Here is a 121,896-nt window from a genome sequence, read left to right as displayed (position 1 = left end):
AGAGGTAACAACAACCACACAGAGGAGAGAGTGGCCCTCTTGCAATACACTGGCTGAGAGGCCAGAAGTCCCTTCTTTTATGGGGTAAACCTGGAGTGTCCAGGATCACTTGGGAGGACCAGGTACATGTGCACAACCATTTAACAGTCCTTCCAACACGAGCTACCTAATCAACCAGCTTCTTTTATTTTTTAAAAAGATTTTATTTATTTATTCATGAGAGAGACAGAGACAGAGACCTCAGAGACCAGAGAGAGAGAGGCAGAGACACAGGCAGAGGGAGAAGCAGGCTCCATGCAGGGAGTCTGATGTGGGACTTGATCCCAGGACTCCAGGATCACACCCTGGGCGGAAGGCTGGTGCTAAACCGCTAAGCCACTCAGGGATCCCAACCAGCTTATTTTAATTCAAGCTCAGCGCTTGTGCCCGAACTCCCACAATCACTTTATAATAAACCCATATTGTGTTATTTATTTCTTAGTGCCTATTGAGTGTTAGTGAGGTTAGAGGAGAGACTGGTGGCCAAAAAGAGAAGCCCCATTACTTGGTAGCTATGGCTTGGAGAGCCCAGGCTGCAACAGTGGTGGTGGTGGTGGTGGGTGTGTCTCCTGGGGATGGCTGTCAGTATGAGAAGGTAAAGTCACCCAAGGAGGGAGAACAAGTCTACTGCCACATTAGAGATACATGAATTGGGAGAGGATGAGGCGACACTGTTATTCTATAGCTTTTGCGTTTGTGTCTTTCTCAATAGGTCATTTTATGTTCTCTGGATGAAGAAAAAATTGCCAGCACTTAGTATGCATTTGACACTATGCGAAGTGCTTTCCATGCATTAACTCCTCTAATCCTATATGAACCTATCAGATAGTGTTGTCATTACTTCACAGATAAAGACATGAGATGTTTATCCTGCCCCTATGCATTTTTTATCCACTCATTCTATTTGATAAAGCCCCAAAGACAATGTTTTTCTGTGAGAGCTTCACTGGTTGAAAGCCAGCAGACATCTTCGGGCTGTGTTTATTGGTGAACCAACTGTAAAACTTCAATGTAAGTCGCAGGGCAGCAAGGCGACAGCACACTGGCCACTGGACTTACAGGGCTTGGGTCATGTGTAGATCTGAGCAGTGGGGGACAGAGGTGATTGTCAAACGACTGTCTGTAGAAGCTCTGCGAGAACCAGCAATGAGTCTTAACAGCCCAACATCTCAAGGATCTCTTTCCTGTGAAATAACAGAGAGCTGCTCTTGGATCAGGCCGCCATGGTTAGTAGTCAGTGAAAATACTCTCACCTCACTGCCACAAATCTCAACTTGAAAACAGATCTTTACATTCAAACAAGATCAAATGTGCATTCCCTACATGGGAACAGTGACAAACAAGGTCAGTGAGCATTAGAAATAAAATCATCTGACCAATAGTTTACTGCAAAGGAAGCATTTTCCACCCAGATTTGACCTCTTTTTACTCCAGAAGTCCAGTATTTCTTAATCAACTTGGTTTTAGACCAATGCATGGTGATTCATGGTACTGTGGCAGCAAGATGCTTTTTGTGTACCCTGGGGACTGGCAGGATGGTGTGTGTACAGGATGTCAAGTGGAGAACAGGTTGAGAGAGAGCCTTGACATCTGGCAGCTGTCATTGGCAAGAGAGATGGCAGTAGAATAAGTGCAAAGTTCAGTTGGGATTGGGTAAGACAGCAGGTTGTCAGCATAGATGGGGCCAGCAATGTTCTTTCCATCTGAACACCCAGCTGTTCATACAGAGTGGGGACCAGGTATCCACGATGGAAGGAAGTTTGAGTGTTTCTTGAGAGAGGGCATGGCTAAAGGCATGGTCAAAGGGCAGACCAAAGTTCAGAATCCATTTAGACTAGAAACTAGAGTCAACTCCATTCTCCCAGGCTGAGTGTCCAGTTGGTCTGCCACATGGGGTTTCTAGTTTCTCTTCTGAAACTGTGGGGCTTTACATCTTTGTACCTTAACTTTCTCACCTGTCAAAGATGACAAAGAGCTGCACAAGCTAACAAGAAGTGCAACCCAGGTTTAGATCTAGGTTTGTTTGACTTAACCTCTGGATAAACCTCTTAAAGTACTACTTTTTTTTTTTTTTAAAGAGAGAGAGAGCTTGGTGAGGGCAGAGGGAGAAGGGGAGAGAACCATAAGCACATAAGCAAAAATAAATAAATGGGGCTACACCAAACTAAAAAGCTTCTATACACCAAAGGAAATCATCAACAAAAGGAAAATGTAGCCTATAGAATGGGAGAAAATATTTGCAAACCATATATCTGGTAAGGGATTAATATCCAAGATATACAAGGAACGAAAATATACAACACAGTAGCTAAAAGCCAAATAGTCCGACTAAAAAAAATGAGCAAAGGACCTAATGGATATTTTCCCAAAAAACCTATACACATGGCCATCAGGTACATGAAAAGGTGCTCAACATCACTAATCATCAAGGAAAAGTAAATAAAAAACACAGTGAGATGCCACCTCACACCTGTTGGGATGGCTATTATCAAAAGACATGAGAACCTGTGCTGGCAAGAATGTGGAGAAAAGAGAACCCTCGTGTGCTGTTGGTGGGAATGCAAACAGATACAGTCACTATGGAGAAGAGTATGGAGGTTCCTCAAAAAATTAAAAATAGAGCTATCATTATGATCAGAAATCTCACTTTTGGGTATATATTCAAAGGAGATTCAATCAGTCTCTCGAAGAGGTATTTATACTACTGTGTTCATTGTAGCATTATTCATGATAGCCAACGTATGGAAACAACTTTAGTGCCCATCAACAGATGAATGAATAAAGAAAATATGATCTATTTGTCTATGTATCTGTGTATTTATCTATCTAGATATGTAATGGAATATTATTTGGCCATAAAAAGGAAACCCTACCATTTGTGACAACACAGATGAACCTGGAGAACATTATGCTAAGTGAAATAACCAGATAGAGAAAGACAAACAGTGCATGGTATCACTAATATGTGGAATCTGAAAAGAAAGAAAGAAACAAAAAGTAGAATGGTGGTTGTCAGGGACTCGGGAGGTGGAGGAAATAGGGAGAGGTTGGTAAAAGGGTACAAACTTTGAATTATAAGATGAGTAGGATCTGATGATCTAATGTATAACATGGTGATTATAGACTGTATCGTATAATTGAAATTTGCTAAGAGAGTAGAACTTAAATGTTGTCACCCTCCCCCAAAAAATAAATTTTTGAGATGATGAATATGTTAATTAACTCTATGGTGGGGATCCTTTCATAATATATATCAAAAATCATGGTGTACACCTTAAATACACTAAAATTATTTGGCGGTTATACTTCAGTATAGCTGAAAACAGAGGACCTAGTGATGAATTGGGATTTGTTATATTGGAGCACTGAGCAGATAAATGGTTGGAGACCATGGCTTGTCTGAAAGATAGGGGAGATGCTATGGACCTGAAAGAGCCCTTTTGCAGAACATTGCAGCACGTTTTGCGCGTAGGCTAGCGTACTGTTAGGGTATATGAGCTGCTATTACAAACTTCACAATGTATAACGGCTCCAACACAGTAAAAGTTTATGTCTTCCTCTCTGTGGTCCCAAACAGGTGTCCCTGGTCGGCGGGAAGCTTTCTTCCAGGCAGTCACTAAGGGATGCAGGCTCCTCATCAAGGCTCTGCCAGATTTAACACAGAGCTCCCAAGGTCCCCTCGCAGCTCCTGCCAGCCAGCGAAGGAGGAGGAAAGTGTGGAGGAGACACACTAGCATTTTAATGACCCCAGGCCGGCCTGGCACACACCGGTTCTGCTCCCGCTGCACGTTCGTGGAGATCGGACACTGCGCCACAGCACACGAGGAAGTTGGAAGAAGAGGAGTTTTGGCTGGGGGCCACTGCTCAGTAGTCCGAGCTGCACACCCCTGTGAGGGGAAGTGTGAGTTGAGGTGGAGCCGAGCTTCCCTGCCAGGAGCTTGCGGTGAGGTTTTCTCAGAGACCACACGTTACAGAGGTTCTAACGTTCCCATTGCCTACAGCATCAGGTTGAACTGGCCGGTCCGGGGAGCTGGGCCCGGAGCGTGGGGCTGTGCGGGTGCACCTCTGGGCCGGAGGCGAGATCGAGATCACAGGGTGCGGGATGACAGGCAGGCGCTCCCCGGGCCGAGGCCTTCCCTGGGCCGCCCCTTCCCATTCCTTGGTTTAGCGCCCCAACGGGTCCCGTTCTGGGGCCCGCATTCTCAGGCACCTGGGAACATCTCTCTGGAGCGTTGCGGGTAATTAGCGTCCCCGCCTGCGTTGACCCACGGGAGTCGTTTTGCCCTAAGCTCTCTCTGCTTCTCAAGCCAACCCCTCAGCCCGGGGATCCCTCCAGCCCGGGAGGGAGTAGGTAAGAGAAAGTCTGCCAGGTCAGGTGCGAAAGGTGCCTTTGCCCCTGTGGAGGGCATCAGCTCATACAGAATAAAGGATAAAAGCCAAGATGGGCGGACACAACTGAACGACTGTTGTTAACTATGAGTGGGACTGAAAACATTTTCAGTGATGTTGAAAATGGCCTTCAAGGGGGGCGGCCCCGGTGGTTCAGTGGTTTAGCACCGCCTTCAGCCCAGGGCCTGGTCCTGGGGTCCTGGGATCGAGTCCCACGTGGAGACTACTTCTCTCTCTGCCTGGGTCTCTGCCTCTCTCTGTGTCTCTCATGAATAAATAAATACAAATCCTTTAAAAAAAGGAAAATGGCCTTCAATTTTAGAGAAAAATATTTATGTTTGCATTTACTGGGTGCCCCCCTTTTTTTTAATTAGAAAAGTAATATATGGATAACAGTTTAATGCTGCTTCCTGCAGTGCTAATTTCTTACAGCGCTGTGTGTCTCTGGAACATTTTTCCCAAATAGATATGTGTATGTATGTAAAATAATCAATTAGATGGGGCACCTGGGTGGCTCAGCGATTGAGTGTCTGCCTTTGGCTCAGGTCGTGATCCCAGGGTCCTGTGATTAAGTCCTATATTAGGAGCCTGCTTCTCCCTCTGCCTGTGTGTTTTTCTTTCTTGTTTTTTTTTTTTTAAAGATTTATTTATTCATGAGACACACACACACACACACACAGAGAGAGAGAGAGAGAGAGAGAGAGGCAGAGACACAGGCAGAGGGAGAAGCAGGATCCATGCAGGGAGCCCGATGTGGGACTCGATCCCGGGACTCCAGGATCATACCTTGGGCGGAAGGTGGCGCTAAACCGCTGAGCCACCCGGGCTGCCTTGCCTCTGTGTCTTACATGAATAAATAAACAAAATCTAAAAAAAAAAAAAATCAATTAGAGAAAACACTATAAAATATATATATTTTTAATATAACAGTTTCATTCTATGAGTGTATTGAATGTTGGAAGCAACATTATAAGCTTCAAAAGAAACCAAAAAATATAACTTTGAATCCACTTTAGATAAAATTAGAAAAAATTAAGAGCACCAATTCTAATTTATGGGAAGCCTCGGTAGGGTGTATCTTATTGAGGGAAGTCCTTTGAAAATTTATTCTCTCTCTGTGTCTCTCATGAATAAATAAAATCTTAAAAACAAAAGAAAATTTAAGTGCGGGTTGCTCTATTTCATGTCTTCGTGGAGTAGGTAAACTAGAGAATGTCAGAGTATCTTACATTTTGTTAACTGCAGAGTACAGGGAACAAAGACCTCTGTTAGATATAAGACTGTTGGGGCAAAGGTTCTGTTCAAATTTAAAACCTGATGTGCTGTGGGGCACCAGGTGGCTCAATGGGTTAAGCAGCTGCCTTTGGCTCAGGTCATGATCTTGGGGTCCTGGAATCAAGCCCCACAACGGGCTACCTACTCAGGAGTCTGCTTCTCCCTTTCCCTCTGGCCCCCACTTGTGTGTGCACACATGCGTTCCCTCTCTCAAATAAGTAATAAAATCTTAAAAAGAAACTTGACCCCCCTCCCCAAACTAGATGTGCTTTGTTTCATGTCATCAGAGTTGCAGTTCCTTTCTTCATGCTTGCTGACATCCAAGGAGAAGCAGCAAAATGCGTTCTAAGGCATTCTGTTAAAATTTTTAACTATGTACTTTTAAAATTTTACTTCATGGGAAAGTAATGCTTTAACTGGAAAGCTTAGGATAACTAAAAATGTTAAAAAAATGTGTTGTAGAAAACTATAGTCATTCACTTAAGCCATAAATGGTTTGTATAGAAAATTGAATTTGCTTCCTTAAGCTGTATATGAACTCCTCAATCCTATGTTAATTAACTCACCACTCTTGTAATGCATTCACCAGCTTTATGTTAATTGACTTTCCGCTAGATATACTGCGTGTATCTCTTGTTAGTCAGAAAGCAACGGATTGTAATCTAGTTTTTTTCCCTGTAGGCCTGTTTGGAATAATGGGTGCCCTCTGTGAATTTTTTTAAAAAGGATTTTATTTATTTATTAATGAGAGACATACAGAAAGAGAGAGAGAGAGAGAAAGAGAGGCAGAGACACAGGCAGAGGGAGAAGCAGACTCCATGCAGGGAGCCCAACGCGGGACTCGATCCCCGGTCTCCAGGATCACACCCTGGGTGGAAGGCGGCGCTAAACCGCTGAGCCACCCTAGCCGCCCCTTCTGTGAATTTTGACCCAAACATGGTGCAGACTTTCATTCTGACACAATATGCTCTCTGCCAATGAGAGCTAACTCTCCAGCTCTACTTTCTTCTCTATATACAAGTTTTTTTTTTTTTAAGATTTTATTTATTTATTAATGAGAGACATACAGAGAGAGAGAGAGGCAGAGACACAGGCAGAGGGAGAAGTAGCCTCCCCAGGGAGCCCAATGCAGAACTTGATCCCCAGGACCCTGGGATCACGCCCTCAGCCAAGGGCAGAAGCTAAATCGCTGAGCCACCCAGGTGTCCCTATACATCAGTTTTTATGTTTTAGGCCAAAGGTCATTAATGCATTACTCTGCAAATATTTTCATCCAATGGCTGCTCTGTCACTCTGTCTTGAGTCAAATGTATTTTGCAATACATGTTGTTTACTTGGTCTCTCTGCCAATTATTTTGTATTCTGATGAATTGTCTTGATCCATAACAGTTATCCAAGGGGAAGTAGTGATGGTGCTGGCCCACCATGAACAAAATGAGAGTGTCACGGCTGATGTTAAAGTTTGAGTTCTGTGGTGCCTGGAGTTTATTCAGGCATATAATTGAGGAAGCAGGGGTAAATTCAGTAAACAAGGATTGGTAGACATCCTTTGGTATTAGGAATGACATCATAAAAATGATGACAACTTGGGAATGATTGGTGGCAATTGAATGAATGGAGGTCAAGAGAACAAGAGAAACTGGTCAGTTTGGAGAAAGGCCTGTTTTGACTTCAGAGGATTTGAAGGGAATAATCTGTGACTGCCAATGGACAATTCTGGGGACACATCCTACCTAGGTGATGCCACAAAAACCTTGTGAACTGTTAAGGAGTCAATGTTCCAAATTCCTTGGATGTGGTTCCCAGCCCCACTACCCTTGCCCCCCCCAAAATGGGGTTATTTATGTGTATTGCACCTGGTTGAAAAACTAATTGTAGAGAGGGAGGAAAAGCAAAAATACAGATGGCCATCCTCTTTTTCTAGTTCCATTCTATTGCTGTCAGCCATTTCAGAAAATTTTAACACACTTGTCTACATATAGATGAGTATAAGTGGTGGCAAACTTCAGGCCAAAACAGGTGGTAGGAAATGTAATTAATGTTTTTTTTCTACAACAGAAAGTCATTCTATTTTTAAGTTGCTATTGAGAGGTATGAACTTAGGGTACTGACATTTCAGGGTTTACCCTTCCCTTTTCTGGAGCTGTGACTAAGTTTTGCGGGTTTGGTGGTGGAAAAGCCAAGGTATGGGGTGGATGATGCATGTGTCCCTTGGTGTCACCTACCACCCTGCATCTTGCAGTTCTTGTTCCTGCTCAGTGTCTAGTTGCTGAACCCTGCATGTGGCGGCCCTTCTCATTCTGGCTTCCAGATGTCTGAGGCCTGTCCTCTCAGCTACTTCTCAGTCCCTTTTGAATAATTCAGAAAACATGTGATTCTTCCCATTCCTTTGTGGGTGTTACACAAGGGGAAATTTGCCATGTCTCAGGGCTACCCCACGTGGCTATCTCTGCTCTTCTGCCTCCAAGTCATGCAGGACTCTGGCTTGCTTGCCACCTCTCTGGGTGCCCCCTTTCCAGAAGCAAGGCCCAGCAAGTATTTGCTCTCAGATCTCTCAGCTTCTCTGGGATTTCATGACCTTCCTGGACTGATGCATGATGGGGAAGGGCAGCAGTGGCAGGGCACAGGGTCCTTTTTTAGAGACTTGATAGCATTTAATTCTCTGTTCTCAAGTTGTCCATGGAACCTTCATTTAGTCTAGGGGTAAGCAAAAACGGTACCAACTTGCCAACTGATCATACGTTTCCTCCAAATCTGTAGTTTGTGGCATAAAATGATGTGCATCACACAAACTCATCTTCTTCAGACTCAAAGGCCTTTGCTTTTGAACCCCTCAGAGCTATTTCTGCCAGGAGTATCAAAAGCCTACTTAAAAACTCAAAAGCAAGGAATTGACATCTTTGTTCTGTGTAGGGGATTTTTTTTTTAAATTTTTATTTATTTATTTATGATAGTCACACAGTGAGAGAGAGGCAGAGACATAGGCAGAGGGAGAAGCAGGCTCCATGCACCGGGAGCCCGACGTGGGACTCTATCCCAGGTCTCCAGGATCACACCCTGGGCCAAAGGCAGGCGCTAAACCACTGCACCACCCAGGGATCCCTGTGTAGGGGATTCTAACTGCTGCCTAAACGGTGGAAAGGTCACAGAGTGAGAGGAAATATCAGAAGGAAAGATCACACCACTAGTAAGATGATATGTCATTTGTCTATCCTTTGCAAAAATACTCATGGGGTCAATATTCACCTTTCTGCACTTTGGCTGGTTTTTGTTTGTTTAATTGTATATATCAGAGATATTTCCAGATCACTGCATTTACACCAAACTAATTCTTTTGAATATTTGCTTGCAATAATAATAATTATTTTTAAAGATTTTACTATTTATTTATTTTGGGAGAGAGAGAGAGAGACAGAAAGAGAGAGAGAAAAGAGTTTGTGCATGTGTGTGTGTGAGTGCACGCAGGAGTAGAATGGGAGGAGGGGAGGGGTAAAGGGAGAGGGAGAAGCGGACTCCCAGCTAAGCATGGAGCTTAATGCAGGGCCCATCCCAGCACCCTGTGATCATGACCTGAGTGGAAGTCAGATACTTAACTGACTGAGCCACCCAGGCGCCACTGCTTGCAATTATTTTGTATGGCTGTGTCATAATTGACAAATGTGTCATTTGTGTTCAAATGGCATTTTCTTGTCCCTTTTATGGTATGTTTGTTTGTTACTTTGAGGAATGCTCCAATGGGGCATTACCACCCAGGCCTCTCCCCCAAGGGGATTTAAATCCACATCCAGTCCTGCTTTTTGCATTCCCAGCACTGAGATGACTGGCCTTTAAGGGCTTTCCCAGCCCAGAGAAGAAGAATGCCATACTACTGGGAACATTACACCCTCTGGGCTTCCTTGGTAAGAGGTTAAGCCCCTTGTGTGAATGGTTTTCTACAACTACTAAATTTTTGCTTGGCAGTTCTGAGTGTTGGTATTTCTAAATTGAGAAATGTCGGCCTGCCCAGGATGCATTTGGCCAGTTGTTAGCTAGGACCCTTGATAAGTTCATGCATTTTATCTGGAATGCTGACCCAGGACCTGAGTCCATGGAAAAAACTTGTGTAAGTGGCAGCACCTCAAGGCATCCCATAAGACATTGGATTTCTCTGGACCATCCTCAGGGAAACAGGGAGATCACCTCTAATGGTCTTCTCTAGGCTCCACTTTTGGTCAAGAGTTAGGAGAACAACTTGGTGATTGTAGTACTCAGAATATTTGAGTCATTCTAGCATGACCTCTGGGGGGGGAGGGGATGGGGATAATTGGCCAAATTCAACCTTAATATGGGGTAGATGCTCTTAATATCAGACACAGGTAACTATAATAAACTTTTTCGAATTCTGATTGATAAATTCAGATTCAATGGCAGGCATATAGAACTCTGAAACATGCTTAACAGGATTTAAAAAATTGGAAATTCCCTTAGTAAAGATGATTTCTGGGCTATGGTACTGAAATTTTGGGTTCTAGTGGCTCTGATTCTGTAGCAAGTGGGGAGATACTATTTTATGTTGAAATATATTTTTATATATAAAATCATTTGCTCATGCATGCAGGTAATGAAGATTTATTGGGTATATTTATTGGATATACACAATGTGAGAGACCCTCTTTTAGGCCTATATGTTCATTTGCCCCATTCCACCCCCATTAACATGCCCACAAAACACTAATACTTCCTTTATTTTTAGCATCTCATCTCCCATCCTCCTGTCTTCCAAGCTGCTGTTAACATTAATAGGACACCGTTTGGTCAGGAGGGGACAGAGCATGCAGGGTGCTTCCCACTCTGCACTCCACACCTATCTCTTGCTCTCATCAGGGCTATCTGAGAATCACCTACGTGGAAATGGAGGTGACACATTCTCCCCCCAAATACAGGAAGGGAGATGCCACTATTAGGGAGGAAGAGGACTTGCCCCAAGACAGTAGAGATTGATGTGTGTTAAATTCTTAGCACAGTGCCTGACCTATGATACACACTCAACAAATGTTGCTGTTTGATTACTGGTCTTGTCTCTAGGTTGATGTAAGTTTGACCAGGGAGGGCAAACTCACCTCTTTCCTTCCTGTTGGCTACTAGCTTAATGAGCAAAAAGTCCCAGAGGATCTTTTCTCGAAGAGAAGCTGTGGCAGAGCAGCTCAAGATTAAATTTAATGCAGCTGTTTATCAGACAAATGAGATCGAAGGGAAGAAGGATGGCTTCATATAAAAGGGACGTGGTGGGTCTCCTCTCCTTCTCCCTGACCTTTCTGGCTAAGAGGAAAACTGTTACTGTAATTACCTAAAGTAGCTGAACTTTAATTCACTTAGGGATCCGTGTATAATAGACTAAGAGAAATGCGGACGAATAGCTCAACTTCAAATTTGGATCCTCATCTCAACTTGCTGACTAAGAGGTTCTGTCTCCAGATTTGCACACAGTGTACCTCATCTACCCTTGGGTTGGTCAATAAATTAACTTTCCTTTTCCACTAATTGCCACTTGAAGACTTTCTTACCTGCTCTTATTTGTCAGTTCTCCCAGTTTGCACTCAGAGTCTCTCAGCATGACCTGAGTCAGTCCTTGTTCCTACAAATGAGAAGTTCAATAGAATTGGAAGCACTCAGGAGCAAACGCCAACCTCCCTCCTCAGATATAGGATATTGATAACAATTAACATATTGTTTCAACCTAGTCTGTACTAGTTGGCTCTGGCTGCCGTGACAAAATATCTGGGGCTGGGCTTCACTAATGGAATTTATTGTCTCATGGTTCTAGAGGCTGGAAGTCCTAGATCAAGGTGCTGGCAGGGTTCATTTCTGGTGAACCTCTTTTCCTGGCTGGCAGATGGATGTTTTCTCGTTGTGTCCTCACGTGGCCTCTCTGCTGTGCATGATGAGGAGAGAGTCATCTCTGGTGTTTCTCAGAACACCAGTCCTATCAGATTAGAGCTCCACCCTTATCTCTAGATCCAGTCACATAGGGGGTTAGGCTTCAACATATGAATGTTGGGGGACACAATTTAGTTCATGACACTAGCTAAGCCTCCCAAATTTAGACTGGCTTATATGTCAGTAATTTCTTTTACCAGACACATTGGTTTGCTATTACTGCATGATAACTACTCCCTAACTCAGTGCTTAAAACAATAATAATTTATTAGCTTTCATATGTCTGTGTGTCAGCTGGGGTTCAGCTGGTCTGCTCCTCAGTATGCTTTCAGGCAGGTGGGGAAGCTCAACTCCAGATGCCTCTCATCCTCCTCCTGGGGCTAGCAGGCTAGCCCAGGCTTGTTCTGTTTGTGGTGAGGGGAGAGTCATCACTGCCTGGGACTCACCTACTAACATCCCACTAGTCAAAGCAAACCATATGGCTAAGCCCAAAGTCAAGGTGTGGGAAAATAGATTTTGCTTTTATAGGACTGCAGAGTTACCTAGCAAAGGGTGTGGATTCAGGGAGGGATGAAAATTGAGACTGATCATGGAGCCATACCAGTGTGTCCTCGTGGCCACAGTGATTCCCATTCCTCCTTCACCTGCAAAATATGCTACCTCCATCTTAACATTTCGTAAACAGGAGATAGGATGAAAAATTTGCTAAGTCACTAAAAGTAGTGTATTTTCCATGTCCTCTTTGGAAGTGCCCATGAAACGATGGGCAAAGGAAGGACTGGCAGAGGGCAAAACCAACAGCATGGAGTGTACTTGATCAGGAGTTACTTCAGGGGGCAGAACTAGGATGAAGAAGGAATATTCCCCACCCCCAGAATAGGGAGAACCTGGTAACATGTGGCCAGGGGATTTCAATGTGACTGCTGTGTGCCTACAGTTCTTCACTATTTTAGAAGGAAAGGTGAATTGCAGTTACCCTGTTTCATTATTCTATGTTGGGAGTAGTAAGATAGCTAACATAATTTTTTAGTCCCTAAGTTTCCAAATCAAGAGGAGTCACATTCAAACTTGAGATAGATACAAGATTCTGGACTTGAAGCCTGAAGCCATGGTAGGATGAGACTTTGAGGCTTTTGAGATGAGAAAAAGAAGTTTGGTGAATTTGTATTTTATTCTCCTCCCTCTGTGTAGCTGCACTTTTACATTTAGACAGAGTATAATGATTTTCACAAGAGTGGTTGATTTTGCAAAGGAATAGATAAGTCCATTGTATCCTTTTGTTATTTGAGATTTTATTACATTGTGTCTAGATAATTAAGACTGTTAACTTTTATAGAATGTGTAGAGTTTTTTCAGACATTGAACATGGTCAATGTTTGAACATTGTCTTACACAAAGTCCCTTGTATTCTGTGCACACACATGAGTACACATACACATATATTATTTAACTAGTCATCAAAGTCATCAAATTGTTTAATAAAAAAAGAGAAAGGAGTTTGAATAAAGAATAATATTTATTTATTTTTAAAGATTATTTATTTATTTATTCATGAGAGACAGAGAGAGAGAGAGAAAGAGAGAGAGACGCAGAGACACAGGCAGAGGGAGAAGCAGGCTCCATGGAGGGAGCCTGATGTCAGACTCCATCCCGGGACTCCAGGATCACACCCTGGGCTGAAGGCAGGCACTAAATGGCTGAGCCACCCAGGGATCCCCAAAGAGTATTATTTAACATTGTAGGAAACTGCATCTATCTTGAGTCTATTTTTTCTATTATGTGAACATAATAGAAAAGGAGATCATTTTCCTAGAGTCCCATCCTTCTAGTATTTGTGCTGGGGAAGAATTGTAAGCAATAGTAATACTATCCCTAGTCTATATTTGCCTGATGCCCAAACAGGTAATTTGCTGATTAAAAATATTGTTAACAAAAAAAAAAAAAAATAAAATAAAAATATTGTTAACAGAGTCAATCCCATTTACAATTGCACCCAAAAGCATAAGATACCTAGGAATAAACCTAACCAAAGAGGTAAAGATCTGTACCCTAAAAACTACAGAACACTTCTGAAAGAAATTGAGGAAGACACAAAGAGATGGAAAAATATTGCATGCTCATGGGTTGGAAGAATTAATATTATGAAAATGTCAATGCTACCCAGGGCAATTTACACATTTAATGCAATCCCTATCAAAATACTGTGGACTTTCTTCAGCGAGTTGGAACAAATCATCTTAAGATTTGTGTGGAATCAGAAAAGACCCCGAATACCCAGGGGAATATTGAAAAAGAAAACCAGAGCCGGGGGCATCACAATGCCAGATTTCAGGTTGTACTACAAAGCTGTGATCATCAAGACAGTGTGGTCCTGGCACAAAAACGGACACATAGATCAATGGAACAGAATAGAGAACCCAGAAATGGGCCCTCAACTCTATGGTCAACTAATATTCGACAAAGCAGGAAAGACTATTCACTGGAAAAAAGACAGTCTCTTCCATAAATGGTGCTGGGAAAATTGGACAGCCACGTGCAGAAGAATGAAACTAGACCATTCTCTTACACCATCCACAAAGATAAACTCAAAATGGATGAAAGATCTAAATGTGAGACAAGAATCCATCAAAATCCTAGAGAACACAGGCAACACCCTTTTTGAACTTGGCCACAGCAACTTCTTGCAAGATACATCTATGAAGGCAAGGGAAATAAAAGCAAAAATGAACTATTGGGACTTAATCAAGAAAAGAGCTTCTGCACAGCAAAAGAAACAGTCAACAAAACTAAAAGACAACCTACAGAATGGGAGAAGGTATTTGCAAATGACCTATCAGATAAAAGGCTAGTATCCAAGATCTATAAAGAACTTATTCAACTCAACAGCAAAGAAACAAACAATCCAATCATGAAATGGGCAAAAGACATGAACAGAAATCTCACAGAGGAAGACACAGACATGGCCAACACGCACATGAGAAAATGCTCCACATCACTGGCCATCAGGGAAATACAAATCAAAACCACAATGAGATATCACCTCACGCCAGTGAGAATGGTGAAAATCAACAAGACAGGAAACAACAAATGTTGGAGAGGATGTGGAGAAAGGGGAAGCCTCTTGCACTGTTGGTGGGAATGTGAACTGGTACAGCCACTCTGGAAAACTGTGTGGAGGTTCCTCAAGGAGTTAAAAATAGAACTGCCCTACGACCCAGCAATTGCACTGCTGGGGATTTACCCCAAAGACACAGATGCAGTGAAACGGCAGGACACCTGCACCCCAATGTTTCTAGCCCCAATGTCCGTTATAGCCAAACTGTGGAAGGAGCCTCGGTGTCCATCAAAAGACGAATAGATAAAGAAGATGTGGTCTATGTATACAATGGAATATTACTCAGCTGTTACAAATGACAAATACCCACCATTTGCTTCAACGTGGATGGAACTGGAGGGTATTATGCTGAGTGAAGTAAGTCAATTGGAGAAGGACAAAGATTATATGGTCTCATTCATTTGGGGAATATAAAAAATAGTGAAAAAGAATAAAGGGGAAAGGAGAGAAAATGAGTGGGAAATATTAGTGAGGGAGACAGAACATGAGAGACTCCTAACTCTGGGAAACGAACAAGGGGTAGTGGAAGGGGAGGTGGGCAGGGGGACGGGGTGACTGGGTGTCGGGCACTAAAGGGGGCACTTGACAGGATGAGCACTGGGTGTTATGCTATATGTTGGTAAATTGAACTCCCCCCCAAAAATATACAAAAAAATTTGTTAACTTTCATTTTATAAATCTCAGTCTCAACCAAAGAGTGACATTAGGTTTTTTTAATGGTTATTATGAAATATATCTTTTTTTAAATTTTAATTCCAGTATAGGGATCCCTGGGTGGCGCAGCGGTTTAGCGCCTGCCTTTGGCCCAGGGCGCGATCCTGGAGACCCGGGATCGAGTCCCACATTGGGCTCCCGGTGCATGGAGCCTGCTTCTCCCTCTGCCTGTGTCTCTGCCTCTCTCTCTTTCTCTGTGTGACTATCATAAATAAATGGAAAAAAAATTAAAAAAAATTTCAGTATAGTTAAACATCCAGTGTTATGTTAGTTGCAGGTATACAATAATCTTAGTTTTTCATCAAATATTAGGATACGGTCTCATCAATCTCTTACTGAGCCCAGGGTAAAACTCTGTGTCAGGTTTGTGAGAAGATGAGTAGCCAGAGAAAACTCTAGGAAGAAGTGGTTGGGTGGCAATAATGTCCTGTAGCACAAATCAAATATTGTCCTGATAATCATAGCTAATCATTTTGAGCGCATACCATGTGTTGAGGTGGTTCTAAGCACTTGACATGTTAGCTTAGTACCTCTACGAGGCAGGTACTACTTTGCCCCAATTTTTCAGATAGGCAAACTGGAGCATAGAGATTTAAAGAAACTTATCTGAGGTCTCAGAGCTGATGGGTGACAGAGTTGGGATTTGAATCTGGGCAGACCGTTTTCAGATTCACACTTTTAACCATGATGCTATTCCTTCCTGATGATTCAGGAATATTCCCTGCATCCAAAATAGATTTACTATAAGAAACAGAGGACAATTTTAGAAAATAACTGCTCAGTTCGCACAAAAATATATAAGGGAACGTTGCCTCTGAGAATGGAGAGTAGGCTATTATGGAAAGATAATGTGAAAAATCCAAAGCAAGAAAATACTGCAGTAAAAATAAATGTAGCAGCTAAAAGATGTCAGGGTGGAAGGAGTGAATAGAATACCCGGAGCTGTGGAAAATGGACTCCTAGTAGAGGGCAAATTTGAGAACTAGTTCAAAAACATAGCTTCGAAGAATAAAAGATTATAAATGGAAAGCTAAAGGTTGGATGGCATGTCATAGAGATCCAAATTCTTTGAATAATAATTGTTTCTGAAGGAAAAGGGAAACAAGAAAAAGACAACAGTGTAATCAGAAATAAAGCGGAAAAATACCTTTATTCAATGGAAAGTTTTAGTTTAAAAATGGAACAAAATTTATAACAAGCGATCATATTAATTATCTGTTGCTGTTTAACATATTACTCCCATATTTAGCAGCTTAAAACAACAAACATTCATCATTCACTTAGTTTGTTAAGGTAAGGAATCTGGGAGTGACTTACTTGTTGATTCTAAGATTAGTCAGGCTGTCAATTGGGGCAGCAGTAATCTACAGGTAAAGTTCTAAATTAATAAATTATTCAACAAGCATACTGGCAAAATCTTAAGAGTGAGCATGAAAAAAGTTAAACATATAGAGATAAAAAATGTAAACATTAATTTAAAAATACCTTTGAGGGGATCCCTGGGTGGCTCAGCGGTTTAGCGCCTGCCTTTGGCCCAGGGCGCGATCCTGGAGTCCCGGGATCAAGTCCCACATCAGGCTCCCTGCATGGAGCCTGCTTTTCCCTCTGCCTGTGTCTCTGCCTCTTTCTCCCTCTATGTCTATCATGAATAAATAAATAAAATCTTTAAAAAAAAATAAAAATACCTTTGAAAGAAATAATCCATATGGTTAAGAATTTAAGAAATGATGAGATTTATATAATGGGAAAATAAGTAATAAAAAAACATGCTAGCTAAACTTAGAAAGTGTAGGAAAAAGAAGTGATGTTTTGATGGTATAATAGCTGATTTATATCGATCTAGCTGCTTTTAATGCATCAATTTATGGGATTTTCAGATTGTAAGTGACAGAAGCAATTCAAAAATTTTTAGATTTTATTATTTATTTATTTGAGAGAGAGAGAGAGAGAGAGCATGAGCTGGGAGAGGAGCAGAGAGGGACAAGCAGACAGTGTGCTGAGCATAGAGCCTGATGCCAGGCTTGGTCCCCTGACCCTGAGATCATGACCTGAGCCTATATCAAGCATTGGACTCTTAACTGACTGAGCCACCCAGATGCCCTCAATTCAAATTAATTTAAGCAAAGGAATTTATTTATTTACTCACTTAACAGGCTCTAGGCCAGCTTTATGTTTACAACTTTAGAACTAGTGATGTCAGAGAAAGATGGCACCTGTTTCTCTGTAACACCATCCAAAGGCATAGGGATAATTCTCATTATCCTAGCCTGGGTTATAAGCTCTTTCAAGAGGGGAGTGGGTCAACTCCTTCTGAGCAGGAGGGGTTGCTCTAAATTAAAATATGAGGGGAAGGCATGGGATGCTTGGGTGGGTTAGTTGGTTGAGTGACTGACTCTTGATTTCAGCTCAGGTCATAATCTCAGGGTCCTGGGATTGAGCCCCAGGTCGGGCTCTGTGCTCAGTGGAGAGTCTGCTTGAGATTCTCTCTCTCCTTCTCCTTCTGCCCATCCCCCACACTTGCACTCTTGCTCTCTCTTTCTCTAATATAAATAAATAAATATTTAAAAACAGTGAAGAAAAGGCAAGTAAAGGGGGCAAAGATCCCTAAAAATAGCTATACCAACTTTTCTTGGTTTTACTGTAAACTAGGTGCTGTGCTACTTTTATTATTATTATTATTATTATTATTATTTCATTAAAACCTCTCAATACACTTCTGAGTCAACATCTTCCAAACAACTATAGCAGATGTCAATACCCCATCTTTGTATGTCCCTTATTGTTACCACATCAGGGCATATCTGCCTAGCTTCTAACTTCTAGCATCTGAATTTCTTTGCTCTGGTTTCCAGAACCCACTTTACCACCCATATGGCAGGTCTGACATGTCTGACAATGTCTTCATGGGAACAATGATTGATAGATGAATGAAATACCTCAGCTCCCTTGCCATTGGGTGGAATAACTCTGAGGTCTGTGTTCTAGATTGGCTTCCAGAGCTTCCAATGATTAATAAGCTCCACTTGTCCATAGTGGTAACTGGCTTGATGATATATCCTTATTTGGCTACTTCACCTTTCCTGTTTCATTTAGTTACCTGTGGCTTTTTAAAAAAGATTTTATTTATTTTCATAAGAGACACAGAGAGAGACAGAGACACAGGCAGAGGGAGAAGCAGGCTCCCTGTGGGGAGCCTGATGTGGGACTCAATTCTGGGACCCCAGGATCATGACTGGAGCCAAAGGCAGATGCTCAAACACTGAGCCACCCAGGTGCCCTACTTATGTCTTTACTGGTCTTCTTTCACCTCTTAAATAAACTCTTTGTACTCAAATCCTTGTCTCTCAGGGACTAATTGAAGAGGAACTCCAAGGTATGTCTTCTAGTTCACTAATTCTCTTTTCAGCTGGTCTAATCTGCTATTTACTTTTCATTAAGTTTCTAATTTCAATAATTTTACTTGCATTCCTATAAAGTAAATTATTTGGTTTCTTTATAAATCTGCTTGGCCAACTTTGATAGTCTCTGATTCTCTATTAATCTTCCAATTTTTCTTTATCCATCTCTTCTTTAAATTGAGTATTCTTATTTTATAGTTTACATTTGATAATTCCAAAATTATCATTCTGATAATGTTGTCTTTGCCATCCTTTGTGGTTTGTTGTTTCTGCCAACACTTACTCACTGTGGTTTCTTTCCTGTTGCTTTTAGTGACTTCTGGTTGTTTTATTCGTAAGACTTATTTGAGGCCTGGTTAAAAATACATTCCTTCACATAAGAGAAATGCATTTGGGTCTGTCAGGTGGCTGAGGATACTACTTCCCTGAGACTGCTTTAAATTCCATTTTTGGCTTGAAATTTTATGAGTTATATAGGTTGTTTGAATTCTGACTCCAAACTCCCTTAAGTATACAGATTTACAGTTAGGAATTCTTATGGGTAAATTCTCTCTTCCTTTTAACTCATTTCTTTTCTCATTTCCTTTCCCTTTCTTTCCCTTCGCTTCCCTCCCTCTTCCCTCCTTCCCTCCTTCCTTTCTTTCTTCTTTTCCTTCTTTCTTCAGCTTCACCTAGACCCGAGATTGAGATAATAATGTATCCTACTGACACCCACTGTGGGGTGGTTCTTCCTAGGTCATCCACTTAGAAAAGGGTATTTACCCTCATGGACTCCTGCTTTGAAATATCGATTCAAACTTGCACCCTGATAAGGCCATGGGCTTTATCTTCTTAGACCCCAAAAGCAGGCCCTAGCATCACAACTATTTACTTTTCTGATTTGAGCTTCCTTATTTTTCTGACCTCCAGAGAATACTATTACTACCTTGCTAGTTCTCATTCATATGTTTAAAAAGTTTTTATTTTATTTTTTATGGATTCAACTATTTTTTTGTGTATTGTACTGGGAGGGTTTTCTCTAAACACTTGATCCACAATGTTGCCACTGATCCAATGTTATTGCGCAACAATGATGTATCCAGCTCACTCTTTCCTTCTCTTTCTCTCTTAAATATTCAACGCTTTATATTGTAGTCTATATTTGACAGTTCCAAAGTCAATTCCTTTAAAATACTGATTGATCTTGACCATGTGCTAGGCATTCCTCTAGGGCTTCAGTGTGAATGGATCAGACAAGATCAGCACCCTTGTGGTGCTTACATCCCAGAGGAGAATGTAAGTTCAGGCCCTTACAGCTAGTATCCCATTGTTCTAAGGACACTTTTGCAATGTATAGTGTGAATGGTTGTGCAAAGCTGAGATGTGCAGTAGGCAGTGTTTTGTATTTGGTTGCTTATACCTACAAGTCAAAATAGGGAGAAATTGTGGTATATTTATTACTTGGAAAGGTTAATGATTGTATCTGGGTCTGAAGATGCAAGGTAGACAGTAGGTACATGTGGATAAGTTGGTTTTTGTGAATATAGAGGAGAAGGAGGATTGGGATTCTCATTTATGAAGCTTTGTGTAAAGTGCTTTGTACATATGTTCTCATTTAATTCTGACCCCCTCCCAAATAAATTCCATGTAGTAGGTATTATCATTATTTTAAGGTAAATTGTATATGGTTGTCTCCTATTATTTCCCCATTCTTTAATAGCCATGGATACTCCTTTTTTGCTGGGTATCTTAGTGCTCAGCCTTAAGATGACACTTTCTATCCTTCCCTATATCTATCCCTGTGGCTATCACTAAGTTCTGGCCAATGGGACTTAGAGTAGGTATCAGATGGCAGCTTATGGAAAATTTCCCTAAGAGACAGCTAATGTATACCTTTTACTCCTGCTGCTTATCTGTTCTTCCATCCTGCTGCTTAGAGATGTGTACTGCTTAGGACCATAATGATGAGGCTACACTCTAAGACAAATTGAGAATGGATGGAGTTATGTCCCTGAGGACTTTTAGGCCAGACCTTCATACCAGCCTTGGACTGCATATCTCTGGACCTCCTATACTGGAAAGGAATACACTTCTATACTGTTAAAGTCTACTGTTATTTATTTATTTATTTATTTATTTTTTTATGTTGAATTTTTTTTTTATTTTTTATTTATTTATTTATTTATTATTTTATTTTATTTTATTTTTTTTAATTTTTATTTATTTATGATAGTCACAGAGAGAGAGCGAGAGAGGCAGAGACATAGGCAGAGGGAGAAGCAGGCTCCATGCACCGGGAGCCCGACGTGGGATTCGATCCTGGGTCTCCAGGATCGCGCCCTGGGCCAAAGACAGGCACCAAACCGCTGCGCCACCCAAGGATCCCTACTGTTATTTATTAAAAAAAAATTTCCTCCTAAAATCTGTAGTCAAATTTAATCCTAACTATATATTAAGGCTCAGAACAATTATATAATTTGCCCAAGGTACTATGTGTAATAAGAAGCAAAGAGTTGAATCTAATGTTTTACATTTATGTAATAATGACTAAATGAAAGATATTTGGTATAAGGGAACTGCTGTATTATATATACCAAGCCAAATTACTTAGTTGTTTAGTTGGTTTTTAGAGCTCCTTTAACTCTGCCCCTCACCCCTTACCCATCTATCCAACATTTCCCCAGCAGTCTGTAACATATAGTTCTTCATTAGGCTGGCCTCCTTATATCCTCTCATTCATACTGGTCTGACTTATGCTTTTAGGCTCACTCTGAAGCACTAGGAGTTCAAGCATAAAAAAATCATTGAAAGAGCAATATTTCAAGCAAGAGAGACAGAGCTAGAACTTGGATTTAAAGATAAACAGGAAATAAACATGAGTGGAGGGGGAGCAACAGGAGAAAAGACATGGCGGTTCCATCAATTCCCCATCCGAGGTGGGTCCCTAGGCAATCTATTACGTCTCTCAGTAGTTAAATTTTATGGCTAGGGAGACCACTTTAACATTTTGAAAGAGACTGTGAATGGGCCACTCCTTTAATAGTAATGAAACCTTTCAAGACTTAAATTTGTCTTTATTAAGCCATTTTAAGGGTTATAAAGACAGCATAGATTATTGCTATAGGGTATCCTGAAGTTTGCCCTTACAATTAATTTCTTGCTATAATGGACAACAGAGCAGTGCTGATGTGAACTGCTGATTTAAAAATAATTTCTTCATACTTTATTTCATTTGTATCTATTGTTCTTGTTTTTGACTTTAAATATTACTACAGACAATGATAACTGAGGCTTTGGCTAACTTTTTGAAATGTAAGGAATTACTTTTGGAAAGAGCATTAAAAAAATTTCTTGTGAGACAGCTTCTTAAAGAACTGATTTTTAGAGACTGTTAACCTGAGAATAACTGTGCATGTTAGATAGGACTGAAATCTGAAATCTGACTCTGCTGTATGCTCGTGGTTGAAATTTTAAGTGGGTAGATGCCCCTGTGTGTCTAGAATTGTGGGTGGTGGATGGGGTGATTCTGAAAGTCATAAGTCTTTGAAAACATGAGTAACCTAAGTATTGACTATCTAATGGCTACTATTCTATGCTGATGATGCTGATGAAGGAACTGGTTGTCATTAATCCAAGTCATTGCTGGACAAAGTAAGGCTGTTGACAGATATTTAATACAGGGTTTATGGCAAGTTAAAAAAAATGTTAATCTGAACAAAATGATACGGGTCTCTTGGTTGCAGGACTTTTCAGGTTCTTGATATGGTGACGTTGTGAGTCTTTAAGAGGAGACGAGACCAGGCAGCATTTTCAAACTTTGATTCCAAGACCTGTTGCTAAGTGAGAGGCTCATGAAAAGAATGCCCTATGGAAAACCCTTGGGTCACACTGATCCAGGTGAGATAGAAGTTGCGAGCTGTGTTGTAAAGAGAATTCAGGGGCTGTGTGACCATGCTATCAATAATCTGATCTGTGAGACTGGGCCATTATCAGGCACAGAATCATTTTACTTTTCAGCCCAGATAATTCATAGAGATCTTAGTCCAAGGATTAAGATCATCTTATAGGTCCAGGAACTAAGGCCCAGAGAGGTTAAGAGGTTGTACCCTCATTAGTGGGGAGCTGATACCAGCATCTCAGCCCTCTGATTCTCAGAGATGACCCTACTCCTCAGTAGGTGTGGTGGACTGTAGGACAACACTGTGAGTTCTGCTAGTGGAGTAGACATTGGTGAGTGAGCAGTGGGGATGGGCTGGATCAGTGTTTGGGGAGATAGCTCCATTCCTTCAGTCATTGGGTGGCATAGTGCAAATTTCTCACCATTCTGGTCACCTGGATCTGATGAACTCTCGTTTGTCAATTTTCCCTTAAAACATGGAGCTCAGATCTAGTTCTGATTCTTCAAGTGTGCTTTGACCATTGCGGTGTACACCGGGATATCTTTATTCTTAGATCACTACTGGTAAACTATTCTTGAGTTAATGAAGACCAAGAACAAGGTAATTATTTCTCTAGGATCCATGCGTCACTTTGGCTCATATTAAGCTTGTAGTTAACCCCAGATCTGTTTGATATGACTTACTGTCTAGTCAAGTTTTCTCCTAAGTTTACATTAACCAAATAGGATTAATTTTCCAAACTTAAATGTAGGTCTTTACATTGACCCTGTTTTATTCCATTCTAGTAGTTTTGGCTCAGTACTTTTGATTATCAAGACTAATTTTGAATCTTGACTCATTTATTTTTCCTGTCCTGTATGGCAATAATGGCAGATGTAGTCTGCAAGCTTCTGATTTCTTCATTTCTCAACCCAACTATATTTCTCTATAAGAGAAAGGAAAGGGAACTGAGGAACATTTATTTACTACCTATTATTTGCCAAGTACTATGCCAGATACATTACACATATTTTATTACTTAATCTTCATAATAATCATATATGATCATAACTCCCTCTTCTGTAAAGGAGAATGAAATTCTCAGCTCAAAGAGTTTTGGAGAATAAATGAGGTAATTTATTTATTTAAGTTACATAATTAGAAAATTAGGTACTTATTACAGTGCCTGGCAGATAGGAGGCACTTGGTATGCATTAGTTGTCTTTACTTCTGTCCCTCGTCCTTCATCTTCTCTTTGAGCAGACAGTGACAAGGACAGAAAACTATGAAATTCCATTAAAGAGCCCTATCTTGATGCCACAGAACCACCAGTCAGCTCCTATATTAGTATTGTTAGCCAATTTTCATTCCATGTGAATATTATTTATTGCTGCTTTACAAATTACCCCCAAACTTAGCAGCTTAAAATGAGACACATCTATTCCCCCCCCCTCCCATAGTTTCTGTGGGTCAGAAGTCCAAGCATAGCTTACCTGGGTCCTCTGCTTTAGCATTTCTTACAAAGCTGCAATCAAGGTGTTGATTCTAATCTGAAAGGTTGACTGGGAAGGAATCTTTTTCAAGCTCACTGATGTGGTTAGTGACATGAATCAGTCCTGGAGGGTTGTTGGATTGAGGGCCTCAGTTTCTTACTGGCCATCAGATGGGGGTCACCCTCAGTTCTTGGTCACATACCCCTCTCCCATTGGCTTCATCAGAGCAAGCATGTACGAGGAATTAGAGAGTGAACCAGACAGAAGTTACAATCTTTTATAACCTAATTTCAGAAGTGACATCCCATTACTTTTGCTGTATTCTGTTTATTGGAAGTGAGTCATTAAGTCCAGCCCCCACACAAGAGGAAGGAATTACACAAGGGAGTGAAAATCAGTAGGCAGGGCCAACTGAAGGCCATGTCAGCAGCTGCCTATACCACATGCCATAATCTTTATCAGGCAGACCTGGGAGTCCTTGCTGTTTCCCAAAAAGTCTACGCTGGGGGAATCTTGAGTGTTTGTTGTCATAACTGTGAGCTGATTATGTAGCCATATTTCCCTCCTGGCTTTGTTTTGGAAAGAGAGCAGTTTAATTGTAACCACATTGGCTTGGTGGGCTATCGGACTTTCTTCACATTTACTTGTCTTCGATCCCCTCCCTTTTATTCCTTCAAGGGGTATTTCATCCTCTCAAGGCCTCAAGTCCTCAAATTTCTCACTCTTAGCAAATATCTTTGTTTCCAAATGAGAAATTAGACAATATCATATTCCTTAATATGCCCTACTGCTTGGTACATCGGTGTCTTGCTCACTTGGTTGTCTCTGCCTATAGTATTCTTACTTTCCTTTTCTGCCCAGTTGAATTTTTTCTTATCCTCTAAGAGTTAGCTTGAATCACACTCTTTGATGAGATCCTCTCTGTTCCCTGGAGCAGAGTTAATTATCCCCTCCTCTATATTTCTGTGTCTCACAGAGACTTCAATGATGGCTCCTTTCTTACTGAGTTCAATTACTTTTTTACACAGTCTCTCTTTTCATATTTTATAAGCTCTGTGAAATCAGGGGCTGTGTCTTATTCACCTTCATGTCTCTGTGCCAAACATTTTGTGGAGTTCAATAAATATTTGTCACATCAGTGAATCAATTGTCAATTATTAGCCCTCAACCATGTACGTAATAATAGGTGAAGAATAGCAGCAATGGGAGGTACTTTCTTTAGGCATTGATATGTCTAATGACTAAGGTCATCCTTGGCTTCTACCTTTCTCTGACACTTGATATCATACCATCTGCAAGTCCTGTTGGCTCTAACTTTCAAATAATCTGTTTCATTGAATCTAGGATGATGTTGATTATAGGACATAGTATTATGTTGCAAGATATTATGTATATATTATAATAGTATATATTATGTATATTACATATTAATATTGTATATGTTATATATCTACTCTGTATTACAGTACCACTAAGAGAAAAATGCTGCTAATGAAACTATGGCATGCCACTGACTGTAGCATCTTAATTGCATGGGTATAAAATATGAAAAAATGAACATCTTAGAATTTATTAAATATATACATAATATGTTTGAATACTTCCTACCATTTCCATGGCTACTATGCTTGCCTAAAGCAATACTATGTCTCATGTAGAACATGCAATAGTCTTGTCACTGGTTTCTCCAGAGACTGTTCTTCATAGAGCAGCCAGAGGAAGTTTTTTTTTAAAGTTAGCCAGTTCATAGCACTCCTTTGTTCAAACATCTTCAATGAGACAACATATGCAGGACAAAATCAAATTCCTTAGTATAGTGTACAGATTCTTGTACAACCTGGCCAATGCTTACCTTCCATTCTCATATGACTACTGCTTTCCTCTTTACTCACTTGGATTTATCTACATTTTCCTACTATCTATACTTTGTTTATACTAAGCTTATTTCCATGTGAGGCCCTTTGCACTTGCTATTCCTTCTGCCCAGAATGCTCTTCCCTTAAAAGTGTACAGCACTCCTTTCCTTATTGCAGATTTATGTCTGTGCTTACATATCACAACCTTGAAAACATCTTCATTCACAACTCCCTCCTCTATTTAGATTTTGTCATAGAATTTATCATTATTTGACAATGTGTGTACCTGTGTGTGTCCTGACCCTCAAAGAATCTTTCTTTTTAAAAATATTTTATATATTTATTTTTTTTACAGGGTGGAGGAGGGACAGTGGGGGAGGAAGAGGGAGAGAAAGAATCTCAAGCAGATTCTGTGTTGAGTTTGGAGCCTGATGTGGGGCTCAGTCTCATGACTTTGAGATCATAACCTGAGCCATAATCAGTAGTTGACCACTTAACCAATTGAGCCACTCAGGGACTCCAAGAATATGTTTCTTGAGAGCAAGATAAATTCAGAGAAAATTTATGTCCATTGCTATATCATATCCAAGAAATCCATGCCTGAAAGTGGCCCAGTATAACAGAGATGCAATTAATTATTGAATAAATATTTGATTGAAGCCTACCTTTATGGTATGAATCATCTCTCATTAACCGTCATAAAGTAGTTTGATATTTACAAGTCTTGCTTATGTATGTTATCTCAAATTTCTCCATTTAGAAACTTTCTCCTAAATAAAAAAATTCTATAAACTGAGGCTAGGATTTTCTTTTCATAGCAAGTTAAATGCAAACTATTTGGATGTCTTCATCATAAAAAAGAAAGCTCAGATATGCCAAGACTGGCCCCATGGTGTTTGGGTATCAATGGTTGGGTTTTGCAAACTGCCCCCATGAGCCAGGTCCATCTTTCCCTTTCTGCCTGATGCCTTGCTTGTGAGTTCCCACTAGTACTGCCCTGAAGCTCTGGTGAGTGGGACTCTTGCACTGGATCTTGTGTTTTGCAGGGCTACATGCTGGTCCTCCTTTGGTCTTTCCATGGACTCTCTCTCCTCATGGACTAAGGAATTCTTGAGATCAAGAGGATATAATCACCTGTAACTTGTATTTCTTATTTCTGGCACATGTTTTTGTTTTGATACATGAGACTTCAGAATTTCCTACCCATCTGGTCACAAGTCAACTTCCAAGGCTGGTGGATGCTTTCATGGGTCTTTTCTTGGTAGAGTGGAGAATGCTGACTTTGCTTGTACACTTGGGCCAAGGATGGCCAACATGTTGGCTGTTTCAAAGCTAGAGGGAGCTTTCACGTTTGGCCTGGGTTATCTCTATGTGTGTGCTCTGGGCTGCTTTTGGTGCAGGAAGGGACTAGGGGTAGAAAGAGAAGGGGAAGTGGGACACTTTCAGGCTTGGATTTTTGGGACTCTGAGGATTCTGATTTTAAGTATATTTGTTAAGGTGGAAGTATAGATGTTTTCACTAATGATATTGGTTTGATAAATAGCTTTTTTAAAAAAGATTTTATTTGAGAGAAAGAGAGAGAGAGAGAGTACAAGCATGCGGGGTGGGGGCAGAGTGAGAGAGAGAATCTTCAAGCAGACTTACCACTGAGCACAGAGCCTGACTCAAGGCTCAGTTCCATGACCCTAAGACCATGATCTGAGCCAAAATCAAGAATCAGATGCTTAACCGACTGAGCCACCCAGGTGCCTCTGATATATAACTTTTAACATTTATGTGTATGGTATATGTGGGCTTCCATTTGTACTCTTGGCCAGGACTCTATAAATATTACAGGTGAGCTTGGTTCAACAATTGTGTTAATAGTGCTGCTGCCTTAGACTTATGTCTGTATGGCCTCACTGACTCTAGATGAAGTGTTTGCAATTTTTTCTTAAAAATAGAAAATCAAGAAATTAAGCTGAATTTTTAGATAAATGAAGCCTTATCTGGAACCCCAGTGTATAAATATAGAGATGTAGGATTATTTTGCCTGCAACAAGAATAAAAGCTCAGAAGTCTGTTGACTCAGGGACTCCCAACCTCAACTCCTCCCTCCCTCCCTCCGGGTGGCTTGAGGCATAGCTTTGGAACTCTAGGACTTCACAAACAGATACAGTTTGAAAATTATGGCTTTGTATTAGTGTCTTATACTGGTGTTGAGCACACTTATGTTGTATGAATCTGCTTTGAAACACTACTATGTAATCAAAAAAGTTTGGGGAAAGCAAGGCACTATTAGACCTGTTTGGCCATCGCAGTGCTCAGCAAAGTGAGATTTCTTTTCCCTTCCCCAGCTTGTTGAGATACAACATTGTGTAGGTTTCAGGTGTACGAGATGATGATTTGATATACGTGTATATTGTGAAATGATGATCACAGTAATGTTAGTTAACACATCCATCACCTCACGTAGTTATCTGTTTTGTGTGTGTGGTGAGAACTTTTAAGATCTCCTCTCTTAGCAATTTCCAAGTATACAATACAGTATTGTTAACTATAGTCACCATGCTGTAATTTGGATCTCCAGAACTTATTCATCTTGTAAGTGGAGTTTGTACTGTTTGACAACCTTCACCCATGTGCCCACCCCCATTGCCCCTGCAGCCATCAATCTACTCTGTTTCTAGGAGTTTGGTGTATGTGTGTGTGTGTGTGTGTGTGTGTGTGTGTGTTTTAGATTCCAGATTTAAGATCTTTGTCTGATTTATTTCACTTAGCATAATGCCCTCAGGTTCATTTCATGTTGTCACAAATGGAAGGATCTGTTTCCTTTTTAAAATATTCCATTTGGAGGTCATGTACAACAGAGTGATATGATATATGTATATATTGCAAAATGACCACCATAAGGTTAGTTAACACATCTATTTCTTCATAGTTTTTTTTTTGTGGTGAGCACTCTTAAGATCTACTTGCTAAGCAACTTTTAAATATAAATATAAATATAAATATAAATATAAATATAAATATAAATAAATATTATCCTTTTTAAATTTATCTATTCATCCATCAACAGACACTCAGGTTGTTTCCATATTTTGGCTATTGTGAATAATGTTATAGTAGATATGGGCATGCAGATCTCTTTTAGATAATGATTTTGTTTCCTTTGGGTATATACCCAGAAGTAAGATTGCTGGAACATATAGTAAATCTATTTTTAATTTTTTTAAGGAACCTCTATACTATTTTTTAAAGATTTTTATTTATTTATTCATGAGAGCATGTACACAGAGAGAAAGAGAGGCAGAGACACAAACGGAGTGAGCAGGCTCCTTGCAGGGAGCCCGATGTGGGACTCGATCTCGGGTCTCCAGGGTCACACTCTGGGCTGAAGGCGGTGCTACACCGCTAAGCTGGGCAGCCCTGGTGGCCCAGCGGTTTAGCGCTGCCCTCAGCCCAGGCCTGATCCTGGAGGCCCGGGATCGAGTCCCACGTCGGGCTCCCTGCATAGAGCTTGCTTCTCCCTCTGCCTGTGTCTCTGCCTCTCTCTCTCTGTGTGTGTGTCTCCCATGAATAAATAAATAAAATCTTAAACAAAACAAAACAAAACAAAATAACGCTGAGCCACCCGGGCTGCCCGACTATTTTTCATAGTGATTATACCAATTTACATTCTCACCAATAGTGTATAAAAGTTTCCTTTTTTCTATAGCCTCACCAACACATTGTCTCTTGTCTTTTTGATAATAACCATTTTAACAGGTGTGTGGTGGTACCTCATTGTGGTGTATACTGATGTATACTAATCTGATGATGAGTGATATTGAATTTCTTTTCATGTACCTGTTGGCTATTTGTATATCTTCTCTGGAAAAATGTCTGTTCAGGTCCTTTGCCCATTTTTAAATCAGATTATTATTTTCTGTCATTGAGTTATATGAGTTCCTTCTATATTTTGGGTATTAGCCCCTTATCAGATACATGGTTTGCAAATATTATTTCCCATTCCATAGGCTGTCTCTTCATTTTGTTGATTGTTTCTTTTATTGTGCAGAAGCTTTTTAGTTTTTTATGGTCCCACTTGTTCATTTTTGTTTTGTTGCTTGTACTTAATGATGTCAAATTAAAAAATCATGGCTAAGACCGATGTCAAGGAGCTTACTCCCTATGTTTTGTTGTAGGAGTTTCAGGCCTTACATTTAAGTAATCCAATTTGAGTTAATTTTTGTAAATGGTGTAAGATAGTGGTCCAGTTTTATTCTTTTGAGTGCAAATATCTAATTTTCCCAGCACTATTTATCAGAGACCATCTTTTTCCCATGAATATTTTTGGATCTCTCATCAAATATTAGTTGGGTATATACGAGTGGGTTTATTTTCGGGCTTCTGATTATGTACCACTGGTCTGTGTTTTTATTTTATACCAGTATCATACTGTTTTGATTACTATAACACTTAGTATAAAGTTGGGAAGCATGATGATGCCTCTGCTTTTTTTCTTCTTTCTTAATATTGCTTTGGTTACTTGGAGACTTTTGTGGTTCTATGCAAATTTCAGGATGTTTGTTTCTATTTCTGTGAAAAATGCCATTGGAGTTTTGATACAGATTGTATTGAATATATAGATGGCTTTGAGTAATAGGGCATTTTAACAACATTAATTCTTCTTCTGATTCATGAATACAGGATATCTTTCTATTTATTTGTGTCTTCTCAATTTCTTTTATCAAAGTCTTATCATTTTCAGTGTAAAGATCTTTTACCCCCTTGGTTAGATACATTCCCAAGTATTTTATTCTTTTTGATGCTATTGAAAATGAGATTGTTTCCTTAATTCTTTTTCTGATAGTTCATTATTATTAGTAGTAGTAGTATAAAGAGGTGGAAAATGATTTTTTTTAAAGATCTTATTTATTCATGAGAATACACAGAGAGGAGAGAGAGAGAGAGAGAGAGAGAGACAGGCAGAGGGAGAAGCAGGCCTCCTGCAAGTAGCCCAATGTGGACTCGATCCCGGGATGCCAGGATTACGCCCTGATCTGAAGGCAGATACTCAAACACTGAGCCACCCAGGCATCCCTGAGAGAGAGAAAGAATCTTTTTTTTTTTTTTTTTTTTTTTTTTGAGAGAGAGAATCTTAAAGCAAGTTCCACACTCAGTGTGGAGCCCCATCTAGGGTTTGATGCGGGACTCAATCTCACAACCCCGAGATCATGACTTGAGCTGAAATCAAAAGTTGGATGCTTAATTGACTAAGTCACCCAGGCGCCCCACAACTGATTTTTGTATGTTGACTTTGTACCAGTTTTTCTACAGGCTTTTTTGGGTGGAGTCTTTAGAGTTTTCTGTATATAATATGTCATCTGTAAAGGAGAATTTTACTTCCGATCTGATTTGGGTACTTTTGATTTCTTTTTTTGCCTAGATGCTCTGGCTAGGACTTCCAATATGTTGAATTTTATGTTGAATAAAAATGGCAAGTGTGGGTACCTTGTCTCATTCGTGATCTTAGAAGAAAAGCTTACAAACTTTCACTATTGCGTATAATGCCAGCCATGGGCTTGCCAAATATAACCTTTATTATGTTGAAGTTTGATTTATTCTATACCCAATTTGTTGAGAATTCTTATTATGAAAGAATGTTGAATTTTGTCAATGCTTTTTCTGCATACATTGAGATGATAATATGAATTTTATCTTTCTACTAATGTGATCACATTGGTTGATTCCATATATTGAGCCATCTTTTCATCTTAGAGCTGAATCTCACTTGATCATGGTGTATGATCCTTTTAATGTGCTGCTTAATTCAGTTTGCTATTATTTTGTTGAGAATTTTTGCATCTATATTCATCAGGGATATTGGTCTGTAGTTTTCTTATCTGGCCTTGGTGTCAGGGTAACACTGGACTCAAAATGAGTTTGAGAGTATTCCCTCCTCTTCAACTTTTTAGGAGAGTTTGAGAAGGATTGGTGTTGATTCTTCTTTAAATATCTGTAGAACTCGCCTGTGAAACCATCTGGGCCTAGGCTTCTCTTTGTTGGGAGGATTTTGGTTCTTGGTGTGGTTTTCTTGCTGTTGATCTATTTAGATTGTTTATTTCTTCATGATTCAGTCTTGGTAGCTTGTGTGTTTCTAGGAATTCATCCATTTCTAGGTTCCTGATGGTTTCTTATAAGTCTTTGTATTTCTGTGTTATCTGTTGCAATGCCTCCCCCTTCACTGATAATTTTAATTTGAGCCCTTTCTTATTTTTTTCTTGCCTACTTTAGCTAGACGATGTGCCAGTTTATTTTTTCAAAGAACCAGCTCTTAGTTTTGTTAATATTTCCTCTTCTCTTTTTTATGTATTTCTGCTCTAATGTCTGTGATTTATTCTTTATGCTAGCTTTGGGATTAGTTTGTTCTTCTTTTCCTGGTTCTTTGAGGTGCAATGTTAGGTTGTTTATGTTTGATCTTTCTTTTTTCTTAGTCTATGCACTATAGCTATAAACCTTCCTCTTAGAACTTCTTTTGCTGGGTCCCATAAATTTTGGTATATATTGCTATTTTCATTTGTCTCATTCAGCTCAGCTTGGAGTACTGGATAGGTCAGTTGATAGACCTGCTGACAGGTGGTCTTATTACTAGACTTTCCAGTTAGGCAAGACCACTGCCCAAGCTCTAAGGTTGAAAGAAGAGGGTGTTGCTGGCTGGGTTCCATGGTTGAGTGGGCCTTCTGGCTAGATTCCATGTTTAAGGGATGAAGGGGCTGGCCCTGGGCAGGCTTCCTGGCCAGGTGGGGCTGCTAGCTGTTTTGTGGTCAGGAAGGGCCACAAGTTGGGCTCTGCATTCACCTCTGGTCAGACAGGGTTGCAGGTTGTGTTCACTGTCATCACAATCCCATTTACTGGACTGCACATTTGGACAGGGCCATGGCCGAGTGTTCCACAGTTGCTCCTGGTAAGATGGCCTTAGGCTGTGCTCTGTGATCAGGTGGTGCCATAGGCTCTACCTTGAAGTTGGGCTGGGCTACTGGCTGAGCTTTACAGTCCACTAGGCTGTGGGCTGTGCTCTGCAGTTAGGAGGAGGGGTTGCTGGTTGGACCATCCAGTTGGGCTCTAGCTTTATCCTGCATTTGGGTGGGGCTGGAGACTGTACTTCATAGGGGCAGGATCGCTGTCTAGAGCAACCTTGTTGGGTGGGGCTGCAGATTATTCTCCATGATTGGGCATAGTTATTGGCTGGGCTGCCTGCCTAGGTAAGGCTACAGGTTGTGTTCAGCAATTGGGAAGGGCTGTACTCTTAGCTCAGCTGTCTCTGACACTGTTCAGAATGACTGTTCACATTTCCTTTGTATGTGGGGCTGGAGGCTATGCTAAAAGTTGTGCAGGGCTGCTGGCTTGGCTCTCTGCCTGAATGGGCTATAAGTTGGCTCCATGGCTTCCAGGCATCTGTGGCCATGCTTCCTGGAGGTATGGGATTAGAGGTTATGCTCAGCATTTGGGCAAGGCAGTGGATTTGTTCCTCTGCTGGGGCTGGGTCTTAGAATTGGGTCCACACTGGTAGAGCCTGTAGGCTTGAGATCCAAATCTGGTAGAACTGACAGTCAAGTTTCCTGGCTAGAGGAGCCCACTGGTTCAGGTCTGCTGACAGGCCGAACCACTGGATGGTATCTTTGCTTGGGGACTGCTTCAAGCAAGAACTTGGTCTACCAAGATTTGAATGCTGGTTGCTGTAAGCCCTGCCCCCTGCTCTGTCTCTGTCTGATTCTAGTGGTCAGACTCTGCAACTTCTCCCAGCAATCCTTATGAGGTGAGACCCAATGGGCCTCCTGGGAAGCTGTTCTGAAAGGCTGGGGAAGCTGGATGTCAGTCTTGGGTTCTTTTTTTCCCACTGGAGAAACTGTAGGCCTAGGGGAGCCTTCTTGGCGTGGCACTGTGCTGGCCTGAGAGAGGATTGATGTGTTCAAAGTGAAGCCACTTTTCTTACTCTTTTTTTAAAAAAATTATTTATTCATGAGACACACACACACACACACAGAGAGAGAGAGAGAGAGAGAGAGAGAGAGGTAGAGACATAGGCAGAGGGAGAAGCAGGCTCCATGCAGGGAGCCTGATGCGGCACTCGATCCTGGGACTCCAGGATCATGCCCTGAGCCAATGTCAGGTGCTAAACCGCTGAGCCACCCAGGGATCCCCTCTTACTATTTTAATGAGGTCTTTCTTGGTCTCTCTGCTCACCCCTAGCAGTGGTTCAGCCTCACCCCCAGGTTTTGGGATTTTCACAATGATGTTTGTGCCTAGTTGCTAGCTGACCTTATTGGAAGGGAGATCCAAGTTGGGAATGATCTGTAACCATCTTGATCCAGGAAAGTGAAATTTCTGTGGGAAAGGGATTGGTTTACCTTGTGTTTCTCAAGCACATCTTACCAGGAAACTCTTTTCTTACAGAGGCCCTTTTAATATCCATGTAACCCACTTTGAGAAATGTTGTCTAAGGCAATTCCCTAATGTGAAACAGAGTTAGAACCCCATAAAGTTTATTCACTTGTGTTTTCGCTCCAAAAATTTGGTAATCATAAATGATTAATATAAAATTTGTATTTGGCTTTTATAGAAATATTGTGATAAACTTCTCATTATATTAAAACTACATATTGTCACTACCTTAATTTTGTTATATTTTAATAATGTATTTAAAATTGTATTTTGCTCTAAGGAGAAATGTTTAACTGTCACTCATTTATTCAAGGTGTAAAAAGGCCATAAGCCTTGTTCACAGCTCCTGACTTATTCTTGCCACTATGTTCTGTTGCTAGAGTTAAGTGTCTCTGCTGCAGATTCTAATGGCAATAGCAAAAGATTCTAATCTTACTTTCTGATATTTGGAGGCTGCCAAACTTTCTGAATATTTTTTGGATGTATGAAAACTAATTTTCCATTCAAACAGCTGCTGTCTGCTTCCTTCAATTTGGCATTAATTTGGAAGGTAGAGAGTTTTGAGTCCACAGTCTTTAGATTAGCTGTGGGCTGGGTCCCTCATGATGATCTCTTTTAGACAAGATTCTTAGTCACCTGAATCCTTGTCATACCTGCAGCGATGTTATTCAATTTCATTTCATGCTAACATCAGACGCAGTGGGGTACTTCTGTTCCAGCTGTTCTCTACTGCTAATGTCAACTTTAGTATTTGATTTTTAATCTCACCAATGTTTTGTACACAGACTGCCTTTTTCCTTTGCTTTCTCAAGTTTTAAAAGGATTATAGATGGATCAGGAAAATCAAGTAAAGTTGTTGCTGTGGGTTTTTTTTTTTTTTTTGGTTTATTTTTAGTAAGTTCCCAAGAATATGACACTGTGGGCAATAATCAGTTCTGCAAAGGGATCTGACCTGCTTCCTGCAGATGCCTCTGGCCCATTCTCTAGTATCCTATCTAGTATGCTACCCTGGGGATTCTCTGTTGATGGTGCTTCATGGGTTGCTATGGAAACCCAGGGGGAACTCACACACGTGTAACCTGGAAATGTTGGGGCATTAACACTGGTTGGATGAACTTTGTCCAACATCAACTGGCATTGGGTAGATAAAATTTTTTTCTCTCTACTGACAGTTCTAAAACATACTTCATACAGTTTGTCAGATGGTTCTTTAGGACCAAGTTGTCAACATTGGAGGCCAACCTGATGACTGGTATTTGCAATGGCTCTTCCTCCTGGCCTGCTTTGCTGACACACTCACTCATACCTTTTCCTTGGTTTGGTAGATCCTTGTAAAGGCCTGACACATAGATCTTTGTCTCTAGCTCTACCTTCAGGGGAACCCATGTTAAGATAGTGACTAAGTTATAGTTTTGGCTACCATATTTCACAAAAATATAGGTTAATAAAAACAATAATCATTTTACGATTCTGAATTTATTTCTGAAATTAGTTTAGAGAGCTATAAACATTAGATCCAATTTTTCTTATACATTTAACAGTTTTCCTTTTGAAGAAGTAGGACTGCCTCAAAGCTGTATCCATTAGTTCTTTCTTCCATGCTTGGTCTTTAAGACTGTTCTAAGGAAATATCTTTAAGACATTTGGTAAAACTCAGCTTTAGTGAGTGACCCCAGCATATCCTGGTACTAGACTCACTGGGTGCTATCATAGACTTTCTTTCTTAGGACACTTGCTTTCCAGGTTATGGTGATGCCATCTTCTGACCTGCATAAATTATAAACATATATATATCAACATTTATTCTCTTTGGCTGAGCCTTTGTATTTTATATCCTGAAGAAGTAGTAAAAGAAGCCAAATAATATGAAAATTGAAATAAGGTTGAAGAAAAATGAGGGTAAAAAAATATCGAATACATGCCATTGGTCCTGGGCAGTGACAACAAGGACATTTCAATAGTATGTGTGCTTCCTGGTAGCCAAAGCAAAAGTATAAATAGGATAAGTAATGAAAATCACAGTGTCCATAAAAATTTTTTTACCTTCCTTCCAGGAAATTCATCTGTCTTCTACCAAGATCTAAGAAAATTTTTTCTGGATGTTCCATGGAAAAGGTGAGTATTATATGATCAGAAAATTAACATTCTTCATGACATACCTGCTCTATAGGTGCGAAGGACTTTATAGGACTGTTTCTTCTAATGTTGCCTAGTCAGCTCTCAGATGGTCACATTGACTAGGTAAGTGGAGGGCCTCTTACTTTTGAAGCTATCTTCCACAAATACAGTTTTTCCCAAATGAACTTTTGATGAGAATTGGGCTACCCTGGAGTTTGCCCTGAGAGGACATGTTGGGTCTAATTGGACGCAATATCACTCAAACATATGTCTCTTGGTATGATAAGGGCTTAACCTCTCTCACTGTTTTAGGTTTTAGGGTGAAAAATGAGTGATTTGTTCAACAATGAAACAGGACCGCATTGTCTAGACTGTAATAGATAATCTTTTATCCCTTTTAAGATCTCTCACATTCAGACAGACTGCACCTCTGTGACCATGTTAATGAGCTTGCTCTTGCATTTAGTTGAGTATTATCTGTTCTCTGTCTTTGTGATGTATCTGTGGGGATCTGGTTGTCCAACAGTCTTCCTACTTAAAATATTCCCTCAGGGGTATAAAATATTCCCTCAGTTGGGTGGCTCAGTGGTTGAGCATCTACCCAGGGCGTGATCCCAGGGTTTTGGGATCGAGTCTTGCATTAGACTCCTCACAGGGAGCCTGCTTCTTTTTCTCCCTCTGCCTATCTCTCTGCCTCTCTCTGTGTCTCTCATGAATAAAGACAATATTAAAAAATATATATTTCCTGAGTCCTTTTGGGGGCTCAGGTGGTTTGACTGGAGGATCCTCCCTGATGACATGACAGTCATCAGAGGAGGGCTAATTGTCTGGTGGAAATGTGTGTTCTGACACTGCTGCGAAGTGCAGCCTGCAGGACTGGGTACGCCAGGGAGTATGGAGACATATGCTGCACTTCTGGGTTGGTCATGATGTCCATTTTATCAGGAGCATCACAATCATTTCTCACAATATCTATGTGAGGGGAGGTGATGTCATCCCTGTTTTACAGATAACTAGCTGACAGATATTTATATTGATGGAGACTTCAGAAGTCAAACTTCTCATTGAGGAATTTTAAAAAAAATTTTCCAAGATAGTACTTTTTTCCCACTTCTGTCCATGGTTTTAGAACTTTCAAAACTAACTCAAATCTCAAATTTCCTGTAAAGTTGTTCCTGACCTCTGCTGATTGAGCATAATTTTCTTCCTTCAGATCCAGGGGAGCTTCATGCAAACCTTTATTTTAGAGTATGTTATAGTTATTGGCTATTGTGATATCCTTAAGGTCAGAGGCCAATCCTTTTTCATCTCTGTAAGCCTGTTGCCTTTCATGATATTTGAACATAGAGTTCCTTCCTGTGACTCTCTCCTAGTGATTAATTTATCCTGGAGCTTTCCTTTTCTTGTAAGGGATTATTATATATATGAGATCCCATTATAGAAACCAACATATATTTTTTGACAGACCATAAAAACCAGATTTGACTTTCTTTAACCTTTTAGAAAACTAGGAAATTTCACGCTTACATGAGAACCTCTAGAATTAGAGGAATACTCTAATTCCTCTTCATTAGAGGAATACTAATGAAGTCATGTGTTTGCAATGGGAAAGGTAGACAGTGATCTTCCCTGTCCTGACTTCTACCTTAAAAGCAGATACAAATATTGTGTTTCTATAGAGTGTTATTTGGTTGTGCTGGATCACAGTATATGGTTAATGGTTGGAAGTCATGAAGAGCTACATCCCTGGGCAGACACTGAATGGACCTTACTGCAAACAGTATTCTAGGTATCAGCTGGCCTGTGCCAAACAGTAAAGATGACTTTATTGAGGATTGAAGCTATTTACCCTAAGTCTTTGGTTTGGAGTTAGCTGTATCCATCTCCTCTCTCCTCTACTGACTGAGTAGAGGGATATAGCATTACTATGATCTGAAAGTTGGTGGTAGGATTAGTAGGGGAGAGTGGTTATGGTCTCTTAGATTGGGAAATTTGGGTGGAGCAAGTGGCTAGTCATTGTTAGAAAATAAAAGATTGAGGCGAGAGAAGCAATTTTGATAAAAGGAGATGGAAAAATTCATTATAGCTTGGTAGTACCTATTCTTAACCTGTTACCTTGAGATCTGAGACTGTTGGAAATAATCTGAGATTCTCAGAATCAAGGCCATATTTTGCTCAGTTTTGTATCCCTCAGATTAGGCAGAAATTATCAAGCAGATGGTAGACATTGTAAAAGATGTTTGCAATGGTACAGTAGAAAGTCTTGGGCTTTGGATCAAACGGATCTGTGTTTAAATCTTGATTTGACCACTTATCTGTGTGTTCTTGGGAAAAGTACTTAACCTATCTGACCTTCAGTTACCTTGTATATAGAAATGAGGATAGCACATATTGCATAGGTTTATATGAAAACTGAACGAGGTCTTGTTTGTAATGTGCCAACATAGAAAAAATGTTCAATAAATGAAACTTTATTTGATGACTAAATTTTTGATGAGTAAATAGAGGTCAATGCCTCCATTTTTCCTTATGTGAAATGTTCTTTTGCATTTTTTTTTGTGAAGGACAAAATAATAATAAAAATGTCTGCACAAGACCTAGACAAGGTGAAACAAATTCAAAATAGAAGAATAAGATGGGAGGAATCATTATACCTATTTTTAATACATATTAAGTTTCTATTATAATCAAGGCAGTGTGATATTGGTGAAAAGATAAACATATAGATCAATGGAATAGAATAGAGAATCCAGAGTTAGACCCACACAGATATGCCCAACTAATTTAAAAATTATTTAAAAAAAATTTAAATTGTGGTAAAAAACACATAAGATTTGCCACCTTAACTTATTTTTTTGCCACCTTAACACTTATTTTTAAGTGTGCAGTAGTGTTAAGCACATTCATATCGCACAACAGATCTCCAGAACTTTTTCTGCCCAACTAATTTTTGACAAAGATGCAAAAACAATTTATTGGCTGAAAGTTAGCCTTTGAACCATTGGTACTAGAACAATTGGACATTCATAGGCAAAAAAATGAAATTGACCTAAATCTCACACCTTATAATTAACTCAAAATGGATCATGGACTTAAGTGGAAAATGTTAAAATACTAAATTTTCAGTTAAAAAACTAGGAGAAACTCTTTTGGCACATTAGACTGGATGAAGATTTCATATATTTAACACCAAAAAGCATGATCCATAAAAGGAAAAATTGATAAGTTGACCTCATAAGAATTAAAAACTTTGGAAAACCCTGTGAAGAGGATTAAAAGCCACAGGCTGGCAGCTTCTTACTAGACATGTCTCCAGAAGCAAGGGAAACAAAAACCAAGATGAACTATTGGGACTTCACCAAGATAAAAAGCTTTTGCGTAGTGAAGGAAATAATGAACAATACTAAAAGGCAGCCTACGGAATGGGAGAAGATCTTTATAAATTGCATATCTGATAAAGGGTTAGCATCCAAAGTCTATAAAGAACTTATCAAACTCAACACTCCAAAACCAAATAATCCAGTTAAGAAATGGGCAGAAGACATATATAGACACTTTTCCAAAGAAGACATCCAGATGGCTAATAGACGCATGAAAAGATGCTTAACATCACTCATCAGCAAGGAAATACAAATCAAAACCATGATGAGATAACACCTCACACCTGTCAGAATGGCTAAAATTAACATCACAGGAAACAACAGATGTTGGCAAGGGTGCAGAGAAAGGGGAACCCTCTCACACTGTTGGTGGGAATGCAAGTGAGTGCAGCCACTCTGAAAGATAGTATAGAGGTTCCTCAAAAACTTAAACATGGAACTACCCTACAACCTGGCAATTTTCCTACTAGGTATTTACCCAAAGTATACAAAATACTGATTCAAAGGGGTACATGTACCCTGATATTTGTAGCAGCATTATCAATAATATCCAGATTATGTAGAGTCCAAACATCCATCAGCTGATAAATGGATAAAGAAGAAGTAGTATATATATATATATATATACAATGGAATATTACTCAGCTTTAAAAAGGAAGGAAATCTTGCCATTTGCAATGACATGGATTGAGCTAGAGAGTATAATGCTAAGTGAAGTAAGTCAGTCAGAGAAAGACAAATACCATACAATTTCACTCATATGTGGAATTTAAGAAGCAAAACAGATGAAATAGGGAGAGGGGAAAAAAGAGAGGGAGGCAAACCATAAGAGACTCTTAATGACAGAGAAACAAACAAGATTGATGGAGGGAGGTAGGTGGGGGATGGGCTAGATGGATGATGGGTATTAAAAAGGGCACTTGTGGGCATCTGGGTGGCTCAGTGGCTGAGCATCTACTTTTGGCTCAGGCATGATTCTTGGGTCCTGGGATCAAGTCCCACATCGGGTTCCCCGCAGGGAGTCTTCTTCCTCCGCCTATGTCTCTGCCTCTCTCTCTGTGTGTCTGTCATGAATAAATAAATAAAATCTTAAAAAAAAGGGAGACTTGTGATGAGCACTGGGTGTTATATGTAAGTGATGAATCACTAAATTCTACTCCTAGAACCAATATTACACTATATGTTAACTAGAATTTAAATGAGAACTTAAAAAAAATAAAAGCTACAGGCTGGGGAAAATATCTGCGAATGGCATATCTCACAAAGACTAGTATCTAGAATATACATAAGGACTCTCAAATGTCAACTGCAAAAAACACACACAATCCAATAGAAAATGGGCAAAAGACATGAACAGCCATTTCACTGAAGAGCATATGGCAAATAAGCACATGAAAAATGTGATGAGCACCATTAGCTATTAGGAAATATAAATTGAAACCACAGGGAGATACTATTACACACCTATTAGAATGGCAAAATAAAGAGTAGTGCCAAGACCAAATGTGGATGAGGATGCAGAGGAATTGGATCACTTGTACATTGCAGATAGGGATATAAAATGGACAGCCACTCTGGTAAAGCATATGGCAGTTTCATACAAAACTATACATGCATTTACCATATGGCCCAGCAATTGCACTCTTGGGTGTATTTATCCCAGAGAAAGTAAAACTTATGTTCATATGCAAACAAGTGTTTATAGCAGTTTTATTTGTAATAGCCCCAACTGGAACCAACTCATATGTCCTTAAATGGGTGAATGGTTAAGCAAACTGTGGTACATATTACCATGGATTGGTACTCAGCACGAAAAAGGAATGAAGCACTGATACACACTCAACAACTTGGATGAATCTTAAAGGAATTTTACTGAGTGAAAAGAAAACAATCTCAAAATGTTACATGCTATATGATTCCATTTATATGATATTCCTTTTTTTTTAAAAAAATTATTGACAGAGAAAGAGAGAGTAAGAGAGCATGCACACAAGCAGGGGGAGGGACAGGCAGAGGGAGAGGAAGAAGCAGGCTCCCAGTCCAGCAGGGAGCCCAATGCAAGGGTCAATCCCAGGACCCTGGGACCATGATCTGAGCCAAAGGCAGATGCTTAACTGGCTGAGCCACCCAGGCACCCCCATTTATATGATATTCCTTGAAATGACAGTTATAGAGATGGAAAATAGATTACATGTTGCCAGGACTTAGGGAGAGCGGAGGAGATATGATAGCTTTAACTATAAGATGGTAGCATTAAGAGATTCTCGTGATGGAACTCTTCTGAGTCTTGACTGTGTTGGTTGTCCACAAATCTACACATGTGGTAAGATTGCAGGGAACTAAACACGCACAAGCACCGGCATAAACAGAAATGAATGCATGCAAAACTGGTGAAATCTGAATAAAGCCAGTGGATTATATCAATAGCAATTTCCTGGTTGTGATATTGTACTATAGCTGTTTAAGATGCAACCTTTTGGGGAAACTGAGTGAAGGGGTTGTGGGATATCTCTGTGTCATTTCTTAGATTTACATTGGAATCTATAATGATCTCAAAACAAAAAGTAAAAAAAAAAAAGTCTGAGCTAGGTTGTAAACTACTACAAATGAAATGTAGATTTAGTGCAATCCCATTTTGGCTGGGCTTAGTAATAATAAGCACTTGAGTTTCAGAGTTGCGGGGTTTGAGAAGACTAAGGAATTCACTGTCTGGTTGGGAAGAAATCTGCATCTTCTAGAGCACTGCTGTCCAATAGACCTTTTTGTGATGCTGAAAATGTTCTATTTCTGCACTTCTATTTATTGTAGTCATCGTAGACATGTGGCTAATGTAACTGAGGAACTGAATTTTATATTTTATTTAATTTTAAGTAATTAAAATTTACATTGATATGGCACACGTGGCTAGTGCTACTGTACTGGATAGTGTAATTTTGGAGAAATGGTGGGTTCCAGAAACAAGAGGAAGTTTTCAGAGCACGGGCAGGTCAAAAGAGTTAATACAAACCACATTTTGTCATTGAAACATGGCAAGTTTAGATCAGAATAAAACATTTTTGGACTTTTGGAAGTCATTGAATCAGAGGGCTTTAAAGAAAAACAGACCTGGAGTGGAGAGGTGGCCTTCAGGGACAGTATTTTTCCTGTGACCTAGGGCAGTGGCTGTTCATTGGGGTTGGGCATCATGGTAAACTCCGGAGGAGAACTGAGAGACCATCTGAACATAAATTTCATGTAAGCAGTTCTGGACAAAACTAAATAGCATGTAACTTCGAATTCCCTAACTGGTACATCACATGTGTCCTGAGATTCTTTAGTTCTACAGGGTTAAGGACTATGGTGTATAGAAAGAATTCTGGTCTGCCAGTCACCCAAACCTGAATTCTAGGTGCTTGGTGGCTCAGGCCCTAACCATGAGATTCTGGGTCCCTCTCTGGGCCTCAATGAAAAGGTTTCACTACTGACTTTTAAGTTTCTTTCCAATTCTCAGGTTTTATTTTTTTTATTTATTTAGCATGCACACTTTAATCCATCAAATCTGGGAATCATCCGGGGAAGGCTTCAGTGGGTGAGGTGCTGAATGATAACAATAAATATTAGATGTAGAGATGCTCTTCCCCATCTCACTCCATTTCAAAGTGATGAAAGTGGAATTTATACTAATAGTAAAAAAAAAAAATGAGAAGAGAAATCTTCTTTTTGGGGTATTATCAGGATTGTGATACCATAAATGCAGGATTTGATTAATAAGACCCTCAGCTATCCATGCAAAATTATCCATGCATAATTTTTTAAAATTATAAGATTGGAAAAACCTGAGGATCCAGGGATGATTTCTTGTAAAAGATGATTTTTTTCTCAAGTCCTTTTTAGGGTCTTGGCTTCAGAGAGAAGAGTTCAGCTTAATGGAAAGTTTGCATATGTGGGACATATTTAGGTTTCCTAGGAATAAGAAACTCTGTTCCTGTGTCTCTAAATGCCTCTGGGGTTAGCTGTAAACAAGTTCCCTCAGGGTCTCTAGGACTTGACAGCACCAGGGGACATCTTATAATTTCTGCTGGCTTTAAAGGTGGCATTCGAAGGGATTTGATTTTCAAAGGAGAATGCTTTCAAAAGAGAATAAGTGCATAGGCCTCTTTCCCCCAAGGATCCAGAGCACATAATTGTCACTTTCCTGGGAAGAGCAGAAGTGGGACTGATGCTTTTCCCTCTCAAGGTTGAACTCAAGCCCCCTGACCCCCAGGCTAAGTTGTTCAGGGTCCCTCTGCTCTCTTGACTAATTATACTTCCTCTCTTGAGTCTGAAGTCTGGGCATTTAACAAATAGGATGGTGAGCAGATGGAAAAGACTGAAATCTTTGATGGAATTAAGTCCCAGAGATCCCAAGGAGAGTTTTGGTGAGGGAGCCTTTGGTTGTTACTCAGGTGTTAGGCAGATTTCAGTTGGAAAACTTCATGGCTAAAAATCCTTAGTCGATGGGAGGCTGTAAGCGCAGCAATCTGTTCTAGATAAACAGAGCAGGGAGCAAATGGATTTCACATGCACTGCTTGATTTGTGTTTTTACCTCTTCCTTGACATGTAGTTTGGTCGCCCCAGGAGCTGGGTGCATGGATAGCTGAGGGTCTTATTATTATTGTATAATCGTGCATCACTTCTTGTAAAATTTAGGGTTTTATTTTAGATTTTGGCTAAGACGACTTGTAGGTTCAGTATAACGTGGTAGGTCAAACTTTAACTCTATTCAACTGCTCTACCCACAAAAATGGATGCCTTTAAGCGAAGAGAATTAATTACTGAGATTAGCAGAGGACACATGGGATTTAGCCTTATGCTCCCAGCTGTGTTTTTTTTTTTTTTTTTTTTTCTTTTTGGTGAGGAGCAGGCAATCTAAACCAAGGTCAGGTGAGACATTGCTGTTTTGTCACTTCTTATCTTATATTCTGAAGTTCTCTTTCTTTTGGCTTGAATCACATGTGTGCCTGCATGTATGGCTGCGTGAATGCATGTATGCACATGCCTGTGTATGTGTACGTGTGTGTGTGTGTCTCTCTCTCTTAGACAGAGACTAAGAGATTTTTCTTTTTCTCTCCAAGCTTGCTGGCTCTTATCTCCTGATCTATTAATTTCTTCAGGCTAGTTTTTTTCTTGGCCAATCTTTACACAACACAGGGAATAAAGCCATGTTACAAAGGAATCCAGTTATTTTAACGGTGTAGAAGCCTTTTTAAAATCTGACTTGTTTTCATTAAGTCATTTTATGGGTTATGAAGAATGCATAGATTATTTTTTTGGGATACCCTCAAGTTGTGTCCTAATAATGAATTATTATCCTGAAATAGCAGTGATGTGCCATTATGAATTGTGGGCCTGTGCACATTTTCCACTAGTTATTCTTTTATGTAACAGTCATGCATTCTTTATCATGTCATTGGAATAAAGCTATGTGAATGTAGGGAGCACATATCCAGCTCAAGCTATTAATTTTCATTGCTATTGACCTTCTTAATTAATTACCATTTTAAGAAGCAAATTTTCTTCTGTCCATTTTTAATCTTACAGAGAATTGTGGATGGAGTTTAGGAAAATTTGCTCAGTTCTTTGGGAGATATCCAAATGCAAAAGCAGAAAAAGTGTTTGTCAGCCATTCAAAAAATTATTCAGATTCTCTGTTGTACTCAGAAACCTTGAAAATAGATCAATTTACATATGACATTTATTATAGCTATTTATAGTTTGATTTACAAAATATGCTCAGCATGCAAACTTACTGGATGCATACTAAATGAACTAATACTTAAAGGAATTTTTAACTAAAGATACAGTTTACGCTGAACTCTTGCTTCACCAGGTTTGGTTGAAATGTATGTGTTCTTGGATATGTCTTGTCAATAGAAAAGATAAATGCATGTGCCTTTATTAAAATAAAGCATGATATATTGAGGGATTAAAATGTAGGTTTTTAACTTTAATCCTATTACTTCCCTTGTTAAATTATAATTTAGAGTAAGTAATACCAGGCACTGCAGGAAATACAAGAGAAGTGTGAGACATGACCTCTTTGTTTGGAATCCTATGGTTTAGTTAGGGAGATATGACTAGCATGTGTGAAGCCATTGTTGCTGTCAGCAAGACAGTATGTAATTAGATGGAACATTGTGATGTTTGGATCATAATTACCAAAGAACTTCAGAGAAAAGAGAGAAGAATGTAGATTGGGATAATCAGAGTAGAGTTACAACTTGAACAACTTAAAATTCAAGCTTTTTTCGATTTCATTTGGGTCTTCAAAAAATAAAATCTATTCCATATTTCCTTTGGTTGAATCCCCTTCTAGAACTTCATTTAGGTGTATGTTCATCCTTCTTATTTTATCCTCTGTCTCTTAACCTCTGCCTGATATTTTCATCTTTTTTTTTTTATGTCTTTGAGATTCATGTTAAGCAATTTCCTCAGATCTATCTTTGTGTACATCAATTCTGGCTTTTTCTATGTTGATTCTGCTATTTAATGCATTTGCTGAATTTTATGATTTCAATGGCTATATATATTTTTTTATTCCTAGAAATTTTACTTATTTGTATTCAATATGTCTTCTTTCTGAGTTTTCTTTCCTGATTTTAATTTTTAAACAGTATACTGCTCTTAAGCTTTTTTTGCATATCTTCTTTTATGTCTTTAACCATTTAAAAATTTTACTTCTTTGTTTTGTCCTTAACTATTTTAAATATATTTATTTTTCTAGTCTTACTCAGATTGTTTAATTTTCTGAATTTATTGATGATCTAATCCTTTTTTTAAAGGATTTTATTTATTTATTCATGAGAGACACAGAGATTGAGAGAGAGAGAGAGAGAAAGAGAGAGGCAGAGGGAGAAGCAGGTTCCATGCAAGGAGCCTGACGTGGGACTTGATCCAGGGTCTCCAGGATCAGGCCCTGGGCTGAAGGCGGCGCTAAACCGCTGAGCCATCTGGGCTGCCTGATAATCTAATCCTATAGTTTATTGTACCCATTGTGGATAGATTTGTACTTATAGAATATTGCTCATGTATTTCCAATTAGTGGATTCAAGTGTATCTTCATTAGTACTTTATCTGTGGGACTCCTGTGTGGCCAGGATTGGGGACATAGCCTTTTAGGGTTGTTTAACATTAGTATTCCAGGATATTAACAACCTGGGGTGTATTTTTATGTTGATTTCTTGGTTTGAAGGGTTAGCACATGATGTGACTAGTATAAACTCAAACCAAATATCTGTGTATGGCCTAGCTCAGATATATGTATTTATAGGAGAGGCTGTTTTTCCCATTCATTGTTAGGCTTGAAAAAAGACAACTTTTTAGAGGTGTTCTCTGTGCTTCTGGTTGGTTTGTTTTGTTTTCCCTAATCCACCTTTCACGAGAGTACATCTTTAAAGGGTCCTAGGTTGAAGCAGACACCTGAATTCTAATTTCAACACAGACAAAAATATCAAAACCCCTAGGGTACCCAAAACTACTGTGATCCCTCTTCCTCTGGCCATTCAGAGTGATGTCAACTGGGAGGGTCACCTCTCTGATTTTCAGGAGCTTCTTATTTCTGGAAATTGAGAATTTTGTTTTCTTGCAAACTCTCCTACACTTTTAAAGAATGCTTGTAATATTTTATGCAGCATTGTAGAACAAAGATTTTCAGTATTCTTCCTCCTTAGAAGCAGAAATCCTTAATTCCTTACTAATTCTCTTCATAAGGGACATTTTAAATCTTGTTAAACTTTTGAGCTTCATAACTGCAATTAACCCTTTGCTTTCTAACATTATCGATGCATTTCTCTCTCTCTCTCTCTTTTTAAAGATTTTATTTATGTATTCATGAGAGACACAGAGAGAGGCAGAGACACAGGCAGAGGGAGAAGCAGGCTCCATGCAGGGAGTCCAATGTAGGACTCAATCCAGGACTCTGGGATTGCGCCCTGAGTCGAAGGCAGATGCTCAACCACTGAGCTACCCAGGCGCCCCTGAATCTCTCTTTTTGGGGTATCCTTTTGTTTCCTTGAAATAAACATGGATCTCCTCCATTTGAAAACCATTTTTGCTTGCCTGCCTTTTCTTTTTCTGCTAATTCTTTTCTGCTTTTCACAGCTGAAGCCATTGATAAAGTATAGTAATGGTACTATACTGTGATTTGGGGCACCTGGGTCGCACAATCAGCTAAGCATCCGACTTTTGATTCCAGCTCAGGTCGTGATCTCAGGATCGTGAGATCTAGAGTCCTGTGTTGGGCTCCACACTCAGCGTGGAATCTGCTTTAGATTCTCCCTCTCTTCCTCTGCCCTCCCCTCCCACTCACTCTCCCAGATAAATAAATCTTTTAAAAAATTCATGAGATTTGTATTATCTGATTATCAACTCATTTCTGAATGTCTTATGATACAGCTTTCATATCTAGCATGGTACTGACACTGTTCTCTCTGTCACCAGTGACAACATACGTGGTACACCCAGCAGGCTTTTCTCTTCTGCTGGATCTCACAGTCTTGCTTCTCTGAGGTTTTCATATTGACTATCTCCTGTTTTAAACTGTATTTCTTTGAGCCGCATGCCATAATATTGTTCTAAATCTCTTTTGTCTTCCTCTTACCTATCTAGACCCCTTTTCGGTGACTTCTTCTTGAATTCTTCTCATCCAATAATTATTTATGGCAGATGGCAGATGGTTTTTCTCTTCTTGATTCTATGGTGTTCTTTTTTTTTTTTTTTTCAATATCTTCATTTCCATGTCATTTTTGCAGATGGTTCACAAATCTCTACCTTTAACCTAAAATTCCTGTTTTACAGTTGTGGCTCAGATACTTTCCCCTGAATATCCTGCCGACATGCCTATATCATTGGATTTAAAACCAAACTCATGCTTTTTCCATCCCCAATAACCTTGTGATTTACGTAATTCTGTCTGTTATTATTTTGTCTCCTGAGCTTAAAAAATGATTAGAGAAATCTTTCATTCCTGTCAAATTTTTCGTTTCATTTTCTCTCTGATTTATTCCTTATTTGCCAATCTATTGTATCTCTCCCTGTTTGTATCATTCTGTACTATTTGTCTTCTAAGTGGTCTGGGTACACACTTACTTTTCTATAATCCATTCCACCCATCATGTTGAGAATTGCCTATTTAATTCACCAATGCTATGCCATTCCCCAGCTTAAAAACCGTAAATGATTTCCAGATACTAACAAGATTAACCCCAAACTCCTTATTCCAGTGGTAACAACAACAACAAAAAAAAACCTGGAGAATCCAGTGCTGTTGTGCTGGGTCTGACTTTTGCTTTACTACTAATTAGTTTTGTGAACATGGTGAAATCAGTGGTCACCGGTAAAAGGTCTTTTTCCTCTAAAATGAAATACTTGCAAAAGAAAAATAATTACAAGAGACTTTTCCAAAGGAGGAGAATCAAATGGCCAATAAAATATGAATAGATGCTCAAATAAAATGAGATATGACTATATACCACCAGGACAGAGCAAATAAAGAAGATAGATAATACCAGATTTTGACAAGGATGTGCATGCAGCAACAGGAAGTTTTATACACAGGATCCCTGGGTGTCTCAGTGGTTTGGCGCCTGCCTTCAGCCCAGGGCATGATCCTGGAGTTCTGGGATCGAGTCCCACGTCGGGCTCCTTGCTTGGAGCCTGCTTCTCTCTCTGCCTGTGTCCCTACATCTCTCTCTCTCCCTCCCTCCCTCTCTCCCTCCCTCTCTCTCTCTCTGTGTCTCATGAATAAAACCTTAAAAAAAAAGTAAGTTTTATACACTGCTGGTCCACGAACAAGCAATTCTATTCCTAGGTATATACTTAGCAGAAATGTTTGCATATATTCACCAAAGGGCATATACAAACATGTTCACAACAGTACTATTCAAATTAACCAAAGACTTGAAATTACCTGCAAATAATAGGTTGGGTGAATAAATTGTGGCACATTCACAGATTGAAGAGTATTTAGCAGCAAGAATGGAAAAACATGGATGAATCTCATAAACATGATCACAGCAGCTAGACACATAAGAGTACCTGCCATAATGTGCAAAAACAGGGGAGACTTATCTGTGCTGTGGTTACCCTTGAGGATAGGATACCAAATGGAAGGAGCACAAGTTGGTTCTGTAGTATTGGTAGGGTCTTTTCTTTGGTCCTATGTCTGGATACATGGATGTGTTCAGTTTGTGAAAATTTATTGAGCTGCATTCCTATGCTATGTGCACTCCTGGTATATATAGTTTCCTTTAATAAAAGATTTTAAAATAATGACTCAGGGGAGCTATGAACAATGGTAGCAATGAGATAAACAGCCTCTCCAAGTCTTCTCCCTAAATGATGTGAAATAATTTCATACCTATAAAAATTTTATGAAAACCACTTCTCAACATTAATGTAAATAATGCCAAAACCGTAAAGTACCTGTGAATAAAAAGAGAAAAATCAATAAGTACCAGTGCTATGGCCTGTGTGGTCCCTTCTCACACCATGGGTGTTCATGGCAGGCAGAGGCTGATGGAAGGAGATTATAGGACCCACAGGAGACTAGTGGAGAGGCCTGTGGGTGAGTTGGAATAACCACCCATAAGATGGCATTCACCATAAAAAGGTAACCAGGCAGATCAGAGCATGACAGCAGAGAAAGGATTTCTGTGTATTCAGGTCTTAAAGGACAAGGTAGACCTTAAAAAAAAAAAAAAGGGACCAGACGTGCAATTTAAAGGGACACACTGTTTTAAAGGAAAAATCTGATTTCAAAGGATAGTCTTCTGGGAGTAAAAAGCTTCTGGGGGCGGGGGGCAGAAAGAGGCAAAAGGGAAGGAAGAATCACCCTTGGGAAATCAAGTGGTAAAGGAGAAAAGATGAAAAAGGAAGAAATTTCCTGTCCTATAAGACAGAAGAGATTAAAAATACTGGAAGCCTTCCAACCTCTTCACCACCAGGAAAACAGTCCGACAAAACCCCACTTAAGTACTTGAGCATCTCTAAGCTGGAAAGGAATTAAACTAGGAACCTTCTAAACTGCTGCAATCTCGTAAAAATGAACAAAAGGAAAGTTTACAGAGAAATATTTCAGAAAATCAGGAAATGAATTTGCATGCAAATCAACTGAGTAAAATTCCCCTCCTCAAAAACAGCCATGAAGCAGAAGAAAATTGTTAAGTCTACACTCCCATGATGAATGAAATATACTGAAACAGGCATTTGCAGATATGAATAACCACATTAAATCTGAAAGCCAAAAACTAAAAGTAGAAAAGGACAGAAAAGAAGAAAAATGAAAAGAAAAAAAAAGGAGAGAGAAAAAAAGAAAAAAAGTTAATTAAACTCAGGAAAGAAATGGAAGAAAAAAATTATCTCAGAAATGAAGAACAAATTACAAGATGCACAAGGGAAAATGGACCAAATGAACATTTAATTAAAGGCAGGAAAACAGCCAAGGGAATAGCAATGAGTAAAGAAAAAAGTAAAAAGGCTCAGAAAGTCATAGAAATGGAAGACAGGCAAAAAAAAAAAAAAAAAAAAAAAAAAAAAAAAGATAAATACTCATGTTATCTGAGGACCAGAGGAGGAAAAATAAAACAATGGAACAGATCTCATATTTAAAATTATAATCCAAGAAATCTTCCAGAAGAAGATTTATTCCAGGACCCTGAGATCATGACCTGAGCTGATGGCAGTTGCTCAACCGACTGAGCCACCCAAGCAGGTACCCCAAGACTAGCATCAGACTATCAAAACCAACATACAAAGCAAGGCAACAATGGATATTTTTGTATTCCTACATACATCTCCTTCAGCTTTGTGCTGGGATGCAGTTAAAGTTGCTTAGAAACAACTTTGATCCTTTCCAATCTTGCTTTTATAATTTGCTAGGTGGTTCTGGAGCAGTATTTAGTGCAGGGCTGGTTCATTTCCCACTACTGATGCTGGACTATTCTGAGAACTCTCCCTAGAGTTTGTCCCCGGGGAGTTTGTCCAGCTTGACTGGTGGGGATAGGCTCTACCCTCCGCTCTGTGTGAGTACTTCCTCCCCTAATCTTTTGGATGATCCTTTTTCTTGACTTGTGTGGTTCTTCATTATGCGTGCACTGATCAGTACTCTGCTGAACGTTTGGAGGGACCCTCTGCAGATTTCTGGGGTTCTCTCTCTGCTCTAGCATTCTATTTAATGAACTCTAGCTACTTTGATCCCCCGAACTCTTAGTTCTGTCTCAACTCAGGGAATCCCCTGGCTCTGCCTCAGTCACCCCTCCCCATGCCAAGGCATGGAAATCCTTTCAAGGCAACAAGCCCAGGCAACTGTAGGGCTCAACTCATTTGTTTCCTGATTCTTGGAGATCACTGTCATTTGTTCATTGCCTGATGTCCAGTGTCTTGAAAATACTTGTTTCTTGTATTGTTCTGATGATAATTTTCTGGCTTTGGGAATTATACTATGGCTATGTAAGATGTTAACATCAGGGAAAGCTAGGTGAAGAGTGTACCGAAATTTTCTGTACTACTTTTGCAACTTTCTGTAAGTCTGCATTTGAATTAAAAAATTAAAAGTATTTTAAAATGAAGAGTTTCACTTAACACTTTTAAAGTTATTTAAAGCACTTAGATTCTTTTTATCTTTTTATTTTTAACTCTCTTGCATATTAGTCTTCCCTTAAGTCTTATAATTGAGCATTGTGTTTTAAAATTTCTATCTCTGCGCATGCATTCAGAAGAATGCCATTTTTTAAAGAAAAATGCCAGTCTTAATCAAATTTTCTCCTTTGCATATTCCATCTGTATCTTCTTACCTTGAGACCCAACTTAAATACCTGTCCTATGGGGTCTTAAACCCTAGCTGGAAGAGATTTAACTTTATATAAACACTAGAAGCACTTTGCTTATATTATAATGTGGAATGTAAGACTGCAATTTTAATCAGTAAAAGGGGTTCATAAATGAATGATCCCTCTTTTATATATGTTTGGTGTATAGTTAGGTGACTGAGCCCTGAGTCTTGAGGATGGATTAGATTTGAAAGGCTAGAGAGAAGGAAAGAAAAGATATTTCATGTAAGAATATTATCATGGGCAAAGGCATGGTACAGAAATATGCATGGTAGAAGCAAGGACAAGGAATGCTGAGGAGAGGACTCTATTAATTATATTACCATCTCTTTAGAAAGAATATTAGAAAGGAAATTCTGATTTGGAAGAGGAGCAGAAAGATTTTTGGATTTATTGGTAATACAATCTTGGAAAACCTCTTAGCTATCTCTGGGCCTCAATGTTCTCATCTGTAAAACACAAATAACAGAACATACTTCATAGGATATTTGTGAAAAACTATTTAAAATGTAAGGTAAAGTTCTTTGGCAACTAAGTATAAGATGATGCATGATTTATATATATATATATATATATATATATATATATTTTAAGATTTTTAAAATTTATTCATTCATGAGAGACAGAGAGAGAAGAGAGAGAGAGACAGAGACACAGGCAGAGGGAGAAGCAGGCTCCATGCAGTGAGCCTGACGTGGGAATTGATCCCGGGTCTCCAGAATCACGTTCTGGGTAGAAGGCGGCGCTAAACTGCTGAGCCATCCAGGCTGCCCTGATTTATATTTTTTAACTTCTTGTTTTATATCTAGAATAAAATGTATACAAAATAATTTGCTTTTAAAAAAATGAGTAACTATTGAATCTTGTTTGAAGATAGATGTTTTCTTAGAGGATCTGATTGTAACAAAGTGCTTGCAAAGATTAAAATTCTCTTTTCTCTGCTTCTTTGCTTCTTTAGTAAGTGAAGAGCTAAGAAATCACATCATTCTAGAATACTTGATAATAACTACTCCCCTGACTGAGCTCAGTGAGTATAAGCATCTTGAACACACTTAGTGTTTCTCTTTGGACAGTAATTCAATTTTGGGTCATAGAGTCTTTTTTTAGAAGGGTGGGTGAGGCCTCTCCAAGAGTTATCAAAGGTTGGGGTATGACAAGTAGCAATCCTATCCAGGGAAATGGAATGCAATAGAGCTCTTTGTGTTTTAAGGATTAAAAAGAAAACCAGGGATCCCTGGGTGGCGCAGCGGTTTAGCGCCTGCCTTTGGCCCAGGGCGCGATCCTGGAGACCCGGGATCGAATCCCACGTCGGGCTCCCGGTGCATGGAGCCTGCTTCTCCCTCTCTGCCTATGTCTCTGCCTCTCTCTCTCTCTCTCTCTCTCTGTGACTATCATAAATAAATAAAAATTAAAAAAAAAAAGAAAAGAAAACCAGCCAAATACTTAACGGTAAATTCTTGGGCATCAAGTTGAAGAATGGAGGTCCTAGAATCAGCTGGCACACCAAGATGGTTTTGGATGTGGATTGCAAGTGCTGAGCATGCAGAGCCACACCTCTGTGGTCCAAAGAAGGGGCTTCTGGCCAATCCAGCACTTGGACTGTGGAGTTACTTTCTGTTGAAGAACTGCACCATGTGCCATGTGCTGGAATTTGGATCAGAGGTGAATCATCACCAGGTAGATTAGCATCCTCAGTGACCATAAAGAATCAGTCTTCAACAGTGACACTGTGGCAGCGAGAAGCAATGCTGTCAGTTTATTGGACTGGTCCCATTCTTTTCTTGCCTGACTCTGGGGCTAGACTATTTCCTCCAACCCTAAAAGTTTCAGGCCAGCATAAATCCAGTTGATTTGTTGACAACTGGCTCTGTGGGAAGAAGAAGCCCTTATTTATAACATTGCCAATCTTCACGGTATAAATACTTCCACCAGGGCAGATTTCAGGTACCAATGTGGTGTCACTGAACATGCTGTTAGGAAGGGATGTGACCCAGTCCACCATTATGTAGTATTTCCACCATAGGTAAAAATAACCTGAAAAGCATTTATATAACAGTGAAATATAGTGTAGTGATTAAGAAGTGATGAGTTTAATATTTATTGCCTTTGTTTTTAATATACCATTGACCTTTGGACAACATAGGAGTTAGAGGCACTATCCCCCTTCCCTCACCCCATGCATGAATATGAACATATAACTTTTGAATCCCTCAACACTTAATTACCAGTAGCCTCCTGCTGACTGGAAGCCTTACTGATAACATAAACAGTTGATTAACACGTGTTTTGTATGTTATACATAATATATACTGTATTCTTCTAATCAAGTAAGAGGAAAGAAAATGTTATTAAAAATATTGTAAAGAAGAAAAAGTACATTTATAGTACTGTACTGCACTTATCAGAAAAAATCCAAATGTAAGTGGATCTGGGCAGTCCAGACCTGTGTTGTTCAAGATTCAATTGTCATTTACTTCTTAATTTACATAATTTAATTTTCAATAATGGCTGTATTTGACAACAGCCTTGAAAAATTCCTGAAAACTTAACAGTTAGCCCTCATGAGCTGATGAGAGCTAGCTCCAGCACATCATTGGATAAATCCGTGAGGATTTGGGTTGGAAGGGACCTTAAAGTTGAGATAATAGGCTTGAGATAAAATTGGAAAAATGACAGGTAAAATTGCTTTTGTATGTTTATATTCATATAGGTAATACAGTATTGGGTCTCAAATCCCTCAAACCTGAGACAAAATAGTGAAAAAGGACATGGCTTTGAAGATTTAATGACCCCAAAAGTCTAGATATACTTTTTCTTAAGTCCTGAATGTTCAGAATCCCTGAGCATTTAGACAGAGTTGGATTGCTTCCCTCATTGGAATGAGGTCCCTTTATTATCAGAGTTCCTATCCTGTTTATTCAGACTGTTTTTCTGTGAAGGAGACATGGCAGTGCATATTTTTGTTATGGCTAATGTCATGCTTCCTTAGGACAGTGGCCAGAGAGATAAATTAGCTGACTTGACTGAGCTGGACCCAGTGACGTATCCAACTCAAATCCATGTGGTTCTGTTCAGACCTTCTTTCATTCACTCAACAGACATCTAGAGCCCCTACTATGTGCCAGGAATTGTATTAGCATCAGGAATATAAAAATGAACAAGATGTGAATTATGCCTTAAAGGTGCTGGCAGTGTCTCTTCCATTTACCTTGTACGGGAATGAGCACCCCAGGGAAGTAGAGGTGAAGTGATGGAAATGTTCTCATGGAAAGGGATCCTGGTTTGGGTCACCATTGTGGTCCTATTAGAGCACTGTGTTTTAAACATTAGGATTGAAATGTCTGACTATCTTCATTGTCAAACTTCCCCTCATTCTATCATAGTGACTCTTCTTAAAATGCTCCCCTTATACCGCTATTGGAGTATTTGGAGCAAATATGAAAATTAAGTTTTTAGAGGTTAGCCAACCAGGTCATGGAGAAATGAGGCAAAGGAGAAGGAGGCCAATGATGAGGGCTCAGTCTGGAGCAGAGAGCCAAGTCTGGGAAAGGCAGACCCAGACCAGCTGGTGTTTGGGGGCCTTGGATAGTTATGGACCATAGGAAGATGCTGGAGGGGAGAAAGAATAGAGAGAGATATTGGTAATAAATTTGTCCATTTCTCATTGTTGCCTACCCAGGTTCTGCTTTTGGTTCATCAAAGTGATATGATACATTGATTAAGATCTGCTTTGAAACTTAGGAGATACGTTCAGAGCCCTGAGTTTTTATTTAAGAGATTTTATGACCTCTGTCAAATCATGAACCCCTTTGAACCTTTATTTCTTCATCCATAAAATGGGAGTAATAACAGTAATAACTATATTATATAACTATAAGCTCTATAAATATTTGTTTCATTTCTCTCTAGACATCCAAAAGGACAAGCATTGAGGCATAGAAAGTAGTCTCGAATTCTCCATCTACATTGATAGTACCATCTAGCAGCTATCTATATAAGAATTATGTGGCTGAAATCAACTGTTCACTTTGCTAGGATTGCTGCTCAGTCAAGTGGCTATTAGCAGAAATGAGTTACCTGCTACTGCTTCTACTGAAAAGGACATCTTGATTATGGTGCCTGTGAGTTTCCCGATTAAAATAAACCTAAGTGATTATTGTCATTAAACTGCTCTTCTATTATCATGGGTATAAGATGTAGGGAAGCAGATCTGGACTGAATATAACATAGGAGAGGTTTTCTAATTATTACTGTTTTCTGAAAGTACAGTGACCTGAAGTAAGTTCAGAGTCCTGGTTGTCTTCAAGAACTTGGGTTTCCACTTACCCAAAATGGAACAGAAAGTTCATCCAAATTACTTTCCAACTATGATGTTTCTTAGATGAATAATTTGGGATTTATTAAATCCACCGGAGGAGAGTCTAGCTATTTGTTGAAAAGGTCTTCCTGTGTAAAAATTATTATAAATAGCCAATTTTCAGCCAGCAAGTAGTATTTTTGGAATGCTTATGAAGAATCTAGGTTGTCATCTTTGAAATGTGTGAATTTGGTAAAGAAAAACATTTCTTCAAGTGCTAAGAAAAATTTCTGGTGTTTCAATAACTTAGCCATGGCTAAATATTTTTGACTTTCCTTCTGATTTACTTCACTTCTGGGTTCACCCAGAAAGCAGGAATAAGAAGTTTTTGTTCTCCATAAAAGTTCTACAGTGTTCAGTATAAGGAATCAGGAAAGGACAGCGGGAAAGCAGTGGACTTGGGAACAGGAGTTTTGAAATTATGTCTTGGCTCAATCTTTGGCAAGTCCCTTAACGTGGCTATATCACTCGTAAATATTACCTACTTCTAGATGATAATGAATATTGCCCTACTGTCTTACCCAGTAGGATCACTCTGTGATCAAATGGACAAATTCATATGGAAACACTCCATAAATTGGCTTGAGCTGTACAAATGGTTTTGCCATTACTTCAGTTTTACACTTCAATAAATAAGCAACTAAACAAATACTATCTTTCAGTCATGCCCCAGGCAGATGGTTTGGTTTTATCTTTTATTTTATTTATATACATACATATATTTTTTTGATTTAAAAAAAATTTAAAAAGGTTTTATTTGTTTATTTGAGAAAGAGAGAGAGGGAGAGAGTGAGCATGAGTGAGGATGGGGGAGGGGCAGTGGGAGAGGGAGAAGCAGACTCCCCACTGAGCAGGGAGCCCAATATGGAGCTTGATCCCAAGACCCTGAGATCCCAGGACCTTGGGATCATGACCTGAGCCGAAAGCAGATGCTTCTCCGACTGAGCTACTCAGGTACCCTGATTTGTAGTCCTATCTTTGCTATTTATTTCCTTCTGCTTGCTTTGGGTAAATTTGCGCTTTTTGTATTCATAAGGATGGACACTTAGGTCATTGATTTGAGACCTTTCTTCTTTTCTGATATAAATATTTAATGCTATAGATTTCCTTCTAAACACCGATTTCCCTGCATCCCATTAATTTTCTTTTAATACAAATATTTTATAATTGCTCTTGTATTTTCTTAAAGTGTGTTAACTTTCAAACACGTGGGGATTTTCCAGATATCTTTCTGTTATTGAATTCTCATTTAATTTCATTGTGGCTATAGAACATAACTTGCATTTATTTCGGTTCTTTTAAATTGATTATTTTTTTAATAGCTGAGAATATGGTCTCTTTTAGTGATGTATCTTGCATACACTTGAAAAGAATCTGTATTTTCTTTTGTTGGTGGAGCGTTATATAATGTCCACTAGATCAAGTTGGTTTATAATATTATTCAGATTTTCTATATCCATTCAAATGTTTTATGTATTTATTCAATAAATTACTGATAGAAGAATGTTGAATTTTCCAATTTCAATGTCAAATCATGGATTTGTCTATTTTTTGTTGTTCCTATTAGTTTTTGCTTCATGTATTTTCAAAGTCTTATGTTAGGGTCATATTCCTTTGAGATTGTTTAGTGTTCTTGGTGGATTGTATCTTTTTGTCATTATGTAATATCGTTCTTCATATCTTATGATATTCCTTGCTTTGAAGTCCACCTTGTCTGACCCAGCTTTCTTTTAATTTATCTTTTTCTTTTGACCTATCTTTATATTGAGAGTGGATTTAAAATATAAAATTTATATTGAGAGTGGATTTTTTTAGCCTACATATAGTCGAGTCTTGCTATTTTTCTGATTGGACAATCTCTGTCTTTTAATGGAGGCAGTTAGACCCCACTATCATTGGATATCATTATTGGTATGGCTGGATTTAAGTCAACTATCTTGCTAATTGTTTTCCTATTTGCCACCTGTTTTTGTTTCCTGTTTTCATTTTATTATGTTTTATTTTGGATTTAATATTTAAAAATTAAAAAAAGATTTTATTTATTTGAGACCGAGAGAGAGAGAGAGAAAGAGAATGAGCAGGGGGAGAGGCAGAGGGAGAAGCAGGTTTCCCACTGAGTGTGAAGCTGAAGACTGTTGCAGGCTCAGACGATGTGACGCTTGATCCCAGGACCCTAGGATCATGACCTGAGCTGAAGTCAGCCACCCAGGTGCCCCTGTATTGAGAACTTTTTTTTTAAAATTATTCCACTATTGGACTGTTAGTTATACCTCTTTTGTTGTTTTTTAGTGGTTGATGTTGAATTTTGAAAACACATCTTATTATAATCTACCTCAAAATAATATTATGCCACTTTCCATTTAGTATAAGAACCTCACAACAGTATACTTTTGTTTCTTCACTCCCATCCTTGTGTTATTTTTGTCATACATTTTACTTTTGTATATGCTATAAACTCCACAATATATTGGTACAATTTTAACAAGACTAAGAGAGAAAAAACTTTTACATATACTTTAGTTTTACCAGTTTCATTGCTCTCCATTTCATTTTGTGGATCCACATTTCCATCTTTTATTTCTGCAGAAATTCCTTTAATTCTTTTTTTTTTTTTATTTTGAGGGAGAGGGAGAGCTTTAGTGGGAGTGGAGAGAGAGGTAGAGGGGAAGGCAGAGGGAGAATCTAAGCAAGTTCCATGCTCAGCATGGATCCCAACTCAGGGCTCAACCCCATGACACTGAGACCATGATCTGAGCCCAAATCAAGAGCCCATGGCTTAGCCAACTGAACCACCCAGGCAACCCATTTTAACTCTTCTTTTAATGTAGGTCTTCTTGTAATGGATTCTTTCAGATTTTGGTTTTTCAAAAGTGTTTTCATTTTGCCTTTATTTATGTAAAGATATTTTTGCTGGGTGGGTTGATTTCAACAGTTTGAATATGATGGGTCTCGAGATGTGTGTGTGTGTGTGTGTGTGTATAGTTATCCTTCTTGTGTTTCTCTGAGCTTCTTAGATCTAGTGTTGTCTTTCATTAATTATAAAATATCTGTCCATAATATCTTCAAATATTTCTTCTGTAGTTCCTTCCCTCTTTTTCTGCTGGAATTCCAAATAAGTGTATAGATTGTTTGATAATCTGCCATCATTTTTTAATGCTCTGCTTTTCCTTTATTTATTGTGTGTGTGTGTTGGTTTTGTCTTTATAGAGAGATTTGGGGGGCGACAGAAGGAGAGGGGCAGAGAGAATATTAAGCAGACTTCATGCTCAGCATGGATCCCACTTGGGGCTTGATATCACAACCATAGCCAAAATCAAGAGTCCAATGCTTAACTGACAGAGTCACCCAGGGGCCTCTCCTTTATTGTGTTATAATTTAGAGAATTTTTTTGAATTATCTTCAAATTTACTTACTCTTTCCTAAAGTATGTCTCATTTCAAGAATTTTATTTTCAGATTTATTTTGAAATTTTTATTTCAGGTATTTCAAATTTTAGATTTACTAAAGGTAACAAAAACAACAAAGTCTAAACTCAAGTCACATCATGCTTTTTATTTCTAGCTTTTCCACTTGACTCTTATAATTTGCATTGCTCTGCTGAGATTTTCCATCTCTCCATGGATTTTCCTTATTTTACTAGATTAGCTAACATATTAATCCTGATTATTTTTAAGATACGAATAGAGCTAGAATCCAGATCACCCCCTGGGTCTTATTCTGTTGATTGTTTTATCCCTTGATGGTGTTTTGCCTTGTCTTGTTATTTTGTGTGTCTTATTTTTTGATCAACTGCCAGACATTCTGTGTACAAGAATAGTGAGTCTGAGACAAATTGTATTTATGTTCTTTTTTTTTTTTTTTTAAGATTTTGTTTGTTTATTCATGAGAGACACACAGAGAGAGGCGGAGACATAGGCAGAGGGAGAATCAGGCTCTCTGTAGGGAGCCCGATGTGGGACTCGATCCTGGAGCAGAATCACGTGTCCCAGTATTTATGTTCTGAAATGAACATGGCTCTTCTTATTTCATGATGCTAGTTTGGAGGCTTGAATTAGCATTGTTAGTAGGTAAGCTGAGTTTAGGTTTCATTGTCACTGTAGTTAACTTCAGTAAATCATAGGTTTCAAATTACTTCAGTGATGGATTGCTTTTACCTTGTGCTTCATATGGGACTTGACATATTGAGGGTTTTTATTTTCAGTTTAGGCTTCACTTTCAACTTTAGCAGGCCCTGCACATTTGCATCACAGATAGAGTCTCTTTTCATACTCTGGCTCTTTTTCCTTAGATATAGACTGCTATTGTTATTTGGTGTGAGGATTGTGGTGGTGGTGGCAGGGAAAGTTCTTTATTCTCTTGGTTCAGCTTTAGTTTTGGGCAGGTCCTGTGTCCTTGGTGCCAGTAGTGGCACTTTCTCAATATTCCTGTGCCTTTTACCATGCCAGCCGAACTCTGCCTCGTATCTGTGGGAGCTCTTGTGTGAGACATATTTCCCCTCTGCCTTCAGTGGTAAGAGAACACTGCTTTGTATCAATGCAGGATCCTGGACTAGAGAGGGTTTCTTATCCCTTCCACAGTAGTGCTTTTGGTTCCTTTTCTCTTGAGAGGCAGGGATCTTTGCCAGGGTTCTGAGAGTGGGAGGGTTTCCTGCCTTTCTCCCAGCAGCTTTAGGGTTTTGTTTCCCATTGAATAAGGATCTAGTTAAATGGGTGAGGCTTTGTTCATAACCAGAACATTTGGCACCACTGAAAGGTACTCACTCTTAAGTTTCCTGTTCTGCCCTGAATCTTCCTCAAGAGTACCTAGGAAATATTCATGAAAAAAGAACTTGGTGACTGGGTACAGATTCTCTTTGTAAATGAGGTTCCAGGAATTCCATACTATTTCATTAACCCACACTTGACCTTTAAGAATTTGTGAACATTTTAGCATTTTTTTTTAACCCACTTTACAGCAGCTGTCCCTTCCTTTCCTGCTCTGCCAAAAGGGAAACAGTTTGTGAATTCTATCTCTCCTTGGAGGAGCTTATTACTTGTTGGAATTTCATTCGCTTGGTTGCTTTGTATTCTTAGCTCTCTGATGGGCTCAAGAAAAGTCATAGTTGTATAGATTATTTGGCTTTTCCTCATTGTTAGGGTGGGATCAATGTTCTCTTGTGATTTTCTATATTCTAAGTGGAAGTGAGGCTCTGGGAGAATTTAGTATAGGAAATATTTATAGGAATGCATGTAGAATATATGAAATTACAAGAGATAATACAGTACCCTGGGGATAGTAATTGCAGAGCACTGTTACCACCCTGTTATAGGTTGAATTATATCTCTTGAAAAAATATGTTGAAGTCTTTTTTTTTGTTGTTGTTGAAGTCTTAATCCTTGGTTTCTAAGAATGTGATCTTATTTGGAAAGCTAATCATTGCAGATGTAACCAAGTTAAGATGAGGTCACTAAAATGGGCCTAATCCAATATGACTGGTGTTCTTTTTTTTTTTTTTTAATGTTTTATTTACTTATTCGTGAGAGACACACAGAGAGAGGCAGAGACATAGGCAGAAGGAGAAGCAGGCTCCCCATGGTGAGCCGGATGTGGGACTTGATCCCAGGACTGTGGAATCATGACCTGAGCCAAAGGCAGATGCTCAACCACTGAGCCACCCAGGTGCCCCTGACTAGTGTTCTTATTAAAAAAAAGAGAGACAGAAAGAAACACAGGAAGAACACCTTGTGACAACAAAGGAAGAGATTGAAGTGATAAATATATCTACAACCCAAGGAATGTGAAGAATTGCCAGCAAACATCAGACACTAGAGAGGGACAAGGAAGGATCCTCCCATAGACCCATCAGGGAGATCATGATCCAGTTAACACCTTGGTTTCAAATTTCTAGACTCTAGGACTAGGAGACAAATTTTTGTTCTTTTAAGCCACTCAATTTATGGTAGTTTGTTATGGCAGCTCTAGGAAACTGATACACACCTTAGGCCTGAAGGAGCAAGGGAGGGAGACAAAAAGAGCTGTGTGGAGCTGTAAACTCAGAGTGACATCCACACTGAATGGACCCCAGAGATAAATATCCTGACCTTTGTCTCTTCTATCCTTTCATCCTGCTGGGGCTCTCTTTAAGCTCAACTGAAAGCCAGAGGGCAAAACTGGTTTCAGTAGTCCATATAAGTCAGCGTCCTGGGATAGAGAGCAGAGTGAGGAAGTCTTGATGGGAAATATCAGTAGCTAAAGAAAGATAGCCAGTCCAGTAGGACTTTGTACAACAGACAATATAATTCAATACCTTTGTTTTAGGTGGGTGGTGTGGGGTCATTTGAAAGATCACAGAGTTACAGCAAGTCTGTGGTTTTGTCCCACCTTTGCTCTGACTCACAGTGGTCTTGAATATTTCACTTAACCTTTCTGATCCTCTATTTTCTCATCTGTAGGAGGGGGTTAGACTTGATGACCTTTGTGGTCCTTTCTTGGCCTTGTGTTTGGTGTATGGAAATGAATATTCTTACATGAGACAGAAAGAGATCTAAAATAAATTTTCTGAGATTTAGAACTTGGGGCTTTTATGATTTTGAACCAGATTCAGTGATGAGAAATACCATTGTTATTGATGATAATCACCTTTACTTGACTTGTTTATAAAGTAAAGAAAGTGTTTTTAGGGCAGCTAGGTGACTTAGTTGGTTGGGTGTCTGAGTCTTGATTTTGGCTCAGGTCCTGATCTCGGGGTTGTGAGATTGAGCCTTGAGTCAGGCTTGGTGCTTTGTGGGGAGCCTGCTTGAGACTCTCTCTTTCCCTCGTCCCTTCCCCCTGCTCACATGTGCTCTATCTCTCAAATAAAATAAAGTCTAAAAAAAAGTTCTCATGTCTATATTATCTTTTTAATGTAGCTAGCAGTTGTGTGAAAATTTTGTTGCATAGGGGTTAAAATTCTTTGTATCTGTGTGTTTACAGTCCAAGTAGTGCATCTAAGAAAAGTTGCATTCTTTATTAATGCCATTTACTTTTGTCAAGGAACTCACCACTTTATCACTTATTATTAGTATTTACAGTCTTTTCAGTTATTCTTTCAGCAGAGAGAGAGAGAGAGAGAGAGAGGGAGAGAGAGTGAGTGCTTGACCTGTATTCTTTCATCACTAAGGAGCCAAAGACTTGCTTATTGATTTTCTTTTGGCTTTCGAAGTCAAAGGTGAAATGTGCTTTAAACTCTTTGTTCTTCCACATGGGCCACAGAATTCTTGGTATGGTGATGTCCCTGGCGGCCTTAATATCATTGATCCAGATGCTAGACTAGGCTTTGAGCAAGCCCAAACGCTAATGATCCAGTATTGTTACACATCACAGACAAACCAGCTGGAATTAGTTTTCAGATTTCCTGGTGTCTGCAAGGTGAGATTTTTTTCCCTTGTGTGAGGCCCAACTCAATTCATAGCTCATTCACAAAGGCTTCTTATCACACAAATCCACTGTTATCATTTTTCTTCTGCTCTCAAAATATTCTCAGCTAACAGTTCATCACAGAAGACCTGATGTCAACTTATTTCTCAAGGAAAGAATCAGGAGAACCTTCAATATGCTGACATGGGGAAGATTACACTTGTTCAGGGATTTTAAAAAATGACCAAATTCATGATAGACATCTACTCGGGAGAATATATGATTATGTTCTTTTTTTTGCATATGTATAACAAGCCCCTAACACCTTGATGTAAAGGGATGTAAAGGGGATGACTGAGTAGTCAGAAATAACTTTGTAAGAAGCAACAAGGCAGATGTTGGCACAGGGTAGGGAGAGAGAGTGAGAGTAAGGATGGAAACAAGGAGGAGGAGGGAAGGTGGTGTTGTTTTATGTAAGTTCACTTTTCTTAACTTAGCCTGCCTCTTAGGAACTTGGTGATGGCTCATCTGATATGGAGTAGTGAATTGTAAACTATGTGTATGTCACTAGGAAGGAGGCACTGAGGCAGAGGGAAACACGAGATTCAGAGAAATCATCTTGTGGCAGTAGAGAGAGAGCTTATGCATTGGAGGTTTTGTATTTGCCTCCATAAGGAGTATTAGGAATGTTAGGAGAAAGTCGATGGCCAATATGATCTCACTGATATGTGGAATTTAAGAAACAAAACAGAGGATCATAGAGAAAGAGAGGAAAAAGTAAACAAGATGAAATCAGAGAGGGAGACAAACCAAAAGAGATTTTTAACCCTGGAAAGAAACCGAGGGTCGCTGGAAGGGCCAGGGTGGGGAGGATGGGGTCACTGGGTGATGGACATTAAGGAGGGCACATGATGTAATGAGCACTGGGTATTATATAAGTCAGATGAATCTACCTCTGAAACCAATAATACATTATATTAATTAATTGCATTTTTAAAAATTAAAAAAAAAAGGAAAGAAAGTCTGTGGCCATACTACCTGGAATGTACCCAGTCTCATCTGGAATACCCAGAAGGGAGGAAATCCCATGCACCAAGTGGGTCTTTGCACAGAACTCTATTTTCACATATTTGTTTCTTTTGAAATCCTATGTATTTAAAGAACACTGTACTGCAAAGAGGTAGGAAGAAAGGCTAAGAATCCCTGAATCCAGAAAATCACTTAATAAAGAAGTACCTAGGTGACTAATGTCAGTGCATTTGCTATGTCCTACGCCAAGAGATGAACTGAGGCCAGAGTCACCAAGCTACACAAGTTCAAGGTCATCACGTAGGCTAGTAAAGGTGGAAGTGGCCCTGGCACACTCAATATGTGATATATGCATGAAATAAATTTTTTATTATCTGAACTTAGCATGGTTTCTTTTTTATTATTATTTGAATTTGTACTTTATTTTTTCCCCTTGTTTTTTTAATTAAAATATTTTTTGTATATTTATTCATTGGAGTTCAATTTGCCAACATATAGCATAACACCAGTGCTCATCCCATCAAGTGCCCCCCTCAATGCCCGTCACTCACTCACCCCGTCTCCCTGCCCACCTCCCTTGCCACCACCCCTTGTTCATTTCCCAGAGTTAGGAGTCTCACATGTTCTATCTCCCTCTCTGAAATTTCCTACTCATTTTCTCTCCTTTCCCCTTTATTCCCTTTCACTATTTTTTATATTCCCCAAATGGATGAGACCATATAATGTTTGTCCTTCTCCGATTGACTTACTTCACTCAGCATAATACCCTCCAGTTCCATCCACATCGAAGAAAATGGTGGGTATTTGTCATTTCTAATGGCTGAGGAATATTCCATTGTATACATAGACCACATCTTCTTTATCCATTCATCTTTCGACGGACACCGAGGCTCCTTCCACAGTTTGGCTATTGTGGACATTGCTGCTATAGACATCAGGGTGCAGGTGTCCCGGCGTTTCACTGCATCTGTGTCTTTGGGGTAAATCCCCAGCAGTGCAGTTGCTGGGTCGTAGGGCAGTTCTATTTTTAACTCCTTGAGGAACCTCCACACAGTTTTCCAGAGTGACTGCACCAGTTCACATTCCCACCAACAGTGCAAGAGGGTTCCCCTCTCTCCATATCCTCTCCAACAGTTGTTGTTTCCTGTCTTGTTAATTTTCACCATTCTCACTGGTGTGAGGTGGTGTCTCATTGTGGTTTTGACCTGTATTTCTCTGATTAGCATGGTCTCCTGGTAAGAGTAACTGTTCTGTCTAGTAAAGCTTGATACCTAGTTTCTTTCTCACCTCGAAATAAACTCAATAAACTCAATAAACAACTCAAATGTTGAAATATAAAAATATAGATCTATGCAAATGCTAGAGACAGCTTTTATTAATTCGAAAATGAGTTGGTGTGGCTCGTCTAACCATGATATGAAACTTAGAAACACAAGGAAAAGAACAAACAGATTTACCTATATAAAAATAAAGAGCTCTACTTGAAAAAATATCCTGAAAGGAAAGTCAAAAGACAGCCTGGGAAAGAAATAACAGCAACACTTGTAACAAAGGGACTCATTTTCCATAATTCTCAAAGAGCTCCTAAAAACAAAAAAGACAAAGAACAAAAACTCAGAGAAAAATGAATATAAACCATATAAAGAGGGAAACTGTATAGAAAGAATGAAAAGAGAGACTTATGCTCACTGAAAATGAACTACAAGATAAATGGGCAGATGTTCATTTTACCCCCATTGGATTGGCGAAGATGAAAACGTTTGATAATCTCCTCAGCTGGCGAAGATCTACATGCAAACAGATATCCTTGTACACTCTTGTTTGTGGGAGAACAAATTGGTACAAGTGTTTGAAGATAAATGTGGCAATATCTATAAAAACCTAGAATACTCACTTCCTTTGACTCACCATTTCTACTTTTATGAATTTATTTCATAAACTCACATAAATATGCGAAGTTATATGTACAGGATGTTCCTTGCTGCTTTCTAATAACAGCAACAAACACATAGTAAGAAATAGCCTAATGCCCATCAAAAGGTGGCAGTGTGCATTCATTATGGTACGTTAATACAATGGTTCGCAGCTATTAAAATGAAATAGAGGTATTTGTGTTAACATGGAAAGCTGTCTAACATATATTAAATGAAAAAGCAAGTTGCAGAATAGTATGTATAGAATGATCTTCTTTGTGTTAAAAGTGAAACAAGACATTCAGAGTCTTTCCAGCAACCGAAGCTGTTGTCAGTGATTACCTTGGTGGTATAGACGGGTGCGTTGAGATGCCTAGTGGGAGGAGGGTGGGGGATGATGGCACAGTTGCAGAATCTCCCCACCCACTCCCACTTTATAGCTTTCTCTGCTATTTGATTTTTAAAATTTAAATTTATAAAATGTTTTGAGAAACAATCAGAAGTGTTTCATAAGAAGGGATTACGAATGCCTGTCTCATAGATTAGAGATATTCCCATTTGTGTGATGTTGAGAGGTTGGAGAGGGATGTATTAAGGGAAGGTTGGTGGCTTGGGTAATGCCTGTAGGTCCCTGTCACTGCTTGCATTTTTGAAGTGGTGCCCTCACTGAGGCTTTCATAGAATCTCAGCTCTATTCACTTTGTCACCTGGGCAAGTTACTTCACCTTTCAGGGAGGAAAATAATAGAGTCTGCCTGAATGACGCATGTAAAACAGAGAGCAGAGTAAATTGCACTCTTTGGGTTAATTCAACGGAAAACTGTGAAGAATTCTTGTATGTTATAATTTGCAAGGTGTTTTTATTAGCATTATCTTATTTGATTCCCAAAACAGTCCAGTCAAATAGGTAAAGCAGGTATTTGTCCTTCTTGTCTTACAGGTAAAAACAGAATACAGAAAGGGGACTTACCTGAGTTATGGAGGTAATAAATGGGAACATATCCCGGACTCCTGATTCCTGTTTCAGACCCTTTCTAGTATATCTCAAAGCCTAGAGAGCATTATTGTACAGTATTAAATAAAGAGAATGAGAAATTTCATGTGGTTAGAAGCCAGGACAGCCTTCATTGGGGTATGGGTTGGATGGTCCCCTACAGAGGCCATTACCAATTTCCCCTCAGCTTTGCACATTGTTGGAAAACCAGACAAATGAACACCTTGAATGGGAAACAGTTGGCCATCTTGCATCTAGTTTCAGTTTGCCATTCTGTGACTTTCCCAGATAGAGGTGGTTTCCTTCTAGATTCAGGGGCATTTGATTTGATTGGATCTGTGTTGAGTGAAAGCTGCCATGTGCCCAGCACCAACATCCACTCTGGACTCAGACACGTATTTCTTTGGCTTAAGGTTATCGACTAGTTGGGAGTAAGGGCAGTGGTATATAGACTGTGTGTTTATGTTCTCTCCAAATTTCTATGTTGAAACCTAACTCCCAGTTTCATGGTATTAGGAAGTAGGGCCCTGAGAAGGTGGTTAGGTCACCAGGATGGAGCCAGCATAAATGGGATTCATTCCCTTATAAAAGAGAACCCAGGAAGTTCCCTTGCCCTTCCACTGTGTGCGGTTTTAACAGGAAGGTGCTGTCGATGAACCAGGAAGCAGCTTCTCATCAGATACCAAATCTGTTGGCCACTTGATCCTGGATTTCCCAACTATTTCACAGCCAGAACTGTGAGAAATAAATTTGTTTTGTTTAATAAGTCACTCCTCCTATGGTATTTTTTGCTATAGCAGCATTAGAGAACTTTAGAATTAGGTTTTTGGAGATAGGACTGTAGCCAAAGGAGTGTGTACAGAATTGGGGAAAATTTCAGTGACTTTTAGGTAGTGGCAAAATTTGTGTTACCGAGGGGGGAAAAAAGAGTAAGAACTTGGGGATGTATCATGCTTTAATAAGAGTCTTTGAGACAGACCTACCTGAATCTTCCTGAGCAGAGGGGAAAAAAAGCCTCTATTTTTAAGAGTGAAGAGAAAGAAGAAAAGCTGAATTAGCTTCTCATTCCATCTAAATATCCTTTAAACAGCTTTGTCAAGCATCTGCAAGTTGACATAACGTTGATCCGTTCAATCTGGTTCTAAATTGTTCTGTTAAATGCCAGACAACTTTTGTCACAGAAGCTGTCCCCCCTCCTTCAGAACGATTGTCTATAATTAAGGAGGAAACCAGAAAATAATGATAGGGTTCTCTTTTGCTTTTCTAATGGCTTTCTTATTAAGTATGTCTGAAAAAGCCACTGAAATGTTGATTTCTCACGTAACCAAAAGAAGTCAGCCATTATATAATTATTTCTTTTTAAAGACTACAAAGAGAAATGTATGAGGAGTGCTTTCAACGGGCTAAAGACACCATGAAGCACAAAGAAAAAAATCCTTTCTGACAAAAAAAAGATGGAGTGAATAAATTAGTTATTAAAAAATGTCTGCGACAACCTTGAGGTGCCAATGCCTGTCACCCATGGTGTGGTTGTTGGACGTGTGCTTGTGTCAGGAAGGGGAGGGCAGGAAGGAGGGCATGTGGAAGAGGGCAGTGGGGCTGTGGGTAGGATAATGTTATTTGTTCCTTTTAATTAAACCCTCACTTATAGAATGAGTCCTCACTTATATTTTCTCTACTGGAGGAGACCAAAGATGTTCATAGGCCAAGACTTGATTCAGATCCCTGGGGACATTATTGGTGTTCGTCACATTTGTTGGGAAGGGGTGAGGTCCACGTTCTAAATACCCACATTCTCAACTACCAGCTTATTACTGTACTGGGTGCCTAAGGGATTGTGATAAATGTGGGGCAGGGTAGGCTTCCTTCCCTGTTCACTGCCACCTTTCTTTTCTCCCTCCTCTCCTCTCAGACAGACTAAAGAGAGAGACTTTGTTAGTATGGTTACCCATTGAAATGAAAGGTGGCTGGTATTACCAAGAACAAGGTTTGTTTGTCTTGGAGATGTTTTATTCTGAAAAATATGAGGGGCAGAGATGCCCATATAACCCTCAGGTTCCTTTCGGCCAAGGCCACATGTTATGAACAGCTGGGATTTATCCCTGGATTTTGCCATAATTTCCTCTCTGCTGGTATGGGCATCTCCTCTTTGGGTACCTTTCTCTTGGACTCCATTATGGGTCTTTCAGGTTGGTCATGATGCCATGCCAAGAAAAGGAGAGTTAAGCGGGGAGAGCTTTTGTGCTAGTCCAGCATAAACTTGATCATTTTCTACAGTAGCTCCACTTTTTTTTTAAGATTTTATTTGTTTATTCATGAGAGACACAGAGAAAGAGAGAGAGAGACAGAGACACAGGCAGAGGGAGAAGCAGGCTCCATGCAGGGAGCCTGACGTGGGACTCGATCCCAGGCCTCCAGGATCATGCTCTGGGCTGAAGGCAGGGCTAAACCCCTGAGCCACCCGGGCTGCCCCAGTAGCTCCACTTTGATCTTGGGGTCCATTTTGTGCTTTACTTATATAGGAGTTGTTCCTCCTTCCAGGTGGATTGATGAGCAGGATAGGGACAAGGAAATGGCTTCTAGAAGTGAATAGTGTATAGCCAGCGATTATCTTGAAACTTCTCTGTAGCACCTCAGATCACATTATATTGGAAAGAGCCTGGACTGGAAGATCTAGATTATAGTCCTGGACTGTAACCATATGACTTTCATAAATCTCAATTTCTTTGTTCACAAAATGGGGTGGGAGAAGGGTAAAGTATATAATATTTAATATTCCTTGCATTTAAAAGTAGTTCACATGAATCAGCTGTATTAATCACACAATAATGGGATATTAGAATCAAGAGAATATTTAGGGATCATTGGAAATCTCATGATCCAACTTCCTGTGAAGAAAAGTCCTCTTCTGTAATATCCCTAATAGGTGCTCATCCAGGGTCAGTTTGAATGTTTCTGGAGCTAGGAATACCTTGCCTCACAAGAGAGTATATAAGTATATATACTTATATATATGTATATTTTTATAAGTATATGTACTTATATATATGTTTATTTCTCTCTCTCTCTTTTGAGAGAGATAGAGAGTCCATGGAAGGGAGGGAGGGAGAGAATCTTAAGCAGGGTCCACACCCAATGTGGAGCCCCATGTGGGTCCCAATCTCATGACCCTGAGATCATGACCAGAGCTGAAATCAACAGTTGGATGTTTAACTGGCTGAGCCACCCAGGTGGTCCTCAATTTTTTTTTTTAACAATTCTGTCACATGGCAAAATGTACAGCCCTCTTAGAGTCATTCATTGGTCTAATTCTTGCTGTTACAGGAGTTCCATTGTGATAGTTAATTTTATGTGTCAACTTGGCTAGGCCCAGGTACCCAGATATTTGGTCCAACACCAGTCTAGATGTTGCTGTGAAGGGATTTTTTTTTAGGTGAGATTAACATTTAGATGAGTAGACTGTGAGTAAAGCAGATGACCCCCCATAGTGTGGCTGGGCCTCATCCAAATAATTGAAGACCTAAAGAAAATATGGGCTGAGGTCATGTCTGCCCCCAGACTGTTTTTAGACTTAAGCTACATCAAGTCTCTTTTGGGTCTGCAGCCTGCTAGCCTACTCTGCATTTTTGGACTTGCCAGCCTCCACAATCACATAAGCCTTAAGAAGGGATAGTATGTGGCCAATGATTGTCTTGAAATCTCTTTCTCTTTCTCTCTCTCTCTCTCTATCCATATACCTATATCTATCTATCTCCTTATCTGTATATATCCATATCTATCTATCTTTTTAAAAAATATTTTATTTATTTATTCATGATAGACACACAGAGAGAGGCAGAGGCATAGGCAGAGGGAGAAGCAGGCTCCCCACAGGGAGCCCGATACAGGACTCGATCCCTGGACCAGGGATCATGCCCTGAGCCAAAGGCCGACGTTCAACCACTCAGCCACGCAGACATCCCTATCTATCTATCTATCTATCTATCTATCTATCTATCTATCTATCATCTATCTATCTATCATCTATCTATTCTGTTTCTTCAGAGAATCCTGTCTAATATACTCAATATGTCAGGCCTTCAAATATTTGAAGAGGGCCTTCATGTCATGCCATATTAGGTTGAATCCTGAGAATGGGTAGATGGTTTTTTTTTTTTTTTTTTTTTTTTAAAGATTTTATTTATTTATTCATGATAGTCACAGAAAGAGAGAGAGAGGCAGAGAGACACAGGCAGAGGGAGAAGCAGGCTCCATGCACCGGGAGCCTGATGTGGGATTCGATCCCGGGTCTCCAGGATCGCGCCCTGGGCCAAAGGCAGGCGCCAAACCGCTGCGCCACCCAGGGATCCCATGGGTAGATGGTTTGATGGACTTTTTTTCTGGGCAAATAGGAGCAAACTTACTCTGGATTTAGGGGTAGAGACAAAATACCAATAAATTAAAGAGGAAAGAAAGAACTCGAAGTACTGAAGGTGTTAACACAGAGCTCTGCACCTATTAGATCCTCCATTAAAATGAGAATTGTTCCAATTAATAAAGAAGCACCAGGCCAGGAAGACAATCATCCCCACCAGTGTCCTCTAGCATTTGTAGAGCTTGTTGGGCTATCACAATATTTGCTTTCACGCTTGGGAGATAATTGGCACTTAGCTGTTACAGCAGCAGCAGTAGGGAAAAAAAAACCATGAGGAAGAGGGTAGGTCTGGTTCTCATCTGCTAGATCCGGCACATGCCCATGTGAATGAAAAATAACAGCTACATGATGGCTCAGCGCCTGGACATCTGTTGTCACCCTGTCTGGTAGCTGTGCTTTCTTCCTTAAGCATGAATGAGGTGACTGAGGGGGAACTGGAAAATCTTTGCAGTGTGAGAGCCAAGGACAGCGTCCCTGAGGCAGCCTGAAATCTGCCTGTGGTCTGATTCTTTGTGTGGGAGCTGACTGTTGAGCACTTGTATCAGGAAAGGGGACTGTGGCTATTTTTGCTGGGGCTTCCATGGTGTGCTCCCCCTGCCCCAGTTGTGTCTCTGATACCAGCACATTGAGAATATGACAGAAAAAGAATCAAATAACAATCTTACAAATCCACAGCCCAAGCACAACTGTTTTGGGTTTTTTCATTTTTATCCACCTGCAGATATACTTTAGTGTAATTATAATCAGTGGATGAATAGAATTCTGTATTGTATATTTTTTTCACTTAACATTCTATGATAAACATGTTCCTATATTGCTTCTCTTCATCAGTACCATTTTATAACTGTGGTATTATGGTGTTTCAGGGCTGATGTACCAAGGTTAAGTTAACCATTCTTCATTGTTAAAGATTTCCAGGACTTGTTATAACAAAGCCCTACGATGAACATTTTTTGTGTATAGCTTTTTTCCTCATTTGGAAAACTTCCTTCAGCAATTCCAGAGAATTTGTCAAGAGATGTGAATATTTTAATATCTTGATATACAGTTGACCCTTGAACAACATAGATTCGAACTCTGCAGGTCCAGTTACATGCAGATGTTTTCTGAATATACAGGACAATCCTGAAAAAAGAGAAAAAATATTTTCTCTTCTTTATGATTTTCTTATTATCATGTTCTTTGGTCTGACTTACTCTGCTATATGAATATAGTAAATAATACATATACAAAATATATGTTAATTGACTGTTTATGTTCTCAGTAAGCCTTCTGGACAACAGTACGCTATTAGTAAGTTTTGGGGGGAATAAGAAGTATGTGGATTTTTGACTTCAGCATCCCTACTCACTATGTTGTTTAAGGGTCAAGTGCATACTACTAATTGTCTCCTAAAAAGATTTGCATTGCTATAAATCACAAAAACAATGTACAAATATGTCATTTCTGCCAGAACATTGCCCGATCGAGTATTAATTATAATGAATATAGAGTAAAATTCTAGGGTGGTTTTCTTTTCTTTTTTTCTAACAAAGGTAACCATTTTCCATATATTACTTACTGATTACATTTCTTCTTTTGTGTATTATCTGTGCCTGCTGGGTCTATTGGGATGTTGATTTTTACAGGTTAATTTAAATGAGCTCTTTATATATTCATCATAATTGGTAGAAATATTTCTCTAGTTATTATTTTTAATTTTATCTTTATTATTTATTTTTGTGCAAAAGTTAAATTTTTTTCTTAATCTTGGTGGGCTTTCAAATTCCTTATTGTCTTACTTAGAATAACCCTTTCATCAATCCTGTGTTGTCTTGAACTTGTTTTTTTTTTTTTTATCTGTGACTTGAACTTGATGAAATGTCGCCTAACTTTTGAGAACATTTTGATATTCAAGTTCAGTTCCGGTTCACAATGGTTTTGATGATCCCACAGTCAGCCAACCGAAAAACAAAAAACTTCAAAAATGAGCTTTGCCTCGTTTTATTATTCAGAATATGCAATTAAAAGTTTAGTTCCTAAACTATTGAAGTGTGGTTCATTCCCATTTTTTTGTTACACAGAGTGCTTAAAGTTCTCGAATGGTTTTAGTATCTTTCATATGTGCTCCATATGTATTCTCCTCAGAGGGGAAAATATCTTTGAAAACAGAGTTTCTGTGCTTCATGTACTTGGTGGTAAGCCCCAGCTTGAGCGATTTCCAGCTGTATTGCCTGGGATGCCCTTCAACCTAGTTACTGTCTGGGTCAGCACCTGTCACTGGCCCTGAAGCAACCATTGGTTTAGGGCTTCCATTCGGCCAGTTGGTTTGTGTCTTGCCTCCCTCCCACATGGCAGCTGTGAGGTTGGAGAGGAACTCTGCCCCAACTTGGTGGGCTCATATTTGACCCTATTCTGCTCTTCTGGGCTAAGGCCAAGAGTCTGCTCTTCCCAGCAAAGTCTATGGTTAACTTGCAAGTGGGCTCCAGAATGGAAGGTTGGAAGACACTCCTCTATGGTGTATTCTGCTCACAGTGTCTCATTTGTAAACGTGTCACTCATTTGCTGACCATCTGGGGATCCTTTCATGTCTTAGTCTGCTCTTAGAATCCCATGGTAGTAGGACATACACGTAGCCCAGACCAAGCACAGGCTCCCCAAAGCATTCTATAGTTCAAGTTAAAATGTCCAGAATTGGAGAACCTGGGTGGCTTAGTGGTTGAGCCTCTGCCTTTGGCTCAGGTCATGATCCCAGGGTCCTGGGATTGAGCCCGGCATCATTCTCTCCACAAGGAGCCTGCTTCTCTCTCTGCCTATGTTTCTGCCCCTCTCTCAGTGTCTCTCATGAATACAAAATAAAATCTTTAAAAAATAAAAATAAAATATCCAGAGACTATAGTAAGCAGGTTCCAGGCCAGGTTGGAGTTAGTACCTACCTTCTGGTGGATAAAGACAAAAATTCTGGGTTCTCTGGGGTAAAATCACTCATCAATGGGCAGGTTGCTGAGTCATATTTTGTTTGTTTGTTTTTTTGTTTTTAAACTGAACTCTATGCCCGATGTGGGGCTTGAACTCATGACTCTGAAATCAAGCCAGACACCCTTGAGTCATGGTTTTTGATTGAATGGGAAATGGGGAAGAGGAATATCTAGATGAAGCAAGATTCAAGGTCCTGGAAGGAATAGGTCTCTATGATCAGGGGGAGACTATAAATTGAAGCCCAGAGAAATGATCTGGGTTTAGAAAGACCCTGACTTCCAGTGGGGAATTGGAGATCAGTAAGAGCCCAAGAACTTGAAGAAGTAGAGTCAGTTAAGCTAGAAGCCTCCTGGAGGGGGTAGAAGGAAAAGTTGGGACTCATAGAGGTTCACCCAGACTGGGTAGCAGAAAATTTCCTGCTTGAGGTCTTGCCCTGTTTCTTTGCCCAGGTTGTCTCTCTTGCTGATATGCCCCATTGGATTTTTTGGCAAGGATTCAGACTCAGAATACTGGGGTAGCATTTTAGTTTGGGCTTCCTCGGGGAGGTGTCAACTGCTGCCTTTCTTTCCAGACTGGATTATATGCCATGTTTGTGCACTATTACACTACTCTGTGCAGATTCCTAACATTGCTTTCACCACATATTTTAGTCATCATCATCATCATTATTACTGTGTCTGTTTTCAAGACAATATTTAATTATGAAGTGTTTCTTACAGAATAAAGCAGAAAAATAATATAGGAAATACCCATGCACTTTTTATTCAGATTTAGCAAATGTTAATATTCTTTTTTTTAAGTTTTGTAAAGAAATAAAAACATTACAGGTACAGATAAAGTGTCACCTCTCCATCACACCGGTTCCATCTCTCTCTGGACAAAAGTTGGCACAAAATGATTCACTGTTTTAGCATGTGAGTCTCTGGGATTGTGTGTGTTCTTAGAGGTGCCTAATGCAAGCTAGAGATAAATAAATATTCAAACAATGAAAGAATGAACAAATGGCAGAGAGTATTATTGTTGTTATTTTATGCTTCACTGTACATAATAGGGGCTCTATGAATGATGAGTTGCAGAATAAGAAAAAATCTTGGTCTCTTACTGAGGATAATTTTCCCTGCTTCCTCATGTTCTTTTCTCTTTTGTGTTGATTAATGGCATGCATATACCTCTAGCTCTTACAAAGAGATAATGTTTGGACTTTGGAAATATGTGACACAGAAACATGATCTACTCTAAGGAATTTACAATGTGTACAAAGACAAACTTGATTTCTTCAGAATTAATTTCAGATAGAAAAGAGAAAGGAGAGAGAAGAAGAATATATGTGAAGGCATGTGATGTATCAAGGAAGAAATCAAAGAAATTAATATCATTAGAAACTATCTTCATTTAAGCTGAGTGGAAAATACTCTAGACTCCATTTCACATAATCTCTTATCAGAAAATGCCAGCCCCAATGACTCAAGATGCACAGATGTGGAAGCATTACACACACAGACACATACACTCTGTTCAATTGTGTCTCTCCTTTTTGTGTGGGGCTCCATGAAATCTCTGGGGAGACTTTTATGGACTGGGATGCATAGTGTAGAAAAACTAGACTTTTAGCTCTTAATATAGGAAGACTTCTCATGATATAGTAACACAAGCAATCATACAATATGCATATTTTTCTACAGGATATTGGCAGTCTCTTCCATGCTTCCATGTCTTCTTAACCACCTGTTTTTTTTTTTTTTTTTTTTTTTGATTGAAGGATGTTGATATTACCACACAGATTTGGAGCAAAGGCTTGGTTTTATTCATTTTCCCCTCTGAATGACTGATGTTTTTCAAAATGAACAAACTGAACAGCAAATTATTATCCCATTAAGTGCTTAAAATTATAGACAACTGAGCCAAACCTGCTACCCACTCTTTTCTCTGGATATAGTCTAACAAACCAGCTACAAATTCCAGATGATCAATTTGCCTACCTGTAATGGTAATTTACAAAGGCCAGTGTTTTGCTTCCAAGCCACTGAGAGACAGTCTTGAATGATAAGCTATGCTTCAAGCACTCTTTGGCAAAAAGCCCTTTACTAGGGCTCTTGTATTTCTAGTGGTTTCGATGTTCAGCTCCAGCAGTTCTTGATATTAGAAAGGAGCCCTCCACTCTTGGTTCCACCACCACATAGACCATTAGCACAGTGTCTCTCTATATGAAATGTAGTTTGTGTCCAGTACCTTTTGCACAATACAAGTGGCCAAGAGAATGCATGATAATATCAATTAATTCATCTATTAATTAATTTGCTCATCATTTACCGAGCATCCACTATGTTCTAGGCACTGTGCCAAATACTAAGGATTAGAAGTTGAATAAGAAACAGTCACTGCCCTCATGGAGCTCACAGTACAGCAAGAAAGAGAGACACATAAGAAAGGTAAGGCAATGCAATGGCCTATAATAGAAACAGGGCCAGGGTGCTATAATTGGGTTTATATTGATCATGCAGTTTGTGAAGAACATAAGGATCCCTTCTAACATTGATGTTCCCTCCATTCTTCCATGGTGTTGTCAAATTGTTGACTTCAAAGGTGAATGAACACCCATTCATGATGGAAAGTCTTCAGGAATTCCAATTCCCCAATATTCCCTACATGCTCCTCCACGTGTTATACTCCAAATGAATTGGATTTACATTATCCCCAAATACACATTGCCCTCCCTTTCTTCTGCTCATGCTCTCTTCTCTCCTTGGAATGGCTCCTCCTGTTGCGTTATTTAGAAATCTGAGGTATTTCAAGGGCAGGCCCACTTCACTCTGAGCCCCTGGAGCACTTGGAGCTATGAAGCATAGAGTGTAGAGCATAAAGCATGTGACTGTGCTTGAGTGTTTTAAGCCCATCTGAATCTCCACAGTGGTCTGTGAGCTCCCTGGGGGCTCCTAGTCCCTAGGATAGCATCAAGTGCCCAATGCAATTTTCAATAACCACTTGTTTACAGAATAAGAACATTTGGATACCAAGGATAGAAAATTCAATTCAGAGTTTCCTGGCTGAGCTGTTATCAGGAAATCCCCTAGATTCACAGTTTGAATTTCATCACCCTTAAAGTGAGGAATATTTACAGGCCTAATTATCAAATCTCATTGTCTGGGGACATGACCTGAATGGGTATTGAAAAGCTTTCTGTGTTCTGATTTTTTAGGACATAAATATTCCAATTAATTTTATGCCATGCCAGAAAAAAAAGAAGCCTCTAATTAGGTAAGGGAGAGTGCCTCCAAACAGAGGTTTTGACTCACAGATCTAAAGTTGCATCCATTGCCTTGGAATTCACTTGTCACTATCCTGACCTGTACAGCTGTGGCACGAGGCTCATTCTATCAGCTAAGAGGGGCTGTTCTCTCCCTGAGACCTGGTTGATAGAGGCAGGATCCTTCATCCTGTAGATCCTGATGTGATCTTGATTGTAACTTGTCAGGGTCATGCATTCCAGCTCCCTGATACCTAGTAACATCATAGGGATTTGGTGACCTTCCTCTGTTTTGGCATTTTTACAGTTAACATAGTAATGATATTTGATAAATTATAATGAGAAAATACATATGGCTTTTAGCTTCAGAGTCTTACAGTTTCACAGGGGAAAAGACAAGAAAAACACACATTTCAAAAGCATGAAAACAAAAAAGCAGGCATGTAAAATTCCATCCAGCCTTGATGCTCTGCACTTAGGTCTTGGCTGAGCCAGGTGGTCTCTCAAGTCAATGGGGTTTCTGTTCCTGGAACATCAGCCAGGGACCATCTCCATTTGGTCCTTTGATGATGTTAGACTCCACAGACAATCCCAGTTTTGAAGAAACCAAAGAGATCACAGCATAGTAATGGGTTCAAGCTGGTATTGTGTTGCAGAAATCCCTTGGTTGATTTTATTGGCATGTATAAGGCATATCTAAGAGTAGATATAGGTGAGCTAGATATCTGGGTGAAAGCAAGCATGATGGGTGGTGATGCTGATCATGTTGGGTTTGGATAATTTCATAACCAGATCTTGAGATGGCGGTCCTGATCCAAGTGGGAGACATCAGCAAGTTTAGATCAAAAGTCCACAGATGTAAAGCCTCCAAGCATGGGGTCCAGGATTCCAGGCTAGATGGTTAAGAGTTAGAATTTGGGTTGCTATAGAAAGAGCTTTCCATGGTTTCACAGAGTGGTGAGCTTTAGCAGAGTTTTGGAAGGAAGAAGGAATATGTTCATCAAGAGGATGGACACATGTGAAGCAAAGGAATATGGCCAGTGATTCCCATCCTGCTGAGTGAGAAGATTGGTCCAAATGCTGCTCTGTCCTGGGGAAATCTGAAGCATTAGCCCCAGTGCTTCAGGGATGACCTGGAGGCCAAAGGATTAGAGTGACGTTGCCATGCTAGTAATCAGGCATTTACTTCTCATTTTAAAACCACTGTCGGGGATTATTTATTTGTCTTCCTTGGCAGTCAGCAAGAGTTGGCAACCCCTTTGGCATGGCATAGTCATGAGGGAGTCTTGAAAATCTGTTGCATTTTAAAAATTGCATTTGAAATTCGGAGATATTTTAATCAGTTTAGGATCAATCTACCTCAGAAGAAGAGGATGCAAATTTGAAAACCATGGCATCGTGGCTCTTTAATAGCTAATTACGCTATAGGCAAGGAAATGGTTGGGCAGTGACCATTAGAATGAATCATGACATGAGATGAAATACAAAACAAATCCATACCGCTTTTATTGGATTGGAAGTAAGAGACAGAGACAGGATGAAAATTTACCCAAATCTGATTAGGGAAATAAACCCTCAGACAGAGAAACGATGGATGGTGTGAGCTGATTAACTTGAGCCCCATTGGGAGGGAAATATCCTCAGACAATGCACCACTGAGTTTCAGAGCTGGAGCAAGTTCAGACATTTAATCCAGATATGCTCATTTGTACGAATGAGAAAAAATGAGGCTCAAAGGAATAAACAACTTGAGAAAGGTCTTCCCAGCTAATAAGGGACAGAGTTTGAACTTGAACCTACATCTTCTATTAAAGGGTTTTGAGGCAATTCGATGAGTCACAGCACTTAGCCCATTGATAGACCTGACTGTAAAGTCCTCAGTAAATATGTCAGGATATGCCTCAGTTTTCCTTGCCATCTAAGTCCCTTTGTCACCTTGGCAAACACTTGGGAGAGCACCATCCAATGCCCTTCACTCTTTTTGGGTGCTGCAGGACCCTTAGCTAGGTCTTGATTCCCTTGATTCTCAGAGAAAGGTCTCCATCTCCAAGCTGACTCATTTGACTTGATGCCACGTGCATCTGCCTTGCAGAGCACCCAGTGGGCTTGAACTGCTGTCAGCTCAGAGAGCAGATGTGGAAACTGGGCAAGCAGCTGGTGTCCCTCCTCACTCTGAGCTGGGCTCACGTTGCTTCTCCAGGAGTGATCAGAGCTACCACTTTCCCACAGCCTAGAGCTGCCAGTAATGTTTGTCTTTTTGCGTCCTTTATATTGTATGTGGAATCACTGTTAATTTCCCATTCTTCTTAAACGAGGTGTCCCAAATACCCTGCTTTCTATTTCTTCAGCCACTGCCTTTGATGAGGAATGAATTGTTTCCTAAGCAACCCCTGTCACCACGGATAAAACAATTTTCTCCACCATGGATCTGGCTGTAGCATCTTTCTCATTAGGCTTGAATGTGGGTTTCCACTCCTTTTTGGATCAAGTGTAAGATTTTATCACACCCTTTTCCTTTTCTTGTCACCTTTTATATTGAATTTCAATCTCTTTCAGTCTTAGAAATATGAATCTATAGAAACACTTGGGACTCACAGGGAGTAAAATGTGGGCATGTTAATATCAAAGCAGGCTCAACCCACAGTGGCTGGTGAATTTCTTTTCTAGTACAGGAGCCTGAAATATAATTATGTATTTTTTTGACATTTCTTAAAAGGGACTTCTAGAAAGTGAAAAGTAGTTAGCTTTCTATTTATGGCACCTTATCATCTTTGTTTTGATAAAAAAGTGCCTTATTTTAAAAAGATTTAATGTAGCACTTTACTCTCCATGCAGTCTGTTTTTTGTGGCTGAAGATGCTTTTAGATTTCTGGAAGCTTTTTAGTCTCCAGACATGTATGTTGGAATGTTAAATGGCTAAGTCTTTCCCAAGATGACACTTCTTTAATTATAATGGTCAAAACGGAAATTCTGAGGTTTTGGCTTCTGGTTGAAGATGAAGGAGTGGGAGCAGAACTGTTGGAAGTTGGCCATGAGGTGGGTGGGCAGCAACTGGAGGTGAGGACACGCAGCACACATGATATACTCGGGGGAGGTTTGTGATGCCACACAGCCCTGGCCTCGATTTTTAAAAAAGATTTTATTTATTTATTTGAGAAAGAGAGAGAGAGGGAGAGAGTGTGTGCGCAAGCAGAGGAGAGGAGCAGAGGGAGAGGGAGAGGCTAACTCTTCACTGAGCAGGGAGCCTGACTTGGGGCTCCATCCCAGGACTCTGGGATCATGACTTGAGCCTAAGGCAGATGCTTACCTGACTGAGCCACCCAGGCACCCAAGCCCTGGCCCAAATTTTGCTTTTCCCTTTCATGTCTACCAAATTCTATCTCATTAATTAATTCTGACAATATTTATTAAGGATCACTGGATTCTATATTAGGTGCTAGGGGTGGAAAATTGAATAGTATCCTGCCTTATACTGTAAACACAAATCAACTTCAGATGGATTGCAGATTTAGTTGTGAAAGAAAATGTAGCTTTCACAGTTTGGGTAACTATTTTGTGACCTTAGAGTAGGGAAAGATTTTTTTCTTCCAAGATTTTATTTAAATTCAAGTTAGTTAACATATAGAGTAGTATTAGTTTTAAGAGTAGAATTTAGTGGTTTACACATTTGCATACAACACCCATCCCAACAAGTGCCCTCCTTAATGCCCATCAACCATTTGGTCCATTCCCCGTCTACCTCCCATCCAGCAACTCTCAGTTTGTTCTCTATAGTGAAGTGTCTCTTATGGTTTGTTTCCCTTTCTGTCTTTATCTTATTTTATTTTCCCTTCCTTCCCCTATGTTCATCACTTTTGTTTCTTAAATTCCACATATGAGTGAAATCATTTGGTGTTTGTCTTTCTGTGACAGATTTATTTTGCTTAGCATTATACACTCTAGCTCCATCCATGTCATTGCAAATGGCAAGATTCATTTTTTTTAAGATTCTTTCTTTCTTTCTTTCTTTTTCTTTCTTTCTTTCTTTCTTTCTTTCTTTCTTTCTTTCTTTCTTTCTCTTTCTCTTTCTTTCTTTCTTCTTTCTTTCTTTCTCTTTCTTTCTTTCTTTTTTCTTCTTTCTTTTTAAAGATTTTATTAATGAGGGAGAGAGAGATAGAGAGAGAGAGAGAGAGAGGCAGAGACACAGGCAGAGGAAGAAGTAGTATTCATGCAGGAAGCCCGATGTGGGACTTGATCCAGGGACTCTGGGATCATGCCCTGAGCTAAAGGCAGATGCTCAACCACTGAGCAACCCAGCATCTCTTTTCTTTATTTATTTGACAGAGAGCTAAGAAGGAGGAGTGCAGAGAGAGGGAGAAGGAGAAGCAGGCTCCCTGCTCCCCAAGATTTCATGATTTTTGATGGCTGAGTAATATTCCAGTGTGTGTGTGTGTGTATGTGTGTGCATGTATGTGTGTTGTATACCACATTTTTAAAAAGATTTTATTTATTTACTTGAGAGAGAGAGAGCACATGAGCAAGGAGAGGGGCACAAGGAGAGGGAGAAGCAGATTCCTCACTGAGCAAGGAGCCTTGGGGCTTGATCCCAGGACCCTGAGATCATGACCCGAGCCAAAGGCAGATGTTTAACCAACTGAGCCACCCAGGTGCCCCCAGATCTTTATCCATTCATCATCAGTTAATGGACATTTGGGCTTTTTCCATAAGTTGGATATTTTTGATAATACTGCTATAAACATTGGGGTACATATGCCTCTTTGAATCAGTTTTTTATATACTTTGGATAAATACCTAGTAATGCAATTGTTGGGTCATAGGATAGTTCTATATTTAACTTTTTGAGGAACCTCCATACTGTTTTCCAGAGTGGCTGCATTGCTTTACATTCTCACCAACAGTATAAGAGGGTTCCTTCTCTACATCCTGACCAACATCCGTTGTTTCCTGACTTGTTAATTTCAGTCATTCTTGACAGGTGTGAGGTGATACCTCATTGTAATTTTGATTCATATTTCCCTCATGATGAGTAATGTTGAATATCTTTTCATATGTCTGTTAGCCATGTGTAGGTGTTCTTTGGAGAGATGTCTGTTCAGACCTTCTGCTCATTTCTTACCTGGATTATTTATTTTTTGGGTGTTGAGTTTGATAAGGTCTTTATAGATTTTGAACACTAGCCCTTTATCTGATATACCATTTGCAAATATCTTCTCCTATTCTGTAGGCTGCCTTTTAGTTTTGTTGATTGTGTCCTTCCCTGTGTAGAAGCTTCTTATCTTGGTGAAGTTCCAATAGTTCATTTTTGCTTTTGTTTCCCTTGTCTCTGGAGATGTGTCTAATAAGAAGTTGCTATGGCCACGGTCAAAGAGGTTGTTGCCTGAGTCCTCCTTTAGGATTTTGATGGTTTCCTGTCTCATATATAGGTCTTTCTGTCCATTTTGAATTTATTTTTGTGTATGGTGTGAGAAAGTGGTCCAGTTTCATTCTTCTGCATGTTGCTGTCCAATTTTCCTAATTCTATTTGTTGAAGAGACTATCTAGACTAGGCAAAGATTAAAAAAAAATTCTTTCAGGGAGAAAAAAACAGCATGAGTGGGAGGGGCAGAGGGAATGGGAGAGAGAGAGAATCTCAAGCAGACTCTGCACTGAGCACAGAGCCTGATGTGAGGTTCAATCCCAGGACCCTGAGATACTGACCAAAACCAAGAGTTGGAGGCTTTACCAACTGTACCACCCAGGTGCCCTTAGACCAAGCTTTTTGAAAAACAGAACACAAAAAGGAAAAAGAATAAAAAGGACTATATTAAGAAATTCTGTTCAACAAAAGACACCATGAAGAGAGTCGAAAAGGTAAGTGAAAAAGATATTTGCCGTACATATACCCCACTAAGGGCTCATATTCAGAAGTTATAAGGAGCTTTTATAAACCAATAAGAAAAAAAACAAAAATGCAATAGAAAAATCTGCAAAGGACTTCTGTAGGGAATTCATAAGAGGATATCTAAAAGGATAATAAATGTGGGAAAGTTTGCTCAACATCATTAGTCATCAGGGAAAAGTCAATTAAAGCCACAATGAAATACTAGTACATATACACCAAGGTGGTTAAAATGAATCAGACAAAAATATTTAAAATTGTTAAGGATGTTGATAGAGAAGCTAGCACTCTCATATGCTGTTCCTAGGAGTGTAATTTGGAAGTTGTTTTGGAAAACTGCTTAGTACTATCAACTGAAAAAATGCTGAACTCTGATCCAGAAATTTCAATCCTAGGTAGATTGAACTCACACATCCAACAGATGATCCATTGTAAGGGTTGAATGAGAAGTAACTAGGGAGAAAAGGAATGCAAATGGAAAGTGCAGACTATTCTTTTGGCTGTTCAGGTAGGAGAGATGGCATATGGCATAGCAAGAGGGCACTTCTAGGTTAAGGGAGGGCTTTTGTAAGAGAGATGATCAAGAAATAGGGGTTAAAAATATAGGACAGATGAGAATTAACTTGTGAATTCAATCCTCACATGAGAAAAGATTTTTTTAAAGATTTTATTTATTTATTTGAGAGAGAGAGAGAGACAGAGAGATAGAGCAAGAGAGTATAAGTGAGGGAGCAGCAGAAGCAGAGGGAGAAGCAGGCTCCACACTGAGCAAGGAGCTCAATGCAGAGCTCGATCCCAGGATGCTGGGATCATGACCTGAGCTGAAGGCAGACAGTTAACCGACTGAGCCACGCAGGTGACCTGAGAAGAGAGATTTTTTTTTAAAAGATTTTATTCATTTATTTGAAATAGAGCATGAGAGAGGAGAGGGGGCAGATGGTTCGATTCTAGGACCCCGGGATCATGACCTGAGCCAGAGGCAGATGCTTAATGGACTGAGTACCCAGGCACCCCCATGAGAAGAGATTTTAAGTTATTCTGTCCTACTGCAATTTAGGAAAAAATATGAGAATGAAATGTAGTTGTGGGTATGCTATCTGTGTGTTGCTGTGCGGAGGGAGTTTTCTGTGGACAGCTTCTACTTTCTTGGTGAAGTAAGATAATAGTTAATTTGCAAAGTGAGATGGAAGAGGGGTTAGGTGGGGAACTGTGAAAAGGGGTGAACTTTTGGAACTGTACTATGGGAATGGGGGAGAGAGGTGGTCAGGGAGGGTAAGACTGGTACATGGCATCCAGGACTCAGCTGCTGCAGGAGAACTTGTGCTTGCAGGGGTATCAGGTGACAATCTTCCATGTCTTCCTCAAGGATTACTCAGTGATCGAGAGTCCCACAGGGAGGAGTTCAAGTGAGCTGTGCTTGTTGGCAGAAGGAGCTGAAGACATGATTTTTTAAAATGAGGTTGGATAAGGATGGATGAGAAGTAGTGAGAGAAGTGGTGGACTGGTGGAAGAGAGAGAGGTTGAGAATCTGAAGGTCTTGATGGAGTGTAATAAGATGGAGAAAGCCAGACCTGAGGAAATGAGCTGATTAGCAGGAATGGTGTCCTTGCTCAGACAGGGATGTCTTGGTCTTGTTTTCCCACCATGATGAGGTCTGGTATGGCTGAGATAACGGTGACTTACAGTAAGTGCTGTTCTCTTGGACACCAAGACCAGCAGGACAATGGCAGCACCAGGACAGAAGAGGAAGACCAAGAGAATGATGCCAATGTTCTCAGTGGAATGACCAGGTGGCCACGGAGGAGGGTGCAAGAGAGGCTCAGTGGTTCTGGAACTGGGAAGCATGGGTTCCGGAGGAGGGAGTATTTTTACACGTGGATAAAAGGGGAAAGCCTGGAAGAGGTTTAAGGAGAAGGAGTAAAGCAGAATCAATTGCTAACCATGTACATGAAGAGATTCAGAAAAAAGAAAAGGCTGCACTTGAGAGGATTCTTGTCCTCAGGAATTCTCCAGAGCGATCCCATAATCATGCCAGCACCCAGCATAAGAGGAAACATTGGCCTTCTAAGAATAGGTTACTCAGTGCAGTTCACAGAGCATTGGGCAGGAAAAACAAGCACTCAAAGGAAGGGTGACACTGAGCTGTAAGCTCCGTAAAGGCGGGGACTGTGCTTTATCTGCCTCTGTCCATTGCAACGCTTGGGGCGTCTGTGTAGTGCATCTTCACATATGAATGTCAGTGTGTGTGTGTGTTTATATATGTGTATATGTATATATACATGTATGTGACTGGGTATATATATAGGTCTGTATATGAATAAATGATTATACACATAGACACCCATTCGATATTGCACTCCCTTTAGAGATACAGAAACTGAGGCTTAGCTAGGTTAAGTATCTTGTATGAGTTTGGAGAGAGTGATAGGACTAAGATTTGAACCTGGGTCTTCTGACTCATCCAGGGTAAAGGCACTAAAAAAGGTTAAATGTATATGTTCAGAAGAAATACATTACTTTAGGGGTGCCTGGGTGGCTCAATGGGTTAAGCGTCTGCCTTTGGCTCAGGTCATGATCCCAGGGTCCTGGGATGGAGCTGCACATTGGGTTCTCGGCTCAGTGGGGAGTCTGCTTCTCCCTCTTCCTTTGTGTTCTCTCTTTCTTAAATAAATAAATAAATAAATAAATAAATAAATAAAATCATTTTTTAAAAAAGAAATACATTGTTTTAGTGGGTTATATTTTTTGTGGGATAGGACTGATACTTTTTGATAGACTATACTGCAAGGTATTTAAAATGGTCTTAAAGTGAAAAAAAAAACACAACAAAAACAAAACCTATCAGCCCATATTTTTTTTCTCTTCTGGTAGCTCTATGGATATTTGCACTTGACTGTGAGGAAGTGAAAGAAATCACTTTCCCCCTGACCTATCATGAATCTACTGACCAGAGGCTGCTATAAACTGATACGAACACTTAAACCATACTGTGATCATTACAAATTAATAGGGCCACTTTGCCACTTTCAGACATACAAAAGTGGTTTGATTTGAATTAATCACTGTGATATTAATAAAAAGAAAAGTTCTGCAAGGTGCCCTCTTTTGAGCACATCCTACATAGATGGCTTCAATTTTCAGGGAAATGACATCTTTTACCCCAAGAACCCCAGAGCACATTGCTGTCCGGGTCTGGATATTTTGTGAAATGGTTCACAAGTTGATAGAGCCAGGGATGCCAGCCACCACGTTCACTCAGATTCCAATTCAATCCCTTCCCTGAATCTACTGGAGATTTTATTGCCACTTGGAAACCCTGACATTCTGCAAATTCTATGGTGAACCCTTAATGATTTCTGAAACAAGAATGAGGTAATCTTCACAGCCATTTAAAATATTGCAGAGGTCAAGGGGGCATTTATGGTTTCCTTAATCACAGACTGAATTGACTTTTTCAGTTAATCATTTAAGCAACAAATTGCATATATTATATATATTATCACATAGGAATCTGGTTTCTGTGTTCCTTCTAGGTACTTTGGGCATCTGTCAGGAAGGCAGGAAAGTCAGACCAGATGGCATGGATTATTATTGGAAGCAGATCATTGATTCATGCGTGCCTTTCTCCTTTTCCTCTTCCTCCACTCTGTCTTCAGTTCTATCAGCAAAAACAGTAATTGGCTATCTGGAAAAAAGGGGAAATTGACTCTCTTGGAATGGCTGCCTGAGTAGATGAAAAGGTGCTCCTCCTCCTCCTTTAGATGACCATATGTGTGCTTTGTTCTAGGCTCGGACTGAAAATAATTAGCTTTTGTCCTTATAGCGTGATGGAGGTGCAGATAAGAAGAGGATGTGAATGTACTTTTGTGGGTTAGCATTTCTGCATTAAGCCTCTCCGAGAGAGAGACTTGGATAGGTTAGGTGTCTTTTTTCCCCCCTTTCGAAAATGTCTCTATGAATAGGAAATACTTGTTAATCAGGTCATTTTTGTCTTTGTACAATTTTGGAGGCAGAAGTAAGGAACATACCCATGTGGCACCTGGTCCAGTGCTCTATGTGATAAGGCGCTTTTGGATGAAAATAACAATGATGTGAATAAAGGCAGTAATAGGTCACACTCTCTGAGCACTACAAGAGTGTGAGAGTGTATGGGGTTTTCAGATGATTGGCAAGGCAAGGCAGTGACATTACTTTATGAAGTGTGATTCCATGTCCACCAGTCCAGTGTGGTTGAATTTGTAGCTTTAGGAGTTGCTTTCAGAGTCTTGTCTTTTCTTTTCTTTTCTTTTTTCTTTTCTTTTTTCTTTTCCTTTCTTTTCTTTTCCTTTCTTTTCTTTTTTCTTTCTTTTCTTTTCTTTTCTTTTCTTTTCTTTTCTTTTCTTCTTTTCTCTTTTCTTTTCTTTCTTTCTTTCTTTCTTTCTTTCTTTCTTTCTTTCTCTTTCTTTCTTTCTTTCTTTCTTTCTTTCTTTCTTTCTTTCTTTCTTTCTTTCTTTCTTCTTCCTTTCTTTCTCCTTCCTTCCTTCCTTCTTTCCTTCCTTCCTTCTCTTCTTTCTTTCTTTCTTCCTTCCTTCCTTCCTTCCTTCCTTCCTTCCTTCCTTCCTTCCTTCCTTTCTTTCTTTCTTTCTTTCTTTCTTTCTTTTTCTTTCTTTCCTTTCAAGATTTTATTTATTCATTTGAGAGAGAGAGAGAGAGAGAGAGAGAGAGAGCAAGCACCAGTAGGGGGAGTGGTAGAGGAAGAAGCAAACTCCACACTGAGCAGGGAAGCCCAACGTGGGGGCTTGATCCCAAGACCCCAAGTTCATGTCCTGAGCCAAAAGTGGATGTTTAATGGACTGAGCCACTCAGGCACCACCAGAGCCCTATTTTCAAATACCCTAAACACTTGCAAAGCCTGGTCCTTAGGGAAAGGTTGCAGAGAACTCAGCAGAGTCTGGAGTTGGGTCCGAGCTTGCCTGCAGGTGTAACAGTCAATGCCTTAGGGTACTGTTTGCTGAGGTTCCTTGGCTTGAGCCAGGAGGTAGGGGTGAGGTGGAAGGCTTCTTAACTATGCTCAGTATTTCCTCACTAATGCACACTGGTTTAACCTCAATGGGCAAGTGAAATGGAAATTTCAAGAAAACATCCAAGGAATCAAATCCTCAATCCCTTGGGGTCTGAATATAATTTGGATGATGGAGGTGGGGGGCAGGGGAAGGGGGACAATACTAAGAAAATACCTCAGCAATTGCCTCCCCTCCCCTCCCTCTCCACTTGGCTTTCTTAATAGAAAGCTGATGTGAGGGTTTCTTTCAGGACCTCTCCTACTTTGCTCCTCCTCTGCTGCCCCCAGACAAATGTTCGTTTTGAACCATGACCATCTGTGTGCAGAGGAGCTCTGGAGCCATCATGAGATGGTAGCAAACCAAACTTCCTCTCCCCTCAACCAGAAGACACTTCATAGTTGAACAGCTCTGCAGGGTCACAAGTTGTTGTCCCCCCCCTTTGGTACCATTTGCCCATAAAGAGGGCATGAAGGCAACAGTTATTATGCATTACAGCTGCTCACCGTGGCCACTCTTAGTAGAATCAACCAACTCCCCATATTAGAATGAGCTTATCTCCCTGGAGAATCAGCCCATGTTGGGGCAGCCATATGTGTTCTTTTTCATTTTTTTTTTTTTGTTGTTGTTGTTTTGTTTTTGAATTGTCTAGGCCTGAGCCCCTCATTCACATGTGTCTGATCTGAAAGCAGGCCTTTCTGAGTAGGTGGTGGCTGTCGGGGAGATATTTGCATTTCTGACCTGCTGCATGCCTTTGCTGAATGAAATTCATATAATTACTACACACCATGACTTCCTCTGGAGTTGTATCCGTTCTGGTTGGCTTTTTTTCTTCCTCCACTTCATCAGCATCCAATTAATTAACGGTTGCCATAGCGACTGTTGCCATGACAGCATAAAATTCTCCCAAAGGGCTTCTCATTCATATTCTAATGAAATACAGGCATGGAGCTGGGTGGCTGGAAAAAGTGGTAAGGAGATTTCAAGAAGAACGGAAGAGGAAAGAGGAGAAGTCGGCTTTGTCTTGAAGTCTTCCCCTCTTTGGCTTCAGCCTCAGACTGCCTTACCTTAGGAAGAGTATCTTTATTTTTCTTTATACTTTTCCCTAATTTCTATTTTTTTCTTAATTTTTCCTCCGATTTTAATGCCTGGCTGTTCCTGGAGCCAGGAATAAGTATTATTGGGTAGCATGGGCTTTTCCTGCCTTAGGGCCATGTTCTTCTCTCCTTTTTTTTTTTTTTCTCGGTTCATAAAGTGAGGGGCACATTGATTTTCTTCCGTTGTTTAGCCTGACAGGTCTGCTGCTGGGATTTCTAATGGATTCTTGGTAGGTCAAATAAAGGAAGTGGGGCTTTGTCACTTACAGCCACTGGTAACTTCCGCCTCTCAAGAGAAGATCATATCTGTCACCTGCCCACATAGACTTTCCCAGAAAGCAATAGTTCTAATGAGATTTCTTCACTGCCCTTGCAAATCTGCCCACTGATTACACATCCCCATTTGATATCGAACTGCATTCATTCACTCTTTTAGTTCTTAGAAAGATCTAAAAAGCTCCAGGATCCCACGCCCTTCGTCCACCACCTCCTCCTCACAGGGATGCCTCCTGTGTTGGCCCTTACCACCTTGCTTGCTTTCCTGTCTCCAGGCCCTGCTCCCTCCAAGACATTGTCCACACAGCTGTCTCTTTCAAAATCAGTCTTTACCTTCACCTTTCAAAGGGCCGTATTAGCTCTAACAATGGCCCTCAAATTTCAGTATGCATCAGGATCATCTGTGAAATAGGCAGAGCCCTGGGCACCCTTCTCAGGGGTGATGATCCAGGGTGAGTCCAGACATGAGTCCAGGGGAGAGCCGAGGAGCTGCTTTTCTAATAAACACTCTAGGTTATTCCAGTGCAGATAATCCATGGACCCCCATCTTGAGAAACACCAGCCCACAGATGAAGGGTAAATTCTCAGCATGGCATACAAAGCCCATGACAATTTGATACCACTCTATTTCTGTCTTTTTAGCTTCTCTTCTAGTAATGATTCTTCCTCAGATCTTCCACTACCCACGTATCTGGGGTTCTAACCATATCAGATTCTTCATTTGTCCCCCGCTCTGCGTGCTATAACACAACTCAAACTCAAAGCTGTTGCTCAAGCTACCTTAGCCTGGAATGACTTTGCTCTTAATTGAAGGGGATCAGAATATGCCACCTGAAAATATGCCACTTTGGCATAAAGATCATTTTGAGCTGAAGACATTGAAGATATAGCAAATACAGAAGGAATTCTCAGCCTTCCCCCCTCTCTGCCTAAAAGCAGAGCAGAAATTTCCCTTTGTGAAGATGTCCTCCTTCCTATCTTCCATATCAGGAAGAAAAGAATGACTCAGTCACCAGAAACAACTCGACTCATATCACTGGAGATAAGGTTTGGTTATATTTCATTTAGATTTGATTTTTAAGATTTAATTTAAGATTGTAGGAAGATTTAGTGAAGTTTGCTTTGCAGACTTGAGTTTTACTTACAAATCTTGCTAAGTGACCTTTATGTTCCATTAGATTTTCTCATATATTTACCTTCCCACAATTCATTGCTCTTAGAGCTCAATCCCCTTTTCCTCATCTTGTCATTTTTTCAGAATTTATTGTCCTTTGTTAAAATGGTATATGAGCTCATAGGCCTAACTGCCTCACTTCTTTTCGAGAGGCTGTCCCTGTGTACATAGGAAATAAACCTTTTTCTTATCAATCTGCCTTTTATTAGTTTAATTCACAGGCCCCAGCTACTGAAAATAAGAGAGTGGAGGAAAGTTTCTCCCTCTAACACTCTCTGTGACCCTACTCAGACTTCTCAGTCCAATGTCACCTCCCTCTCAAAACTTCTTAGTCTCTTCCAGTCACTTTTTTTGTGTCCCATAGCATTTATGAGGCCTATCCTTGTATTTACCACCATTTTAATATTCTTTTTAAGAGTTGTATCCTTTGCTTCTTGAAGTTTCCTGCTGATCAAAGAAAACAAACAAATTACTTAGCATTGACTAAGTACTGGTCCTAATGCCAGTTAACTATTCTTACCACAAACTGTTTTTTAATTAAAACAACAACAACAACAACAACAACAAAAACAAAAGAACTACCTGAATTGAGTCTCTATTTTGGGCAGCTTGCCAAAGGGTATACTATATGTTATCATTAGGCATTTGCAGCAACCTTATGAAACTGCCATTAGGATTCTCTTGTTTTTTTTTTTTTTTTTTTTTTTTTTTAAGGTTTTATTTATTTATTTAAGAGAGAGAGCACAGGTTGGGGGGGAGGGGCAGAGGGAGAAGGAGAAGCAGACTCCTTACTGAGCAGGGAGCCTGATGTGGGGCTCTCATCCCAGGACCCTAGGATCATGACCTGAGCCAAAGGCAGAAGCTTTATGGACTGAGCCACCCAGATGCCCCAGGATTCCCTTGTTTTACCAGTAAGGAAAGGCCAATAACTTATGCAAAGTGGACAGCTCGTAAATGGCCCAGTTGGGATTTGTCCAAATTAGTCTGACTCCAGCTTGCCTGGGTCATTGATTTAAAGTGGAGAAAGTTGCCTGAGAGTCCCCAGCTGCGGAGTGGGAGAGCCAAGCCAGAGGGATTCCAAAGTTAGGTGATAGATACCCTTTACATTTTGAACCCTGAGCTCCTATAGTTCTGGACACATGACGCTTGGATTGAAGTGGAACTGTTGGATATTAACATGATTCTTATTTTAAACTCAGAGCAGTAAGTTGTCCAGGTTAATGTAGTTAGAAAGTGGCTGAGCAGAAATGAATGCAGGTGTTCACACACGAACATGAGATTTCTTCCAAGTCACAGTTGCCATCTTCAATACAATGGGTGCTTTGGGGGATCCCTGGGTGGCGCAGCGGTTTGGCGCCTGCCTTTGGCCCAGGGCGCGATCCTGGAGACCCGGGATCGAATCCCATATCGGGCTCCTGGTGCATGGAGCCTGCTTCTACCTCTGCCTGTGTCTCTGCCTCTCTCTCTCGCTCTCTCTGTGACTATCATAAATAAATAAAAATTAAAAAAAAATATTAAAAAAAACAATGGGTGCTTTGAATAACTTGGGATACTGACCACCACTTATGGTAGTCTTTCAAGAAAAAAATGGACCCTGGTTTTTTTGTTTTGTTTTAAGACCATTATAGTGAACATTTAGAACCTGGGGACTGTGAAACAGACACGTATCTCACGGAGCTGCCATATTGTTGTGCTCATCCCTGGCAGTGTTTGAATCCAGATCCAAGTAGGTATCTACAAAGTACTTATGGTCTTTGGAATTAGGTCACTTTAGTCAAATGTTTGATACTTGGTCCATTAAAGACCATTTAGAGGAGGGTTCAACAGCAGCTGATGAAGGATGTAGATATGTTCTCACCTAATTTCCACAAATGGTTTCCACAACCTCACCTTTAAACCCTTTGCCAAACACAGTCTGCCTGCAGAGAGAAACTAGAAAAAAATGCTATTAACCCCACATGTTCTATTTAGAAGAGCATCTGGCTGACAGCATCTGTCTCCCAAGCATCTGAAGTCAGCAAGGCCTCACATCACTGGTACCCAGTCTTGCTTTTGTCCCCTGCTCCATGGCAATGCTATGAACCCAGCCTAGGATAGCTGTTCGTCCGTGGCTAGAGCTTCATTTTGCCTGGGCTTCTGGGGGATGGGAAGCTGTTGGCTCTTTTCCAGGGTAAAGCCTGCATCAGGAGGTCACTAGGTGCTGAGGAGAGAGACTGTCTTGTGCAGGTGATGGAGCTTTATTGATTTCCACCTTGCCCAGCTGTATCACTCTGATGCACCTGCTGCCAGCTGCCAATGTGATAACATACCCTGCTCAGGCGCCAGGGGAGGATGTTGTGAACAATTCATCTCCTGGATGATTCATCAGGCCCCTGCTTCCCGATCCACTCCCACCTTCCCCCACCCCCACCCTACAATGTTATTAGCAGGAATAGCAAGGCCTCTGATTTTGAAGAGGTGGAGGTCAGAGGGTGAAATTATTAACCTCCATGTCAATTCTAATTAATGCAGCAAGCCACCTGGATATTTAGTGACTGGAAATGAAATCAATTTGAGTTTTAAAATTTAATTTACATACAGCTGGTATGATAAATCAGTGACCCATTGCTAGGTAACTCACTTCTCTGTAGTTAGGGGAAGAATTTCTGTCCTCATTGTTATCTGGGTATTTTGCAAATTCGGAAATTAATCTAGAGCTGTCAGCCTCCCAAGAAAGGGCATGCTGGTGTAATGGCTTTGAAAAATTTAACTCACTACAGCTTGGATATGACGAGGAAATGTAATTTCTATATTTTGTTTATAGCTGTTTAATTCATGATTCCCCCTTCCCCCACCCTACAGTGGGAAAAAAATAACTAAATGTCTAATTTGGTTTGAGCGAATGTCTGATTTGAGCATTTAAACAGAGCCTTCAAGGAATGCTCAGCCTTTCTAGGAAAAAAATGCTTTGAATCTCAGATTGCCTCCATTCTCCTACTGCTTCTCTTCCGAAGATGGCATCTGGTGTATGGGAAGCATCCGGTGGATGGGGGAGGGGCTGTGGCTCTTCTGACCTCAGCAGGGAGGGGAGGAGCTGGGGTTCTCAGTCTTGGGGGCTGTGGTGTCAGCTCCCTGCTTCTTTGTACTGGTTCCTGCCTGCTTAGGGCATCCTGCATTGGGTGTGCCTGGTGTAACCTGGGCTGGCCCAGGGCCCGTAGGTTCCTGGGCTGACCTCTGACCCCTGCTGGCTCCCGTCATTAGACATAGGTCCCTGACAGGCCTCTGGAATCAGGGACCTCTATACGGATGTAGAGGCCCCTAACTCTACATCCGTACCAGGCTGAAGGGAAAGTGGCTTGGGAAAAGTGAAATCTGAGAGCTCTCCTTGTTCCGTCTTTGTTTTGCGGCCACATTGTTGCTGCCTGACCCTAGGCTGGTGCAGGCAGTTTGGGAGTTGTTCTTTAACCAGAAATCTCTATAGGGACAGTGGCTAGAACTCCTACTGTTAGGTTCACTTATTCAATGCCAAAGCTCAAGGAGGGGAATGGGGGATACAGGTCTAACAGCTTTACTCTTCTTGCATCCTCTTCCAACAACCTCCAGGCTAGAAGAGGGATGGATCTCTCCTTTTCTCTCCTGTGTGATGGTGAACTTCTTTTCTGGGGTGGCAAGCATTCTGGCCTTCCTGCCGTGTTGGAGGGGGCATACGGTCTAAGCGATGGGTGGATTTTTATGCATTAGTGGTACCTGGGCTTAGTCCTTGGTAAAGTGGGGGAAGGATTACAAAGGGGTTATGGGTTGGGGCAGAATTGGAAAAATCTGCTTTTAAAGACATAAATCTGGGGACACCTGGGTGGCTCAGTGGTTGAGCATCTGCCTTTGGCTCAGGTCGTGATCCTGGGGTCCTGGAATTGAGTCCCACACCAGGCTCCCTGCAGGGAGCCTGCTTCTCTCTGCCTGTGTCTCTGCCTTTCTCTCTCTGTGTCTCTCATGAATAAATAAATAAAATCTTTAAAAAAAAATTAAAGACCAAGCCTGGCCTTAAAGCTAACATTTTGCTGTTTAACCTGCTTTCTGAATGCTATAAACTGATAGTTACTCTTACCATTCTTTTTGTATTCTTTCTGTAAAAATTCTGCCTTTGCAGGGAGTTGGGAGTCTCTGGGTGCCTTTGGTAATTCTAGGGCAATGGCAACATATTCAGAAACCCAGAAGAAAAAAAACACATGATTCTTTTTTTTTAAAAAAACACATGATTTTAAACAAAATTTCACCTTCATTATAATAGTACTGTATGAGGTTTTGTGACACGTTCTCATCTGACTATCGTTCATAGAATGGGGACCCTCAGTCACTAGCATTTCAGACACATTGACAGCAACTTGTACATGTCGATGCATGTGTGTGTGTGCACATGTGTGTGAGGAGGGGGAGGGAAGGAGAAAGAGGGAGGGAGGGAGAGAGAAGGAGAAGACAGGGGGCCAGTTATGGATTGAGTGGTATGGGAAAGGACATCAGTGATAAAAAATCCAGGCTTAAACTTGCAAACAGAATATAAAAGTGAAAATATTTAAGAGGCCACAAATAGGTGAGCGAGATTAATACAGCACCAAATTAATATAGAAGTTCCGAGGGAACACGGGACAAAGAAATAATTAGAGTTAGACATTTTTTGCCAGAGAAAGATTTTCTAAAAGAGGTGAATTTGGGCTCTGACTTGAATTCAAGGCAAGGTTATTTACATATAGACAACTTGGGCTGTAAAAACAAAGCTTAGGTGATGGGTGCTAAGATTCCCGAGAAGGAGATGGGGCTGATGAACACCATGTAGGGAATGGTGTTTGTGAGAAGATGATCGACTGAGGAATGAGGAGACCCCCCCTCAAACTGGTAACTGATGAGCTGAGTGACCTTGGGTAAGCTTCCTAATCCCTGCAGCCTGGGTTCCTCATCAGGTGCAAGAGGGACCAGAGGGTTTCCCAGGCCCCTTCAGGGTGTAGCCGGCTCTCCCTCTGTGGTAGAGGGAGCTGATCTAGGCTTTGAGCAATGGTGGAATGCCGTGACAAAGTTGTTGACATGGGTTCTTCCAGACACCGTAGGTGCATATGTCGGAGCCCAGGGGAGCAGTGACCCAGGCATGCAATGATGTAGACATTGTGCAACAGGCTGAATGGTGGCTCCCCCTTTTTGGTAGGTCTTCATCCCTGGAACCTGTGAATGTTTCCTTAGCTGGCAAAGTAGGACTGTATAGATGGGATCAAGTTAAGGATTCATAAGGTGGGGAAATTATCCTAGAGCGTCTGGGTGGAGCCCAAATGCAGTCACAAATATTCCCCTAAGAGAGAACCAGAGGAAGTTTTGAGGCAGAAGGGGAGTCAGTGTGGCCCAGAGAGAGTGGAGTGATGATGGCCACAAGTTAAGGCATGCATGGAACCACTGGAAGCTGGAAGATGCAAGGAGGGGTTCCCTGAGGGAGACTCTGGAGGGACCATGGCAATGCTGACATCTTGACTTTGAACCTTTAGCTTCCAGAACTATGAGACAATATATTTCTGTTATTTTAAGCCTCCTACTTTGTGGTAATTTGTAATAGTACTCACAAAAAACTAAGACATATGGATTAGAGGGGAGGTAGAAAAGAATGTGAGGGCTTCGGAGATACTGGCTCTTTTCTCTGATACCTCCTCATGGAGGGTCTGTGAGAGGGAAGGTCAGTAATGGAAAATGAGTGCAAAGTTGTGAGCCATGAGGCAGAGGTGTTCACAAGAGTGTCTATTTTTGACAGGGAATGTACTGTGCTTCTTACACATGTGATCTCATTTCATCATCCTGGGGCTACGTATTTTTGTCCCCGATTCTAAAAGTAAGCAACATTGTATTTACCTCATAGTCACAGACACACACATGGAGGAAAATAGTCCCAGAGCTAAAAGGTTTATGATGAACAAAACCTCACACCCTACCCCACTCTCCCAGCCTCCGGTCTCGAGTCACAGTTAGTCCCAGCTCTACGGTCAGGTTTTTGTTTGTTTTGTTTTTCGTATTTATCGTTACCCATTACTATTTTTTGATTGATCAACCTTAGACTTTATATGCTGATTTTCTCTTGTGACTCTTAGGGATTTCCTTCTCTTCCAACCTCTCTTTTGGGTGTGTTCCTTCCCTCCAGCCTTCCAGTATGGTTGAGGTGACAGGATATCATCTTGGAAGTTTGGATCAAGTCCCATAAAAGGGACACAAAGTTGAATGTGGGAATGGTGTGAGCATTTTGTGAAGAGATTTTCTTCAGGGCAAGTTGTGCCGACTCCCCACCAGGGGTGTCCATTTTCATCTTAAGCCTGTGAGGGGATGTCTCTCAGGATTAGAAGGAGGGCTCCCTGTGGTTCCCTTCAGTGAGGGCTGAGTGGGCCTGTGTGGGTGACTCCCCCCCAGGACATCTAGAGGCTGAGAAATGGGCTCACTGCTTTGATGGGAGAGACTTGCTCCTGGTTGAAACGGGTTTATACTCTTAGAGTCTCGCAGGATAGAAGACTATTATCTGTGGAGGCCACATGGCAAACCAGGGACTGATGAAGGAATGAATACACGCCCATGTGGTGGGAGTTGCTGTCTGACCAGCAGGGAAGTCTATAAAGAACCAATGAAAGTACCCTTGAGAGAGAAGAGGAGCCATCTCAAAACCATTCCTTTTCAGTATGAATCCTCTGATATCCCTTCTTCTCTCTCCCAACTTCAAGGAGGAGGTGAGTGACAGAGGGGAAGCTGATCACACCTCCCCCAAGGTGGCAGGGGCCTTTTTCAACTGGCCCTACCTGACAAAGAGAGACTACTTACCTCCAAATTAGTTAGGGAGATTTGATTATTACATAGGGGCGGGCATTCTGATTATGAAATGGGGACTGTCTTTCTTTCTTTCTTTTTTTTTTTTTTAAGATTTTATTTATTTATTCATGAGAGACACACAGAGAGAGGCAGAGACACAGGTAGAGGGAAAAGCAGGCTCCTCGAAGGGAGCTCAATGTGGGACTCGATCTGGGGACCCTGGAATCATGCCCTGAGCAGAAGGCAGACACTCAATCACTGAGCCACCCAGGCATCCCAGGGACTGTGTTTCTTGACATAATGACTTTAGGACTGAAGGTCAACAGGAAAATCTTGGGGCCTGCTGGGGCTTTCATCCAGGGCTAACAGAAACTTTCCTCACTGAATATAGTTTTAAAACTTAAAAAAAATTATACCTTTTGAGATAATGATAGCTTCACATGTAAGAAATCATATAGGAAAAAAAAAAGACATTATACAGAGAGATCCTTTGTACCTTTTACCCAGTTCTTCCCAAAGACTCTTCCCAAAGAGTCTTGTAAAACTCTAGGGCAGTATCGGGGACAGGATTGTGACATTGATACAGACCATTTGCAAGAGCACAAGGATTTCTCCTGGTGTCCTTTTCTTAGCACAGATAAAAAGTTCTTGCCCTTTACTGCTGAGTATATATTCCATGGTATGGAGATAACAAAGTTTGTTTAAACCATTTACCTGTTGAGGGACATCTGGGCTGTAGTCTTTTTGGGGCTATTACAAATAATGTAGCTATCAATATTTGTGTCCATGTTTTTGCGTGAACCTGTCTGCTTTTCTGTGGGATAAATGCCCAGGAGTATAATTCCTAGATCATATGGTAGTTGCATGTTTAGTTTCTTAAGAAACTGCCAGACTTTTTCCAGAGTGGCTGAGCATTTTACATTTCCATCAGCAATGTATGAGTGACCCAGTTTCTCTGTAGGTATATTTTAAAGAGATGATGGGAGATAAAAATAAAGTTGCATTTGGATGGCACCCTCTAGGAGATGCCACTCTGGCCTGGGTAAATCGTAAGTCTGACATGCCCAACTCGTTCCAAGGCTGCAGGGTCTGTGGGGCTGGGAGCAGGTCTGTCAGGCCTCTCGTGCTGTGGTACCAGGAACTTTCCAGAACTGACAACCAGTCCCCTTGGTGGGAGAGCTTTGAGAGAGCTCTGTTCTCTCTCAGGGATCTTTGGCATCCATTGGTCAGGGCCATGGTGGTATCTGGGATTTGGGATACTTCTCCCATTGTGGAAACAGAAGTCTCTTCTTTATTTGAGCATAGTAGTTACTATTAAAAGCTGCAGTCACACAACAGACTGGAAGTGGTGATTCAGAGAAACTTTCAGGTTCCCCCTCCCTGAGTGGAGCCAGATGGAAGAGTTATGTTGGTGTGGAGAGGGAAGTGAGGGGCTAGGATCAAAGCCAGGAAGGAGGAGGCTTTCCAAAGAAAGCCCCGTGCAAGTCAGTGTAACCCTTCAATCGCTGGGGTGGCGGGGGTGCCTTCTAGCTCAGCTTAGCTGCTCCTGTAAAGCTCAGCTATGAGTCTGCAAGGCTTATGTGCTTAAGCCTGGGGCTGATTGCCTTGGTCAGTTCCCAGCTTGATCCCTTAGTGACTATGTAGCCTTAGCAGAGTTTATTCTAACCCCTTCAAGTCTCAGGAATCTCCTCTATGACATGCGGATAGTCCCTCCCAGGATTATTAGGAGGACAAAGGGGGACAAAATATGTAAAGTCCTTAGAACAGTGGTCTTAAACTTGGTGGCACATTGGAATTACCTGGACATCTTTAAAGAGTGCCTAGGTACCATTCCTAGAAATTGGGATCATTACAATTGGCCTATAGTGTGGATTATAATAAAGTCCTTAGATGATGTACTGGGTTGAACTGTGTCCCCTTTCAAATCGGTGCCCTTCCTGGAACCTCGGGATGTGATCTTATTTGTAAATAGTGTCACTGCAGATGTCATTAGTTAAGATGAGGTTATACTGGCATAGGGTGAGCCCTTAATCCAATATGACTGATATCCTTGTAAGAAGAGACAGACATGTATGGAGACAGAACAATGTGAAGAGACACAGGGGGCAATGTATGCTTATACAGGAGGCAGGGTTGTCTTGTGGAGATCTCTCTTCCTGTATGGTCCTCTGTCATCTGTTTGTGACAACTGTCCCTAAAATCACAACCACTTGATCTTTGGTAGCTCTACTTGTGTGCCAGGTGAGGGGGCTCTGACAAGCTTTTTCTGCTCTTGTTAGTCTCAGCAACTTACACAGTCATTTTCTCTCTGGTATCTTGCAGCCTTCCTGAGACTTACCAGGAAGTAAGGTATTGAGCCTTGCTCTCTCCCTCCAGGGCATTAGCTTTTGGAAACTCAAATGAAGAAGGTAACCTTCTTTCCTCAAGTTCCACTCTCCCTGGGCAAATGAAACAAAAGAGCCAGAGGAACAGGAGGAGGAGGGAGAAAAAACCCATAAGACTCTGGGATCTATTGGATTACTGGAAGGAAAAAAAACCCCATCACTGAGTACTTGAGTAACAGTGTTCTTCCAGAACTCTCTCCCATTGTAGTGGGTTCCAGAGGAAGGATGTAGAGTCTCCTCTTTCCCTACTTGTGTAGATGGACAATTTCTGGGGCTCTGGGGCTCTAGAGATAAGCATTGGAGTGGGGCCCGTTTGACCTCTAGTTTTTAGTATTAAAAGACTCCCCAAGCTAAGATGACTAACTGTTCTGGTTTGCCTGGGACTGAGGGATTTCCCAGATGTAGGGACTTTCATTGGTAAAATTGGTATAGTCCAAGGCAACTGGGTCTGGGGGTCACCATACAAGACCCTTTGATTATTTTCTTCTAGGATTAAGATTCTGTCTTCTGTGTTTCTCCAGTATGTCATACCTCTCTCTGCTGTCCCTTTAATGTGGTAGGGACAATCTTTCATGTATTGAGTAGTGCTTGTTAAGAATCAGGCACTTCAAAAAAAAAAAAAAAGAATCAGGCACTTCATCTCCTGGATTAGTCTAGGACTTCACTCTTCTGATGGCTATAGGATTTACCTCTCAGGGTGGGTGTCATGGTACTGGAGCTTGTCCTTGAAGACTCTCCCTTTATCATTGCTCATTATCACCAGCTTGCTATCAGCATCTCATCTGTTTTTACTCAAATAATTATTAATTTCTGCGTCTGCTCATACTCATGCCAAGGATGGCCTTCCAATTAACCTCTGAATATGGGAAGGAGACAGATTTCTCTACCAGTGGATTAGTTGTCAGTACTGACAGGCAGCAGGGAGCTCATGAAGTGTGTGTGTGTGTGTGTGTATGTGTGTGCATGTGTGTGTGCACTTGGATGAGTGGGTGAGTGGGTGTAGGAAAGAGAGAAAGGAAGGTGGGAATTCAGTAGAGAAGACCATCTGTTCCTTGTAGCCAATTTTAACTCTTTCCCCCCTTCCTCCAGCCTTTGCATACTTTCCTGGTTACCATTGTCTGAAGACAGACGTTCAGTATTAGATGTTTTTGACTCACTGAGCTGTCAAAGAGAAGTGACTCCTGTTCGCATTCTTCTTTAAGATTCTAACCAATGGCTGGGACAATCAAAGTCCTACAATTGAAGGAAATCAGGATTCTCTTACCTTTTCACACTAATTTCCCATGTTCCTTTTCTTGCTTTACAGCTTTGAGAAAATCAGTTAACCTCTCTGATCATTAGTTGTTTTGCAATAAAATGGTAGTAAGGACACAGATCCCCAGACATATTGACATATTTTCAAAACATACTTTCAATGATGCCAATTGTAGAATCTTTATTATACCATTCCTCTGCTCAAAGGCCTATAAACAACCTATGGAAAGCCCCATAACCTATAGAATAAGATTTAAACTCCTTAATGTATCAGTCTGTGCCCTAGAAAATCTGGACTCTGAAAGCCTGAGCTGTTTATCATCTATTGCATCATTTGGCCCTCTAGCATATATTAATTTGACTAGTTACTTTTAATGACTGTCTGTCTTACTTTTTAATTTATTTAGAAATTTCTTGACAGATGGACTGCTTCTTACCATTTAAAAAGAATCCCCAACACCTAGCAGCTCTTTTGCACCTAGTAAGTACTCAATAAATGTTAAGTTAAATTCAAAGTCTTTTTGGGATATACAAATATTTTTAAAAATACAAATAGCTTGTGGATTTAAAAAATTTATCCTGAACGTATTCCCAATCTTAGGAGGAAATTCAATATTTCACCAGTAAGAATTATGTTAGCTGTGGGTTTTTCATAGATGTCTTTTATCAGAATAAGAAAATTTGTTCTATTCCTGTTTTGCTCAGAGTTTTTATTAGGAATGAATGCTAGATTTTGTCAAATGCTCTTTCTGGGCCAATTGAGATGATAATATGATTTTTTCCCTTTATTCTGTTAATGTGGTGAATTAAATAGATTGGTTTTTGATTGTGGAACCAGTCCTGCATTTCTGGGATAAATTGTACTTTGTCAATCTCTATTATCCTTTTTTATATAGATCATAAATTGTATTGGTCTGTAATGTATTTTTCTTGTAATGTCTTTTTCTAGTTTGGGGATCAAGCTTCTGCTGGCTTCATAAAATGAATTGGGAAGGATAGTTTCAGATTTATAAAAAAGTTGCAAGGCTATAACAGAGAATACCCATGTATTCTGTGCCCAGTTTCTCCTGTTGTTACCAACTTAAATTACTATGGTATATTTGTCATAACTAATGAGCCAATATAGGCACATCATCATTATTATTATCTAATGTTCATTATTTGTCCAGATTTCCTTAGTTGTAAACTTTTTTTAAAAAAAATATATATATATTTATTTATTTATTCAGGAGAGAGAGAGAGGCAGAGAGAGAAGCAGGCTCCATCCAGGAAGCCCCATGTGGGACTCGATCCCGGGTCTCCAGGTCACGCCCTGGGCAGAAGGCAGGCGCTCGACCGCTGAGCCACCTGGGCTGCCCCCTTAGTTGTATACTAATGCTTGTTTTCTGTTTCAGGATCCTGTCCAGATTACTATATAACATTTAGTCGTCATGTCTCGTTAGACTCTTGTAGGCATGACAGTTTCTCAGATGTTTCTTTTCTATTCTTTGTTTTGTATATTTTATTGATTTCTGCTCTTAATTTGTTATTTCTCCTTTTTAAAGCTTTTTTTTGAGTATATTTTTCTTTTTAGCTTCTTAAAGTGGAAACTTAGATAAGTGATTTTTAGGCTTTTTATTTTCTAATATAAACATTTAAAACTATAATTTCCCTCTAAGCCTTGCTCTAGCACCATCCCACAAATTCTTATTTGTTATTATCATCATAATTTACTTAGGAATATTTTTCTAGTATTATTTGTGAATTCTTCTTTAACCCATGGATTATTTAGGAGTGTGCTACTTAATTTACGAATAATTGGGAGATTCTCTAGCTATGTTTTTGTATGATGTTCTAATTTAAAGTGATCAGGGTGTGGTTAAAGCACATATTCTGTATATTTTAAAGTAAATTTTTTTATAATCAATGATATAGACTAGCTTGCTGAATGTTCTGTGTACTTGAAAGAATATGTGTTCTGCTTTTGTTAGGTATAGTGTTCTATAAATGTCAGTAAGACATTTGGTTTGATATAGTTGTTCTGATCTAAATTCCTGTTGAGTTTTATCTAGTTCTATCAATTTACTGACACAGGGGTGTCAAAATCTCTAACCATGATTGTGAATTTTTTATTTCATCCTTTAGTTCTGTCAATTTTACGTCATATATTTTGAAGCTCTGTCATCAGGAGCATATAATTAGGGTTAGTTATATCTTCTTGATGAATTGTCTATCATTTAGAAATAACCATCTTTATCTCTGATAATGTTCCTTTTTTAAAAAAAATATTTTATTTATTTATTCATGAGAGACACAGAGACACAGGCAGAGGGAGAAGCAGGCTCCATGCAGGAAGCCCAATGTGGGACTCCATCCCGGGACTCCAAGATTACGCCCTGGGCCAAAGGCAGGTGCCAAACCACTGAGCCACCCAGGGATCCCCTCTGATAATGTTCCTTGTCTTGAAGTCTATTTCGTGTGGTATTAATATAGCCTCATCTGTTTGCATATGCTTTCACTCATTCAACCTTTTATTTTCTACTTCCTTATATTTTTAATATATAAAGTGTGTCTCTTATAAATAGTATACAGTCAGGTTTTGATTTTTTAATCCATTCCCTTATACTACCCCCACCCTATTTTTAAAAAAATATTTTATTTATTTATTCTTGAGAGACACACAGAGAGAGGCAGGGACATAGGCAGAGGGAAAAACATGCTCCTCATAGGGAGCCTGATGTGGAACCCAGTCCCCAGACTGGGATCACACCCTGAGCCGAAGGCGTAGCTGGACAGCTCATTTCTTTTTTATCACTGAGTAACATTCCATTATTATTATATGGATATTCTATGGTTTATCCATTCACTTACTGAAGGACACCTTGGCTTCTCCCAAGTTGTAGCAATTGTGAATAAAGCTACTATAAATATTTGTATAGGTTTTTGTGTGGAGATAAGTTTTCAGATCCTCTGGGTAAATACCAAGGAGCACACCTGTTGGGTCATATGTTAAGAGTGTTTAGTTTTTTTTGTAGGAAACTGCCAAACTCTTCCAAAGTGGCTGTACCATTTTGCATTCTCACCAACAATGAATGAGAGTTCCTGTTTGACATGCTTGCCAGCATTTGGTGCTGCTGTCCGTATTTTGGATTTTAGCCATTCTAATAGGTGTTTACCTAATTGCTTTAATTTGGAAGTTTAATTTCCCTAGTAATATATGATGCAGAACATCTTTTTATTTGTTTATTTGCCATCTATATGTCTTCTATGGTAACATGTCTGTTTAAATCTTTTGTTCATTTTAAAATTGGCTACTTATTGTTGAGTTTTAATAATTCTTTGTATGTTTTGGGTGAGTTCTTTATCAAATATATGTTCTGCAACAATTTTCCCCAAGTGTGTGGCTTGTCCTTTTATTCTCTTAATAGTATCTTTTGCAAAGCAGAAAATTTTAATTTTGATAAAATCAACTTAACAGTTTTTTTTTTTTCTTTCATGGATCATGCTTGTGGTGAAGAGTAAAAATCCATCACCATATCCAAAGTCACCTAGATTTCCTCCTGGGTGATCTAGGATTTTTACAGTTTTGCATTTGACGTTTAGGTCTGATCAATTTTGAGTTAAGTTTTGTGACAGGTGTAAGGTCTATGTCTAGATTTCTTTTTTCATGTCACTGTCCAGTTTTTCCATCACCATTTGTTGAAAAGACCATGTTCTCTACTATGTTGACTTTGCTCCTTTCTCAAAGTTGATTATTTGCATGGGACTATTTATTAGCTCTTTTTTCTGTTCCATTGATCAATGTCTATTCCTTCACCAATACTACAATGCTTTGATTACTGTAGCTTTATAGTAAGTCTTGAAGTTAGAAAGTGTCAGTCCTCTAACTTTGTTCTCTTTCAATACTCAGTTTGTCAGTCTCCACAAAATAACTTGCTGCCATTTGACTTAAATCGTGATGAATCTACAAATCAATTTGGGAATAACTGACATCTCGACAGTGTTGAATCTTCCTATCCATGTACCTGGGCTATTTCTCCATTTGTTTAGTTTTTTGAATTTGTTCATTAGAGTTTTGTAGCATTCCCCATATAGATCTTGTACATATTTTGTTAGCTTTGTATCAAAGTATTTCATATTTTGGTGCTAATATAAATAGCAGTCTTTTATAATTTTATAATTTTTTATTTTTTTGTCTTTTATAATTTTAAATTCCACTTGTTTATTGTTGTATATAGGAGAGCCATTAACTTTTATATGTTAACCTTGTATCTTGCAACCTCTCTATAAACAATTATGAGTTCCATGGGATTTTTTTTATTGTTGTTGTTGTTTGATTTTCCATGTAAACAATCATGTCATCTGTGAACAAAGACAGTTTTATTATTTACATCCAAAGATACACAGATCTGTGTATCTTTTATTTCTTTTTCTAGTCTTATGGCAATAACGAGGAATCCTGGTACCATGTTGAGCAAGTAACAGTGGGCATCTTGTCTTGTTTCTGATCTTATTGGGGAAGCATGTAGTATGCTGTTAGTTATAGGTTTTTATAGATGGTCTTTATCAGGTTAAGGAAATTCCTATTCTATTTATAGTTTGCAGGGAGTTTTTATCATGAATGGGTGTTAGGTTATGTCAAATAATTTTTGTGCATATATTGATTTGATCTATGATTTTTTTCTTTAGCCTACTGATGTGATAGATTATATTAATTAACCTTTTCCCCTCCTTTATTGATTTATAATTGACATATAACACTGTGTAAGTTTAAGGTATACAACATAGTGATTTTTTTTTTATTTTATTTTTTTTTTACATAGTGATTTTATATATGTATATGATGCAGGAGGAAATGATTACCACAATAAGGTTAGTTAACATAACCATTACCTCATATAGTTACAATTTTTTTGTGTGTGTTGAGAACTTTTAAAATTTACTGTTAGCAACTTTCAAGAATACAATAGTATTAATATAGTCTCCATGCTGTACATTGTATCCCTAGAACTTATTCATCTTATGACTGAAAATTTGTATTCTTTGACTGCCTCAAACCATTCTCCTTGCTCCATACCCACTGCCCCAGCAACTACCAATCTATTCTGTTCCTACAAATTTTTTTTTCTTCAGATTCTATATTCGTAAGATCATATAGTATTGGTTTTTTTCTGACTTATTTCATTTAGCAGAATGCTCTCAACATTTATCCTAAGGTTGTAAGTGGCAGGATTTCCTTCCTTTTTTATGGCTGAATAATATTCCATTTTCTATTAAGTGAGTTGTGAATGATGAGCCAGTCTTGCATACCTAGGGTAAATCCCATTTGGGCATGGTGTATGGTTATTTTTATACAATTTTGGATTTGATTTGCTAATACCTTGTTGAGAATTTTCACATCTATGTTTATTGGTCTGTAGATTTCCTTTTTTATAATGTCTTGGTTTTAGTATTAGGGCAATGTTGCCCTCAGAGATTGAGTTAGAAAGCATTGCTTCTGCTTCTATGTTTTGAAAGTGATTGTAGAGAATTAGTATAATTTCTTTCTAAAATACTTGGTAGAATCTGACAGTGAACTTATCTGGGTCTGATCGTTTCTGTTTTGGAAGGTTATTAGTTATTGATTCAATTTTTAATAGATATAAGCCTACTCAGATTATCTACTTATCCTTATGTGAGTTTTGGTAGATCATGTCTTTTAAGGAATTAGCTCATTTCATCTAGGTCATCAAGTATATCAGCATGGAGTTGTTAAAAATATTCTTTTATTATCTTCTTAATGTTCATGATATCAGTAGTGATGACTCCTCTTTTTAATTTTGATATTAGTTGTCTGTGTCTTCTCTCTCTTTTTTTACTTAGTCAATCTGGCTAAACACATTCTCTTGATCATTTAAAAAAACTTCTGGTTTCATTGTTTTTTTCAATTTCTTTGATTTCTACTTTAATTTTTATTATTTCTTTCTATTTACTTTGTATTTAATTTCCTCTTCTTTTTCTAGTTGTTTAAGGTAGAAGCTTAGATTTTTGATTTTATATTTTTTTCTTTTTAAATTTATGTGTTCAATGCTATAAATTTCCTCCATGTCATGCTTTTGCTGCGTCATCCCTAGTTTGTTAAATTCTATTTTCAGTTTTTAGTTCAAATATTGTAAATTTTTCTTGAGACTCTTTTTTGGTCCATCTATTATTTAGAGGGCTGTTGTTGAATTGCCAAGGAATTTGGGATTTTATCATATCTTTATGTTATTTGTTTCTAGTTGAATTCTGTTGTGGTCTGAGCATGCTTTGAATGATTTTTAGTCTTTTAAATTTGTTCATGTTGTTTTATGGTCTATTTTGTGGTCTGTTTTGATGAATGTTCTGTGAGAACTTGAGTATGTATGTTCTGCTGTTGTTGGATGAAGTATTCTATAGATGTCAATTATATCCAGTTGATGGATGGTGTTGTGCATTTCAGTTATATCCTTACTGATTTTCTGCCTGTTGGATCTGTCAATTACTGATAGTGGGTATTAAAATATCCAACTATAAAAGGGATTCATCTGTTTCTTCTTGCAAGTCTATTAGTTTTGGCTCACATATTTTGATGCTTTATTGTTAGGTGCTTACATTAAAGGTTGTGATATCTAATCAGAGAATTGACCTCTCTATCATGATGTAATGCTGCTCTTTATTTCTAATTTTTCTTGCTTTGAAGTTTGTTTTGCTAGCTACTCCTGCTTTCTTTTTATTAGTGTTAACATGATACGCTTTTCTCCATCCCTTAACTTTTAATCTATTTGTGTATTTATATTTAATATGGATTTTTTGTAGAAAACATATATTTGGGTCTTTTTTCTTTATTCTGACAGTTTCTGTGTTTCAATATTTAAACATTGAAAGTATTATTGATATAGTTAGATTAATATCTACTGTATTAGTCACTTTTTTCTACTTGTTACCCCCCCTTTTTTTTAATCTGCCACTCCTTTTCTCACATTTTTATTGAGCATTTCATTCTTTTTTCCTCTCAGCCTGTTATACTTCTTTAAGTGGTTGTCTTGGAGTTTGTAATGTCCAAACCTTATCCTAGTCCTCTTTCAAATATCACTACTTCTTCAAGGGTAGTGTAAATAAATTGTAACATAATATGCTTAAATCCTCCTAATTTGAAAAAACATAATATCCTATATGCATTCTTTGATTACTATTGAGGATTAACATTTTTTCACCTGTGATTGTTTCCTTTCTCTCTCTATCTCTTTAGTTATTTGTTGAAATGTAGTTTTTGGTTGTTTCTTCACAACAAATTATTCAATTGAAATGATTATTTTAATGACAGGTTCAGACCAATCTAATCCAATTAGTTGGGTTTTATATGAAGACTTCTTGGGCTAAGGAAAGAAAGATGTATAGAAGTGCAGCCTTGTTGCAGACCTTTTGGATTAGCTTAGCCTGATTGGTAATGAAGTTATCTCTGCTGGACCTCACCCACTTTGTCTTTTGAAACTCCTGCTTTGTGAAGAGTAGAGACATGAAATGTAAGATGTTGGCTGAAGTGATGATTCTTCTGAGCCAAATTATCAGTCCAGGAAGTTCCTGAATCCTAGAATAAGGTTAACACTTCAGACCTGTTGCTAAGGAAGAATCTGGAATGTTCACCTCCAAATGGCTACTTTTATTGTGACAGCCTCAAGCCTGCTCCTTGCCCTTTTAAAATGGAAAGAACAAAGCATTTAAATCTTTTAAAGAATTCAGAGACTTTTGAGATCCCAGAGTGTTAACTTTGTAATATGATGGCAGGAGACCTTCCGATGGGGGTAAGCATAGTTTTTGGGGAACGAGATTAGGCAGTTTAAGGACTCTTGCCTGGAGATTTATTTTCTCTTTGCTACAGGGAACCTGTTCACCCGGTTCAGTCCATTTAGATGTCAACATTGATAAATAAATGACAGAAATGTCTCATCCCCTAAGATGAATCTAAAAGTTGCTTCAGAAAATGCAGTGAAAATTACAGCCTTGTTTGAATGACTGTGAGCCAGCCAGGACTCATCACTCCTGTGAGGGCAAAAGGATGGATAGTTCTGGGAAGCCACTATACAGGAAGAATCCAGGGATTGAAGGTTTCATGGGCAGGGGAAGCTAATGAACAAAATATATGAGTGAGTCTGACGTATGAATGTAGGTCTGCAGGATTCAGTCTTCTTCTTCTTCTTCTTCTTTTTTTTTTTTAAAGATTTTATTTATTTATTTGAGAAGGGGGAAGGGCAAAGGAAGAGGGAGAAGCAGGCTCCCAGCTGAGGAGGGAGCTGGTAGGGCTTGGCACAAGACTCCACATGGCACTTGATGTGGGGCTCGTCACAGGGCTCCTTGCGAGGCTCTATCCCAGGACCTGGGGATCATGACCTGAGCTGAAGGCAGACACTTAGCCACCTGAACTACCCAGGCGCCCCAGGATTCAGTCACCTTTTTAACTGAACTTGCCAGCTGGATATGAATCTCTGAGGAATTGTGATCAACATTAGCAGTTTTTGTATACCCACCTGATCTTAACATCACTCTCTCCCCAGCCTGCCCCCGTTCCCCAATGGTGGTGTGGTCCCCAAAAACCTCTCTGTGGAAGTTCCTTGGCCAGGCCCTATCTTCAGGGAGAAGCTGACCCCTCACACAAAATCCCACAGTCCCTCCCACCCCGATAGGTTACTGAGCACTTTTGAGATCCTGTTGCCTTCCCAGGTTAATAAATGGAATTTCAGACTCTGAGGAGGGCAGAGGCAAGCCAGTCAAGGTAGGCAGAATTAACTGCATTCTAAGGTGGATATAAATCATTTTGGCATCATGATTCATTTGACATTTTAAGGCTGAGTCAATTCTCTTTGGCTTTGCCCTGGAGCTACTATGATGGAGAGTGAGGCTGCTGGCTGAGCAGTCATGTACCTTTAAAGGTGGTGAAGGATGTGTGGGGGCTTCTAGACTTGGCAAGTAATAAATGAAGATGAAAGCATGATACTCTCCCTTGAGTAGTTTATAATATACTAGATGATTAGGCCAAAGATAAATAATAGTAGCAAACAAACAAACAAACCCCCAAACCCCAATGGTACTAGCTATGTCTACTTACTGTGAAACAGTCATTATACTTATATATATCTTTTCATTATTATGAAGGATGCAGTGATGGTCAATTTTATGTGTTAATTTTACTGGGCTCAGGGTGCCCAGATAGCTGTTAAAATATTATTTCTGGATGTGTCTGTGAGGGTGTTGGCTCTTTGGCTCTTCTAGTTCTCAGGCTTTGGACTTAGTGTTGTCTCTGGCTTTCCTGGCTCCCCAGCTTGAAAACAGTGGATTGTAGGACTTGTTAGCCTTTATATCCACGTGCATAAATTCCTATAATAAATCTCTTTTTCAATTGAGGTATGATTTGCCTATGCCGTATTATATTAGCTTCAGGTGTACACTTAATGATGTGATATTTGTGTATGTTACAAAATGATTCTCACAGTAAGTCTAGTTCACAATCATCACCATTGAAAGTTACAAAAAATTTTTTTTGTGGTAAGAATTATTTTTTTAAAGATTTTATTTATTTATTAGAGAGAAAGAGTAAGCATGAGTGGGAGGAGGGGCAGTGGGAGAAGCAGACTCCCCACTGACCAAGGGACCTGACATGGAACTTAATCCCAGGACCCTGGGATCATGACTTGAGCCAAAGGCAGATGCTTAACTGATTGAGCCACCCAGGTGCACCAAGAACTTTTAAGATCTACTCTCTTAGTAACTTTTAGATATGCAATACAGTCACCATAGTGTACATTACATCCTCATGATTTATTTATTTTATAACTGGATGTCTGTACCTTTGACCCTCTTCACCCATTCTGGCTCCTTTTCTTCCCCTTCTCTGCACTCTTACCCCATGAGCTCAGCGGCCTATGGTCTGAAGCAACACTATCCAGTAGAGATATTATGTAACCCCCAATTTAAGGCAAGTATATATTTAAAATTTTTCTAGTAGACACAGTAAGTAAAGGAAAAAGAAACAAATATAATTCATTTAATGATATATCTTATTTAATCAATATATCTAAAATATTATCATTTGAACTTGTAATCAATACAAAAATTATTTATGAGCTATTTCTACACTCCTTTTTTTTTAAAAAAAAAAAAAGATTTTATTGGGATGCCTGGGTGGCTCAGTGGCTGAGCATTTGCCTTCATCTCAGGGTATGATCCCAGGACCCACATCAGGTTCCCTGCATGGAGCCTGCTTCTCCCTCTCCCTATGTCTCTGCTTTTTTATTTAGTCACGAGAGACACACAGAGAGAGTGAAGCAGAGACATAGGCAGAGAGGGAGAAGCAGTCTTCCTGTGGGGAGCCTGATGTGGGACTCTATTCCAGGACCCCGAGATCACAACCTGAGCCAAAGGCAGACGCTCAGGTGCCTTTCTACATTCCTTTTTTCAACTAAGTCTTCTAAATCTGGTATTTATCTTTTTTTAAAAAAAGATTTTATTTATTTATTTTAGAGAGAGAGAGCACAAGTGGGGATACAGGGGTAGGAGGGAGAGGGACAAGAAGATTCCACACTAAACTCATAGCCCAATGTGGGGCACCGTCCCATGACCTTGAGATCATTACCTGAGCCAAAATCAAGAGTTGGACACTTAACCGACTGAACCACCCGGACAGCCCTAAATCTGGTATATATCTTATATTTATAGCACAGTTCAGTTCGGACTAGCACCATTTGAAGTGCTGAACAGCCACATATGGCTAGTGGCTACTAGATTGGACAGTGCAAGTCTAGAAGGTATCTAGCTTATTCATTTGCTTATCTATTCATATTTATTTGATACTGATTCAACAAATGTTTCTTGAGCAACCACTCTGCCAACCACTGTTCTAGGTTTTTGGATACACTGGTTAAGTCCAGATCTTATATTTTACTGGGGGGAGGGGAGGGACAAAATCATAAATTAATAAACAAAAAAAGTCAGATACCAGAGAGTGCTATTGATGCAAAGAAAACAAATCAGCTTAAGAGAGAGAGAGTGAAAGGGTGGAAGGGCTGCTATTCAGAGAGGGTAGTCATGGTAGGTGTCTCTGGAAAGGTGACATTTGTGGTTAGGTCTGCATATTAGTGTGTCATGTGTTAACGGAGGGAAACACACTCTAGACTGAAGGGACAGTGTGTATAGTTGCAGGGGTGGGGCTGAGGTCAGCATTTTGAGGATGAGATGAAAGACCAGTGAGGTGGGAGAGGGGTATAGGGTCGATTTGGGTAAGGTCCTACAGGTTGTAGTATGGAGTGTGGCAGCCAGGGGAGGATTTTAAGCAGGTGGTCATGATTTGAGGGTTGCTTTAAAAGGATCACTCTGCTGCCTGTGGAAAGTGGGCTGGGGGGAGCATGAGTTGAGCCTGAGGGAACCATTGGGGCTGGCTAACACTGTGGTGCCAGGAAAAAATCTATGGTGGTGGGGAGAAAGTGGTGGAATACAGATTGTGAGTCTCCATAGGGCCCACAGCGCCATAAGTGGGCTTGGAGGCAAAGAGTGAATTTGGGGATGACTCTGGCGTTGGGAACCAAGCAAATGGGGCCATGAAGCCATTAACTGAGATGGAGAGGTGGTTTTAGGAGGAACATCAGAGGTGTGAGTGTTTAGGGAGAGAATTGCTGCAAGAGGCACTCACCAGGGCTTAAGGGAAAGACAAAGTAGAAATCTAGGCCTAGCTCCTCATTCCTGGCCAGGCCTCTCCTAGATAGGGTTCTAAGATAAAAGACAAGACAATGTACAGTTAAGTGTGAATGTCAGATAATCAATGAGTAATTTCTCAGTATATATCCCATGCAATATTGGGGGCATACTTAATACCAAGTATTATTTATCTAAAATTCAAATGTAACTCGGCATCCTCTATTTTTGTTTGCTAAGCCTGGCAACCCTTCTCCAGACCTATTTTGCCAAGTGTTTTGGAGGCTGGGGTGAAGCTAGGGCAAGCACCCTCTGTATTGCATCACATGAGTGCCCCATGAGCTATGGACAGTGGGAGAGACCTTGTATATAGAACTTACAGTTTTTAAAGTGCTTTTATTTCCATGATCCCTTTTGATGCTTCTGTGGGACTGACATTTCCCCCCTTTTTTACATAAAAGTGAGGCCCAGAAAGGTCAAATGACTTGCTCAAGACCACACAACAAGTAGGAAACAGAGCCAGGACTAGTATACTGGAGAATGTTGTGTGCCTATCCAACTTTATAGCATGCTTTCCCTTCCCTGTCAGAACTGTGGGGTCATTTAAGTTCTGCTCATGTCAGCTCTAGAGGAGAACATAGTAAGTATCAGCCCATCCCACCAGGCACTGCCCTGGTGGATGTTAGTGGTCAGGGTAGACTTGTGACCTAAATTGGCTCAACCAGACTACAGGGAAAGATTTCTATGTCATGGTCAGTGGAGATGATTTCCCTCTTGTGCTCTCTATCCAGACATAAATGAGGCCATATACAGAACTCATCCCTCTGGGCAGCCATCTAGCAATCATTTGGGAAACCAGCCTGGAATGAGGTGGACACAGAGTAGAGCAGAGCAGGGAGGCAGAAAGAATCTGGGTCCTTAATGACATCTTGAGCTGCTGGTCTTTGCCTGGCCTGGAGCCATTTGCCTCTGGGCTCCCCCTTGTGTAAAATAATAAATTGCATAGTAGCTCAGCTACTTTGACCCTGGATTTTCTGTTTGCCGTCCAAATCATTCTGACTGCTGCAATGAAATGAAAATTCAGCTCTTCTTCCTCCAGTGTTTTCCCAACTACACCACCTGGCTGCTATACACAAAAGGAGCCAAGTGCTAATGGTTTGCACAGAATTATTCAGGACTAGCTTCAAAGATTAGCACAATTTAAATAGAATTTTCAAGTAGGAGGCAGGGGTAATGTGGGGGCTGGTTGGTACTTGTAATTGCTCAGAGGCAAGAGCATTTTCTTTCTTAAATTTTTTTTAAAATTTAAATTCAATTAACATATAGTGTTTTATTAGATTCAGAAGTAGAGATCAGTGATTCATCAGTTTTATATAATACTCAGTGCTCATTATATCATGTGCCTTCCTTAATGTCCATCACCCAGTTACCCTATCCCCCCACCCCCCTCCTCTCCAGTGACCCTCAGTTTGTTTCCTATGATTGAGTATCTTAAGGTTTGTCTCTCTCTCTGATTTTTGTCTTGTTTTATTTTTTCCTCTCTTCCCCTATGATCCTTTATTTTGTTTCTTAAATTCTATATGAGTGAGATCATATAATTGTCTTTCTCTGATTGACTTATTTCGCTTAGCATGATACCCTCTAGTTTCATCCGTGTCATTGCAAATGACAAGATTTCATTTTTTGATGGCTGAGTAATATTCCATCGTATGTATGTACCACATCTTCTTATCCATTCATCTATTGATGGACATCTGGACTCTTTGCATAGTTTGGCTATTGTGGACATTGCTGTTATAAACATGGGGGTGCAGGTGCCGCTTCAGATCAGTACTTTTGTATCTTTGAGGTAAGTACCTAGTAGTGCAGTTGCTGGATCATATGTAGGGTAGCTCTATTTTCAATTTTTTGAGGAACCTCCATACTGTTTTCCAGAGTGGCTGCACCAGCTTGCATTCCCACAAACAGTGTAAGAGTGTTCCCCTTTCTCCACATCCTCACCAACATCTGTTATTTCCTGATTTGTTAACTTTAGCCATTCTGACTGGTGTGAGGTGGTATCTCATTGTGGTTTTGATTTGTATTTCCCTGATACTGAGTGATGTTGAGCATTTTTACATGTATCTGTTAGCCATTTGTACATCTTCTTTGGAGAAATGTCTGTTCATATCTTCTGCTCATTTCTTGATTGGATTATTTGTTCTTTGGGTGTTGAGTTTCATAAGTTCTTTATAGATCTTGGCTACTTGCCCTTTATCTGATATGTTATTTGCAAATATCTTCTCCCATTTTATTGGTTGTCTTTTGGTTTTGTTGACTGTTTTCCTTGCTGTGCAAAAGCTTTTTATCTTGACGAAACCCCTATACTTCATTTTTGCCTTTGTTTTCCTTACCTTTAGAGATGTGTCTAGCAAGAAGTTGCTGCAGCTGAGGTCACAGAGGTTGCTGCCTGTGTTCTTTAGGATTTTGATGGATTCCTGTCTCACAGTTAGGTCTTTCATCTATTTTGAGTCTATTTTTGTGTATATGGTATAAGAAAATGGTCCAGTTTCATCCTTCTGCATGTGACTGTCCCATTTTCCCAACACCATTTGTTGAAGAGACTTTTTTCCATTGGATTATCTTTTCTGCTTTGTCAAAGCTAAGTTGACCATTTAGTTATAGGTTCATTTTGGGTTCTCTATTCTGTTCCATTGATCTTTGTGTCTGTTTTTGTGCCAGTACCATACTGTCTTGATGATTACAGCTTGATAATAGAGCTTGAAATCTGGAATTGTGATGCTACCAGCTTTGGTTTTCTTTTTCAAATCCCTTTGGTTATTTGGGGTCTCTTCTAGTTCCATACAAATTTTAGAGTTATTTGTTACAGCTCTGTAAAGAGAAAGTTGATGGTATTTTGATAGGAATTGCATTGAATGTATAGATTGCTCTAGGTAGCAGAGACATTTTAACAATATTTGATCTGCTAATCCATGAGCATGAACGTTTTTCCATTTCTTTGTATCTTCCTCAATTTCTTTCACGAGTGTTCTATGGTTTTCGGAGTACGGATCCCTGGGGCAAGAGCATTTTCACACTTAAGAGCCAGGGGAAAAGGAGGAGGTGACATTCAGGATGATTGTGGAGTCTTTTGCTTAGGAGTTGCAATTGATCTGAAGACCACTTGCGAACCCTGAGAAAGGAAGTGATGTGATGAAACTGAAGGTGTGAGAAATGCTCCTGGTTCATATGTTTTGGGAAGAGTAAGCATACTTCATCCTTTTAGATGCATAGGAAAGTTTCAGAAAGCAAATAGAGAACGGGTACTCTTGAGATCTCTCCCTGTTGGTTGGTGTTCATGCAAGTAATTGCCTGGAAGGAAGAAAGTCCTCTTTCTATTTGTACAAAGATATACTCTTCAGCTCTCTCAGTGTTTGCCCAGAGGAAAGTTTTGATTGTGTCAAATATCTACATGGAGCCTTTATTTCCTTCAGGTGCCTTTAAACCGTTGCTTCACCTGCAACTGTGGGGCAAGGCTCTTTCAGAAAGGACAAGAATTTTTTGTTTGTTTGCTTGGTTTGGTTGGGTTGGGAAGAGGGTAGGGCAGATGGGACTAAGGGCTGAGGCTCTGTGCCCTGTAGGACTCCTTTCTAAGACTACCGTGGTCCTCATGTTAGAGTCTGGGGTGATAAAGTTAATCCTTAAACCATAAGAGTTGGGTTCCACCTTGTACTGGTTTTCTTGGGGCTGCTGTAACAAATCTCCCCAAACTTGTGGCTTAACACAATAGAAATGTATTATCTCAAGGTCTAGAGGCCAGTATTCTGAAATCAAGGTATTGGCAGGGCCAAGTTCCCTGGGAAGGTTCTGTGGGGTTCTTTTCCTTGCCTCTGGTGGCTGTGGTGTTCCTCGGCTCAAATTCTTTGAATCTTAACACTCTCACCTGTGAAATGGGTATATAGTCACTGACCTCCTAGTCTCACAGGTTTGCTGAGATCCACCCCTTCACCTGAGAGAATGACCAAGCCTTGGAAAGACAGGATGGGGGGATGTGAGGGAACGGTCACTGTTATTTGGGTAGCCATGGGGTGGAGCAAACAGAAGGGATTGGAAGACAAGGAGAATGTGGTGTAGCTCATTTTATGAGGGAAGGAATGCTTCACAAGAAGCAGCCAGAGCAGGAGACTGCAGGTGGGGTGATGCAGGTTGCACCCAAACATATGCGTACATATATCTGTTTTCTCCTGCCTTCTTGGTCAGGAGCACCATCACTGCCTGCTTTGATGGGGGATAGGCAAGAAAAACTGAGGAGGTGGGCAAGGTATGGCAAGAAGGAGGCTGGAAAAGGGGAAATAAGGAAGAAAGAACTATTCTTTCTTTGGTTATCTGTGAGGCTAAAAATGGGAAACCTCTGTTCTTCTTTGGGTTTGTTTGTTTGTTTTAACCACAGAAGGAGAAAAGAGAGCCAGCAGCTCAAGGGCTATGATAATCTGTTTGAGAGGAAAGTGTCCTGGACACTTGGAAGTGAGGTTTTCTCTGGTAACACTCTCTGCAGTTGAAAGAAAGTGTATGCAGGGGATTTCACCAGCAACAAAGCCCAGGAGGAGCCCTGCTTCGAAGAAACAAACCAGAGTCTCTCTGAATACCATGAAAGAAGAGGAAAATAATGTTTATTGATCGTTGACTCGGTGGGAGGGCTTTTACACCAGACTTCTTGCCTCTTGACAATCTCAGAAAAGGAATTGGTTTTTGTTTTTATTTTTTTTATTATTATTTTTTTTCAAATAGATGAAAACAGTCAGGCTCAGAGCAATTCAGGGACTTGCTAGAGGTCGCCTGACAAAATCCATCTACTCTAGGGTTCTAACTCGAGTCTGTCTGTCATTGAGGTTTATGTTCTAACTACTCCCACCCACTGGCCTGGAGGATGAGACGGATGTAGTCACCAACTGGTGCTTACATATGGCGTATTTTTACCTCTTGCCTTAATTCTTGTTTTCTCTTAAATTTAAAATGTAAATTTCAATCATCAGTGCTTGGTCAAATTCTGTTATTGAACTACACTTTTTTGTTTCATGGCAAAAGACAACTGGCAGACCAAGTATGCCCATATTCATATTATTTCAAGTGCATAAGATAATCCTAAGTGGCTCCCCAGACAGCACCTTTGAGGGTATCCAGCTTGATGGAAAAGTGCATCTTGCAGATTCAACTTGTAATGTACTTTGCAAATGTCATGGCTGTGGTAGCTCTGGCTTAGTCTTCTGTCTCTTCGTAATCTTATCTTTGAGGGCAGGGCCAAGAACATGACCTAAAATTCTGCATTAAGGATGAATAGTAGCACCATAGAAACACTGCCACCAAATCGAGATGTCCAGAATGATTCCATTCAAAAACAACTTTTCCACACTGGTGACGTGTTCCAAGGAAGTGAATTATCTACCTGAGTGGAGGATAAACAAAAAAAAATTGTATTCTTGCTCCAGGTCCAGGAAAATCAGAGGGCTGAGTCACACAGTCTGTCAACGTGCTGGTCCTTAAGTGGTATCACATTTTAATCTTCTCATTGGAATTTCAAAGGTTTAGAAGGAAATGTTTCCATTCCTTTCAGAGCCCCCATGTGGGTGAAGACTCACTTGCCTCCCTTACTCTCTAAGTTTGTACCAGAAAGAAGAGAGGGGCCCCCGTCTTAGGGAGAAAGTAAGGGATCTCAAATTTGAGCTGATGAATCTGGCTGTGTAGACATGGTCCCAATGCCAGCCTCCAGGGGTTTGACATGAGCACCAAGTAAACCTCCGAGGAAGATCTGCACTGGACAAGAAAAATGATAATGGTAAGAATGGCAGCATTGGCCACCGTATTCCCTGTTGGTTACGTGCTAGGCTGTGGGATGGCATCCTTATCTGAGTCCCCCTGCTTTTTTTCCCCAACATGACATCCAAGCAATACAGGATCCAACGGGATTAAGAGTGGAGACCATGGGCTCAAATGTAGGCTCAGAAGAAGGGGCATTAATAACAGCAGCTAGGGTTGTGAGGATTCCATGAGTTGATAAGTGAGAAACATTTCTAGTGTCTGGCACATTTTAAGTCCCATACTAGTGGTGGTGGTGGTGGTGGTGGTGGTGGTGGTGGTGGTCCTTCTTCTTCTTCTTTAAAGATTTTATTTATTCATGAGACACACACACACAGAGGCAGAGAGACATAGGCAGAGGGAGAAGCAGGCTCCCTATGGGGAGCTGGATGCAGGACTTGATCCCAGGACCCCAGGATCCCCACCTGAGCCAAAGGCAGATGCTTAACCACTGAGCCACCCAGGTGCCCCAGGGCTTATTCTTCTACACACAAATGAAGACATTAAAGATCAGAGGGGTTAGCTAAGTTATATAACTTAGGCCCAACCCAGGCTCTTTCTCTTTGCACCAGACTGCTCTCCTTTTCTGTTGTGTCTAGGATGGGGTGTATAGCTTGAAAGTGCCACATCACAGCACAGTGGAGCTTCCAGTTCTGAGGCTGGTAGGGCATGAATTACTTTCCCCGGGTGAGGAGCAGGCAAGGCTGTCTCATGAGGCTCTGTGTCTCAACCCACAGCCCCGGTGGGTTTCACTTGCTACAGGCAATTCTTTATTTTTTTATTTATTTTTTAAAAGATTTTATTTATTTGAGAGAGAGAGAGAGAATGAATTGAGGGAAAAACAGATTCCCTGCTGAGCAGAGAGCCAGATGTGGGGCCAATACAAGGACCCCAGGATCATGACCTGAACTGAAGCAGATCTTAATTAACTGAGCCACCCAGGTGCCCCGGGTGTAATTCTTAGTAAACTAAGTAATTCTTCATTTCGAGGATTGGACCAGAGATGGTTTCCCAGGGAGTGATTTTGTTAATTCAATGGTCTTTTTTTTTTAAATTTTTATTTATTTATGATAGTCACACACACACAGAGAGAGAGGCAGAGTCATAGGTAGAGGGAGAAGCAGGCTCCATGCACCCGGAGCCCGACGTGGGATTCGATCCCGGGTCTCCAGGATTGCGCCCTGGGCCAAAGGCAGGCGCCAAACCGCTGCGCCACCCAGGGATCCCCTAATTCAATGGTCTTGGCAGAGAAGGACATTTTTTTTTAAAGATTTTATTTATTTATTTATTTATGACAGAGAGAGAGAGAGAGACAGAGAGAGAGACAGAGAGAGAGAGAGAGGCAGAGACACAGGCAGAGGGAGAAGCAGGCTCCATGCAGGGAGCCTGAGGTGGGACTCCATCCCTGGACTCCAG

General features: G+C 40.0%; 1 protein-coding gene across 1 annotated transcript; it reads left to right on the top strand.

Annotated features, from left to right (window-relative positions):
* Window positions 1-553: 553 nt before the first annotated feature.
* Window positions 554-56,963, top strand: LOC140604500 (uncharacterized). The gene is made up of 5 exons (XM_072775745.1): window positions 554-634; window positions 981-1,050; window positions 3,617-3,982; window positions 36,513-36,573; window positions 56,712-56,963. Exons 1-5 carry the CDS (start codon window positions 554-556, stop codon window positions 56,746-56,748), a joined length of 615 nt encoding a protein of 204 aa, XP_072631846.1. The 3' UTR covers window positions 56,749-56,963.
* The last annotated feature ends 64,933 nt before the right edge of the window (window positions 56,964-121,896 follow it).

The sequence above is a fragment of the Canis lupus genome, chromosome 15 (assembly GCF_048164855.1).
Source record: "Canis lupus baileyi chromosome 15, mCanLup2.hap1, whole genome shotgun sequence".
NCBI lineage: Eukaryota > Metazoa > Chordata > Mammalia > Carnivora > Canidae > Canis > Canis lupus.
The sequence above is the reverse complement of the archived record's forward strand: the minus strand, read 5'-3'. Positions and strand labels throughout refer to the sequence as shown.

Excerpts from the sequence above, each read along its gene's own strand:
- LOC140604500 (XM_072775745.1), top strand. The coding sequence starts at position 554 with ATGGCTTGGAGAGCCCAGGCTGCAACAGTGGTGGTGGTGGTGGTGGGT. Across the intron at positions 635-980 it reads ATGGCTGTCAGTATGAGAAG|CTTCACTGGTTGAAAGCCAG; the intron begins GTAAAGTCACCC and ends TTTCTGTGAGAG. Across the intron at positions 1,051-3,616 it reads ACCAACTGTAAAACTTCAAT|GTGTCCCTGGTCGGCGGGAA; the intron begins GTAAGTCGCAGG and ends GGTCCCAAACAG.